At 41.4% G+C, this 144,179-nt stretch overlaps 5 protein-coding genes across 5 annotated transcripts; 3 read left to right on the top strand and 2 right to left on the bottom strand.

The window, feature by feature from the left end:
* Nucleotides 1-22,031: 22,031 nt before the first annotated feature.
* Nucleotides 22,032-22,913, bottom strand: olig3 (oligodendrocyte transcription factor 3; the record flags this gene model as incomplete). The annotated part of the gene is made up of 1 exon (XM_083922584.1): nt 22,032-22,913. One exon carries the CDS (start codon nt 22,911-22,913, stop codon nt 22,032-22,034), a length of 882 nt encoding a protein of 293 aa, XP_083778710.1.
* A 30,466-nt stretch (nt 22,914-53,379) lies between these two features.
* On the top strand, nt 53,380-67,148 carry ifngr1l (interferon gamma receptor 1-like). Its single transcript, XM_083922801.1, has 7 exons — nt 53,380-53,605; nt 61,253-61,373; nt 61,875-62,059; nt 62,838-63,037; nt 63,315-63,477; nt 64,308-64,423; nt 64,556-67,148. The coding sequence occupies exons 1-7, from the start codon at nt 53,536-53,538 to the stop codon at nt 64,895-64,897; spliced, it is 1,197 nt and encodes a 398-aa protein (XP_083778927.1). The 5' UTR covers nt 53,380-53,535; the 3' UTR covers nt 64,898-67,148.
* Nucleotides 67,149-71,723: 4,575 nt separating this feature from the next.
* On the top strand, nt 71,724-76,640 carry il22ra2 (interleukin 22 receptor, alpha 2; the record flags this gene model as incomplete). The annotated part of the gene is made up of 6 exons (XM_083923160.1): nt 71,724-71,790; nt 72,779-72,893; nt 73,314-73,495; nt 73,839-73,981; nt 74,504-74,661; nt 76,538-76,640. The coding sequence occupies 5 exons, from the start codon at nt 71,724-71,726 to the stop codon at nt 74,651-74,653; spliced, it is 657 nt and encodes a 218-aa protein (XP_083779286.1). The 3' UTR covers nt 74,654-74,661; nt 76,538-76,640.
* A 4,859-nt stretch (nt 76,641-81,499) lies between these two features.
* map3k21 (mitogen-activated protein kinase kinase kinase 21) lies at nt 81,500-104,518 on the bottom strand. The gene is made up of 10 exons (XM_083922589.1): nt 102,834-104,518; nt 89,635-89,815; nt 89,367-89,515; nt 88,546-88,721; nt 86,596-86,836; nt 85,585-85,707; nt 83,765-83,915; nt 83,267-83,361; nt 82,146-82,979; nt 81,500-82,043 (listed from the first exon to the last, which is right to left on the bottom strand). Exons 1-10 carry the CDS (start codon nt 103,627-103,629, stop codon nt 81,673-81,675), a joined length of 3,117 nt encoding a protein of 1,038 aa, XP_083778715.1. The 5' UTR covers nt 103,630-104,518; the 3' UTR covers nt 81,500-81,672.
* A 1,348-nt stretch (nt 104,519-105,866) lies between these two features.
* Nucleotides 105,867-135,538, top strand: pcnx2 (pecanex 2; the record flags this gene model as incomplete). The annotated part of the gene is made up of 40 exons (XM_083922464.1): nt 105,867-106,019; nt 107,345-107,547; nt 108,331-108,448; nt 108,561-108,597; nt 110,141-110,652; nt 110,752-110,946; nt 111,352-111,828; nt 111,917-112,094; nt 113,684-113,831; nt 113,930-114,072; nt 114,527-114,605; nt 115,025-115,160; nt 115,938-116,080; nt 116,531-116,684; nt 117,002-117,034; nt 117,382-117,553; nt 117,737-117,847; nt 118,106-118,197; nt 118,584-118,693; nt 119,140-119,248; nt 119,783-119,875; nt 119,992-120,142; nt 120,528-120,669; nt 120,853-121,030; nt 122,307-122,415; nt 122,503-122,632; nt 123,806-123,864; nt 124,169-124,384; nt 124,496-124,749; nt 126,931-127,164; nt 128,082-128,185; nt 129,111-129,255; nt 129,451-129,681; nt 130,636-130,793; nt 130,990-131,106; nt 133,108-133,286; nt 133,716-133,882; nt 133,990-134,064; nt 134,641-134,817; nt 135,365-135,538. 40 exons carry the CDS (start codon nt 105,867-105,869, stop codon nt 135,536-135,538), a joined length of 6,396 nt encoding a protein of 2,131 aa, XP_083778590.1.
* Nucleotides 135,539-144,179: the final 8,641 nt, after the last annotated feature.

The raw sequence follows: 144,179 nt of genomic DNA, 5'->3' as shown, positions 1-144,179 counted from the left end.
ACTGAGACAAACAAACAAATGAGCTTCTAAAACATCTGCAAAATGAAAGAAATCACTGTCTCCTACAGCTGACAGCAGAATTATTTGAAAACAATATATTCTTTTAATCAGAAACCTAAACTGTTATCAGTCGTAAAAATGTAAACACAATTGTCTTGGGCGGCGCAAAGCCCTGGATATTTTTATTTATTATTATTTTTGTTCTTGCAATATAGTATAGATATAGATAGATAGTTGAGATAGCTGAAGAAGAGGAGAATGCCGGCTGAAATAATCAGCTAATGCCAGGCTTAATAGCAACAGTCTACACCGGTGTCGTTGATTTAATAAGTGTCATCACAATCAAGGTAAAAAGGTAAGCAGTGCACATAATAGACACCCGGTACTGTTAGTTTAACTTTTCATGTGTAAAAGGCTTTGATGCCTATCATCACATATTTAATCTTCAGGATGTCTGAGGAGATCCGTATATTGTTGAAGCCTCAGTGAGGCCCTGAGGTGCTGCAGAATATCACAAGTGAGAGGTGGACCAGTGTCGAGCAGAGGTTCAGTGGTCATTAATCATAGGACTGGACAGCCACAGACACTCTGAGGTGGACAGGTCTGGGCCACTGGACTACAACATGTCCTTGACCTTATCTATGTTTTTATCTACTTTATTTTAGTGATTTTTTTAACTCAATTTATTTCTTTACACTCTTGATTTTCACATTTTCTTACTCATTTTCGTGCATGTTAATGGATGAAACGTGTTGTGTGGAAACATTTTGATTGATTGATTAACTGCTAAAAGAAGACAGGTCTTTCTTCTGCGGGTCGGACCTCTTATTACAGGGGGCAGTGTCCCAATTTAGCTGTTCTGATGTTATTGGCCCCTAAATCAGTGGGAGCCCTAAAGCAATGTTGTTCCAAGATTGGGTCATGACCTTAAGATGGGTCACATAAAGATTAAATAAAGATTATTTTAGAAGGGTTGGTATCTGCAACATAACACAGTTTTTATGTTATCAAAAGTTGCCCATGTCAGAAAAAGTTGAATCCAATGTAACCACTGAGTTTGGAGCTAAAAAATGATAGGAATTACCTGCCCCATTACTATTCTGTCCACCTGCGTCTTCCTTTCGTCTGTGGTTCCTCTCCTGATGCTTTCGTGTTCATCTCCCTATCTTTCAGGAATGTTTATTTAAAGCCTGATGGACCTAAAGGTTCCCACACTCCAAGTGTTAAAGCTCAGCCTTCCGTCTAAGCATAGCCACTTTGGCAAATAAAGAAGATGAATGTGTACAAATCTGAAAGCAAACAGCCGAGATTGTCAGCACCGCGGGAACATGATAGGGGCCAAGTGAATGATGATGTCGCTTAGCTCGCTGACAGATCACTTAGTGAGCTTGAGAAGGCTGCTTGCAGATTCTCCTCTCCTCTCCAGGGACGGAGCTTTCGTCCAGAGCCATTTTTCAGTCAATTTATTTCTTGATGTGGTCTAACCTGGGGCATCTCCCGCTGGGGAGGCTTTATGTGGTGATTAATGACGGGTATTTAGCCCAGGTACCTGGGGGAGCTGGAGCCCATCTGCACAACACTGACAGGTACAACACTGCACTCCAGGACCAGGCAGGACAGGACAGGCCTGCAGCAGAGTGGAGAGTGGCAGACAGGTGTGATGAGTGTCACTGTGCCACCACCAACCACTGTTACATGCAGTTTATTACTGTTGCCAAGTGGTTGCAGCCTCGCTCAACCAGCTACAATTCAAATTTTGCAGAATCACACAAATAACAGATCTGTTTTCATTTCTTTTTCCTTTACTCCTTTTGTCTTCTATGTTTCAGGTATTTACCTCTGCATACTGCCAGTGCATCACATGAAAGAGCAAGAGGACCCGCTGGCTGAGGGCAGATGATTTAGACATCTATTATACGCTTGAACGCCTTGTCTTCTTCACTCCATCATAGACTATCCCTCAGCAGAACAGGCCCAGATGCCAGAAGGACCCTAATGAGATTAGGCTGCGGACAGGTTGGTGGCCAGTAGCTGTCACAACTACTCTGTCTGTGTGTGTTGAGATTAATGTGTGTGTTTGCATGAAGGCATACTTGTGTGAGCTCACATTAGTGCATGTATGTGATACACAAGGCTGTGTGAGGGAGTGCGCGCAAGCTGCCACATTGATGGTGATTAATGAGCGAGGTAATCCATAGTCTCGTTCTGTCAATGATAGACACATCAGCAGACCCCCAGAGCCTGATGAACAGACTGTGCAGCTCCATCAGTCAGAGCACACACACACACACACACACACACACACACACACACACACACACACACACACACACACACACACACATGCAGGTAAAACAAATGTGAAGTGTGCACTCCACGCCAGCATTTGTGACAGACTCCTGGTTGTACTCCAGTTTATTATTGGGTCAGAAAAATCAAATTATGTCCAGATGATTGATGATTTGTCTTAGACAGACAGCTAGTTTTACTTTTCTTCTAAGTCATTAATCGTCTGTAACCCCTGCATGCAACTTTGTGGACATACACCTCAACGCTAACAGCTAAGACCATGGTAATACAAAGCTAACGATAGGCTGTCCATAAAGCAAGCAGTCTGCGTGCACAATGCTTGAAACCCTGCGGCCCCAGACTCCTTTGAAGCCCACTGAGATCAAAAAGCAATGCTCCATGGAGCCCAGACTAGGTGAGGAATATGGGCAGAACAAGAGACGAATGGTTGGAAGCAAGGAGGGAGGGACGGAGGACAATGCCTGCAGGACAGGGCTGCTGACTTCCGAAGATAAAATCATATTTTGAGGGCAGGCGTCCAAAACTCCCCGTCTGCCTCCATCTCCCCTCCTGCCTTCCCTCCTTTCTTCTCTGAATATGGACAATGACTGTTTGCGTTTACAGAACCATAAATCAGAGGTGCCCATTGCCACAGAGCAGCTGGCACGTTTGCCAATAATTATAATTATTAATCATGCCGATTTCACGGTCATCAGTGGGACTGCAGGAGACTGCACGGGACAGGGTGCGGCTGGCGCCTCCGGGATTGCAAAGCAGGCTGGGAAGGAAAGGGTGGCCCACAGAAAAGTGGGGGAGGAGGAGGAGGAGGAGGAGGAGGAGGAGGAGGAGGAGGAGGAGGAGAACGGTATAGAGCTGGAATAGCTGCAGGGATGGAGAATCAGTGCAGGAGATTAAAGTTGAAATGTTATAAACTTAATATCCATAAATTATTTCAGAAGAGCATCAGCCATTTCAGCAAGTTAGCCAAAACAACGTGTTTACTTTCAGGTCATGATGAAGGGACAAAAGGAGAAAGTCAGGTGACGTTGTTATAGTGCAACAAAGTCGACGTAGGGTGGAAGGACGGGTCAATGAAACATCAGACTTTAACACAAGAGATGTGAGGAGGAGTTTCCAAATTAGAGTCAATATTTCATTTCCATGGCTGCACTCGTTCCCGATAAGATAAGATAAGATAGGATAAGATAAGATAAGATAACATTGGATAAGATAGGATAATATAATATAAGATAAGATAAGATTGGATAAGATAGGATAATATAATATAAGATAAGATAAGATTGGATAAGATAAGATAATATAATATAAGATAAGATAAGATTGGATAAGTTAGGATAATATAATATAAGATAAGATAAGATTGGATAAGTTAGGATAATATAATATAAGATAAGATAAGATTGGATAAGATAAGATAATATAATATAAGATAAGATAAGATTGGATAAGATAGGATAATATAATATAAGATAAGATAAGATTGGATAAGTTAGGATAATATAATATAAGATAAGATAAGATTGGATAAGATAAGATAATATAATATAAGATAAGATAAGATTGGATAAGATAGGATAATATAATATAAGATAAGATAAGATTGGATAAGATAGGATAATATAATATAAGATAAGATAAGATTGGATAAGATAAGATAATATAATATAAGATAAGATAAGATTGGATAAGTTAGGATAATATAATATAAGATAAGATAAGATTGGATAAGTTAGGATAATATAATATAAGATAAGATAAGATTGGATAAGATAAGATAATATAATATAAGATAAGATAAGATTGGATAAGATAGGATAATATAATATAAGATAAGATAAGATTGGATAAGTTAGGATAATATAAGATAAGATAAGATAAGATTGGATAAGATAAGATAATATAATATAAGATAAGATAAGATTGGATAAGATAGGATAATATAATATAAGATAAGATAAGATTGGATAAGTTAGGATAATATAATATAAGATAAGATAAGATTGGATAAGATAAGATAATATAATATAAGATAAGATAAGATTGGATAAGATAGGATAATATAATATAAGATAAGATAAGATTGGATAAGATAGGATAATATAATATCAGATAAGATAAGATTGGATAAGATAAGATAATATAATATAAGATAAGATAAGAAAAGGTAAGCTAATAAAAGATAAGATTGGATAAGATAGGATAATATAATATAAGATAAGATAAGAAAAGGTAAGCTAATAAAAGCTAATAAAAGATAAGATAATAAAGACCTGTACTATGAATTTGATGGTTGCAACAGTATTACAGAAACAACAGAAATAAAACCAGATGAGTATGGAACAGAAATGAATAATAAGAGGGACATAAACTAAAATAAGAAAAGGATAAAAATAGAAACTATACAAACATATTTGAAGACAAAATGATGGTAAAGTGCTGAGAGGTTGACACTGGTGTAATTCACATAGCTGTCTATAGTTATAGTTATTGCTGTAACCATGACAAAGTTTCCCTGACCTTTCCCAAAATCCAAGCAAGTCATTTTTAGTGGTGTCAGATCATGACACGTTTTTGCGAACACTGACAGATTATGTTATCTGGTGCGCTGGATCAGGAAATGCTTTGAAAAGTCTTTGTTTAAATAAGAAACTATTTTGTGCTGTCTATTACTCCCACGGTTCTCATTTCCATCTTATGTTCTTCATCATGGAGGATTATAAAGCTTCAGGTGATCGCTCCAAACACCGAGCCTCTGGAGAACTTGTGTTTAACTACTCACATTCATTCCAACAGCTGTTGCCAGTTCCCTCCTCCTACTCGGGCCCTCTGCTTACCAGCTGCCTTACAGAGCCCGGTAAAGCATTGTGAGGAACTGCCAGCTTGTGTAATCTGCCTTTCCCTTCTACAATACTGTAAATACAACTGTATAATTAGATGGTTAATTAGTGGAATGTGTTGTTTTCCTTGTTAAATGTGAGCGTTGTGGGAAGCCGGCCACATATGAGTCCCTGAACGTTTGTAAAAATATGTTCATGTGCTTTTGTCTATGTGTCTACTGTCATACCTTTTCTATTCATCGGTGCTCTTACATGTACTGTACATATCGAACGCTGGACAGATGGGCACTGCATGGGTGTGATCATTAGAGACCTGAACCCTGTTGTCCTGATCACCAGGGTATAGCTCTGCTCTGAGGGTCAACACATGTCTGTGCTGGCACAAACACACACTGAACAGATGTGTTATACAAATCTGGGGACAAATAGCAGCTCAGAGAAGTGCTTCATTCTCTCTTTAAAAGAGATGTCACAGCTATTAAATCCTTAAAGGAGAACTGAAATGTGCCTCCCTTTTTAAATAAGGAAATATAACATTATACTGCAGCTCTTGTGCATTATCCTCATCTAATTAAAATGAAAAGAGTTTCTGTCTGTCTGTATGTACTATATCTGCCCGTCCTCAGGTTTTCTCAACATCCGATCGACTTCACACTTGGGGAATGTATTGCTGCCGACTCAAGGAAGTTCAGTGTCAAGTGCAAACTCTCAAAATCTAAAAGACATTTTGATTAGTAGTGTATTGATAGGAGACGCCTATTAACTGTTACACTGACATATAGCTTGCTACAGACATGGATGTATTAAGAGAACTGGATACAGCATTCGAGGTGGAGCCCCATTCATTCTTATAAATGTTGCTCAGTGGCACATGAAGCCAAAAAAGTTCAACTGACTGAACAGGCTGGTTTCAGTTTAGCACTCCGTCTAACTTGAACTTAAATTATTTCATCATAATTCTTTTCTACACTTTCAAAATGTTATCGGACCCAATGGATCAAATTCTGATAGTGAAACAAGTTATTTCACATTGTTTGTGAAAAATGTCTCTTAATTGGAAAAAGACTTGTTGGGTCAGAGGTCAACACTTAACAGACCCAGGAGAAGCAATTCCAGTGTTTGGCCATTATGTTATATTAGCTTTAAAGCCCGGTCGACTGACCTGTATACAGTACATTCAAGAACGGATGAAGAGAGACCGGAGATCTTACACTGTAGCAAACTCAAACATTACGGGCATCAGTGATGTGTCTTTTGGAATGAACACTCCCCCCCCCGAAAATATCCCCCGGTCCCAAACTGCTAGCTGTTAGCAAATGACTTGTATACTCTAGCGTTGCTAGATGATGAAACTATGACCATCGCAGGTGCATTGATCAGGACCCAAGGAAGCACAGTGTAGAGTGTGAAGTTGTTTTTGAGCCATTTTTTCAACTATACTGTATCCAAAACAGGAACGATTTGAATAGGCACTAGTTTATCAACAGAAGATAAAATCATCCAGTTAGCCTGGTTTGTTAACGTTAGCACTAATTCCCACAAGAAGTTACTTTTGGTCCAAGTTATTTCAACACCTGCTGAGTCATCAGCAGCCCGAAACACTCAGGTATTGTTGGACATGAGCCCCAATTCACTCTGTGGTGCACTGCATTGACTGTCGACCATTTTATAAAATGTATCAAACGTAGTGCCCTCAAAAATACCATAATGGAACAAAAGACGTAGCTTCCATGTTATGTACAATACATTTAAAAATGATGATGATAAGTTAATGCCAAATATCACAATTAACTGCTCACAAAAGAGCAAATGTTTTCATTATAGAGGGTGGAGAGAATGAGCAAACAGGGGATTAATAATGAAGGGAGTGTTATATAGATAAAGCTAAATTTCTCCTTTTTCTGTCATTTTTGTCGAGAAAAGTTTTTAATTTTAAATATCTCCCTGTCTCCCGTTCTGAGTCTCCGCAGGAGGGGAGAAAATCGACAGCAGGTTTGATGGATGACCTCCAGTCAACTCTCCTTCTCCATCTCCTCCTCTCTCCATCCTTCCTTCTCCTCCTCTCTCCATCCCTCTCCTCTGGCTCTCCTTATCCTCTCCATGCATAACACAGCGTCCCCTGGGCAGGTCCGGACAGGGGGCCGGTCTGGGAGGACAGACCCAGAAACAAAGCACTCTCTGCCATTCAAATGCCCTCCCCCCGGGCCCCTGTCCTCCAGGGAGAGTGCTCTCTGCTGGGCTGGGGCTGTTAATAAGCTGCTAATGAGGAAACAGACCTCCATTCTCTGCTAACATCAAGACAGATGGACACACACGACATGTTTGTTTTAAACTTCCTACTAATATGACAGATTAGATGGTCTGATTGGTCTCGTTGGGTAGATTTGGAGGCACTGGAGTGATTGGTAGTGATTTTAGGTATCATCATCAATAATTACAAACATTTTATCATTGGTTGGTAACTGTTAACACTAAACTCTGAATATTTTTTCCTTTATTTTGCTGCTTTATGGCAAACATTATAGAACCAGGGCCTGTTGTTGGGGAAAGCTTTCATTTACACCTTCTGCACATCAAAGTTTCACTTTTTATACCATCAGACACTACCTATAAAGACTAGAACAATGATAAAAGTTTAAAACAGAGTTATTGTCAGCTGCAGTCTGACTCAGCGAATATATTAAAGGAACAAGTGAGCAAATAGAGTGGTTGCAAAAGCATTACAGTTAAACATTATGTGCATCAATTAACCAGAATCATGCACATGATTCATTGTTTCCATGAAGCATATTGTGAATCACTGCATATTCTATAAACTCCTTAACATCACAGTTTTGTTTCATGTGTCTTTGGCCTCGCACACTTTCTCTTCACCTCTGTCGCCTCCTTTCTCTCAGCTTGTTGGAGGAAGCGGCATGCTGTAAACTCTGCAGGCCAGATGTGCTCCAAAGTGACAACTGATGGTATTAAAGACACCAACAGAACTAGGAAGTGTGCCTTTTCAAACTCTGCATTGTCTACTTAGGTCCATCAGTGCAACAGGAGGACTGACAGGAGGTCCGCACTCAAGTGCCACGATCACATTGAAACCCCATCCTCTCTCTGTCTCGACAGGAGGCCCATGCAGTGCTGTCTGTGCCAGGCAGGCAGCCTGGCTGTGTCTAGCAGTGGGAGGCAGAACAGACAGGTATTGATATGGATTTCTCTGCAGTAGGCCCCAGCAGAGAGCCCAGGGACTGTTAATAGGCCTCTAACGGGATGACCAGCCCATGGACGGCCCCCACCGACCCCCCAGCACTCGTGGAGAAGGGAAGATGATAACAGATGGAGGGGGGTGCTCTTCCTGCTTGACGGACAGACAGCGATAGGTGGTGATTAACAGGGGGTGGGTGGGAGAGAGTGACAGCTCCTGGTGGGGCATCAGAAATGGAGAGTGCTCATACGTTGGTGTATTTGCGGAGGGCAACTTTTCCTTTCCGCGGCACCTGTTACAGTACACAGGGACAAACTGTATTGTGAAGTTAGAATTAATAATCCTGACTTAGTATGCTGGTCCTAGTGCAAACACATAAACTGAATTTGCAGTACTGTGTGTAGTATTAACTTACTAGTTCTGCTTTTGTTTACATTGTATTGGCCCTTTTTATTTTTTAAAAATGTGCATTTTCCCAACCTGATTCTGAAGCTCCTTTCACACTGCCTGTTATTTGTGGGACTGTAGTGCTTTCTTCCCTTCTCTCTTTTCTCTCTCTCTCCAGCTCTCAAAGCTCTGAGGGGTTGGTTAAGGATGACTTGAGTGACATCACAGCAACTGTTGGGGCTAAAGACTAAATCTGGGGGTGTAGAGTTAGAGGGTGGTGAGGTACCAGACCTCTGTAGTCCACTCCTCACGTCTGCTTGAAGCTAGCGGCTCGAGGCAACATTTGCTGCTTATAGCACAACACACTGAATTTTCCAAATGGCGGTGGTGAATTTGCAGATTTGAAAAATCTGAGGTATAAAAAACATGATATCTGTTGTTTAGCTTCACGGAGGAGCAGGTCTGACTCTGTGACAAACTTTTCCCCACATAAACTAACTTTGGCTCCAGCTCTGGTAAACCATTAAGCCATTTTGCCCAGCAAGTATAAACTGAGGCTTACATTGCCCCCGAAAAACTGTGATGAAGTGTTGCGTGCTGCTCCTCGACTGCAACAGGGTTGTGGATAGCTTGGCCATTCTCCCTGGTGGTAGTTAGTGTCATGGTTACCAGCTGCTAGATTCCAGTGCAGCATCCAGTGGCTATTAGCACAGCATCTGCTGCGGCTGACACTTTCAATATAGCAAATCAGAGCAGTGCTGCTTTTATGACATTATGTAGAAAGATTGCTGCACATAGCTACTTTCACTTTTTTTACAGAGCAGGAATCTGTGTGTGTGTGTGTGTGTGTGTGTGTGTGTGTGACTGGACTTTAAATTAATGTTTATATCTTACAAGATGTGGATCCACAGGCTTCAACTTCAAAACAATACACTGTATCCCAAAAGCTATACATCTACAGTTTTTATATTATGAAACTTTATATTCATATGTTCAAGGATTACTTTTATTCTAAATTAAACATTTTGTTCAAACTTAACCTATTTATTATCACACATTATATTGTCCGTAAACTAAGCTAATAGGAAAGTTATTGAAACATCTAAGAGGCATTGCGTGAAAGTATTTTGTATTTTTTGCTCCAAAAAAGTTACAGTACCTCGATAAAGGTATGCTTCTGCGTGACTGGTACAGGTCTGCGGACTGCGCATGCAAAAGGTATACCGGAGTAAAACTGTCGCCTAAGCAAAGTTTGTGGCTTGTTATACTACGTCACCTGACTTGCGGAGCATTTGCTGTCAGTTGAAAGTCCGGTGCATCTCATACAGATGCTTATTTTCATCATACTCATCCTTATGCTGTGATCACACCGCCCGCGATGGACACGATAGAAGCAGTGCGATTACATACAAAGATAATCTACAGACGCTTTGAACAGGGGCGACGTGTTCCGCGCTTTACTTGCGTTAGCTACCATGCGGTAGGCGCGAAATCAATCGATATCCGCAAAATCAATCGATATCCGTGTCCAACGCGTCCAATGCATCCAACGCATCCAATGCATCCAATGCATCCAACGCGTCCAATGCATCTGACGCATCCAACGCATCCAATGCATCCAATGCATCCAATGCATCCAATGCATCCAACGCATCCAACGCATCCAACGCATCCAACGTGCGAGTTGATAATATTGAGCTGAAACATAACGACTATAAAAAACAACAGAAATCGTGCAGGTGGAGGATGGTGGCTATTAAACCGAGTTTGAAATTGACTTTTTGAAGAAAATGGGAGCCCTAATATGTACGAAAATGTAGATATTTTTAATGCCATATCATTCTACTGTATCATGAAAACACAAGAAAACACACCTGACTGATTCAACAGAAGTAAGATAAGAACAAATATAGAAATACAGTTACAGTCAAGAGACGCTACTTTCAGGCTCGTTACAACAATTTTACAACAACATGTTACTGTCACTATCCTGATTCCTAAGAAAGACAGAAAGAAAAGACCATGTCCACCAAACTGTAAAGCAACAATCTGTTCAGTCATCCAAAGGAAGGAAACTAAATACGGAAAAATAATTAGAAAGAAACTTCAGATTAGTTTGGGTCCAAAATTATCTCCAAGAAACAACAGGAAACTCTCTCTCTCTCTCTCTCTCTCTCTCTCTCTCTCTCTCTCTCTCTCTCTCTCTCTCTCTCTCTCTCTCTCTCTCTCTCTCTCTCTCTCTCTCTCTCTCTCTCTCTCGCTCTATAAAACAATCAAGCTTGTCATTACTTTAATCATCTTAGACTAGATTTGTAAATGTGTTTGTGTCGCGCTTTGTTTGGTTTGATCATTTTATTTTACAGAACTTTGCTGTGATGTGCAGCAAAAATCTAGTTATTTTTTGAAATACGCCGTAGTCAAGCATGAAATTACTCTCTGGTAACAGAAGGGTTCCTCTCTCTATCACACACAAACACACACACACACACACACACACACACACACACCATCAGACATTTTAAATGGTTTATCTGAAACCTCCGATTAAAGTGAGACACAAAAGATTCAAATATTGCAGATGTTCAACAAGATTTAATGACATATATGAATTTGAAGATCATCATTTACCCTGAACCACTACTGCAGCACACACACACACACACACAGACACACACACACACACACAAGCGCGCACACAGTAAACACACATCCCCCGGCCTATCACTGTGTCCTGTCTGATTGGGTGAGGTCTCGAGGGAGTCATTAAGTACAAAGCGTTAACATCTGCCAGACATTACTGAGCCAGAGCAGTTTTGATTTGTCCATATGATGACTCTGGCCTATACAGACGTTGGTTGTGTGTGTGTGTGTGTGTGTGTGTGTGTGTGTGTGTGTGTGTGTGTGTGTGTGTGTGTGTGTGTGTGTGTGCCTGGTTGCCCACTGCTGCTGTCACTTCTGGTTTCACACCCATGATAATGCCTGTTTATAATTAGAGCTGTGCTTTCCTCGTGTGTTTCCCTTTCCACACCCGTGCTGCGTTCACACTGCTGAGTCTTGCCAAGCGGCGTCTTCACAGCATCATGGTGAGATCAGTTTTTTTTTTCTCAGAGATCTTTGTGCCGAGAAGCTTTTTTCGTGAACCTAAATTTTTGATTTTTGCTTTTGCTTTGTGTAGCACTGGTGCCTTTCCAGCTCCAGGGTTGATGCTCTTTGATTGATCCTGTTCACAGACTTTCTGGCAGCAGCAGGACTGAAACCCAACAGTCAATTTTAGACCGAAAGAAACCAGAAGGATGTTTCAAAAATGTGACCATGCCTCAATAAACTGAACCACGATTAATCTGTTTGAAATTCAACTTCGAGCTATTGTGGTCAGGTTGAAACTCGGTTTATGTTCATATTTTAAACGTTTAATAAACAGAGATGAACATTGTCTAGCCTGACCAGGACCAAGCTTGTCTGGAGAGCAAAACATCTTTATACCTTAACGACAGATGGGGGCGATGTCTCCAAAAACAGCATATATGACCGTTCTCATTAACAAAGTGAGTGCAGTTTTAAACACGTGACCTATTTAACGTTTGGTTTAACGGAACTACTTAAAGTGTAATTTCGGAACAAAATCCTCCCATGGTCTTTTTCGACAGACATTTATTTTGGTGGAACAACTATTAACGGAGAAATCCGATGGAGTCAGGCTAACAGCCAGACGTGGCTAACACTGATTAGCTCGGGGCAGTACGGTTAAGGCATTAAAACGTCTTTTTTAACCACTAACACTGCTAAAAATAACACCAAACCTCTGCAGTAGCACGATCACTGAAGTCCCTACAGATAAAAACAAAGCACCAATGGGCTCCTTCCTTTTGGATTGACTTTGGTAATCGACTTGAATAGACTTCACTATGAGAGGAGCTGGTACAGGGGCCAGTAGGTAAGTCTTCCAAAAAAACCTTTTCACAAACTCCGGGATCACTGGTGCTTCATGCTTTATGAAGGTTTGAAGATACATGTATTGTTGTGTTTTTATTTACACTGAAAAAAGAGAAAAAAAAACATAAAACATAAACATAATTTAGATACATTTGCAACTGAAAGATAGAGAATATATATATAAAATAACAACGCTAATTCAAATATAACACAACATGCATTTGCTGTATTTTACATGCCTGATCACATTGTAAATTATGATAAGCTGCTGCCTACAAGTGTTTGTTGGATAGAATAATAAAGTCCTGGACTTTTCTACATCATTGTCCGTGGTGTTTTCACAGTCCGTCAACTTTTATCAAGACAGAGACCCTAAAAAATACTGGAAACTGATGACTAAAAACTGGAAAAGGAAATCAGAAATAGCATCATGTTTTTGTGTTAGATCGCTACAGGTCTCGACTGTTTCTTTTTCATCATGTTCAGTTTAATTTTTCTTTTATACGCAGTATTAAATGTATCTTAGTGCATTTTTAATAGCAAGTTTCCCTTGCTGAGACAATAACATTAAGTGGCACTACTTTAATCAGAAGGGTATGGAGATGTACATGTTACGCACAGACACACAAACACTGAACTCTGAGGTGAAATAAATGTGCTCTCTTTGCCCTCTCCACCAATAACCACCCTGTCCAGAATGTTAGAACGTGTTGACGCATTATTTACATGTTTGTTTGTTCTCCAACAAGCTGTCGGGGTGTTGTTAACGTTGATATTGATCAAAATCCCCAACTGTGATGGAGTCCGCCTGGCATCGCCATCAATGAGGTCCGAACATGCCAGCTGAATTCAGGCCAGAGGGAGGAGGCTAATGTCTGCTTTAACATCACCGCCAGCTCACAGAACGCGTTAGGTAGCGGGCTAACGCTTGGGTTAACTGCACAGCCAGATCACATTCTCAGAGACAGACCGGAGAAAATGTAATGAAAAGGGTTGAAATCCTCCAAGAAACCTCAAAGGGGATTGAGTTTCTTTGTTGAAGACTTTTTCAGATATAGTTGTATCAGGTCAGCTGGCAGGTGGACACTAACTAACCCTAACCCTAACCCACGGAGAGAGAGTGGAGAGATGTTATCCACACGTTACTTCTGCTGCCAAATGATGCCTGAAAGAGAAGAAGGTTAGACTGTTTTTAGGGTGTCAACGTGAGCTGATGCCAAGCCACGTACCTCCAGTTTGAGGGGTGTAATGTCTGTTTTTACACTGCTGCCAACAGAGATGTTAGTGTAATTCCCAAAGGTCTGCTTGAATCCCTCTTCTTTCAGTTCTCTAACAAAAGAAAGAAAAGATGAAAAGGAGGTCATTCACTTAAAATACAATGTCCTCTTTTTGCTCTGAAGAACAGAGACCATTTAAAAGTCAAAGAAATTTGGGCGATGTTTTTATGCTGAAATTTAAAAAAAGGTTCAAACTGACAGTTGTACCTCAGTGAAACTGCCAAACTGAATACTTTACTTTTATTTATTTACATTGTATTTATGCCATGGTCACAGAAATGTTCCGGCTGGCAGGTATAGGCCAATATTCCTGGGGTGCTAGCGTAGCCAGGCGATATCCGGGCCGAGACTTCCTCATCCGTCCACTGCAAAAAATGTTTCCATTGCGAGTCGATACTTTTTGTAGAGGTTTTAGGTCCAGACTGCATTTTAGCTAATCTCTATAAACAGATTTATTTCACATATTTTTCAAAAAGCTGTCTGTTGTAAACATCCATCACAGTTTACAGACCGGCCTCCGGGTTCAACTTTGACCTTCCTGCTCTTCTGGCCTCACAGGTTTCCAATGCATTAGGGGATTACTGACATTGCAGGAGTGCTCACTTTCTGATTTACCTCCAGGTAAAGTGGTTTAGTGTACACTTATAATCTAGCTATGTACGTACAATATTAGTAAAATCGATGAACTGACGGCAGAAACTACAACAACACAAACAGACTTGAGTTGAAATTAAGCGGATTTATCCTTAAACTCTCACTAACATTTTGCGTCTAAGTGGATTTCGGAAATGTCGCAAAAAGAAGTCCACCAGTAAACGGAGTAGAGGAAGTAGAGATGACCGACTGGAAACAAAAAAAGTCACCTAGGGCATCTTCCCCATCTATGAGAGACAGATGGAGAGGACATTGATCGCTCTTTCATGTCAGCTAGTATCGGTTATGTTTCATGCTGTCCAAAGATGGAAACACATTAAGGAAATATCTGTGCGGTTGCAGATGAAGAAACAGTCGATCAGTCATGGGAGTTAAATGTTCAGGTCAGTACTTATCAGGCAAAGGTGTTTCCTTATCCCGTTCAGTGCATCAACCATATCAAGTAAGCGTTAAAACTTTTTTTGCGCAACTGAGGGAGAGTCATTGAATTTTGCAGCTTCCATTTAGCTTTTCTAATGAGATACTTGTATGAAAATGTACATACAAATATGCAAAAAGAATTACCACCTTGTGGACTGAATGCATCAAGCTTCAAAGACAAGGATGAAGATTTGAACACAGCTTTCATTTTCGCCTTTGATAAGTCGCTGTGGTATACGCCTGATAATACATTATGAGATGTCCTGATATAGACAATAACAGACTCTTCCCCACCTTATCTACGGTTTTTGTATATGAGGACATCTCCCCACGTATTTTCGCTACAGTCACTGTGTTTTGGTCCACAATGAAAGTAATTTCACGGCGGGGAGAAGCAATGTGAAATTCTTCCGCTTCAATGACCATCAATCTCTAAAAACATTTACTGTATCGACCACAGAAGGACGTCATGTTGCCTTTAAAGCCAAAACAACTTGGTTCACATTCAAGCTCCCTTCATTTCAGAACTTTTTTTTTTGTCCCCTGTTTTCATTTAGTTTTCAGTAAAGGAACATAATCAAACACGTTTTTTATTTTCATTTTGGACTGGACCGTACAAAGAGGGGGTCTGATCTCTCTATTTGTGTTGTCTGTTCTTGGCTTTAGTCGTGGCTCTCGCTCCTCACAACCATGTTTCACTTTGTCGCTCGACTCTCCCCGCTGAGAGGGGACTGTCACCCAGCGCTGTGCCAGGCCTGGAGCTGGCTCACACACACACACACACACACACACACACACACACGCACACAATCTTCTCTCCGTCTCCCATATTTAAGAAAAAAAGTTCTCCTGCTCTGAGAGACTCGTTCCTCCGGGCAGATTTGAAGCATGTGGTGGCCAGAGAAAAAGATATATCTCTCCCATTAACATCTGCTCCCCTGGCCTGCTCTGCTCTTTCCAGAAGGCCACCGTATACACACCCACCCACACATACATATATGCACACACACACACACACACACACACACACACACATACACACACACACGCATGCGCGAGCTGCGGTTCATCCATGGTTGACAATCAAGGACAGTTGGTTTTGAGCAGTGTCAGGACAGTTAGACTCTCACGGGGAGTCTCCAAACTACAGGCGACTGGCACACAGACAAACACTCAGAGAGCACATTTACGGCCAAACACTGAACGCCATCTGTCAGTCACTGTAGGAGGATATTACTGTTGACACACACACACACACACACACACACACACACACACACACACACACACACACACACACACACACACACACACACACACACACACACACACACACACACACACAAACGTACACACAGGCAGGCACTTTCTGTCTGGCTGAATCTGTATTTATTATACGAAATTCTCACCAAAACTGGCTTGTGTGTGTGTGTGTGTGTGTGTGTGTGTGTGTTTACGAGTAAAAGTTACTGAAGTTAAATACAAGTAAAAGTCCTGCATTCAAAAAGTATTTTTTTCCGACTCGTTTATTGTTATAAAATGTTAGAAAATAACAGAAAATGGCAACAAAAAACATACAGTTGACCGCAGCCCAAAGTGAGGTGTTGAAGTTACTCGTTTTGTTTGACCAACAGTCCTGAAACTCCAAAGATATTCAATTTACATTTGTATAAAACTAACAAAAACAACAAATACTCACATATGAGAGGATGAAAGAAGTGAATGTTTAGCATTTTTATGAACATTGCTGTTGATTAATCTTCTGTCCTTGGACCAATCGAATTATCGTTAATCATTGCACTAATCACATTATTATTATTATTACTGATGCATTAATGTGTATGCACCATTTTAATGTTGCAGCTGGTGACGGGAGGTATTTTTCTTTACTATTTTACACTGTGATGCAGTGGTGGAATATAAGTGCATTTACTGTCGTGAAGAAGATAAGCACTGTACCTTTAGCACAATTATTATATTTAGTATTCCCATTTTATACTTGTACTTTAGTATATTGTTTATATGTAGCAATTCTGAGGCAAACGATCTGTATCTGTTCTGTATAATCTGAACACAATAGTTACTTTACCAAATAGTCATTTAAGTAAAACTAGCCACTATATAACAACAGTAAAATGTTGCCTTAATAATAATCCAGTACTATAATTTATGATAATGTAAGGGGAAATTATGATCGATAGACCTATTTTTGCAGGACTTTTACTGTTTCACTGCTGCATTGTTTCTGTCATCTTTTGATCTAGTTTCATTATGTTTTATATCAAACATTTTACAGATGAGAGCTTTATTTGAATCTTATGGAAACAATAACACCTTATTAAATAAACTTTATCTTGCTTCCATTGTGTTTGAGAGTCCCATGATAACAGATGATACGACCAGCCTGAAACAATAACGCACATGGATGTCATTCTGCAGCCCCATCCTCTCACTTCCCGCGACCCTGCACGGACAAAGGGAAGTGTCAACACCACATCTCTAACTGCACAATTAACATGCAAATGAGCTCAGTCGCTAATGGCGATGGCAAAGCGCTCTTATGATGGAAATATGCTTTCTGTTTTGGCAGTACGGGTTAAACATTTGTCTACGGAATCAGCTGAGGACAGGAGGGCAGAGGGCCCCGAGACTTCCCTGAGGGCAGGAAGAGGGAGAGAGAGCGATAGAGAGACGTAGACACGCAGAGGGAACGGCCTCTGCACCTGCTGACACTCTCACACACACGCACACACACACACACACACACACACACACACACACACACACACACACACACACACACACACACACGCACACACACGCACACACACACAGCACGACCAGGCAGTTATAATCAGCCTCGTTCATGCTGTCAGCCCAGTCAATAACTTATCCCCTCAACTGCTTTTGTTCTAGCAGCAGCTCGGCTGATGCGTCCGCTGCCCCTTATTCAACTGAAATTTATTTTCAATTGCTGCCTGAGGCACCGGCCCTGCGGCAGCTCACTGACCGAGCAAGTAAACAAACCAGCAGTTCAACACTTTCAACCCTTCAGATTGAACACAGCAACAGTCTTGTATTGATAAATGAGATGTTTTTACAAACTCCGGAGTTGTAAAAGCATGAATGCCCCTTCTTTTTCTACATATCTGACTAAATATATGCCTTATATTTGCAGCGTTGTAAAGCTTATGTGTGTGATGGAGCTGGCAAGCGTCTATCAGTGTGTTTGAATGAAAACAACTTTATAGATTTCAGATTTTGAAGTCACAGAAAGGCAGCTCGATCACATGGACACAGAGAGGCGGACACCTTTTTTGTTGCCTTGTTAGCATCCGTATCCAAAGCCTTGTCTGTGTGTGTGTGTGTGTGTGTGTGTGTTTGTGTGCGGCGTGTGTGTGTGTGTGTGTGTGTGTGTGTGTGTGTGTGCGTGTGTGTGTGTGTGTGTGTGTGTGTTTGCGGAGGCTGAACAAAGCAGTGTTGCTCTAAGTGATAAACCTCGAGTGGCTCCCAGTAACAGGTGTGCGCTCTCTAAAAAGGACCAGTCGTTTGTCAAGCCCGATGAAAAGAGGAGCTGATGGCCACGGGTCCATTCAGCCATAGCTGACCGGCCTGAAAACCAAAACACACTGAATCTCTGGAGAAATGAAATCCAATTGTCAGCATCATTTATATATGCAGTGTAGACAACTCACTTTTAAATCAGAGCAGTTTAAAGGACACACATCCCGGAGGCTTTTGACACTTGAATGGAGTCTTTGTAATTCTTTTTTGGCATTTTGCATATTTGACTTCTGAGTTGCAAATCTTTCACACTCTCAGGCATAATGTCTTCAGCTTATCTTTTACGTTATTTTGTGTATTTTAATATGCTCTTATAAACGTGAGGGTTTTGTTATGCTGTGTTGTCTTTTTGCACATCAAGACAAGTAACGGCAATAAACTTAACTCATTTATTCTTGTCGTCACTCGTGATCCATCTTGAAGGTTTCGATGCTCGCTGCAGATTTTTAGGAAGCAGAATAAGTGGAAAGAAAGAGGCAGAGAACAATTAAAAGGTGCCAAATAAGAGCTGAAAAGCATCTTCACTTTGGCTGCCATTGGTGGAATGAAAGGCTGCTCCAATGTAACCTGTAAAACAAGATATACCTATATTTAATAACTGTTTTCACAGCGCCCTGCCACTCTTTTCCTTTTCTCTCTTTTTTTTCTTAGTTTCATTTGATATGTTGCAGCATTATCACCAACTTATCCCTCAATGAAAGGAGGAATCTGAATCTCAGTGGGATTTACATGATTATAAGGTATAAATAAAATTCTGAGCCTAATGAGGATGATTTTTGTGAACCCTTCTAGGAAAGATAAGCCCCACCATTATGATAAACACAGTGGCAGAAAAAAGGCATAATTCAATCATTGTTTGCGAGTGTTTGATTACTTTTTACTTGTAGGCTTTTAGCTTAATTACGGCAGAACAATCTTAAGTTTCAGAGTGCGTGCTAGTGGCAATAAATATCCCTGTTACCATACGATCATGGACCAAAACTGCAAGATTTACACTCCCAGAGTAAAACAGAAAAGGTGGTGATTTATACGTGAATCTCTTTAACATTCAACAGCCCTAGTTTGCATTTGTCTTGTGCATGTTATTTGCATGTGCATGAGTGTTTTTTGCATTATGTTGTGGCTTTCTTACAAATGATCCCCTCCCATGAATGTAACAGTGCTTGATGGGAGCAGCAGCAGCAGCAGCAGCAGCAGCAGCAGCAGCAGCAGCAGTGGTCTCTGCTTTACTCAGCTCCTAATTAGCCAGAATTAAGAAGTATTTCTCTGCCCATTGAAGAGTCCATTTCCTTTGAAACCGGAGCATAATAAACCTTAAGTAATTACCCCAACTCATGACTATTAACTCGCAAACCACCAGCTTCCCTTGACAACATCCTCCTCAGTGTTGTGTGGTTAAAAGGCCATTGCAGCTACCCAGCTATTTACATCCCATCTGGCAGCCTGCGAGGGACAGACAGGCTACGCTCATTCCTAAAGACAAAAACCAAGTGTAAAATGAACTCTTTTCACTCTTTCTCAACTTAAACCACAGAACTTGTGTTTTCTTCCCTCCAAAATAAGTTACAAAAGGGCTTCGTCTTCTCTTTTTCTGTCTTTCTTTAGTTTATTTTTAATCCACACACTCATTTGCATGCAGCGAGGCCGAGGAGGGGGCCTGAATGTATAATCTTCTTGCATTTAGTAGCCTGTAATCCCGACGCTTTTCTGTGATGTGATTTTCTCCTCTTGGTCCCCCATGAACAATTAACTTGTAATCTCCACAAACATACATTCTGTCGCTGCAGAGATGAGACGCAGAAACACCCAAGGGACCCGGCGGACAAACTGCTCTGCTCTCCCCGAGGTGGATCACTTTCTAGCTGCTACAATTCAACTGGGCTCCATTAGGCTGCAGCCCAGTCCCCTCATCCGCATTTTCACTTTCTTGAACATTTGTGTTAGCTGCTCGTAAATGTTGAATACCCTGCGTGTTCTAGTTCATCATAAGACGGTGTTATTGGGCAGCACGGGGCCTGTGGGTGCACAGATGACAAAGTTACAAGCTGATATAATATCACATTTGAATTTCTTTTGAATTGGCCTGACGTTGCAGGAAATTTATCTATAAAGCCTCCGGGCTTTCCTCACTTAATTTCTTGTGCTGTGTCCGAAAAAAAAATAAAAATGAACAGTTAATAATTTTTATAGGAAGACAAATTAATTCCATAAAATTATTTTGTAAGAATAATTTAATGGGGGAAACAAAGCAATTAGAGTCAATTTGCACACTTGCAGTGTCAATATATAATAGCACGTTTGACCAATCTTGTGCTAAACTCTACTTTATTCTATTAAATTGTGTTATATTCGTTTATTTCAAATAAGTAATTGAGTGCAGTGGAAATTACGAGCCTGTAAAAGTAAACACGTCTTTGCTGTCAACTGAGGCCTTGCATTAACATCTTTAAAATAATGTTTAAATACTCAAAATAAATGTGTCTGTGTGTATGTATGTTTGGGCTGAAATAAATAAAAAGGAATAGATTAAGTTTGGTAAAGGACTGTTTTTTTCTGAAAATGAATAAATAAGTTTGTATTTGTTCGGATGAGCTTTGTGCACCTATTAAAAAAATCAGTAAATAATAATTAAAATGGATGTAAACGATACTTCAGGAAGTTTAAGGCTTAATTAGTGAAATGATCAATATTTATTTTGATGTTAAAGAATAAAAAGGGAAGACAGTAAGGTATGATCCATAATTTCATTTTTATTGAAATTTCATCCAGGGATGCTGGACGATAATAAATATTTCATCAGTCATCAACAATGTACAAAAATAAAGACACGGGGTCTCTGGGCATAACAAATTCAGCTCAGCAAAAAACACTCATGCTGTGATAATTATAATATCATGCAAAAACAAAACAAAACAAAAAAACGGAAATCCGAGCACAAATGGACGGTGAGCCACAAAATAAAGATGTATCTAAATCATTTTAAAACAAATTCCCGGTTTCAGATTCGTTTTAGCCAAAACACTTAAATGTCATTAGTTTCATTTACAACTCAGGTTTAAAATCCTTGGTACAAGGCACAGAGAGCATTCTTCGTTTTCACAAAAATGACGCCTGATGATAAAAAATAAAAAAGTCAAACGTAATCAACGTGTTCATGCAGCCTCCTTCACCTTTCACATTGGGCTGTGAGACTCACACTCGGTCACACACAGGAGGATTATGGCATCTTGTTGCAAAACACAACTTTTTCTTTTACCTTAAATTGGCAACCTCTACGGTTTTAATAGGTCCTTGTTACAAGGAGGAAAATGACACTTTTTTTTTCTCATACGCCAAACAAGAAAACAGACTAAACAACAACATGCACCATCAGTGAGGCCAAATCCACCCTCATGCCCTGATTTATCTATTTACAAACATCATTACATATCTCAGTCTCTGCGGGTCTGGCAGGCATCATTTCATCAGCTCCTTGCCCTCCCCTGTGAGTCTCGTGAGTCCGCTGGAGGTGATAGGGATGTGTGGAGGAGGAGGCACCTGGCAGATGGTGCAGGGACACGGCAGTCCGGCCCAGTGCTGGAAGCCGGTGCCCAGCTGCAGGGGCGGGGGCGCAGTCGGGGCGCCCTTCATCAGGGCGTGGGGGGCTCGGATAGACGTGAGCCCCGGCAGCGCGCTCGTCAGCGTGGAGGATGTGGAGGTGGATAGCGCGCCTCCGAGAAGAGGGTGCACCTGGTGCGCTGCGGCGGCTGCGGCAGCGGCTGCAGCGGCTGCAGCGGCGGGGCCCCCGGAGTGTCCACCTGCGCCGGCGTGCACGGAGCCGCAGTGGAAAGCTGAGTTGTGCCCTCCGTAAATCTCCCCCACCAGCCGCTTCATCTCGTCCAAGGAGCTGTTGAGCATCAGGATGTAGTTCCTGGCGAGAAGCAGCGTGGCGATCTTGGACAACTTCCGCACCGAGGGCCCGTGCGCGTAGGGCATCACCTCGCGCAGGCCGTCCATGGCCAGGTTGAGGTCGTGCATGCGCTTCCGCTCCCGGCCGTTGATCTTGAGACGGAGGTGGTACATTTCCTCCTCGGTGACTTGTTTCTTCAGTTTAAACTTGTTGCTGCTGCTGCTGCTGCTGCTGCTGCTACTGCTGCTGCTTCCTACTGACTTTGGGTCTCCAGACCTCAGGAGATCGCTGGCGCTCAGCTTCTGACGCAACTCGCTGCTCTGCGTAGATGAGGACACTGAGGAGCCGACGTGGTGGTGGTGATGATGGTGCGGGTGGTGGTCTCGGAGAGACATGACATCCATGTCCGGGGAGGAGGCTCTGCTGCTTGGGCTGGAATCTGAATTCATTTTATGGGTTCGCTTCCGAGGTTGCTGGGTAGGAGGTCGCTGCTGGCTTCCTCTGTCTCTCTCTCTCTCTCTCTCTCTCTCTCTCTCTCTCTCTCTCTCTCTCTCTCTCTCTCTCTCTCTCTCTCTCACTCACCCACTTTCACTTTCTCCCTCCCTCTTTCTCTCTCTCTCTTTCTGGAGCTGCTCTGGTCACCTGATGGTGTCTGTAAACCTCCTGTCCCACGCGTCTGTCCCTCTTATCACATCGGTGACCACTTTGCCTCTGCCGACTTTCTCTCTTTTCTCTCTCTCTCTCTCTCTCTCTCTCTCCCTCCTCTCTGTGTCTCTGTATCTCTGCGGTGAGGAGGACACTGATAGTTGGTATTTATACACGCGGGGTAACAAAAGCGGCTTTCCTATTCATAACGCCTAGTTAGGAGGATGACGTGCCCGTTAGAAGGGGGCGGCGTGCTTTGACTGTCCCAGTGACCGCGGTGCGCAACCATTCACTGCCATTGTCAGGACACCGTTGGGGGGCACAGCGCGCCTCTCTTCTTTTCTTTTTTTCTCTCCTCTTCTTCTCTTTTCTCTTCTCTTCTCTTCTGGATCAGAAAGTTGCTCATCCTGGGACAAACTGGTCAGTTTTTAAAATGTATTATTTGAAGAGATTTTTGTTACACACCATAGCTGTTTGAGAGCCTCCAATACACTTTATTTTTCTTTGGCCTGCAATGTCTGCTATATGTTTTTGGGAGCTGCGCAATGTGGCTTTTACGCGCAGAATCACGTTTGTTATTTCACGTTTTGACATGACACATCCAAATGTTGATGAAATGCACCAGGATGAGGAGAGATTTAACTTCCTCAGCTTCTCACACAGTGCTCACGGTGAGTGTTTATCGGACAGTCACATTTTATACCAAAGTGTCCGCGGTTCGGCTCGTGGTTGCCTGAGGGAATGAGGAGGAATGGGAAGGGAAATTACTTTCCCATTCAGCGACTCTTGCTGCCGCAGGGGTGCATGGCCTCCGCTGGGACAGAGGTAACATGCCCGCTCAGACACTCGGCACTCTGCTGGCCATATGGCAGCATGTGGGCCTCGTGTCTGGACCTTCATAAAACTTCCTATTGCTTCTATGTCTCACTGAAGGGTCATTTTTCATTTTATAATAATGATGATAATAATAATAATAATAATAATAATAATAATAATAATAATAATAATAATAATAATAATAATAAAATGAATAATAATAATAATAATAATAAAATGAATAATAATAATAATAATACTGATAAAATGAATAATAATATTAATAAAATGAATAATTAACTATAACTAAATTTTCCCAAATCATTCTAACAATCCCATCCCTAAAATAATCTATATATTGATTAATATGTTCAGCATTTACTTCTTAAAAATGTAGATTAGATAATAATTAAAATGAACACAACATAATACATGTTCTCATAATACAGTCATTATGTCCTTTCAAGAATTAAATTATTAAAGTTATTTTATTCATCCCTCAAGGGGAAATTCACTGACAAACACTTCATTGACACAGATACAAATCTAAAACTACAAAATTAGGAGGAATGTTTCAAATGCCAAACAAATACAGATTGTATTTTAACATGAGAAACTGTGAGAGTAAATCAGCCTAATACTGTATTTTCACAATGATACAAATGTATGAAAATGAACATGAAACACTTATCTTTCATCACACATATTTGATTGATTTATCAAGAGAACAGACGGATATCTGAAGGTGTTTTTGTGTTAAAATATCAGGAGAATACGCTAAATTGAGTCAGCATTGTCTATATTGAGCTGCTGAGAGTGCTCTCTCCACTCTGAAGAGTCTACTCCAGATCTGTTTTGTGGTGGTTGAGTGGAGGAACGGGCCACCAACAATAACATGTGGAAGTAACTGAAGCACTCTTCCTCTGACCACCTCCACATCCCTCCATCCATCCATCTGTCTATCCTTCCATCCGTCCGTCTGCACACCCACCCACCCACCCGGCCAGCACTTCAAACCCAGATAATAAAGTCTGCCTCAAACTCTGCTCGGTGCTCTATCCTTCGCCAATGAGATCCCCCTGGTAGAACAGTAAAAATGTGTATTCACGGCCTCATTGTTGGCCCGCCAAAAGAGCTCTTCTCATAAAGGTGCTGCCAATGCAAAGAAAAGCGCTGGTCGGCTTTGCTCTCTCTTGGTGGCATTTGAAAGTGTAAAGCTTTGAATACCAATTGCTTGAACTGGACATATGTGAATCCGCTGTAAGCCTACTAATCCTGTCCCCAAGTGTTTCTTTGTGTGCGGGGCAGGCTCGCACACCCAAGAGAAAGTGTTCCTAATCCGGCCAATGTGGAGAAATGTGTGAATGAGAGGGCCAGAGGAGAGCTCAGCGAGGAGATGTGTCAGCATGTGTGTCTCAGGTATCAGTTTGTGCAGGAACACATGCTTTTGAATGGGATTCTTATGCTTTATTTACGTATTTGTGAGTGTGTGTGTGTGTGTGTGTGTGTGTGTGTGTGTGTGTGTGTGTGTGTGTGTGTGTGTGTGTGTGTGTCCATCTGAGGCCCCTGGCTCCACACCACCAGGACACTGGTCTAAATGGAGGCAGTTATTCACTGTTCCCCACACTACTGTCGCAGCAGGTCGCCCCTAATGTGCTCTTTTCACTGCGTAAGCTCCTCGCTTTTCTTTTATTCCTCTGTTCGCATCTTTTTTTTATCTCTTCCCCTCTCGTACTCTTTCTCGTCTCTACCCCTTCTCCTCTCCAGTTTCTGCTCACTTCTTTTCTTCTCACTTTTTTTTATCTTCTCTCTTTCATAAGTGGCTCTCTGCCCTCTCACAGTTTTCTGGGCAGCAAAAGGACAGCTAGTTAAACACTTATAGTCGCCGGGTCCAAATTTGGAGTTAACCTTACGCAGTACCCATGGGAAGAAAACCCAGACAATGGGTTGAAGGACTGCGACTAACCATTATTTTCATCGTTTATTAATCTGTCGATTGTTTTCTCGATTCATAGATTAGTAGTTTGGTCTATAAAATGTCAGAATATGGTGAAAAGTGTCGGTAATTGTTTCCCAGAGTCTAAGTAGCATCCTATAATATTTTCACCAACACTCAAAAATATTCAGTTTCCTGTCATAGATAAGGAAACCCGAAAATATTCACATTAAAGAAGCTGGAATCACAGAATTTAAACAAAGTTGTCAATAATGGTAACTTTTCAATGGATCTTTGCAGCTCTAACAGGTTGTTTTGACTCAATAATTGTGATATTGGGTCATTAACCTTTATAATAAAGCTCTTTTACAAACTTGCATGTAGCTATTTGTTAACCTGACTCTCACCAGATTAATTTGTTCCACCTTGCTTTCGCCTCGACTCCGCCTTGCTTCACTCAACCATCTGGGATCGCTCCGTAGGAAAGTGATTTCAGGTGGCCGAGCCAATCAGGACCGCTGGGCGGGGTTTTATAGATGTGTCGTAGCGGAGAAGCGACTGTTTTGGTCAGACATGAATGGCGACTTGCATTGCGGAAGCAGGCGTCAACATCGATGCTGCTATTTCATCAGCAACAACACGTCTTCATACATAAACATTAGTTAATGTAAACATTGTACATTATTAACTACGAAAGGTAATGCCTTGTTATTTGTGTGTAATCCATATATGTATTACAGCAATTATTACGTCTGGAGCAAAGAGAAATCAGGTGACGTAGCATAAGACCGCAAAACTAAATGTAAGGAGAGTTGGGGTGGTGGACGTGTCCCAGAACTTTCACCCGGGGACAGGTGTTCGTGTCTCAGGCATACTAATTCAAACCAAAACATTTTTTTTAATCTTTCTAATGTAATTCTAAACCAATTTCTTTAGATGCCCAAACCTAACCATTGTGGTCTACTTCCGGTCACCGTGTCATGGCATTAAATAGAACATTAATAATATTGTCATATCCAGTCATATTTCGTTAGATATTGCACAAAGCTGTTTCATAGCATTAAATATAATGTCATATTTCATTAGATATCACACGAATTGTTGCACAGTTTGGTTAGGTTTAGGGCAACAAAATGACTTGGTTAGATTTAGGAAAAAACATGTTTGGGTTAAAAATAAGAAAGTTTGTTACACAACTTCGCTTATGCACATAATGTAGCACAGCATAATTTCGCAACTTAACTTTCAATGTTACTTATGTTAAAATGAGTCAATGTTGACACTGACAGATCTCCTGGGTGAAAGTCAAGCGTTTATTTGACCCATCTTACTTTCCTCTCTGACCTCCTCTCGACACAGACTTTGATGCTCTTTATACTCCGTCATCTCACTTCTGACTTTGCTCCTGTTATAATTACTACAGCCACTAGAGGCGGCCACCACCATCCACCCATCCATATCTTCAACCGCTTGTTCCTATCAGGGTTGCGGGGGGCTGGAACCGATCCCAGCTGACATTGGGAGTGAGGCGGGGTACGCCCTGGACAAGGCACCAGTCTATCGCAGGACAAACAGAGACTGAAAACTATTCACACTCACATTCACACCTACAGGCAATTTAGAGTCATCAATTAACCTAACAAGTGTATGTCTTTGGATCGTATTTACTATAAGCGTAAATATGAGTCTTAATGAGCTGTTTGTACAAAAAACATGGGGTCACGCTGTGGCAGGATAGTCTCACACAAACATGACTCCAAATTTATAAAAATGTTGCTCTTCTTATTGAATTTTTATCTCAAACTTTGTCACGTAAGTAACAGTAGGCCTAGAGATTTTTTTAACAAAACACCAGTACATTAACACACAGAAGCGAACCGACGCTCTCCAGAAACAATCAATCATCTCTGCGTCTCTCCCTCCTGGGTGGGCCAGGCCTCTAGACCCCCTCTAATGAGCTCAGGGCAGTAAATGGTCAATGGAGGCGTTCCTCCAGTAGCATGTGATGACAGTCAGTAGTCGCGTGTGACACAAACAGCGTCAGTTGAACATCTCAGGGCTGAAAGGAGCACACATAATAATACACACTCAGGGGGAGACACAAGGTCAAGGTCGCAGCAGACGGTTTCAAGGTTGCTTTTGCAGTAAAACACTGCGTGGGTATTTTGGAAATGACTGTAAAATCCACAGAGAATGAGGGTAATTTCAGTCATTAGCTTTGATAGTCTTTGGCAATCTGGAACCATTAAAGTTGTGTTTAAGTGTTCAGAAAGTCTCATGAAAATTATTTTATGCAAGCATCTTTTTTCTGTTTTAGTAATCCTATTACTGGAATTTAATTATGTTAGCAGTTTGTCTTTATCATATTTGTGCCTGTTTGTAGCTCTGTCTAAAACATCCTGCGCCATCTAAATAAACAGCTGCTGTTCAATATTTCATGTCCTTAATTTGTCATCTTTTCTGTTTAAAACTGCTCACCTGGCCTCATGAGTTGGCTGCTATTGCATCAAGATATCTGAGCTACAGCTTGTCACTCTGCTTAAGGGCATGTGTCATGTATTAACAAATCTATTTTCAAACATACATGAAAACTTTCTGTTCCGACTTTTAAAAAGCTCGAGGCAGCAAAGCTTTACCTGGATCCACCACTGGGCTGAAAACCAAGAATTTGTCTTGATGCTTTGCCCTAACGGAGGAGCTGGCTGTCATATATCCATAAATCAACTCTACCAATTAGTAATGAAAACAGGCTGTTAACATCCTAACCTCTGAATAACCTGTAGGCAATTTATTCTGAAGGCTACAAGAGATGTTTCCAGTGTGATTTAGTTTCGAGGTCTTTTCACAGTAAATGAATGGAGAGAAACACGTCTGCTGCCAAGTACAGGTAAATAAACACACATCAAACTATAAAGTCTATGGCTTTGAATGACATTGTCTGCATTTTCAGATTCATACTTAGTTTTCTAGGTGTCAAGTACAAGTTTTACCACAATTTGATTTTGATTTGATTAAACTCAGGGGCCGCCATTGGTATGAGATGATATCATCTGCTAATGTTGGCCAGTCAGGTTTTGTTTTTCAAAGGCTATAGTGGACGAAAGAATCCACTGGTACCAACAATAACATGCTAGTTTGTTGGGAAGGGGGCAAAAAACTGGCATGGAAATGGGTTCTCTGGCGACCAAAAGTGTCTCCTTTACAGACATGTCCATTTTTTATTCTATTGTAAATTATGTCTGTTCTGAATGGTGTATTTGAATATTTATGCATACTAAGGGCCCCCAAACATTTCTAAATTGCATAAATTGGGTGTGACTGGGAAGCTGAGACTCTTGTTGAAACACTGAGCCCTACTGCATTCACGTGTGATGATGTTAGTCCCTAACGTTGCCATTTCATTGTAGTGAGACCTCATTTTTTGAAACTTGAAACTTTTGACCTATAGGATGATCACATCCTCATATAACGTAACAACCAGAATTAGAGACCTAGGACGTTCAGAGGATGTAGGGTCTTCCTAAGTATATTTACAATAAGGCGTTTTGTGAGCAGTTTCCAAAATAGAAGTGCATCCAATCGCCAAAAAATGCTGAATTTTTTTTTTTTTTTTTTTTACATTAATCACGATTGATTGGAAAGTGCAGTAGGAACATTTGAGCTTTATTTGGTTTGCTTGTCAAAGACGCCATCAAACCACAGTTTGAAGCTTCATAAAAAGAGATTTCACAAAGGTTGAGGCATTCGAACGGCAGACGGAAGACAGCAACACGAGTATCAAGATCTAACAGCGAAGCTGAGCGAGACCCTCCATCCTTAGTCAAAAGTAGTTCTGAGATTCATTTATTTTAAAGCAGTAAAAAGTAAAAAGACGCACTGCAGCTCTCATGTTCGGGTAACTTTTAAAAGGCTTATTTTTCCTTCTTTGGGTAAATTCTGTGTAAAAGAGAATATCAATAAGATTTCTGTCCTTCCCATTCCTGTTTTGTGGAAAGTAAACAAACCTTCAAATTACAGCAAGCCTTTAATTAAGGAGATGATCAAACAATTAAAAGCTCGTTAATTACAGACCTCACAGCCATCTCCGCCAACATGAATATTAAGGTCCTAATTAATATTTGTGGGGCTGTTTTGTTCTTGGAAGACATTGGTGTTAATTAGGCAAAAACAAGTCAAATTAACATTTCAGTAATGAAGAAACATACCTTCATGTTCTTATTTCTCTCTGGATGAACACGCTCTGATACACATTTGGCGTCTCAAAGCTTTCTGAAGCATGTTGATGATGAGTTTTATCAAACAGAAGCAATGAAGTTTTATGTCATGGATTGTTTCATCCCGACGCGCAACTGTTCCAGGTGAGTGTTTCTCCATTGTCACGTTTGAAAAGACCAATATTTCCTGCTGTGTGTGAACAGTCACAGTTTAGTTTTGAATCTTTGCTTTGCCACATTTAAATGCAAGAAAAGGTTGGATTTTATTTCCATTACATTAACATCAAATAAAACTGAATTGTTGAATTAAAGAAACGCTTTTGAAACCACTTTCTGGTGAAGAGTTGGTGTGTTGACAGGAAACGCGAGGTGAGTATATTGTTCTTTCTGTGTATGTTTTGAGTGTGACACAAAGTCAATGCAAAAACTGAATCAGTGAGAATTTGCTGCAGGCGACTTAAAGGGCACAAATAAAATATTTTAGGCTGACTGAGAGATTTGCGTGCCCCGGTGTCATGAACGCCAACAGCAGTGAGATTCTCTTGCATAGCATAGCCCTGATCAATCCAGACTTCATTCATAAACAACACTTTACATATTTTTATCATGATGTACTTATTTCAGCACACCTTTGTTAAATTTTTCATCATTCATTCATTCATCTTCAACCGCTTCTCCTTGTCGGGGGGGGGGGGGGGGGGGGGGGTCAGTGATGTGAATAAACACAAATGACCCCAATACGATTGTGTGGTCAAACTTGCGTGTATCGCCACAAATTTGCATCAGTGTGCACGCCACAACTCTCATGTCCGTTTGTTAAATATGAATCAACAGCCAGCAGTCGGTTAGCTTAGCTTAGCACAAAGACTGGAAACATGAGGAAATAGCTATTTTATATCTTGTTTGTTTAATCTGTACATAAACTTAAGTGCAAAAAAGATGTTTTTCTGCGTTTTATAAAAGGTTATATATAATACAGGTTTTTATTTTGTCTGCCACTTCTTCGATTCTGGCCTGGCAACTGCTCAGAGCCTAAAAAGTCCTAACATAACAGCTGTAAAACGGCTAATTGTTGTATTTGGTTTATGGATTAAACAAAAAAGATCTAGCAGCAATTTGTGCTCTTTAGAGGTGCTGGTAGGCCAATTTTCTCATCTTTGGACAGAGCCAAGCTAGCTGTTTCCCCCTGTTCCCAGTCTTCACGCTAAGCTAAGCTAATCAGCTGCTGGCTTATATTTAACAGACAGATATGAAAGTGGATTTCACAAACCTAATCATCCTCTCCAGTATCATCTCACCTCGGTCATCAGTCACCCTCCTCCTCCTCATTAGACTTTCACAGACACAAGAACATAAAGAAACACATACACACAGACACACACACACACACCGACCCACACCACCAGCACTTAACCAGCCTCCAGCCCGGCCCACCAGCTTTTGCAACAAGATTCTCCTTTTAACTGTCCCTTTCAGCGCGGGACAATCGGACACCTCCCATCGCCTCCTTTCAGGCTGCAGCTCCAGCCTCGCCCCCCTCTCCTCCTCATACTGCTCCCTGTGTCACTTTGTGTCCGCTTCGCCCCCTCGCAATGGGTGCACATGACCAGAAAATGAAGCAGGGGTCTCTGCAAGTGGAGAATGAAAGCGAGTATGTTTGTGTGCGTTTGAGAGGAAGAGAGCGAGAAGGAGAGAGATTAACATGTAGGATTTAAGATGGTGTGATGGGGTGAGGGTGTGTGAGTTAGGTTACATGTAGAGAGGGAAGTTCGGATCTGGCTTGTGTACATGCATGCGTGTGTGTGTGTGTGTGTGTGTGTTCATCTCAATCCTAAAGTAACAAGATCATCACACAGGGTTGTAACTATGCACATTCACAAATAGAGCATTCTCATACAGACATTGGTGGAATCATTTACTCAAGTACTATACTAAGGTACAATTTTATGTATTTATACTTGAGTGTTTCCATTTTCTGCTATTTTATAATTAAAGGGACACATTGTGCTTTTTACTGCTCTATATGTATCTGCTAACTTTAGTTAGATTCAAATTAAAAATACAGATTATACTCAAATAAATTACAATGTTTTATTACAGGTTAAGACTTTTTTGATCTGGGGAGCAATTCACAAGTTAACACGCAGTATTCAGTGTAATGTCATTCAAATTTGCTCCACCTTTACCAGCTGCAATATTTAAGTTATGAACACACGGAGGCATCAGTATGCATAATGAATACTTTTACTTAAGTAAAGATCTGTATTTCTACACTGTAGATCTAAGTACTTCTTCCACCACTAGAAACCGTGTATGTGGGACTGCAGACACTCCATTATTGCAGCCTGCAGGGTGTAACTCCTGGTTACTGTTGGAGAGATTATCACATCATTAACTGTTAATGAATAACCAATTCAGACAGCTCTCCTGCACTCTGCGCTCGCTCTTTCTCAATCAGTCTGAGGTTTTCACACCATTCATTTGCTTTCACTTCTCATGTTGCCAAGAACCAACTGTCCAAAGATACACTGTATATGTGTGGTAGCAGCGATAACGCACACGCAAATATAGTAAGTAATAGCTAGTAGGCACTGTGTGTGTTAATACAATTAGATCAGTTTATAATCTACCTGTGATTTAGTCATCCTAACTGCCCATACTGTAATTGTGTGATGTTGATTATTCCCTACCAACTCCCTCCTCTCTTTGTTGCTCTTCCTGATATTTTAGGGGGAGATTTATAAATAAAACTCACTTGATTTGACTCAAATGTTTAATAAAAAATGTGTCTCTCACCGGCTTTTCCAGGGAACCGTTTGAGCAAGTCGCATACTTTCTCAAATCAGTTTTTCTGGGGCTGACTTATGTTCAAAGGTCAACAATTTTCTAACTCAAGGTGCATTAATGAATCACCGGCAGCCCTTTGGGTACAGAGACAACAGTGGTTACTGTTAACTCAGATGTTCATCATTGCTGCTCATCAAAACTGAAACCAGACCTCCTTTTCTGTGGCCTGAAGGATGAATCGTCCATGAAATGAATCGTCTGCATATTTTAATGCTCTGAGAGAAACTTTATGGCGTGAGAGAGGAAGAGACAGATACAACTTCATCAAACACATCATCTGTACTGTGACGCTTTGCCTTGTGACACCAGTTTGCTCCTGAGTACAGCAGTTTTATATTTATGTGTCTGCTCATGCACACTTTTCTGTACGTGTTTGAAGGCACGTGTGGCATGTGTATGTGTGTTTTGACCGCACACAGCAATAATAAAAACCACACCAGCGCAGGCCACATTTTTCAAGTTTGTTTGACGCATTTAAAATGCTAATAACCAGTTTATTATGTGCTACATCAAATGCAAATGCTCTGTTTTACTGCCGCGAAGTTGGGCCGACGTTAGCATTTGCATATCTTATGTCTGTCTCCTTAGCATGCATGGAGGAACTGGATAGCGGGCAGACTCCCAATAAATAACATTAACAGGCGCATTAGATAAACAAGCTCCAATGATGCTGCTATTAGGGAATGCAGAGCCATAGCCCGCTTAAATGAAGGTGTTTGACACAGCAGCATATGGTGTGCAAATTCCCCCAAATCAACCTAACGCCAACGTTATCTGGAAATGTCAGGGAGAGCAGACGGATTGAAAAAACATCGCTTTAACGGCAGACGCTTTACGATGTTGAAGAAATGCTGCGGAGGAATTTGTCTCTTTAAGACCAACTGGCGGCTGGTGCTTCTTGTGCATGTTTGTGTGTGTGTGTGCGTGTGTGTATGTGCGTGTGTGTGTGTGCGTGTGTGTGTGTGTGTGTGTGTGTGTGTGTGTGTGTGTGTGTGTGTGTGTGTGTGTGTGTGTGTGTGTGTGTGTGTGTGTGTGTGTGTAAATGAGAAAGACAGCCGTTAAGAAACTCTAATTGTAAATGTGAAACTTTGTCTGGTTTAATGTTTGTTTCACTTTAAGTCTTAATCACCTTCAGGCTCCATTCAGAAACCCACTAAGATGTGAAGTAAACATTCCATAAAGAAAGTTAATCTATAATCATTAAAGCATCTCTGACTATCATCGCAGCAATTCATTATGAATATGAGATGGGATAGGATGGCACTTCAAGGTGCTCTGTTTAGTTTTTTACATACAGGAAGCGTGTTAAAGAAAGTTGACTTTACATTACAACACACTCACTCAATCGTTCCTCACAGCAACAACAAAACAGTCTTATGGTGCATTCACGTGTTGGACTTGGTAAATGGACTTGTACTTATATAGCGCCTTTCTAGTTTTCTGACTACTCAAGGCGCTTTCACAGTGTTTGTCACATTCACCAATTCACACAGACATTCACACTGATGGCAGTGGACATCTACAGACCGTCTAATCTAATCATTCACACTACATTTACACACCCATGCTCAGCACGAGGAGCAATTTGGGGTTCAGTGTCTTGCCCAAGGACACTTTGAAATGTGGACCGGGGGAGATGGGGATCAAACCACCGATGTCTCGAATGGAGGACGACCCACTCTGTCACTGAGCCACAGTCGTTACTCGGATGATCCCATTTCCAGAGTTGGGAAGTTGCTCTTCTGACTCTATGTGCTCATGAGCTTTAAGCAGTAATGTTAAAGCAACATGGACGCTACAAAGAAGATGTGTTGTACTTTGTTCCCTAGAGTGTTCAAACAACACGTTGATAGCTGTTTCCAGTATTAATTTCCAGTATCACACTTTAAATTAGTGATATTTCCCAGATATGTTGCTGCACCAGAAGAAGGTTACATCCCCTGAAGCCACTAAAATATTGCCTAACTTGACTTGACAGGGTTAATGTACAATGCAGATAACTTTTCTAACTACCCACAATTCACTCTACATGGACAACAACAGTTACAACCTGATACTTTATTACACATTAAATGTGAGCAAAATATTGATATGTCATATGTGAATTATTCAATAGTTCATATTACAGCAACCTATCATTTACTTTTATCTGCCATATTTCTGCATATGACATCAACTTGGCAAGTTGTGTACCAAAATTGTACTCTACTTCCCAAATTATTGGTGGGTTTCTCAATTATCTGACTGCGTCTGTCTACTATAAGATAAAAAATGTTTCAATGGTAGCCCTGCACGTCAAATGCACAACGCTCCAGCTCCACTATGGTTGCTATTTTAAATACAGGTTTAATCAATAATAGTTAATGTTGCAAATTCACACAAAACCACTTAAACAAGATAAGATAAGGAACATTTCATGGGTAGGAATTAAAAAAAAGGTAAATTTGTATCATAACTACAGGACACACCAGAGGTGAATAGGATATAAACCGTGGTCTCCTGAGTGAAAGTCCGGCGTGTGTTTGATCGATCCACCCCCCAACCTGCCAACGTGGAGTTTGGTGCTCTTAATCCTAGAACTAGAAAGGGCTAGTGAGTGACTAATGGCTTCAAATTATATTATATTTCCTTTGTCTTTTGGTGTTTTATGAGAGGATGTTAGCCCCCAAAATCAGCTAAGTAAATAACTTCCTCTGGTACCCCTGCCGATGGTTTAGCAAAGACTGTAAATTCAAACCAAGCCAGTCAACATGATCCCTGGTCATGACAATTCTGATGCGACCTGGCGTTTAGGTGAATCAAAGTTATGGCGAAAAAACATTCCTGCCGCCGTTGTGTAGTTTGTTTACATGGATGCATGGGCAGCAATCGGCTGTGTCTCCCATTTGCAACCAATAACGCGAATAAGCGATTCTGCTAGTGTTCGATTCGCACTGAAATCTAGTCGCTCAACGTTTAACACAAACCTACTCTGGTTCAAACCTGGTTGATTCCTCGAAAGGAGATGGGTATTTGTTTCTCTGCTGCTGTTGTTTGCATACAGAGAAGACATACAATAAACATTTATCATCTACCTTTATAACAAATGTTCTTATGTTTAAACATGCATGTGATTAAGTCATTAACAGTGTAAACAGAAGTTAAAAAAGTGAAATTAATTATGTTAATGGTGATGAAAATGTATCCAAAAGTAGCATATTAATGATGCATTTGCTTCATAATGAATCACAAAATCGTGACATCGCTCTCCCATACATGACAGCACATTAGCAGTCTTTAATAATAAATCAGTATTAGTCTTAGTGGTTTTGGGCCTGGACTTCTGCTCCAAACTTATTCACAGTGCAATGTAAATACGTGTTACTCAATGGCTGAATTCTTGTTGTTCTTGTTCAAAAGTTGCCCACGCAACTAAGTTTAAAAGTAACATGTGTGTTTAATAAATAGAAGACAATTGGCTTAAAATGAGCTGTTGGCCCAATGAAAGGTTTATTTCCGAACAGTAGAAGTTGTTTTGGTCATTAACAAAAAATCCTGTAAAATATCAGAAACACAATCAGGTTTATTTCTATGCAGGTTTTCAGGAATTTACCTTAACAATAAACACGGTAATAGAAAACACAGAACAAGTAATGCAAAAGGCAATAATCATAGACATTTACAACGAGAAATAAGTCAAAAAAGACCTGTGTTTAAAACAAAGAGGATGGAAAGAATGTGCCAAGGATGTGCAATGTGCAATACAAGGTCCACCTCACCGTCCTCAAATATCCCCGACATAAAGGTAACTGTGAGAGTGCAGCAAGTAGATCTTTGTTTGCAGCATTTATTTTGTTTAAACGTTGAATCAAAGCATGAAGCAACATCTTTAGCCCAGCTTTTTGGTCACACACCTAGAATTAACTTGACAGTTTTTTATGGAAACGATCTTCTTTCCTCTCTTTGAAAGTGTTTTGGTACAAATATGTAATTATAACTGTGTTAGAGTCTCTCTTTAACCCGACATACTCCTCTCTCCTCTATTCAGACATCCTCTCTTCTTTGTTAAAAGGCCATTTGTGAGGAGATTTCCAGCATTCACTTGTTCCTCCATTTGTACTCACTGTACAGCCGGACACTCCGGACGAGTGTCAGCTACATACCGCAAACAAATGCTGAAGTGTAGATGCTAATGCTCTCTTTTTGTCATTCTCTCCTGCCTCCTTCCAGCCTGCCTCTCTCCTCCTCCTCTCTCACTGCTCCTAATCCGCTCCACAGCCGTGAAAACTCTCCATGAGAGAGAGATGACCCGTTCTAATGGGTGGAGGCAACCACCCACACACACAGCCGCGGAGGGTCCATCACACACACACACACACACACACACACACACACACACACACAAGACAGACCTTGCTAAATTTGCTTGGCTTAGTCTAGATTGCCTGAGACGGAACACGCTACATGATTTAAACCCTCATTAAGGTTCAAACCCGTTTCAAGGTTACGGAGAATCTGCTCTGCTCTGTCAGCATGAACAGGGAAAACTGTAACTGTTAGTTGATGAATTGGTTTGTCAACTGACGGATCAGTTTCAAGCAAAACTGCCAAACATTCTCTGACTACAGCTTCTCAATTGTGAGGATTTGCAGCTTTCCTCTGATTTACATCATAAAAAAATACATGAAAACAAGCAATTTCAATCTGACATTGTACAGATGTATTCATGGATTAATCAGTAAGAAAACAAGCGTTTAAAGCAGCACTATGTAGTTTTTTATTCTTCATAATATACTTCCAAGACCCTTGTGATGGTAAATCAACTTGCAATAAGTTTAACAACACATCTGTCGTATCCTGACGGAGTCTGTATTGCGTTCACTTCGGATATCGGGTCGACACCTGTGCACAAAAAAACTACAAAAAAATCGACTGCCTTATGGCAGTCTCACTTCTTCCATTTCCTCAAATTTGGGTGCCAGAGGACAAGGATCAATATTGGACCAGCATTCACTCACTGGCGAGAGCTAAAGGAGGAAGAGGGATTCACCACCGATGGCAACTTGACTCTCATGCTGTTGGACTAGTAAGTACTTTTACAACATTAATAAAATATAATACTGTTCCTTAATTATATGGGAGCAAGAGAGGAAGTCCTACATGTTGTTGCTTTTAGTATTTAAATCTCTTTATTATTATGATATATATTTATATTATTATATCTTAGCTTTTGAGCTGATTAACTACTAAAATCTGAATGCAGGGGGTGACGTAAGAATGTTTTTACATATTTTTAAACAGAAAAAAACATCTGGAAAGAAAGTCTGTTCATTGCTGCAGCTATGCTTAAACATCCCCATGCAAGAACATTCAAACGTACAGTATCAGGCTTTGGTGGCCTGTAGACAACTGAAGTACAACACAGCAGACAGGTCTACTGAGCAGATCTCCAAAACACCACAGTGCGTCAGAGCAGCTGTTCCTGTGAGCTGAGTGTGTGCAGGTGTTGAGCTCTCACTGGGGTCATTCAGCCATTTTCCTGCTGGTTCCTGTACACTTGTTTAATAGGACCATACAGCTGTTTTTGAATGTTGTTGACCAGCTGAGTGCAGAGTGCAGATTTTTTTAACATCCCCGCTGATCATTTACCGAAGCACGCCACACATTTAAAGATCGGCTTTTCACTTACGATACTTTCCCCTTTAAACTAGGAACATTTTCACTTGATACTCACTTAAGAAAGGTTGTCCATCACAGTTAAAACACATTATTAGTGTGTACATGACGCGTCAGCATCTCAGGTTGGAGAGTGGCTGCTAAACAGAAACCTTTTTTAACCTTTCAGTAAATCGGTCTTGGGAACAAAGCTTGTTGCTGAAAGCTTTCAGCATGTCACTTATTTGAGTGTCCTTAAAACTACTAACAAAGTAAAAATGGTTGACAAAATATATATAAAATATAATTACCCAACACCAGCAAGTTGCACTGATTTTCATATTGGATTGAAATGAAAAAGAAACTGTTTACTGCATGAAGAATAGGAAATGATAAAGTAGGTAGTCAATCTAAAAAAAAACGCATCAGAAAACGCTCAGATGAAATAATATTTAGGTGAGTTTATAGCAGCCTCTGTGGCCACATGTGGTAATAACAAGACACTCTCGAGGCGAGGGTTGGTAGCTAACGTTGATCTTCAAACTAACTTTAACAAATTTATAGCATTGCTCGATCATCTCAGCAACTTAAAATTGTCTCTTTCGCAATGTTTCCAGTATTATTGAACTGATTGTATGCATAATGAGATGATGATTGAGATAATTAATTTATCCCAGCAATCTTAGAAGGCAGAAAGTCATGCATTTAATCTCTCTGTGCATCTTTAACCTTGTGCTGCTGCAGCCGCCAATTTGACAGCATTCAATTCTTCAAACCTGCTTATTCATGAGACCCGTATGTTTAATTGCTGTCAGATTCACGTAACGAGGTGCATGTCTGAAAAGGGCTAGATGAACGTAAAGAAATACCTGAGTGTAGAAAATATAGGTCGGTTTAATATCTTATGAATTAAGCTTTTCACATCATTTCACTTTTTAATGGTTTAGTCACAAATACCAAGTTTAAATGATAAAAGTCATCACAAAAACACACAACAATTTGTTTTTGTTGGACAAATATGCTAGGGAACGTCTACCCTGGGATGCCCTGACACACACCCTGCAACCAACACATGTTCCACACACACACACACACACACACACACACACACACACACACACACACACACGCACACACGCACACACACACACACACACACACACACACACACACACACACACACACACACACACACACACACACACACACACACACACTAGCCACATAACCATGCTACAGTAGCGTTTCCTCTGGACCAGCTCCTCTGGTCCTGCTTCAACAGATGGCCTGACAGGTCCCTGGACAGGCCTGCAAGGTGGAGGGAGGGGCGAGTGTGGGAGGATGGGGGAGTTAAAGAGGGATGGAGGTAGGTTGTGGGGGGTTGGCACCATCTTAGGATGACTGTGGGGGCTGTGGGGTGGGTGAGGGAGGGAGGAGACATATGTCCACAGCCCTGGCCCCTGTCGACGGACTGTCTCTGCTGGCTGCCTGGTGGTTGGCTCGCTGTCTCACACACACACAATGACTTGTTTTTGTCACTTGGAGGGACACGGCATTGACTTATATCGAAGACCCTTATAATAAACCTAATCCTAGCTGTAACCAAAAATCAAATCGTGACCCTAAAAATGAACATTACCTTGTGGGGACCACCTTTCTGTCCCCACACGGGAGGTGAGGCCTCATGATGTGGCTGTGAACACTTTCTGTCCCCACAATGTCAGTAAAATAAGCATACAAGCACAGATACACAAAGTTACTCCACCATGCCTGGCAGATCACTGCAGCACAGCTCCTCTCCCTCTCCATCTGCACCTAAAAGACCCACGCGCCCCAACAATGAGGTGACCATGTCACTGCCTGAGCCGAAGCAGAGGGATGGAGAGAGAGAGAGAGATGCAAGAAGAGAGAGGGAGGGGACGAGGGAGGGACACATTAACAAGCTATAATCTCAACTGCCTTATCCATAATGCATTGTGTGGGCCAATTTACATGGTGCTGGTCCCTCTGGGAGAAGGGAGATCATCCATCACATTACTTTATTAGCTCCCTCACACTCTCTCACAGATGCGCGCACGCACACACACACGCACACACACACACACACACACACACACACACACACACACACACACACACACACACACACACATACACACACATACACACACACACACACACACACACACACACACACACACACACACACACACACACACACACACACACACACACACACACACACACACACACACACACACACACACACACACATCATTATTTGTCCCTGCCTGTCCTTCTCTCTCTCTCCCTCTGTTTTGTGGGCCTGTTTTGTCATGGTTGTTGTTTCAAACTGCTGCTGCCTCTATAAAACAACTCCACATCGTGTCGTGTTGTGCAGACTGAGCAGCGAGGGATTTTTTTCCTAAAAATAAATATATAACTACAACAGTAATTCATTCTAAAAAAAAGCAGATGTGACAGCCTCTAGTTTCAGGGTGAGTCATGGAGGAGTTTAGAGTCCGAGGATTTAGGTAAATGTCCAAAATCTGATGCCAAGCTTGGTTTTCTGAAGCGAAACTTTCTTTTTGTTTAAATGGATAAATCTCCCAACTGTAAATCCACAAAGTATCATCAATCCCTGGTCGTTTTTTTACTTCAGATGAACATAAAAAATGAGTCCAATTTAAGACAAACTATTCCAACACATTTAAACATTATGGGACTGCAGCGAAATTAGGATTGTCTCCATGAATTTAACCAACTTCTCATTACGACTGGCTAAAAGTATAGATGCACTATAGTTGAATATGGTCATTTTCAGACAGTGGTATCAGGACAGAGCATACTATTGGAATATGTGCCCTTTAAACTTAACCAACAGTGATGGCAAGCAAACATTTAAGATCCAACTGCAAATATGAAACGATCAAATTAATTACACGTGCATGATCAAAATGTTGGTTATTTTTGTTACACAGATTCCAGTTAAATTTAATTAAACGGCACCTTTAAAGGATTCCAGTTAAACACCAGTTTCTGAATATGAATAATTTTGATACGGAAATAAAATTAATAATAGTATAAAATCTGTCATTTATAAAATAGAAACACATTGACTGTCTTTCTGTTTGTGAACATCCTTTGTAAACATGAGTTTATTTTTATTTTGCTATTAATAACTGTACAAAATGAACCATTGATTTAGTTTTTATCCCCGCTCCCCGTTGCTTATACACAAATGCATGTCTATTCTAAATCTTAAGTCAACTTTATTCTATATTCATTTCATTCAACCAGTAATAGTGACATAGTTATTGAATAAGAAGCTAAATTCAGGCTTAAGAAGTTTGAGGGGAGAAATCATGTCCTGTTAATTCTGAAGTCAGTCCAGATGATACGGATACATTAAAAATACATTACAGTGTCCATAAAACCGTCCTGAGATCAGTTTGTACGTGATGTGTGTGTTGTGTTTGTGTCTAATGACTGGATCGACTCAAGTCGTCCGTGTATGTCAATGAAATTAATTGTTGGCACCTTTGCCACACACACACGCACGCACACACACACACACGCACACACACACACACACACACACACACACACACACACACACACACACACACACACGCACGCACACACACACACACACACACGCACACACGCACACGCACACACACGCACACACGCACACGCACACACACACACACACACACACACAGGAGCAGATCCATCAGACTCCGCAGTCACCCAGTGAATAAAAAGAGCTGTAATTGCAATCATATATGTGGAGCTCCAGCACTGCGCGCCATACCGTACCATTAGTATCACAAATAAGTAATAATTTGCTAATGACAACATTATGTTGAGTCAGTTTAGGGGCAATTAAAGTGAGTGATATTTACATATGCCCAATGAATCACGGAGCGTGGCAGTTCGGGCGGTCTCTAATGAATATTCATCCAGGCATTTCTCCCCCGCGCGCCGCAGTTTATAAACTGAATTATGGCTGATTTGCCCTTTTAAAAAATGAACATGGGCGCATCTCCCACAAGGAGGCGGCGAACAATAACGTCTGATTATAAAAATGTTTTACTGCTAAACTGCCGGTGAGGAGACGGCGGCAGCGTGGTTAAAGACTCACTTGGAGGGGTGCAGAGGAGGGGGGAGCACCTAAAATCAATAGGACTCAGTCTCGGCCGGTCCACCTTTTTAGACTGACATAAATATTAACAGTGTGCATTCGGAGTGCTCCGTCACACTGAACATGTAATTGATTTGTGTGTTTTACAGGCGGTAGTTTGTCTTCAGATTATCCCAAGTGGAGGTCACGGTTCACGCCAACCTTTGACTTGATTTCCATAAGGAAAGCGGCCGGCTCTCTGAGAGCAGCCCGGCTGCCGCCGCCGCTGATTTCTCCGGTAATTGTCCCCGGTGTGTGTCGGGCTGGGTGCTGACCTCTCAGGTGCAGGATCAACAGGCGACATCAGTTTGCATTCGCAGCGCTTAACGAGACGGGCCGCGCGTTCATCATGCAAATAAGCGGCTCTCTATAGCAGGTGTCAGCGCGCACTCGACGCACGCGCGCATGTACGCGGCGTCTTTGAACGGGACCGCAATCATTACCGAATTGACAATTGTAATAATCACGCGTGGCCTTAACCTGACAAGTGCAGCTGCACCTCACACTGATCAGGGAGGTAAAACAAATATATCCACAAGCAAAAATACAAATAAAGGGTCTTTATGATTCATTAATTCATTTTCTTTTCACACCTTTAAAATGTGACTCATGCCTAGATTTCCTTCATAGCATTTATTTCAAACTCTGACATCGCCTGGTCTGTTTTGGGTCAGATTAGCCACTGAATACAAATTAGGACTACGTGGTATTTTTTGTAACGCCATTTGATCACAAAATGTAATACTTTTGGATTACTTCAAAATCAAACATTGGTATATGGTGGAGAACTTTAAATCAACACGCTTTTAATGCATTTATATAGTTAATTTTAATACATTTTAGTTAATTGCATTGGTTTTCATACTTTTATTTTTCATAATTTAAAAATTACCAGATATTAAAGACATGATCAAAAATGCAATCAAGTCATCCTTATCAGTGAAGCTACATTACGCAGTTCTTTTGAAACAATCTGGTTTTATTTTATTATAATTACTACTTATTTTTTGATTATGTAATCCTGATGACATGTAACCCGTGTCAACCCAACCCTGGATATGGTTTACATGCACAAATATAATTATACATATAAGATAATATTATATATACTATAAATATAATTTTTTTTGCCACAATCCTTTTTTAAATGCTGGCTTCAAGTGTCTGACTCTTGTTGTTGATTTAAGTAATAATAATTACACCTATCATGATGTAAAATCCACACGCCATGAGTGATGATGAGATCATTTATTTCTGCTTTTTGTCGTAAACCGATGCAAGTGATGCCATTGTCGTTTTTGTAAACAAATAAATATCATGCTTTCATACTTTATTAACATTGTACCTCTGCTGTATAACAAATAACATTAAAGTGCTGAGATGCATCGTGCACATTTTAAGGTTCACTGGATTCTTTGAGAGTTGCAGATTTAAAACTAAAAAGAAGAAAAAAAAAACACATTTTCGCCTCCTGCTGTCAGTCAGCTCAGTCCCTCCTTCTCAACACTTGAGTTGGCTCCTTCCTCATTGATTCATACGTATCTGCTGCCATCTTGTGGTTCAACCCTGGAGGCAAAGATGCTTTTCACATTTAACAATGATTCACTGATCCCAGAGGAGATCTCTGCTTTCTTTCACACGGGGACCAGAGGTCAGGGTCAGCTCTTTGACTGTTGGAAATGCCAAAGAGCTGGGAGAGATTCATGCTGCAGCGAAGTCCAAATTAGCTCAATGTCCCTCGAGTGATGACATTCTGGCCTCTCAAGTAAACCCTTCTGATTTTCCCAACATCTGACAAGCGTTGCAAAAACAGCCAGCAGCTTTACATTCAGTGTGAAATCAGCCACCACACTGGCCATTTTGTGGGATGCACTTCATGATGGAAGCTCACGTTCTCTATTTTTGTGGTAGAGAGGAAAAACACAGCCACCCGCCCACCGCTCTCTCATTTCATTTTGGGCATAACACCATCAACTCAAGGATAAGCATTTAGAAACAAAGGGTGCATCAGCTGGAGGGGGTTGACAGGCTATTCCGTCCCTCAGAGGGTCTCTCATTAGCTGACATATTCTGGTCTAACATGCTGACAAACAGCTGTGCAAAGTTTTGAGGCCACTTGGGAAAGGGGTGATTAAAGCCATTGGACAAGGAAAAAATGAATTTAGCTTAGCCTGTGTTTACTTTGGAGTCATCCATGTAAATCAGAGGCGTAGTCCTTACAGTTACAAAAAAGTAAGTGTTCTTCACCCTCAAAATGACCAATTTAATATCAGTTACTCAGTGCTGCCTTGAATTCTTGAGGAAAACTTTGTTTTGGTTGCATGCCTCCATGGTGAACAGAGAGTCAGAAAAAAAGTAATAGGGGTCCATGTTTAACAAAAGAAGAACCATATCAACACATCTATTTACAAAATCTCACCTGTGTAGTGTAATCCAAGTCGTGCTTATCCAACATGCTCAGTGCATCCTAATGTTTTCACTAAAACCTAACACTGAGACAAGTTGTGCCTCAACAAAGCCCATTTCTCAACGAATGCTTTGATATAGTTTTGCTGGTGGAAAATGGACTCCTATTGCTTCAGTGCATCAATACATTTCTATGTTTTCTAAATTTCCATTCAGCAAGGAATCGTGCGACAAAAATAAAGTCTTTATCAAGAACTCAAAGCACCACCTGATCAGTAATTGATGTACAAATGGTCATTTTGGGGGTGGAGTATCCCTTTCACTTAACCTAAAATGTAGGATCCCTGGTGAGCAAGAAAGTGATAGTACTGGATCATCTTCCTCTTGTCGTTCCCTCCTGCACTCCTTTCAAAAATGTAAATTACGATCAGTACACAAAGCTAACAAATATGACAGACGTCTCTGGTAATTTTGGCAGGTGAAGGTCAGGAAAGGGCAGCACGCCGTCATTGTCTATGTGCGTCTGAACTGTGTAGGCTTTGACCACTGCTCCCCACTCCAGCACAGAGCTCTGGATGATTCCCAGTCTGGCCTGCTCATGAAATGCTGCCCCCAGCTCCCTTCCCAGGAAGATGTCTTGGATCTGGGGTGGGGACATGGCGGAGGAATCCCTCTTCATGTCCACAATCATGTCAAGATTTGTGTCTTTATTCGTGTCATATCTATTTGTGTCAAGGTGAGGACCATTAAATCTGTCTGGCTCAGTGTTCTTGGCTCTGTTTGCATCTGGACAGTGGTGAACCGGCATCTGCGCCAGGTTCACCACCGTCAGCCTCTCCAGATGCTGTACAGCAAAATGTCCCTCCAGGGAAGAGAGCGCCTCTCTGGATCCTCCAGGGCCACAGTGGACGAGGGTGAGGTGCCTCACCTCCGAGTTGTTGAGCAGACGTGCCGTGTTCAATGGCGACGTGAACCAAACGGTTAAACGTCTCATCCGGAAAACAGGAGACGAGTGGGGCAGTGGGCGGTGCAGCGCGGAAAGCTGGATGTCCTTGCATCTGCAGTCTGCAAGTGATGAGACGCTGCAAGGTTGCGGCTCCTGGCTGCAGGAGTAGTAGAAAAAGCTATTGTGGGTCACATAAGCCAGGCGCAGGTCAGAGCGCTGCAGAGCCACCGACACGCACAGCAGCACACAGAGGAGAGGGGCGGGAGGGCTGAAGGCAGACATCACTGCTGGAGGAGAGTCTCAGGCAGCATAGTGATTGGTGTTGACGTGTGGATGTTCAGGTACATATACCCGAGCCTAAATAAAAGAGAACACATATTCAATACCAGTTAACATCAAGATAAGACACACAGAAACCTTAAACTCAGGGGTACCAGCCAGGGCAGCCCACAGAAATAAATGCTCTCTCTCTCTCTCTCTCTCTCTCTCTCTCTCTCTCTCTCTCTCCTTTAAACACAGACATGTAAACTGAGGGAGAGAAGCTGACGGCGCACTGCCATTGTGGAAAGTCATGTGATGCGAGTCATGTAAGTGTCAAGTCTAGCACCAATGGGAAGCATCGCACTGCAGTGAGGAAACACTTTTTACACTGTTATTCCCATTCTTATGAAAAATAAAAGATCTGAGTACTTGTAAATCATGCGGACAACCACAAAATAATTTAAAAAATGGTTTTACTGTCCCAACAAACTAAAAGCTGGCAGATCTATGATAGACTATGGTTTACTGGTTCACCATGATATGCTTTTTATCCAAATCAATCCTAACCTCCGTACTTTCAGGCCCCAAACTGTGCAGAACACAAAGGGATATTGTAGTTACTGCACTTAGGCTTTGTAGGGTAGTATGGCTCGCCAGTAATCTCTTTTTTTGTCTTTATATTGATGGTATAGTTGTTGTTTTCGTACTGTTTTGGGTTATGCACTGTGCTCTATTCTTATTTTGTTGTGATCAGAAATGTAAGTTTATTGATAAGTTTCAAATATCTGTGATCTGATCCTTTTGTATTAACTTTTAAGGTAAAAGGTAGGGGTATATAAGCCTTGGGTTCAACCTACACCCTTTCGGTTATATAAGCTTGATATATACCAAAATAAATAAATTCATTCATTCATTCGTAGTCGGTCGTATAGCTCCAAATATTTCTCAACCTCAACATATAAACAAATATATACAAATAGTGTTTATTCAGTGACTGAGGCTACATAAGCATTGGCACAAACTTTTCTGGCAACCCGATTTACGTGCACGCCCGGGCAAAGCAAGGAAATCCAACATTAACTCGTACTTTAGATCCGTAAATTTCAGTAAATTTCAAAGGTCATTTGGCCGGCAGCCTGCTTTTACTAAAGCAACTGTGAATACAATGTTTATTTTGTTGTTTTAATAAGAAATTGCACCCCCAGGGCGGCCCTGACACCAGCATATTAAGTTTCTCTTACCTATGCAATGCCGCTTTAGGTAAAATTCCTACATTTAAGTAAAAGTACAAATGTATGGGAACAAAGCGTTGTGTTACATTTCCTCCAGTTCTACCATTTCAATAGAATTCCTGTTTTTCAGTTATACCTTTTGGTTTTGATTTGCCACCCCTAGATTTTCAGTGGCCCCCTCTGTCCACCAGACTGAGGGGAAAGGGTGTGAACTGGTTCCATTTTGCTACAGTTAAAAACAGAAAGAACGTGAAATTACATAATATTCTTGACATTTTCTTGTGACAAAAGTCCAACTGCCGGTTAAATCCTGCACGACTTAGTGAAAGATTGATATGAAAATACTTGGGTCATGTAAACAAACCCAGCTTTCTTTCAGTGCAGGTCAAACTTTCATACAGGAGATTCTTGTTATTGGATATGGGAGCAAAACGCTCTGAGGTCGCTCCCCTGTGTGTCTCTCAATCATTACAGTATTGTCTTACTAACAATTGAAGAGAGGGGATGTAGAAATGACGACAGCTGGTTTGGATCTACTTACTCTAAAACACACAGACACACGGTCGACGATGGGTGTGTTCTTCCTGCACTACAGTTAGGGAAACATTGTTTGGCACTGGGCGCCCACATTGAATTTCCCATTTCACACACACATGCACGCACACACACACACACACACACACACACACACACACACACACACACACACACACACACACACACACACACACACACACACTTATTATAACTGTGGAGATTGCTGTGAGATTCCAGGGAAAACATTGTTTTGAAATCTTGGCTTTTACATAAGTCTGGGTAGATTTTCTGGTTTGGCAATAATAAGGGGCCAGAAGGAGTTTCTGCCTCATTTTGAAGCCAGGACAGAGTTGACCACTACATTCTTCCTTTGGCCTCATGTGACGTTAAACAGAAGTGAATTTTCATCTATAGTATATTGGGGCGACTGTGGCTCAGTAGAAGAGTGGGTCGTTCTCCATTCGAGAACGTGTACATGTCGAAGTGTACTTGGGCAAGACACTGAACCCCGAATTGCTCCTAGTGCTGCACATGGGTGTGTGAATGTGGGGTGAATGATTAGATTAGATGGTATGTAGATGTCCACTGCCATCAGTGTGAATGTTTGTGTGAACGGGTGAACGTGACAAACACTGTGAAAGCGCCTTGAGTAGTCAGAAGACTAGAAAGGTGCTATATGAGTACAAGTCCATCCATTTATTTACAGTAGTATCACGTTTTACCCCTTTTATTTTGTCTTAAAGATGGAAAAACCCTATTCCACATCGTCTGACAGCCTCATATGTATTATGTTTCTGTTTGTTTCAGCTCTTTAGTGAAATATTCAAACCCACGGCTGCAGTGTTCGATGAAATGGACAAACTGTAGATGGCTTATGCATCATTCGTCCACCCATTCGGAAACTTTTTGATCTCCAGTTGAAAACAGAGTTTTGTGGGTTTGAACATTGTTTGGCTGCACAGCTTGAGTTTGTACAGTACTCACTGACCCAACAGCGGGTCAGTGAAGCTTCAAGGGGCTTTCAGGTTCTTTACTCTTCTGTGTTTTGCTTTCTTACGAATCCAAACACCTCACAGTAGATACTGTTTTAAAAAAATATTAGAGAAACGGCTCATAATATTTGATGATAGCAGTGCTATGTGCATTAGGTGATCATCTGCTCTTAAAGAGGACGTGTTAGGCTCATTTTCAGATTTAAACTTGTATTGTGGGTTTCTACTAGAACGTGTTTACATGCTTTAATGTTCAGAAGCAGTTCAGTGTCCAAAAAGATTTTATGTTGTTTATGCTGAAGACACAGAAAGCTCTCTAGCATCCATAGCAATTATGTCAGGGCCAAAGGAGCACCGCAAGCCAATGTTGTTTTCAAAAGCGTGACCACGACCGTTCCTTGACCTTAACCATGTGTTGATTCTTGTAAGTATGTCGACAAAGGTCCCCTGGCTATCACAAAGTAGTCATTTTAACCCTAACATAATCTTTACTTAACCAAACCATAAGCATATTATCACACCATGAAGATTTATTTCTGAATACTGAGGTCTAGAGGAAAAGGATAAACAATATATTCTGTATTTGGACCATTTGTTATGAGTCTGGGAAAACTTCCTTCTTTGCTTACTTGATGAAGAATAGCTTAAAGGTAAATATACCCAGAAGGTAATTCGCTTAGCTTAGCACAACGACTGGAAGCAGGGAGAACAGCTGCCTGGGTTTGTTTAAAAGGCAACACACTTCATCTCACTCACTCACAGCTCACTAATAACATTTGATATTCAATCTTTCCAAAAACTGAGAGAAGTTGACTTCTCCAGGTAACCAACAGAAAATCCAAGAAGAAATGTTGCACAAGACACACGACACCAAGTAAAACGGTCACTTTGTTTCCAGTCTTTGGGCTAAGCAGAAAAGAGGGTGGTGTTAATCTTCTCATCATCTCAACAAGAAAGCAATTTATTTAGAAACAAGTTCACTAAAATCACGTCCTCCTCATACTCTGTCAAGCCGTCCTGCATAATAATGCACTTATTATCAGACGGTTGAATTCACAGAACACATTTGTAGAAGTTGCTGGAAGACATGAAGCAAAATGTATCCAGGAAAAAACAAAAGATTCCAAGATGAATGAATGTGTTTATAAATCAAGTACTTTGCTGAATCTTTTTCACTAAAATAAAAAATGTATTGGTGATTGAAAGGTTGTTTTCTTGTTATGCTGACTAATGCTGAGAGCAAAAGACAGAAAGCATTTAATCACAGTGAATAACAACATACGGAAGTCTTGACTGACTTTACTGTCACGATGACCACCTTGAGAGTCACTGTTTGCTTTTCCCTCAGGCCTAAAAAAAGTGTTAACTCCACTCCTCTATATGTCAAAAGTACATTCTTCATGTGTGCCGGCTGAAAACATAAAAACTTTCCATCCACGAAGAAATGAATGAGAGTCTGACCACTTATCCGGCTTACATATCACTGACTTTGGACCTGAGGTGACTCAAACCTCAAACACTAGGATAAAGAAACATGTTGTGAGTCAGGGGGGAAGTTTGTGCGGTTCAAATCTCTACTGTGACATTTATTCTCAAACATATCAGAAGTTCACCCGTATCATAAGCAGATTTTACAGTTTTCCATTTGGGAGAATGTTTGTATTACATAACACAGACGCAGGAATGCACAAGCTATGTAATGTAATATGAGAATATACAGCGAGGCTTGGCTTTCTGTGTCTTTCACACACTAACTGCTGGACACAAACATACATTTTTAAACAGCTGATACACTACGATAAACGGTCACCAGTGCTAAGTACACAGATAGTAAGTTTCACAGATTTCTGTAAGTAACTCACCTCGAGTCGCAGCTGAGGAGCTGATATGTGAATGCGTCCGTTTGAGGCTGGGATGGGGAGGAAAAATCACACATCCAGCTGACGTCAGGATGGGGGAAGTATCCCACAGAGAAAGCTGTGACTCACATCAAGTGCAGACTGAGTTCAGCCTCGAGAAGCCTAGGCTACCGCACACACACACACATATATATGTTTGTTTTAATTCAGTTCAATTCAATTTTATTTACAGTGCCAAATCATAACAAAAGTTATCTCAGGACACTTTACAGAGTAGGTAAAGACCACACTCTATGACTTATTTATGATTTACATAGACCCAACAATTCCCCCGTAGAGTACGGTGGCAACGAAAGCCGCCCCTATAACAGACAGGAACGTCAGACAGACCCAGCTCTGTGGAGGACGGACATCTGTCTGCACCGGTTGGAGAGGAAGATAAGGAGAGAGAAAGAGAGAAAAGACAGACAGATGGACAGAGAGAGACAGAGACAGACACACTTCCAGGTGCAGATGCAAGCAGCCAAAGAGTAACAGTAACTTTAATAATATCTATAGTAATGTGAATATGACTTATATGTTATGGCAGTTAATACAGCAGCATAGTAGAAGCAAGCACAGCTAAGGTGATAGAATATGACAATGATAATAATTATGGTTGCAAACATGATCAATGATGAGCAGCGGCAATAGCAGCTGCGATACAGTGAGACATACCACTGATGGTGTTTTTATGGCTACAGATTTTATAGTTTTTTTTATCATAGCAGACCTGAACCAGAGAACAACACAGATGTGTTTGTCATACAATACCTTGAACATGCAGAATAGTTCTATTTAAATGAAAGTAGATCCATCTATAGGTCAAAATATATATTTTTGAGTGTTGTTTTAATAGAAATTCCATCTTTATTCACTCTCACAGCGATAACTAGGTCTTTATTGGGGTTTTTATTAATTATATATGTAGGCCTAATTGTATAGTAGGCTTTATAAATTTCTTTTAAACGTTTGAAATCCACCAATTAAGTACAATAATTTAGTATTACTGCTCATTTCTGTCATATACATACATACATATTTTATCTTGTACATTCCCTCTACATTAAACTGATCTGATTTCATTTTGCGTAAATTTTATTTGACCAGTATTCTTACATCTACTTCATATAAATTTAACTAAGAGTTTATTGTTTACTGTCTGTATGTATCTAGCTCTAAGAGTTTATTGTTTACTGTTTATTGTTTACTGTCTGTATGTATCTAGCTCTAAGAGTTTATTGTATACTGTCTGTATGTATCTAGCTCTAAGAGTATATTGTTTACTGTCTGTATGTATCTAGCTCTAAGAGTATATTGTATACTGTCTGTATGTATCTAGCTCTAAGAGTATATTGTATACTGTCTGTATGTATCTAGCTCTAAGAGTATATTGTTTACTGTCTGTATGTATCTAGCTCTAAGAGTATATTGTTTACTGTCTGTATGTATCTAGCTCTAAGAGTTTATTGTTTACTGTCTGTATGTATCTAGCTCTAAGAGTTTATTGTTTACTGTCTGTATGTATCTAGCTCTAAGAGTTTATTGTTTACTGTCTGTATGTATCTAGCTCTAAGAGTTTATTGTTTACTGTTTATTGTTTTTTTTTTAAATACTTTCTGTATGTATCTAGCTCTAAGAGTTTATTGGTTATCTTATACTGTATTTTTTTATACCTCCCTTGTGTTTTCGTAAGCTGCTGGAAACTCAATTTCCTTGCATGAGTTCATCCCAAAGGATCAATAAAGAGAAGTCTGAGTCTAAGAAATAAAGACAAAAACATTTCTTTAAGTTAAAGTCAAACACATGTTTATAAATGCGTAGAAAATATTTTAAATAATTAATCTATCGGTAAAGTTAACACGTATTTGCTGACAGCCAATAAAGGGCCGGCCCTTACTAAAAATAAATAAATAAGGACTCGGGGAAATTTGGTTATTTCCCGGTAACGTGACCCAAACGTTAGCCAATCATGGTGCGTTCAAGTGCTGTCGGGCGACTTGAAACGCACAGTATGATTTAAGATCAGATTAGATTATTAGAATAGATGTATTGACAGTATTACCGCAAAAACGGTGTCGTGTGTAGTTTGGATGTTGTCAAATGTTTGTTTGTTTTTCGGCCCATGATATTGAGGTATTGTTATTTATTTTCCCCTCCTTCAGAGAGATAAAGCTATTTTTAGGCTTTATCTCACGGATGTAGGTATATCAACTAACGCACTAATGCACAGATTTGTCTTTATTGTGCTGTTGAATGCTATTAATGTAACATTCAAATGAAACAAAAGCAAAATTGCCATCTGAAGTATTCGGATGTTTATATTTACGAGGTTGGCGAACGCAGCATTGAAGGAAGGAAGCTCTTGGATTAACGCAGCTGGTTTTTGGGAGTCGTGTTGTTGCTCAGCCTTTTGTTGTTTCTCTGCAGCTTTCCTAATGAAATGTTAGACTAGTTAGTGTCTCCATTTGGTTAAAAACATTTGATACAAAGAAAGGAAACATTTGCCTGACAGCTGAGTATGTATTTGGCTGCATTTCCTCCCGTTTTCCTCCTCCTCTGCTGCTGCTGTCAAGTTGTAGCGGGCCACGGTAAGTTCACGTTTCCACCTTAGCGCTTAGCTCACTTAAATCTTTTATTTAACCGTAATACTTTGTCTGATTTAACCGTATGCAAAGCCGAGTTAATGAGAATGTGTGACTCGTCTCGTGAAGTGAAAATTCAGTGTGAATGTCGGGTTGTATGGGGCATTTCCACGGCTGTTTTGTTTAAATAGGTGAGATGTTGCAGGGACCCTGGCCTCACAGGGGCACATGGCTCACAGCGCCCCGCCTGCTGTCAGGGAGTGGGGATCTTTCCCGGTGTTGTGCCGTATTCAGCACCCCTGCCGTGAAATGCACCCCCTCACATTATAGGTGATATTCTGGATCAGAAGGCTGTTGTTTCCACCTATAGGAGTAGTTTATATACAGCTAACCCACAACGGCCAGAACATTGGTTACTCACAGTCTTTAAACTATTTTAAAGAGTTTAAAATCACAAACTTGGATAATAGCAAACATAAAACAACACATTTTTGTATGTTCTGTGGAAATATACAGCAGCCAGAATTACAAAATGAATTCAATGGATCTATTGATCAAGTTGAATGTATTTGACTTAGCGTTTCCTGAATATAATCCCAGCTTTTCTTACAATCTATAGGTTCAAAAGTGTGTGTTTTTAATGTGGTTACCTGTATATAAGCTACTCCTTTAGGTGGAAACAACAGCCTTCTGATCCAGAATATCTACTATAATACCAGGGGGTGCATTTCACAGCAGTGGTGCTAAATACATTTAATCAACATACGGGCTGATTCTTTTTCTAAGTTAACTGGTTTAGTGTTTCTCTTGTTAGAAACTCTTTTTTATATATGTTTGACATGAAGTCGCCTGAATAAGTGTCCCCCCAGAACTAACTGTAAGGTAAAATGAAGGTGTCCGAGCATGCAAGCAAGTATAAAAGTTAAGACTCAAGATTCAAAGTGTTTATTGTCGTATGCACAGTAAAGAAACAGGTTTCCCTGTGCAATGTGCATTAATATAAAATCTGAGTTTAAAGAAAAAAAGATGGAAATGAAACAAAACACTTCTACAAGGCAGAATGTGACAAATAAATACAAGTGCAAATAAAAAAGTGTAACTGTAAATAATTATAAATGTGCAAACGGTGCAGTTATAGATAGTCCATGACTATACTTTTATCAGCTGAGTCAAAATGTAAAATCTAATAAAGGTGGAGGACCAGATCACATCATAGCTGGAGTATATTTTCCATTTTGTAAACATTTTACCCCAAAAACACACGACTCAGAACCGTCCAAACACCATTTTGTTGTGTGAAGAAAACGCTTGTAAGAGGATGCTTTCTGTTTGTTTGGGGGTTTTCTTCTTCCTCTTTGTACTTTTCAATATTACCCAAGCATCTTTATTCATGCAATGCATTTCTGCAAAGTTGTGCATTTAGTTTCTTTTTTTTTTTTAAAGTAATAAGACGCAAACCGACCTAATCCCACATACAGGAATGAAATCCCTGCAGAAGTCGTAGATGCATGCAGTCTTTCTTGGGAAATGGACATAAACTGGAATATTGTGAACTCTGTTGCACCTGCACACGCTCTTTTATTATTAGATAATGAGGAAATTGGCGTGCAGTTCTTTAATTATTGTTTTTTGCTTTGTTTGACGTGTAAGAACACTGAAATGACCCTGAAAAGAGGAACGAGCTGGGCGACAAATCTTCCAGGGGGATAAATGTCCAAAACATGATTTGAAACTTAGGCCGTTGATGTCCCTCATGGATTGCTTCTTATTCTCTTACCAAATTAGCTTTTTCGACTTCAGACAGCTCTCTCCTCTCAGACAGGACAGGCCAGTGTACTAATGGCTGTAATTATGGCCAGAGCTGATGGAGATCACTCTAATGACCAGTTTTGGAGCATACACATTCATCATTTGAAGAGGCATCAAGCCAAAATTGCATCAATCCGCCGGAGTCTTTGGGATGCTTAAATGCATCAGCAAGAATAGAGGAGAATATTAACGGTGTTTGTTGTGACGTCTTCTGAACCAGCACTGTGTCAGGTTGTCAATTAAAAATTGGGGGAAAAATGACCCTATTTTGTGTGCTATAGACTTTTTTGTTTTTGTTTGCTGTGTTATTATATTATTATTATGTTATTTCATGCTGGTATTGTAAGATTTTGTTATCGTGACAACCCTAATCATGATCAAATCTCAGAATCACTCCGAGGAATCACAATACCAAGTTAACATGGGACCCACCTCAGAGTAGGATCTATTATTATTATTGTTATTATTATTGTTATTATTATTACATAGAATGTATGTAACAGTGGTAAAATGTGAAATGCACAAAATAGCACCACTTGAAATGTGTGATTTTATGTGTATTGGCCCATAACTTGCAAAATATGACGATAAAATAAGTTAAAACTCATTGATATTTACAAATATGCCATTTAGACTGTAAATTGTTGTAATGAAGTTGAGGTCTTAAGGCAGGTTAGGACATCTCTGCAGTTGGGCCGAGGTAGGAGTGATTTCCTTGTATAAAGAAACATGAACTGCTACAACTCAAAATCCTTGTATGACCAAAATGTGTCACACAAATTTTGGACCAGTTAAGAATGATTTCCTGCTCTCAGACATTTTAAATACTGGCCCGGGACACTAGATGCAACCACATGCTACGTCTTCTTGCATATTTTGAGCGCAGCGGTGGAGCTACATGTGAGGAGTTGGAAACTACACACTTTACAAAAGTGAGAACTCATCAGCACGCTGTCATTCAGAGACATTATGCTGTGTGGGTTTTGTGGTGAAGGTGTTACTGTATCCTGTGTTATGTCGGTCAGAGCGGGGTCTTGTGGGCATACCTGTGCACCGCTGGTACATGGTGAGCTTGCAACTGACTGTGGCTTTCACAAGGTCTAGGTGTGTGTGTGTGTGTATACAGCGAAGAGTTTTGTCAGTTTGTCTGAAAACACGAGTGGATTGGTGCAGCTTCCCATTGTTTTGTGTAGAGTCTTGACATGTGAATCATGCTGCGTGGTGAAGATCATAGATGGAGATATTTGATTGTCTTCCCCTGAAGACCTGTACACAATCGTGATGAGTCACCCGTGTATAAAAGGATAACTTTGAGTGGGGCTTTCCGAGTAGAGACACACCTTGCCTGTGAGTTTGCTTTCATTTATGCTATTAGAGTGTCCCGTGTCACCTAACAGTTCACCACAGTGCAGAGATGTTTAGCAGAAGAGCGAGGACAATGACAGAGCGACAGAGCAGTTATCAGTTTACCAGCTCCACATCAAGAAGTTTAACTCCGGCTGGGTAGAAAACAGCTGTACTAAAGTGTGTAGTACAGAGCAAAAATGGTCAAGTAGAGCGGAAATGATTGGGCAATTGACTTATCAATTAAATGGCTGCTTTTATGATGATCGATGCTATTTTTTTTCCAAGTAAAACTGCTACTTGTCTCTTTTTTTCTTTTTTATGATTTAAATTAACATTTTAATGTCAGCTTGGGCTTTTGATGGTGGGTATTTTTATTGTTGTTATTTGTGCGTTTTCTAGACAAAATAATAATAGGGAAAATAATCGTCTGACTAATAAAATAACTGTTGGTTGCAGCTCTACTGTCAATTACACTCTGGTTATATTCATGGTATTGTCGTGCTCTCTCTGTCAGAGTTCCTGGTGTTTAAATTTAAATGTAATCTGTTTTAGACTAATTTTATTTATGCAAAGTTCATTTGAGAACTTTGGCTTTGTCTGTTAAATGAAAAACATGTTTGTGTGTTGTAGAGTTGGGTAATCAGGAAAGTGTAGACTAGTATCGATACATTTCAAACAATACCCAGCGCTTTATTTATCAGCTTTCGGTTTATTACCCAAGACAAGAGGGGTATCAATAATCTAACAACTAATCACTGCATTCAAATCTGAGCAGTGTCGCTTGTCAAATCTGTATTCACAGCCCAGTGCCATCATGAGCCCAACCAGTCTAATGTTTACACCTAAAGAGAACGCAGCCATTATTGACTTTAGTTACACTTGTGCTTTTCAGGCTACAAGTCCAACTGTCTGCAGGGAAAAGGGTCAAGGGCTCACACATTTCATTTGGCTGAGACGCTGCAGCGACGAGAAACACCTCTGTATGTGGGGCGCGTAGCTCACTGTTCTGTGAAGTTAAATAGTTGATGCATTTCAGTTTTTACTTTGCCTTTCATGTTTAAACAGTTTCTTGATGTGGTCAAACTTCATAGGACTATGCTGCATTTGTGCTTTGTGCAGTTTGCGTCCGTGTCTTTATCTCCCCGTCCATCTCCTTTATTTTCTTCCTCTTCTCTCCCCCTGTGAAACCTATCGACGTAGGTGTGGGTGGCTGCGGTTAACTGGATTCTCATTCTGACTGCAAGTATGAGAGCAATGAGAGCTTCACTGTCACAGGCGCAGTCGCTCAGAGTAACAACCATGAAAAGTACAAAAATATGCAATAGTATGAAAATATCAAATGTACAAAAAGCAGACGATGAATAAAAACAAAGTAGAAGCTTATTGTGCTTGCATGCTACAAGTTCCTCATTTTACTGCATATAATTATTGTGTGCACATTGCTCTTCTTACTTTCTGTGCAAATATCTGTCGTGAACTCCTGTTGAAAGTGTTTTGTAGCATGTGCAGCATGTTATTGGTGCGTTACGCTGTACATCCCCAGTGACCTCCTTTTGAAGCCTGATGTTATCTGCTCTCTCTTCCTGCCTCTCAAAGAGCTTTTTGCTTTGTATGCAAACTTTTTTCAGCGCTGTCGGCTACTGTTGCTTCTCTTATCTGTTATCTACACTAACAATCCGCTTTACTCATATAAACTCATAAACATGCAAAGTGTTTAGTAAATCATTTGGGTCAACTTAGGATAAAAACTGCCAGTTTGAATATTGTTTTACTGTACATTAAGTGGGCGACACGGTGGTGTGGTGGTCAGCACTGTCGCCTCACAGCGAGAGGGTTCCTGGTTGAATCCCGGCTGGGGGCCTTCTGTGTGGAGTTTGCATGTTCTCCCAGTGTCTGCGTGGGTTTTCTCTCTTTTAGGTTAACTGATGAGTCTAAAATCACCCGTAGGTGTGAATGGTTGTCTGTCTCTGTTCGTCTCTATGTGCCCTGTGAATGACTGGCGTCCTGTCCAGGGTGTACCCCGCCTCGCGCCCGATGTCAGCTGGGATCGGCCAGAGCCCCCACCGCGACCCCGACAGGGACAAGTGGTTGAAGATGAATGACTGAATGAATGAATGTACATAAAGTCTGTGCAGAATGCAATGGGATTGTGTATAGGCCCTTGCTGTAAATCATTAAGCCGGTAAAGCTTTTCTCCTGTGGTTTTTTTTGTTTTTGCTCAGATGGGATTGAAATGGTCAAACCTATTTTATTATTATGTTACTTGAAGTTCAAAGTGCTTTCTTTTCCCCCGTCAGTACACGAGACCTTTTGAATTTTCACAGTCTGTCAAATTGCAAGAAGTGAAAACAGAAGTGAAAATTGTGAAATGAAAAGGTTACACGTGTGGTGGTGGTGGCGGTGGGGGATGTCTCACGCTACCTTGTGGCAAACGCCCTCAACGATCGACTTTACTGCTGCGGTTATCACTTCTTTTACAGTACGTGTGCTTCCATCTGAGATTTCTTTTTCACACGTCTCGGTTTGTGTTTGAGCCTCTCCGTGTTTGTGTGGGCGTATGTTGTCACACGCATGCACATAAATGTTCATTCACACAGGAAATGAGACTGAAATGTGCTCTTTTTTTAATCTTTAAACAGAGGCGACTCATGGTTATTTTAAGTCGCGTTCAGTATGTCGTCCAATAAGCTTTATCGAAGACTTTATCGTCTTCTTTATTAAAGTTTAAAATGCCTTTAATGTGTGTCAGTCTTCACACATTAAAAATCCCAAACATTACGTTATTTTGACCCTAATCTTTGTCTCTTCTTTCCTTTGCTTCTCTTTTGTTCTTTTCCTAAATACGCTTAAAGAAAAAATGCCAGTTATTTTTTTGTTTTATTGTGATTATCTCCTTTGTTGAAAGACATGGGAGAGATTTGGAGGATTCATGCAGAAAAAACTGTTTATTTTCTTCCCCATGTTATTTCAGCAGTCTTGCATTTTCTATAGCTTCGATCCTTTCACATGCAGGTACTTTATCATTTTGAAAATCATGATATTCATGATAAGTATTGAGACTTGTTTTTTCAACCTCATGTCTGTGTATTTTTGTGGTGTTGGTATAATAACAATACAATGCTCTGAAGCGTGTCTGCTGCCTGTAACAGGAGCTCATGCGTTAGGTCTGCGTAAACATCCTGGACTTTGCTCATCTGCCACTACCAAAATCATTTGCTCTTGTAATGGTGCTGAAATCAAATTAAAGTCAGTCTCCGCACTGGAGAGAGGATCAGCTAACAAGGGGGGTTAAAGGGAAAGCACTCTGTTTTTTTTGTGCTCTGCTTTTGCTGCTTTGAGGAAGGATGTGTGGGCTGTTGGGAAGCGTCTTTTTCTCGCTGTCTCAGTGTCAGAGGAGACACTGCATCAAGTTCATCCCTGTGCATCGAGTGAAGCTGAACTTCTACAAATATGAAATAAACAAATCTGCCAAAAATATTTCCTGTTATTTGACTGGGAGCTGCATTTTAGATTTTATAGGCTTCTACATCTGTGTGGAAGAACAGGGAGACCCACTAAGAGAGAGGTCAACCATGTTGTGTTCACGTTTGCATGCAGCACTCCCTTGTGGGCGGTTTGAAAACACCCAGCCTCCCTGACTTTTACAGACTCATGGAGAAGAAAGGCATTGTGGGGGTTGAGCTGAGAGTCTAAATGCACCTTAATGTTTACGAAAGCTCCTCTGAACAAAGGGGGAATTGTTGTCGTTATTTCCGGGCAATAGTTCGCTGCTACTACCAAAGAGAGAGGAAGGGAGCTCCCCCGTACTGTACAGCATAACGCACGGTTCTTACTGTTGCTTGAAATACTTTAAGACACTTTCAGTCGATGTGTCAAGGTCTGACCAAGGAGTTTTTTCATTACTAAATAAAATACCATTTTTTTAATAGTTTGAATTAGAGAAAAATGTGATGAGGTCATTAAATGTCTTAAACCCAAAGATATTCAGTTTAATACGATATCTATGAAATCTCCATATTTGAGTCTAAAAACAGCACTTTCTGACATTTCTGCATGGAAATTGACGATGATGATTAACTGACAATTAAAAGCAAAATAGTTGCTTTTCTGTTGAGCACTGAATTGACTCATCGTTGCAGCCTAATGGCAAGTCTGTTTACAAACATTAAAGTTTTTTCTTTCATTTGTCCCTTCTGTTGAAAGCTGTCACACACATAACGTTGGTTGTTTTTTGCACAACATTTAATTTAATGTGATGAAGTGCAATAGCCAGTATACTGTTTGAGCTGTATATAAATGTGCAATTGTCGCTGTAAGGCGCTGGAAAACCTTGATATTGTACCTTGAAATGCTTCAGAAGTGCTTGATTTTAACTCTGTAGGAACCCTGATGACAATCAAGTCGTCTGATATTAATTTCATGTTCTTGCTTTGGGGTTTGAAGACGTTCACTCTCATAAAGCTGCGGTCTGACGTTTCGTGTCTTTTGTTTCCACAGTGGAGCCGCCGACCAACGTGAGCCTGCACTGCCGCAATCTGCACAACATTCTGAAGTGGGATTACGGCCAACTCTCGCCGGGGCTTCGATTCAGAGTTAATTACGGCTCAGATATAAATGGGTTTGTGTTTCCCATTGTACGCATTACATGCTTAAAAAAACCCTGTGTTTTCTTGTCTGCGTCTATCATGTTGAAGACGATCTGTGCATCCAGATAATTTATAAGTTATTCTCGCCTGAAAATAACGACTTTGTTGTATAAAGAAGCAGTGTCCAACAGCGCTCTGCTGGAAAGCAATTGTGAAATACGTCTATCTTAAAAACTGAAGGGTGAATGGACGGACACACATGTTTGATTAAGGCTTGAATTTTTTATAAACATAAATACATTTAAATGAAGGTTTTATAGACTTATCACAATTTTACAACTTAGATTGTCTTCATGTACAAATCGTTTTCTTGTCTTTCTCCTATTCTCTCTATTCTCATCTCTTTCATTTCTCTGTACTTATATGTAAACCAGCATTATAGCTATTTTTCATGTATCTAAAACTACTTTGAATATTTGAATATTTTCTCATTTTCTCTTGACAACGCCTCTCTTGTTTGTTTGTTTCTCCAGTGCTCCTGGTGAGCTTTGGGTGGAACCACCAGCTCAACTACAAGCTAACGTGTCATTTCTCTCTGATCCACGTAATACCTACTATCTTACCGTCACTGCTGTGATTGGACAGAATGAGTCTGAGCCCGCCCCTGAAGATGGACTCATTTTCAGCTATTTCAAGGACTCTCCAGAGGGTCAAAAATGTGAGTATCCATGTCAGTATTCGATGAGTGATGTTTTCTAATTGGAGCTAAAACACAGTACAGCTGAGAATGACGGGAATAGCGTTTGTTTATTTCGTCATAAGCCAAAGTATTTGAAATATTAAAACTTCAACCTGGCGATGTCTCGAGGCGCTGTTCTTCCTCAAGAGAAATACAGAATAGTTGTAGTTTGATTTAAGGTGGCTCGTGTTAGTCACAAACGTCAACTTATGTACATGTAACATGAAAGAAAACACTCCACCTTAAAAATTGGTGCTGTAAAAGTGTTTGTTGACAGGCAGGCTTGCACCCTGTTTGCAGTAGGTGTGTATGCGTTTGTGTGTAAATGGGGCAGGGGAAGAGGGAGATAGAGGGAGCATGCAGCGAAGGACCACAGGTCTGAATCCAACTGGTCTGCAAGCCCATGCAAAGATGCACAGATAATCTTCTGCGCTGCGTTCTACTACACCACAGGATAAAAGCATCTACTCTACTTCAGCGTGTTGTTGTGGCGTCTATACTACCACACGTCACATCCCGCTGAGAGCTACATCCAATCAGCAACCAGGCTTCTCTCAGGGGTTTGAGCAGCCGTTTTTGGCCCTGCTCTCCCACAGGTCCAAAAAAACAGCCGCTCGGGTGACTCACATTCAAATTAGGGGCGTTTCCGCGAGATAGACCGGCCTCTTTCTGAGTATTGGACCATAGTGAAATGCACCTTAAGTCTCTAACATGAATTTGAGATTAGGATCAAGCCACTTTCATGTTGCTTTTTCAGGTTTTGTGGACTTCCCATCGGTTAACCTTACTGCCCAATGGGATGGCACTGTCCTGCTCCGCTTTGAGCATCCCTGGCTGCTGTACCACCCTAAGATGCCCAGCAGTCAAAATACAAAACCGAGGAGGAAAAAAAGCCACGATGAACAGAACAACCCACAGCTGCCTATATTTCGTTACGATGTTGTGATCATCAACCAGGTCAGACTGCACACAGTTTACCATCTTCTCCTACCTTCTAAAGTTTGTCAAGATATTGATGAAACAAAAACCGCAGAGGAAATAAACTGTAGACTTGTGACTTTCTTCATTAATTTATTACATAGTCAAATAATAAAAGTTGGTTTAGCGAAGCACCAGATGTTGTTTTTTATTATTATTATTAGTAGTAGTAGTAGTATTGTAAGTGCTTACCATTATATGGGTGCGATTTGTGTATCAGCCTTACTGTTTGTTGTGTGTGTGTGTGTGCGTGCAGCGACACCAAACTTCTCACTGTGTGGACACTGTGTGCGAGGAAAAGCTTTCAGTGGATGCTGCACAGAAGAAACATTGTCTGAAGTTCAACGGAGAACTGGAGAAGATGTCAGTTCCAGTCACACGAGAGTACTGCGTCCTGCCATTAGAGGAAGAGTCAAGCTGTTGAGTAACATTTTATATATTTTTTATTTTTTTATTCAGGCAAGATTGTTCAGATGCAGTCATGTAGTCATGCTTTACCATGCCGAAACCGGATTTATAACCTGATGATTGTTCAAAATCAAGCAAAACCTATTATCTAAGGCACATATTTTTCCTCTAATCTAAACACAGTGTGTAGTGGTCAGCACTGTCGCCTCACAGCAAGAAAGTTCAAGGTTCGCATCCCCTGGGTTTTCTCCGGGTTCTCCGGTTTCCTCCCACAGTCCAAAAACATGCATGTGTTAGGTTAATTGATGACTCTAAGAATTGCCCGTAGGTGTGAATGGTTGTCTGTCTCTGTTCGTCTCTGTGTGCCCTGCGATAGACTGGCGTCCTGTCCAGGGTGGACCCCGCCTCATGCCCGATGTCAGCTGGGATTGGCTCCAGCCCCCCTGCGACTCCGACCCCGGGATAAGCAGTTGAAGATGAATGAATGAATATAAACACTGTTATAACAGAAAACCACAGCGCTCCTTAGTATCCACCAAGATTTAAGGTTTCTGCTGGAGATTGGCAGTTGCTTCTCTAGTGGGATCTCCGACACAGAGATGTTTCTGCTAACCACCCAGGAAGTAGATAAAGAAAAAGAAAACTCCTTCATCCCCCACATCCACAAAGAAAAAATGATCTTTTTATTAAACTTTAAGCTTCAAGGAAAGTGCACATATTTAAGGAGGTGATTGTAAACACTGTCATCTAGTAACTGCCCAGGAAGATGGTTCGATCATCAGCAGCTGGACACGTTTCATCCCACAGAGTTTGTATTGAGCCATGCTTCTGTTTTATCTAGATTTCGTCCACATCTGCGTGGTGGGCAGCCTGTTGGCCCTGAGTGCAGTTGCCTTTGTCGTCTTCTTGGTGTACCGAAAAAATACCACTCCCTCAACTTCTTTACCAAGATCTATGGTATGTTCGTCCCATCAACCCTGGTTCTATTGTGTCATTCATATGGAAATTATGTGGTTTGAATATGCTAGAAGAATAAATATTTTTTTAAATTCAACAGTAATCTAACAAAGCCTCTTTGTGTCTTTAAAGATGATCACAGGTAAACTGAAGCAGTGGAGCACGGGAGCGGTTCAGGAGACGCTCTGTGTGCCAGTAGTGGAGCCTACCTCACCTTCCCTTCTACTGCAAACAGAAGAAAATGATGTCCCACCTGTTACTTCCTCTACTGAGGTCGTCTTCCGTCTGCCCATCGGGGTGTCGGCTGAGGATGAAGGTGTGTCTGATGACATGGAGGTAGGAAACGATGAAGGACTTGGGTACATGTCCGGCAGGAACATGGAGCAAGACGAGGAGGTCTCTTCTGGTTATGAGAAACGTCAGGTGTTGGTCGAGCTGGCACCAGATGAACTGGCCGAGGGCTACCGTGGCTGAAGGTGGACCTTGTACACTGAACAATGTAGTACATTGAATACTTGACATTAGGTCAAACGAGGCACTCCTGCAATCCTGCAACCACCTGTTGTTAACATTGAAAGCTATGAAAATCTCAAGTTGTGGTTACAAACTTCAGGTGCTTTGGTTTATATGATTTCCTTGTCAGACCGCCTTGGTGCCAAGTGAAAGGAGAATCAGGAACATTCCTCTTGTTAGTGCACCTCGACATCAGTTACATTTTTCTTTGTATTAACATTTATACGTCATGTCTAAAACAGCTCAAAGAAAATGCCAAATCGCATCAATCACCAGAAAGTTAGCAGTGTCTGACTCACAGGGTGTTCGTATCTAGCCTCTCATTGGGAGCGTTCTCCTCCGCTCACCACTATCTATTTTGAATCCTTAGAAAGGGTTTGTGGTCACTTTCAGCATGAGTTGTTGATGTTACTACTGTTTAGAAGAACAGTAAGTGCATGAAAGCCTTTTTCTCTGCAGCAAATCTAGAAACTGCCGCCCACAACCTCTCGCCCAGACTGTTGCACTTCTCCGCTCCAGCATTATTAAATGGAAACAACTCTTCTTCCATCCGCTTATGCATCATTTTAAATGACAGAGTCCAAGGACTCAAAGGAACATAACTGTGCCCCCTCCTGTAACGAGTGTCGACATATTAATCAATAGTAATGTTTACATACTGTTTCATAAACATCCACTTATCATACAGTATCTGTTTCAATCTGTTGCATGCAGGAATTACTATACCAGTTACTGTGCTGACAATTCACAATACTGTTTTCACTGTGGAAAAGTGAATTTCCTGTCGCTTATTTGCACTTGTGTGTTTTGGATGAGAATCAAACCCTTTAGTTTTTCATGAAGCTTGTTAGCACCTTAAAGAGCAGCATTAACCTGCTCTAATGTGACATGTTTTGTTTAAAGATATTATTTGTTTGGGGTTTTATGCCTTTATGTCTTAGTACAGCTGATGATTGAGAGGAAATAGGGGAGAGAGAGTGAAAGGGGATGACGAACCGCAAAGTGCCACGGGTTGGAGTTGAGCCCAGGCCGCTGTGGCGATGACACTGCCTTAGTATATAGGGCCCCCGCTCTACCACGTAAACTACTGGGACATCCATAATGTGACACGTTTCTTAGTGAAAGGGAATATCTGGGCGGGGTAAAGTTGATCAAGTCCTTCAGATTTCATATTTTCCGTCGTCGATTTTCATATGAACAAGTAGATGGAGCTTGTCAGGCTGCCTATCCAGTCACTGGATCGATACTTGTTAGCTGATAAAGGCAGAGTAAAAAGTCAAACCCGGCAGGAATAATACGAAGGGAGGTTTTGTTACTTACTAGCTAAGTTGAAAGAACTTTTTTAAAACATTTTTTTTTAAATCAGTCTCCCTCCGTCCATGGGGCTGTTTTTCTTTTGCTGGTATCATTAGAGTTCGGTTGTTGCACCGTCCATAAGCTGTTTTGTTAATTTGTCTCTTAACAAAATGCTCTTTGGTAAGCAGCGATGCGGTGTAATGTTAAGGGCTTTTATTGTGAAAGATAAGAACGAAGTAGTGACGCTGTAACAAAATAGAAGGAAAAAAGGTTTGCCATCTTGGTTCAGACTACAAAGCCTCGGTGTTGTTTCATTGCCTTCATAAGAACAGGCACGGCTCAAACGCTTCGCTCTTACTCTGTGGCACAAAGCGAGACGCCATGTTGCCGGGAGTTCAGAGCTGATGGCGGACAGTGGAAGTGAGACTCATAGAGAACCGATCCAAACGCTGGTGCTGTCTTTAATCTATAGCCATTACATTGTGCAATCAACACTTGCTTACAAAAATGATGAGTTAAAACAGAAAAGTTGTCTGTTGGCACATTAAATTACTTAAAACATACAGATGTTAAGTTGATGAGAGATATCCTCAGAGTATATGAATGGAGAGTCTGGCTGAAGTGCACCAACAGTATTTTTTTTTTAAATTATTTTTAAGTGCTGATGAAATGGGAAAAATAGTATTTTTATTTGAGCAAACAATTGGAGTCCACTTATTTCCAATAGGAAAAGGACGGATCTAACTTCCAGCCGGAGTGATTGTCTGGGTGTGACGATGTTTGAATGTGGACATTCCTTTTTCTGATCGTCTCTGTGCCTCTGTCCACATAATGCATTATTTTCCGTCTGCAAACTACTGTGTCTGTTTGTTTATTAACTCTGCATTTTCCTAAGCATTACATCATGTCAATAAACATCATGATCGAATCATTTCTCAGACTTCTTGTGTTTGTATCCTGTTCTAAAGAAGGATGTAGTTAGAAACAAGTGGGGATGTTATGATAGGATGTTGTACATCTATGTCCTCATTAAGGGAGGGAAGTTGGTATTTCAGAGTAAAGTGAAGCAGCCAAGTTACAGCTGAGTCATTGCAAATACTATTTAAACCTATGCCACATGTTTCATGACATTTGAGCAGCAAACATAGTTCCTTCCTCTGAAACCAGCCGTTTGAGTGACAAGGGAGACCTCTTTTGTGTGTTTGCAGACGTGTGTTAATGAGGTTTCCTTCCTCTTTTGTGTGTGTTGTGTGGGAGTAGCGAGACCTTTTTTTGTTTCCAGTAACAGCTGATAACAGACTTCACTATTAGGTGTGTATCCTCAAATGATTCTTGGCATCTGGTTTGCAGGTAGAAGAGCTCAGGGTTTCTGGTAATACAGAAGTTTAGTTCGATATGCTCCCACAGCCTCGAGCACAAAACACCAACACCGACCCTCGTGTTCAAACTGTGTTCATTTAAACTGGCTGTTATTTAAAATCATCAGTTATACAAAGGTGAAGATTGTTAACATACATTTGTGTACAGTTCAAATGTAATGTTTAAGCCAGTTTGGTAAAGTTGGCATTATTAATACTGCAACATTAACTCTTTATTTTCCGCTTTTTCCATTAATCTCAGCTAACTATTTCAGCTATTTAGAGTTTTTCCTATACCAGTATCAGAAATGCTGTACTGTGCAACGATCCGAAACAGAAAAATCACCTTTTAAAGTGGTTTCACCTGGATAAAAGGCTTTCCCAGAAATCTATTCTTCCTCGCCGTTATAAAACAACAGCCTACACAGCAAACTGCTGGCAGCTTCAGCGTTAGAGCGCCAAAGAATTGTTTTTCTTTCATTTATCACGTGATAATACCTCATTAACGCTACACAGGCAAACAATATTTCTAATATTTGTTTATATACTTATATTTATATCTATACATAGTAGTCAAACGTTTGTTAACCTTGGTTCATTTTGTTATCGTTTTTAGCTGTATGTCTATTTCTGTGTATGTATAATGAGAGCGACAAAAGGCCAGACTCAAATTCCTTGTATGTGTTTAAACGTACTTGGACATTAAAGCTGTTACTTTATTTATTTTACACTGGAAAATACCACAAGTATGTAACTTATTTCTTCAAGAAATGCTGCTACATTTTTAACACTAATCAATTATCGCTCCTTATCACTTTTTTAGTTTGTAATGATTTTATTTCAATATGCTGCTAAACTGCTCGCTGCGTATTGTTGTATATTGTATATACCTGCGCTTAACCTTAAGGTCTGTTGCACGCTGATTTATTTTATGTTAGGTTTATTTTTATTTGATTTATGTTAGCTTATTGTCACTCTGACCCTTTCCAATCTTTGTATTGAAACTGTTGCACACTAATTTCCCTTGGGATGAATAAAGCTTCTTGAATCTGGAAGCAAAACACTAATGTGTACAGTATGCAAGGCTTCAGTTTGAATACACTGGTGTCTGGTCAGTAGTCGTTATCGGCCGATACTCAAAGTCAGGTATTGGAATTTGCATCTGGAAGGAAAAAAATGGAAGATCTCTATTATCCATTACGTCATTTACAGCATTCATCTATTACTTTTAGCTTCATATTTCAACCATTTATCCATAACTTATATCTAACTGGTTAGACTTTGTTTTGGCATTTTTGCATTTATTCTGACAGTGTGACAGAATAAATGCAAACACGTGGGTTGAGAGAGGGCCCTGATGGCTACGGAGGTCCCTCGAACCATTTTGCTACTGGATACCTTCTTATTACACATTCTCAAACGCAACACCTAGAGTTCAGTTTCACTCAACATGTGGATGTTTTTATATATCAAGGTCCGACTTCTAGTTTTCCTTTATCTGTCCCTGTACCCCCTGAATACTGAAGTACCCCTGGTTGGGATTCACTAATGTAGTATTGTGTGGTATGTGTCATTTGTGTGACCAAAAGTTACCAACGCTGTATCAATGCAGTAAAAGTTTGACTAAAACTGAATACAGGAGTTGCAAACTTACGATGAACTATCATGGTAGACAAGAAAACAAATCAATCTGTGAGAACTTGAAACGATGACAACGTTTGAAACGTTGCACATTTGACATTTGAAGTTTAGTGCAACTGTAACGACGTCAGATATGAGTCTGAATTAGCACAGTCATGATTCATTTGTAAGTTGCATAACATCGTCTCAGCCGCTTCTAGATATTTATAAACCTATTAACAATATAATAAATCATTAACACCAAGTGGAAACATGAAGTGTGAGAAAAGAATTAGATAAGTTGCCGCCCCTCCTCCTTTCCCTCTCTCTGCTGTCACTGAGTTTCATTACGCAACACATTTCAAGTAAACTGCTGGTGTTGCCAGTCAACTGCTTGGACAGCTAATCACCTGTTCCAGTAATAAATACTTGCCGCTGTGTCAACATGTATCGACACAGTGCGACAATTCTTCTAACCTTCACAGAACAAACAAATGCCTGATACAAGGAATATGCCTGTGCGGAGAGTTAGTTTAAGAAGAAGAAGATTTACTTTATTAATCCCACAACAGGAAATTTGATTTTTTTTCACTCTATTATTATTCAAGTTACACACACACAGGTCCGAAATACACACACATGCACAAACAGGACCTATAAACATGCAATTAATAGAGAGATGTCAGGGAGGGCTGCCACTGGACCGGCGCCCCGAGCAGTTGGGGGTTCGGTGCCTTGCTCAACAGCACCTCGGCAGTGCCCAGGAGATGAACTGGCACCTCTCCAGCCAGCAGTCCACGCTCCATTCATGGTCCAGCTACTGCCGCCCCAGAAACATCTGAATAAGGCGTCGTTAGAAACAACAAAACATAACACACCTGCCATGTGATTGGATGAACCCCCGTCTAACTTCATTTCCATCGAGAAAAGCCTTCAGCCTCGTTCTTTGCTCTTCTTTCAACGAAGAAATTCTCTCCACTTCTGTTGTTACTGAAGATATTACAGGAAAAGTCACCTCTCGTGTCATTGTCACCCACACACACACACACCAGTAGCTCCTCACTAGACGCTGATTAGCAAGATAAGCATGAGTCTGAACACAAACACATTACTTGGAGCCTGACAAGAGGGTTTTGTGTGTGATCTGTGACCCCGCAAATCTTGCGCGACCTTGTGATATCAGGAGAATCCAGCTGTTGTGCAGGGCAAAGAAAAGTGATGCTCATTAAGCAAAAACATCAGCCTTAACCAAAGAGTAAAGACACCTGGTTTGCTCTCGGGGTCACTGTTAGTGTACAAGGAGAGCTTTGTGTCTTAAAACTCTCACACTTTGGGCAAAGTTTAACTGGCATTTTCTGAATTTGCACAACACGGAAACTAATGCGAGGGTTCACATTCATTACATGTTCTTGATAATGTTTTTTTATATGGAATTATAACTGAGCTTGTTCTGTGACTAGTCTCGGGGTCAGCCATGTCGCCCAGACACAATTCAAGAACCACTGCTGTGAAATGAACAGTTAGGTTTAGTTTAGTTTATTTCGAATATGTGAAAAATCTAAATGATCATACATTAATGGGCAGTCATAAAGAAAAGGAAAAAAGAAACGGGGGGGGGGGGGGGGGGGGGGATAAATGTACAATAACAAAGTAAACTGAAAAATATAAATTCTGTTTACATACCTGAAAAGGAGTGGGAAGAAGTATAAACTCATTGTATTCCACCCCTTTTAAATAAATATTACTGAAATAAAACGTACTGCGATATTTTGCCTTCTAGCTATAAAGTAATAATAACAATAATAATAACTTCCATTTGTCATTCTTCAACTATCCTTGTTCTGTATCTAACAAAGCATAATTCTATTATAAAGATATTTATCTGAATAAATTATATTATTCTTTATATTATTATAATATATAACATACACACACATACTGAAGATGACACAGAGTACAATATAGTCCATTTTTTTACTCATCTATTTTGATTTTCATCAGTTTCCATCGCACCACCACCACCACCACCCATCCGTACTCTGTGTTTAGTAAAAAAAGGTTCTTTCCACCACCTGAGGATGCAAAGACCTGAAGCCCAGCAGAAAAGAGTCATTCAGCTCCAGTATTTCTAACCTGACTCCAGGAAGACTGAAGGTTTGGTCTTTTTATTGTTAATCTTTGTCAGCGCCATCTTTACATGTAGGGTTTAACGTTAACTGAGTTACACATGAAGACAAAATCTCAGCACGGATGAGGCTGGAACATTAGTAAAGTGATTCGTCACGCCGTGTTTTGTAATGAACCCTGTCACGTGCCAATTGCACAAAACTGTACTTCTGTGTCGAACCGTGTAACACTGTGGCAGTGTCCTCATGTCAGAACTGCCATAAATGGTGGTGCATCATGGAATATAAAAAGGGGAAGTTAATGGCATGTTAAAGGCGGGCGTGTCGCCAACAGCATCAGTCCAGTCTGGCTCGTTTCGTCCGTCGTCCTCCTACAGCATCAACGCCATGACCCGTCTGCTGCTGCTCGCTGCCGTGCTGCTGGGGAGCCTGGGTGTCTGGGTCACAGCTCAAGGTAACCTCTGATATATTTATTTGATTAATGACATGTAGGTCGTTATTGTCTGACAGGTTTGATTTCAAAGTCACACCAATTTCTCACTCAGATGTTTTTAAAATCAGTGTTGAGTTCACAGGTTTAGGTTCAGTGCTGTAAGTTTAAATGCAGTGGTCTCTGAGAAAAACAAACCGGTACAGCAGACATTAAGCGTCTCTGAATCATCATAAGAGTAAACATGTCAGCAAACGCCAGCGAAGAAGAACAAAGTAGAGATTTGACTTACCTTGGCGCTGGCTGAGGGTAGAATGACTGCTGTGAGAGTAATGGGAGTTTGTAATGAGCTCTGAGATTTGAAGAAGGAACTGTATTCCAGGTTGCTGAGCCCTGTGTTTGTGAGACACTCAAAGGTCTGTCCCACTAAATATTGACTTTGTAATACAATTTCAGAGCCTGTATAGAAGCTATTTGGAATAGATGCACACTTCAAGTTGAAGCACTGGCTGTAACACACTTTTAATGTGTTCTCACTTATTTCATTTTTCCGTTTTACTGTCCTGTCTGTAAATACATTAGTTGTTTTTTACTTGAAGCTGTGGTAGGCAGGCTATTTTGGTGATCTAGAATAACCTTTCATCATATTGTAATTCGAGTGAGAAAACTGGACGCCTGCACCTCCTGTTTTCAGGCTTTAAAACATGTAGACCGTGACGGTACACTTTGGCCAATCACAGATCATTTCAGAGAGAGAGAGAGAGAGAGAGAGAGAGAGAGCGTTCCTGTTGCCTCAGGAAAGAGAGGAGGGAGAGCCAGAGCAACGCCTCACTTGCTTCAAATTCTGACTTATTTCTTCTAGTTTCTTTGCGTTTTACCTACAGCTTTAAGATGTGCTGTGTAATACACACCAGTACTATTTATTAACCAACCAATCACTGATGCTGATGCTATTATGAAGGAGGTAAGAGCATCACATACAGTATGTAATCAATAACTTACTCGGTTCCAGAGACGCTCGCTCCAGCAACCCAGGTAGGGTTTGACTCTGTGGACTATAAAAACATCGTGCACTGGACTCCACCCACCAACAGCAGCTCACTGCAGTACTACGTCCAGTGGAAGATGTGAGACATTACACACACACACACACACACACACACACACACACACACACACACACACACACACACACACACACACACACACACACACACACACACACACACACACACACACACACACACACACACACACACACACACACACACACACACACACACACACACACACACACACACACACACACACACACACACAGGTAAATGAATAAAATATTAAACAATGCTGTATTACCACATATTAGCCAGGTAGAGTTTTTTTAAAGAAACGTTTTGAATGTTGAACCAAACATTGCAGTACTTGTTAAGAAGAGTATCAAAACTTCATATCATGATAATGATGCCAGTATGGTGTGTAAATATGATCCATGTTGCCTGGAGTGAAATAAAAATCTGTTTGTGTCTGTCCCACTCTCTGCCCTTCAGTTATGGCGAGCCTCAGTGGTTGGATGTGGAAGGCTGTCAGGGGATCAAGAAGTGCGAGTGTGACCTCAGCATCGTGACCTCTGACCCCAGAGAGTGGTACTATGCCAGAGTGCATGCTTCCTCCCTGCCCTCCAGCAAATCAGCCTGGGCCCTCTCTCCAAGGTTCAGCCCACGCTGGGACAGTGAGTATTTACCCTCCTCCTCCTCTTCGTCGTCTACATCCTCTTCTTCGTCTACTTGCTTCCCCAAAATGATGCAACGACCGGCAGAAGAACACACAACCTGAAACAGACGTTGTTCTTAAATCAGATCTACCAGGAGTGGAAATGTACTCAAATGGGCTTGAAGAACAAGATGTCTTGTTGCTTCTTCTTCAAAAAATACAAAAACAGCAACAAAATAATCTTCTCCTCCTCCCCCCTGTCTTTTCTGGTACTCTGCCACTCTTTCATGACTTTGATTTTGTGCACCATCATGCATGCAAAGAAATAGAGACTAAGCAAGATACTTATATTGTATCTGCAGCCAAAATCAGCTCTCCGATACTGAGGCTGAACGTCACGCAGCAAGGGATTGTGGTCCGCGTGAAGCCCCCCAGGCTGCTCGTCCGAAAAATGCACAGCAGCCTCCGCTACAAGATCTACCTCATACACGCCAGTGGAAAGGAGGTACGCGCGCGCACACACACACACACACACACACACACACACACACACACACACACACACACACACACACACACACACACACACACACACACACACACACACACACACACACACACACACACACACACACACACACACACACACACACACACACACACACACACACACACACACACACACACACACACAGCTGAAGCGTGGAACACATAAAAGGTAGCGTGCTTAAACTAGAGACGGATGACATTTAAACTCCCACTACTAAGAGATGAGGCGGAAGAGGAAGAGCAGAAGAAGAACAACAAAAACAAGAACATCAACAAAAAGAGAAGAACAACAACCCAAAGAAAGACAACTTACATTTTTCCCACAACTAATTCTTTAATTTTTCATTTATAGCTCAATTTGCTGTCAGAGTGCACGACATCATATGTAAAGATTGTTTCACGTGTACAACCGTGCATCATAGTCCAAAACAAAACACTCCCTTACTTACTGTCTCTCACCTTTTTCTATCATCTTCAGGAGGTGTTTGAGATGGACTGCTGCTCCAACAAGCTCACTCTGAAAGACCTGAAGCACAAGACCAAATACTGCCTCCAAGCCCAGACCCTAATCCCCCTCCAGGCCAAGAGCAGCGACCGTAGCTCTGTGAAATGTTTTAGTACGCTCTGATCACACAGGTATGAACACACACTCACCTGGTAGTCTTCAGATCATCTCCAGAATCTCATTTTTCTCATTATTACATTACATAGCTTTTCAGTTTGTCAACCCTTTAATGTCCTCACTAAGAAAAATGAGTTTCGTGGCTGTCTTGCACGTTCACAACGCTATCACAGACAGATGGACGCTGTTGGGGCTGGTAAAAAAAAAAGAACAATTATAAGAAGAATTCCTTTATTCATCCCGCAATGGGGAAACTCAATTTTCACTCTATTTTTTCATGTTACACACACACAGGCCCGAAATACACACACATGCTCAGACAGGACCTATATACACGCAACTAATGGAGAGATGTTAGAGCGAGGGGGCTGCCAGTGACCGGCGCCCCGAGCAGTTGGGGGTTCGGTGCCTTGCTCAACAGCACCTCGGCAGTGCCCAGGAAATGAACTGGCACCTCTCCAGCCACCAGTCCACGCTCCATTCATGGTCCACACAGGGACTCAAACCAGCGACCCTCCAGTTCCCAGCCAAGTCACCTATGGACTGAGCTGCTGGTGCCCCCATGTACTGTCACAATGCAACATGTGTACAAACATGTCAATATGTTACCATGGAACTAGTAGCATTACCAATACTAGTATTTTTTTAAATATATTTACTATGGAATGATCATATGATGTCAATCATTTGTTTATCAGATATGAATAATAACATTATATATATATATGACATTAACAACAATGTATATTCATACATTTTTTATTTCATTATAATATATTATCATTTTAGCATCACTACCTCTATCACTAAATGTCAGTGTTTGGTTTTAGCATCGGAATAACAAAATATGACAACAATGAATGAGTTTTTTTCTGTAACAAATAGATTTGAATTAAAGTGGCTTAGCTCCACTACCTTTACCATAAAAGGACAAACGACCTGTTTGGTAGAGCGTGTTTTTATGAGTCCTTTCTGGATGGACTTGTACTTATATAGCGCCTTTCTAGTCTTCTGACTACTCAAGGCGCTTTCACAGTGTTTGTCACATTCACCCATTCACACAGACATTCACACTGATGGCGTTGGACATCTTCATACCATCTAATCTAATCATTCACACCACATTTACACACCCATGTGCAGCACGAGGAGCAATTCGGGGTTCAGTGTCTTGCCCAAGGACACTTCGACATGCAGACCGGGGAAGCTCTCGAATGGAGGACGACCCACTCTTCCACTGAGCCACAGCCGCCCCATTTTTGTCGTGTAAAGTTTCACAAATCTGCCCTCATCATGCCTGGAGGGACTTTTTGTTGTTGTCATGAACGGAACTGAAATGGCAGACCATTTAAGGAGCACAGCGACATCTGGTGGATTTCTTTAGGACGACATACACTGAACGGTAGAAATGGCTCAGTCAGGTTGACTTAAGTTCAACACATTTTTACAGTGACTCAAAATGTGCTCTACCAAACAGCTAAGATCACTTTGTTGAGTCAAAAGTGAAGACTACAACAGTAAAAAGCGACTTTATCTGCGAGAGTACGGTACAAGTGTGTGCTTTGTGTGACTGTGTCTGAGCCGGACAGTATCGTTGGAGAGTGAAAGGTAACCTCTCTGCTGTGACAAAAGATCCCCAAATGAGAAGTCAAGTATCAGCTGTCGCGCAACAATCGCTCAGGGCAGTGAGACAGAAAGAGGGAGGGATAATGAAACCCCTGGAAGAGAATTTCTCCACAATGACTATAATTACCTCTGCTCTACCCGCCCTGCACTATTTTTAGGTCTGCGACGGATGTGTAGAGCAGTTATAGTGTCATTCTGGACAGATAGTCCATTCATCTTTCTCTCCCTCTTCTCCGTTGTCTTTGTTTGTTCACTATGCTGCAGGTGCACTCGACCAGCGTGACACACTGAATGACCCGCACTTTTCATCCACCAGTTCAGCTTTAATCATCCATCGCTACCTCGACGGCTGCAGCCATAAACACCAATGGCAATAAAAGTGATGCACTTTATTCTCAAAAGCATTAAGGATCTGACACGTTGACCTGTGTTGGTAAACTTTCACTTTGAGCTTACTGTACTTGAATGATTTCAGCCTCCAGGACATATTGTTTCACTCAAGAAGAGCTTTTTTTTTATGGTAAATGTTGTTTTCGAATGTTAATTAGAAATAGTAGTTTGAAAAAAATAATCTTAACTCAAGGTCTATTGACCGGATTTCTTTTACCCTCAGTGAATCACTGAGCGAACTCCATCCATTGGTGATGTGTGATGTGGTTCAAAGCTATTGAGTGGACTTTCATTGAATATTATTGTGCCCTAAACCAGTAAAGGTATTTGAACTGCATCCTTGGCTCGATGCAACAGGCCTAAAGTAAACCCAGCCCCTGTGGCTTCTCTCTCTTTTTTTTTTTTTCTTACAAGTTTGACTTCAAAAGCACCTTGCATTCACCTGGAATTAACTACCAATCGTGAGCACCCGGTACTTTTTCTATAAGATTAGTTTGTTTTTTTAGTTTTGTCGTTTTCATGAATCACAGCTCAGTTTTCACTTAAGACGCACTACAGGCACAGTGAACCTATTCACTTATTCTTCCAACAGACTCCAGTCTGTGACGCAGCATCAGGCAGAAAACACAACATGTAGTTCAGCTTGCGTTGAGCTATTTTTTGTCTTGACGTTTCTGTTTGTGTCCTGTGAATGGAGAAACATTTCCTCCAACGGCAAGTGAACACTGTGACACGTTTACCCTCCAGTACGGCAACACTCTGGAGGGTTTGTATCCGACTCACCTGTAAGGATCGATTAGCATCATCTTAACTTTTTGTAGAAAAATGTCTTTAAAGTGAAGAAACTGTGACAAAATCTCACGGGAGCTTTGCTGTGAAGCAGTGGGTTTACACTTCAACACTATTCAGATGCAAAACTTTGAGAATGTATTGTGTACTTGTATGTGTCATGTTACAAATAAAAGCCACAGACACTGTTTACACTGGTTCATTCTGTCTCGTCAGTTTAAGTCAACCTTTTTTATTTAGTTGAAACTTTAAAGATAAGGCTGGTTTTGTTCTATATTTTACTTTCTGTCAACTGATCCCATCAAAGGATGAAAATCAACAATGTGTCTATACCGTCTCTTAATACTTTCTGACCTCCTTACCGCGTCTGCGGCCCCTCAATAGTCGTCTTTCCAGTACCGTGCCACTGCGAGCTAGGGCTATCTTCGAGCCTAGAAAAGAAAACAGCATTAAAGGTTGAATCTGGAGAATGAGCAGAACACCACCATCTAGTGTCTCAAGATTGTAGTCGCAACAACAAAACATAATTCCAGCAGTCGGGTTGCCAGGTTTGTTGCAGACTGTGTCAAGTGATAAATTATACAGTGTAACGACTAATTTTGACGAATCCAATAATTTTACAACAGTATTTAACGTGAGCCAGTCTTCAACTGGAAGTCATGAGTGGTGTGTAATCGAGTAGCTAGCTCTCAACTCAAAATGATTCCACAACAGACAACCGTGGCAACCCGCAATTGACTGGCACAGAAAGTCATTATCAAACCCGTCAATTTTTTTTTTCCTCAAGTGAAGGAGTTCATGTACCTCAGGATCTTGTTCACGAGTGAGAGGAGGATGGAGCGTGAGTTTGGCCGGAGAATTGGAGCAGCGGGGGCGGTGTTGCAGTCGCTCTACTGCACCGTTGTGATGAAAAGAGAGCTGAGCCGGAAGGCAAAGCTCTCGATCTACGGCTCAATCTTCGTTCCTACCCTCACCTATGGTCATGACCGAAAGAACGAGGTCGTGGGTACAAGCGGCCAAAACGGGTTTCCTCAGGAGGGTGGCTGGAGTCTCCCTTAGAGATAGGGTGAGAAGTTCAGCCATCCGTGAGGAACTCGGAGTAGAGCCGCTGCTCCTTTGCGTTGAAAGGAGCCAGTTGAGGTGGTTCAGGATCATCTAGTAAGGATGCCCCCTGGGCACCTTCCTAGGGAGGTGTTCCAGGCACGTCCAGCTGGGAGGAGGCCTCGGGGAAGACCCAGGACCAGGTGGAGAGATTATATCTCCACACTGGCCTGGGAACGCCTCGGGATCCCCCAGTTAGAGCTGGTTAATGTGGCCCAGGAAAGGGAAGTTTGGGGTCCCCTGCTAAAGCTGCTGCCCCCGTGACCCGACCCCGGATAAGCGGATGAAGATGAGATGAGATGAATATTAATTCAGACCAAATACATTTTTTTATGGAAAAGCAATACTTTCATTCTGTACCCCTCAAAACACCCCGTGGGTGTATTATTTAAAAAATATATAGCTTTTGATAAAGATTCTACATAATCAACCTTTAAATATTAATGTAGTATTTCTGCATCTAAAGAAAAACAAAGTCAACATTAGTCTTGATTTAGACTTTATTCAAAATGTTGATAAACTTGATACTCTTGATCCATCAGGCCTGAAATAACCAATACTGTAATGATAACAAAAAAAAAAAAAAAAAAAAAGAGTTCACTGAAACAGATGTACTCAAAGCTAAATCTGACACATTCAGCGTGACAGACGTTCGGTGATTTTAAAGACAGTTAAACAGGAAGTCTCGTTATTTGTTCAGAGGGTGATTGGGTCTTTCAGCAACAGCGCTGCACCTCTGAGTTTGTTTGTGACGTTTTCTTCAGAGTAGTTTTCTTTGTACGAACTCCTCGCTAGCAGCTAGTTCACTTAGTGGTTTTGGTCCTGAAGACAGAGAGGCCTTAGTGCTGGTAGAGCTGAATTTGGTCCCTTAGCCAGAAGCCTGAATGCACCTCTTTTATATCACAATTATGTTTGCTGCAGTTTTTTCAAATGTAGTGGAATGTTTATTTGGGTATGTTGAGTCGTCGCGAACCTTAACAGACAAAACCTTTTTCGTTAGACGCTAACCAACAACGTTTTGTGACTGTGGATGACAGACTTGAGCTTTAAACTGACCAAACTATTTCGAGGGGGCTTTACAGCACCAGTGCATTATGGTATTTACAGATAACCCCCAATTCATTAAAGAAAAGGTTAAATCCAGTGGTATCTTGGCTTGTAAACTGCCCCTATAACAGCTTGATGATTAGTAAGGCCTTTACAGTGTTGGTTTGACAGTCAGTGGTCATAAAATACACAATATGGGATGCTTCACATTCTAAAATCATCATACAATGCCACAGGGATATACACATCAGGAATCACAATCATATTTACACCATTTGGGAATTCTTATCTGATGGTAAATGAGCCCTTGGTCTGTCCTTCAAAAGCAGGACACATTTTCTAATTAACTTCTTAAAAAAAGAGACTGGAGTACGGACAGCAAAAACAAGTTGGGGGAATATGATCATCAGTCAACTGTAACATTTGTTCAACTTTTAGAGCGAGGGCCAGGGAGTGACTTGATGTGTTATATACTGAGCAGAGGTCTGGAGGAAAAACCTGTTCATCTAATCAGGATATCAAACCCTGTAATCCTGAGGAAGCCATTCAACTGGCTGTACGTTTACAGTGTGATCATGAAACCGTCTTCACTCTTGAGCTAAATTCTCTCCTCAAATGTCTCCAGACCTTCCTGTTGGGCTGCATGGGGAAACCGTTTGCTTCATGGTGCATAAAAATGATTTGCATAAATGACACGATTTAGTGCACATGATAAAACGGAGGACATTGATTAGACATAAGGAGAAACTTGACTTTTACTTGAAGGCACATGATCTGTTTTTTTAGACTAAACTTATTGCCATTTGGTGCACTTAAACGTTCTAAACAATCTCCCATGTGGCCACTCCCAGGCTGGATATTAATCCTTCCACACTTTAAATCTAAATTTATGCCGTGTCATTACAGTTCCAGCCAATCAGCTGTCATCGGGGGGGATTAGATTATAAAGTCATTCATTTGAGGCAGGTTTTCCTGACGTGAATATATGTGGCTGAAGTGTTCCCCCAATCTGCTGCAGTGCTGGGTATAGGGAAAATTTAACCAAAACAAAAACACCTTTTCTATAAATACTCTTAGAAAAATCCATATTAGCAACACTTCACCACAATGGCGATTTAAAATTGAATCCAACTTTCAAGACTCCACGTTCGCTTTGTAGAACGTCCAGTGTTTTTCTACCTGCATCGCTAAAATCTTCAGGGCATTCTGGGAGGAAACAAACTTGCATCCCTGCTACGATCTAGTATGTCACCTGTCCCTAGAACACAAACGGTACTGCAGCATCACTGACTTTTAAAAACAGTCATAAAACAGCATATATGCAATAGAAAACAACTGCCAGCATTAGGCTGAGAATGGGGTAAAAAGAAATATTTACAAACAAGGCATAAGGATTTTTTTTGTTCAACATTTTAAGGGTACATGCATGCATGATTCTCAAGTCAAAAAAAAAAAAAAATCTAAAAGCTTGGTCACACAACTTTGAAACTGACATGGAATGTATGTCCTGCTGGTTGCTAAGGTAAGGTCAAGTCTCTTCATATTAAATTACCTATAAAAATATATATATAAATAAAAAGGTGAGGGTATTGTGTTGCAAAAGCTGCAGCAGCGGTCAACGTTTAGCTGCACCGACAGAACGAGAAAGGAGGAAGGTAACAAAAGGGAGAGAGGGGGGGGGAGAGATAAAGAGAGAGATGAGCGAACAGAGGTGGCAGTTGAGCACCGAGGAACCAGAGGATGTTAGGGATGTTCTGCTCAGGTTTCAGAACCACGCGTGTTCTAGAATGAGTCAAGGCAGTGTGTGAGACCGTGCACATTCTTAAACTCCTGTGACAAGGATGTCTTCTAGAAGTCTCAGACTTGGCTCTAGAACACTGATATCACTATGTTCTAGAACTAAGACAAAGCTGGGTTCTATGTTATAGAACTTTAAAAAAAAAAAAAAAGGCAGCCCGGTTCTAAACCCTCCAGGAGTTTTAGGCCAAAAATTCTGTCCGTCTGTTCTGAAACACTCTACTGTATATCGTATGGGATAAACTATGATCACAGCAGATCACTTTTCAAGGCTCCTAAGAGAGGAACTTTTTCTCCAGCTCGAAGACGGAGGGCCGTCCCGGGGAACTCTGAATGCGGCAGAGGGGCACAGTGCAGTCTCGTTTCTGGCCCTCTGTGTCCATGTCCAGCAGGGAGCAGCCTGTCCCCACATCTGTGGACAGAACCACGCTTAGGTTTTGCGCCGTCTTCTCTCCGGAGTAGTGGCCCAGGGAGTAGCTCTTGTTGCGTCCTCGCAGCAGGGCCCAGGCGTGGGGTTTGGCCCTGAAGGACACTGGCCGTGGTCTGGAGAAGGCCTCCCCACCAGAGATTTTCTCTGATGCTCCGTCCTTCTCTTTCTCCCGCTTCTTCTGTGTGGCTGGAGGAGGCAGAGTGGGTGGGCCATTGGCTGGAAACAGATGGGGGAAAATACATTTTTGGAGCATAAATATATTTTTAAGACCTTATATACATGCTTACTTCCGTTTACCATTGTTTTTGTGTTACTTACTATTGTGGTTGGTGGTGTATTTCTTCCTGCGTAGGCGTGTTCCTGTGTTGTGGTTGCTCTGCTCTGGTGGCTGGCTTTGGGTTCGCACTGGTGTCTGAGTGTTAGCTGCAGTCCTGTCATTCTGGCCTTCTGTGGAAGCTGCTGGACCAGGTCTGGATGACTCGGTGTGATGATTGGCAGGCACAGGCTCAACCTTCCCTAGACCGGACTGTGACACCTCCGCCTCAGACTGTATAAGACACTTGGTGGAGTTGCATTCCATAATGGCTGACATGGAGATGAGATTGACAGGTTGGGTGGCGGTGTGGTTTGACGATGCCTCTTCTTTGCGGGAGCGACCGCTTGGCGGCGGTGAGGTGCTGCGGCGGAACCTGGTTGCTCGCTGAAACAGGCCCTCCTTCTTCTTCTTCTCTTTCTCCTCACGCTGGGGCTCGCAATCTTCCCCAGGAGCTGAGTTTTTGAGAGCCTCCCTAATGTCATAACCGAGCACAATTGAAGCCAGCAACGAGCCGCAGCCATACAGCACTGAGTCAGTCTTGCGGCGAGCTGACGTCCGCTTCAGGCTGTTGGTGGGGGTGACTTGCGGGGTGGTGGAGGTGGACGAGGTGGATGTTGTGGTGTAGGGGTCGTCCGGGGATTCTGGTGTGCCACCCTGAACTACTGCCCCGACCCCAGCATCTCCCGACCCACCATGCCCGCCGGGGCTCTGAGGCTGCTGCTCGTCCCTCCACAGAGGTAGATCGATGTACACCTGGTTGGGGAACTTGAGCTGCTTTGGCTTGGAGCTGTTGTCGGGACATTCTTGGGAGAACGCCTCGTCTTTACCGGCACCCGCTGAAGACACAGAAGTGTGAATCGGACATTGTAAACAAATAAACATTCTCCAAACAAGCCCACTTTCCCCTTCCCTTTACAAGCATTACCAGTCATGCAAGTGGACCTAACAAAACAAATTACTGAATGGATTTTGTCAAGTCAGGAAACCCTATTTTAAAAGTTACAAGTGAAGACACTCAAAAAAAGGAAAGAATTTAAAACAAAACAACAGCTATTAGCCACAAAATGTTCTGTGCATTTTCAAAATAATTACTCTAATATCAAAATATGGAGTTCCAGCTCACCTTGTTCAGCAAACAGGGCAGCGAGGGGGACAGACTTCTGAGACTTGACCAGGCTGGTGGACCAGGGGTTACTGCCGTCTGACAGAGGACGCACTCTGAAAATGACGCACGGGAAACGATGCCACACATAAGAAAACATGAAATAGAAAATATTTAAATTTTTTGGTGGTAGTGTGTAGTATTTTTTGCATTCTCTGACCCCATCAGCTATTTGCTTAACCACAACCAAAGCATGCTCAAACATGGCTGGAACGTACTACTCCTATGTTGCCTAAGGATTCTACACTCCCATGCAGAATCTGTTTATAGAGATTATATTTATATGGTATGTTACCTTACTTCTGTAGAAAACATTCAGATATAAATATAGGTATAAATTATAGTTATGTTGGTGTGTAAGGACAGCTACACCCTATTCTAGTGATTACAAAAAAGAACTAGTCTGTTTCATTCTGTGTGTGTGTGTGTGTGTGTGTGTGTACACTCTCACACACATACCTCTCAGCAGCAGCAGGCCTCTCTTTGCTCTGTACTGAACTGGGGCCCCAGGTTCTTCCTTTCTTCTTGATTCCCTTTTTCACATCATCAAACTCCTCTGGCCTGAAGAGGGTGCTGCGGCCCCATGTACGGTTGCTCTCATCTTGAGTAACTGTTAACAAATCAAACCATACTGTTAGTTTCACCAGAGTCAACCCACTACAGGAAGAAACCATGGCCCTGATAGGGAATCTGGTGTAGACCTGTTAGTAAGATTATTGAAAAGATGTTAGATCAAATGTTATCTGTCATCTCTCTCTCTCTCCGACTATGTTGTCAAAGACCTCTTAAAAAGACTACATAAACAATGAATTCCTGGCTGTTCTCTCTTAAAAGTTTATATATATATTATCTTAAATAACTGTTTTACTTGGTTCAGGAAGATTCAAACTGACTGTTTAACCTTTTCACACTAGAAAACAGCACCATTGTATGTATGTTTATTCATTTCTGAAAATGTAAAATCAAAAACCCAAAAAGCAGTAACCAGAACACAAAAAGCTGTTATTGAAAACTTTTATAGCTTTAGGTTAGTCTTTGTGAAGGTGTGAGGGAAGGGAGGATCCGTAGAAGCAACAGACTGGGGCCAAATGCTCAGAACTAAGAAAATGTGCGAATGAACAGCACTACCAGTACATTTTTAAAAGCACAAATGACCTAACCACATAATATAAGATCATTAAAACATATGTATGGACAGCAGACTGGCCCAAGTCTGTGGCATAAACCTCCTCACTGTTACTAAGAGCGCCTGTGAACCAAGTTTAACCAACAGCAAACACCAAAGTCTTGTCACATTACACACATCAGGAATCAATCCCCTCTGATTGGGAAGCCGTTAGCCATTCCAACAATCAAAGATAGCGAAAAAACACATCGCATGCAGCACTTGGTGCTGTTAGCCACACACACAAGCGTTGCATGTGCGTAGCCATTGGCTTGCCTTTCCTCCTGAGCCCACGGGAGGTTGTGAGCTCGCTGGTCAGATCAACATCCTGCTGGTAAACATACAAACTGTGTCTCCGCATGTGGGACGTCACTGAAGAGGAAAACATACATGTCACCTCTAACCATCATGAGCGTCATTACACAGGTGCTGTGGATGCTCCTTAAATGTGCTGTGAAACATTTATAACAGGATGTTAAACGGAAGAAAGCCTATAAAGTATAAAAGTATAAATGCAGGGATGTATTTAAGGGCATGAATGTATATCTACATATGTCTCCATGTCCACAGTTATATTACATATATTGCATGTATCCGTCTGCATGCTTTTCGAGTGAGATACGTACACGTGCAGACTGTGTAAACATAATTCGTCATGACACGGATCACAGAGCATAGTTAGTTAGTGTGGACACCGATGGAATCAATCCATAATAATAAAGATTGTGAAATATCCCTCTTGGATAATTAATACAATCATATCTTGTAACTCAAAGCAAGATAAAATCAGTCCACATAAAAATGCACTGACTCTGAGCAGCAGTTTGCTCCCTCTGTCTAAATATCACCATCTACCATAAATGCTAACTCGAGAGGAATTTGCTCCAGTTATTGCAGAGGCGTCGATGCGTGACTAACAACATCATCAAACTGTTCAAACAACTGTCTGACTGCTTGTGCCTCTGGAGCTTTTGTTCACACAGCTCTCATCGTTGTAGCACTATTCCCATGTTCCCATGAAATTCTCAGAGAGCTGATGTGATTTTCTTCAGAATTGTTACATTTCTTTCGATAAGCAGGTAAGGGAAACTTGGAAAAAACAAAGCGAACTCACGCTGAATGGCTCGTAGCCGGGGGATTAGTGTGGGACTGCTGGGAGGAGAGGAGCTGGTGCTATGAAGGCTCCGCCTCTTGTCCATGGAAGGTGACGCCTGCACGGTGATCTTGTGCTGGAAGTCTGCAAAATGCAACATGCACATACACTCAGAATAGTTACAGTCAGAGAGATCACACGCCAACATGGACCCTTAGATGTCCAGCACAATGCCAATGTTGCACCAGCAGCACAAACAGTAGACAAGGGCACACAGACACTATACACTTTTGCACATACTGTGATGAAGTGAGTGACAATTTTCCATTTCTATGTACTTTACTAATGTCTGAACTCTTACAGATACAGACGATCAAACATTCATTTGGTCATTGAAGTCTACTAAGTTTGTCTTAAAAGCCTGGAAAAGAAGGCAGGGGGAGTTATTGAATTATAACTTATATACTAATGTCCTCCTGTATGTCTTTTATGTTTTGTTAGTGTTTTTTTATTGTAGATATAAATGTCTGAAAGTTATTGAAATCCATGCATGTTTACACTTTTTGTAGAACCCAACATTCTGGATATGTCTTTTAAGAATTTGGGGTATTGCATGACACCAACAAAAACTGTATTCATTCATTCATTCATTCATTCTTAGTTATTGTACATGATTTGAGCAGTTGTGTGGTTCATTTTGCTGTCAGAGATGTTAAAGAAGTAATTATTTTCACTGTTTAACCATTTTTTATCAACTGAAACAAACATTTGAATGAGATACGCTGAATGGCTTTAATATTATACTTTCACAACAGTAGTAAAGCATTGACTTAAAATCCTTCAGGATCTTCATCAGCTTGTACAGAGCAGATCTACTGTACAGAGTCTCTGACAGGGCACGGGACCCAGCATGAAAATGATATCTGCTTATGTTGGCTACTCAGTCACATCTCACATCAACCGCGTAGAATTTCCATCTCGAGGTTAGACGCAGTAACATTGTCAAGACAACTGTTCAGTCTGTTCACTCACCTGAGGGCAGGCTGATGCGGTTTCCATCCTTCAGTTTGAGACGGGAACGTTTGAATTTGCCTTTCCTCTTCTTTACGTTGGGCTTGTCTTTGTTGAGCTGGAAAATGAGGATGTTTAGCTCTCTCTCCAGCACGTTGATCTCCCGCTCTGCCAGCTGCTGCTCCCGACGCTTCAGCAGCTCCTCCTGAGACTTCTGCTGGAGGGCAGCCCGCGTCAGCTCCTCTTCTCTGGAACGTAGCTCCTGGAAGGACCAGGTATTAAGATACATAAGGGTTAAATTGGCAGACAGACTTCTGTTGTCATAATTTCTTGCGCCAGTGATGGTGTACAGCAGTTTGTCTTATCTGCAATTGAACACCTGTATTAGCCAAGCTGAGTGAGGCCTGTTTCAGGTTACAGCTGACAGATAGGTAGCGTCATCAAAACACAGGGTACACTCAATCTTTGACCAAACTGTTGGCGGTCAAGTTGCATTGTGGGCAATGTAGGCGCCAGTAAATAATAAAAAATATTAATGCATGTCTTGAAAAAAGATGCTATTTCTGGTTCTGCTACATTGACTTTGATTCTTTTTGGTGGAGTACTTTAAATGAACTAACAGGATAGCGTTGGCATTGATTAGAAGAAGAGTGCTTTATGGATCCAGAAAGTCTTTCTCTCACCCCGTGCGGATTATTATACATATGTGAGGTACTTTAACAGTCATGTTTCTTTTTTACATTTGTGGTAATTGTTAAATCACTAACAAACAGTATTTCTAATGTTAGATATTAGGGTTCAGACACAATTATCTTGTAAGACAGAAGAGAAAATGCATTCCAAGACAAACAAATAGAAATACATTTTCTAATTCTCATACAACAAGAGAAAAGCTCTTGCAGATGGACGTGCATAAACTGGGCAGGATTGTAGCTGCGTATTAGATAACTCCTCCTATAACATGTTGGTTTCAGGAGATTACTGCCTGCTGTTACAAAGCTAACCAGTCTTGTCTCCTTCCATGGCTTACTCTTTCTTCATTCCCTCTATTTTCTCTTTAATTGCTCTCAGCTGAGTAATAATAATCCTTACTGGATGACTTCCATAAAGCAGCTTTACAGTCAAGCCACTTCAGCCACCCACCTAGACACAGATTACTGTGGGACGTTTACAGGAAATCTACTGATGTAGTGGTTAAGTCCACAAGAGATCTTGTGAAATGTGTGATGGGAAAATGTTAGACAATGCTTAAAGCTATTTCCTTCATTCTTTGCTTGATTTATGGAAGCTTAAATGTCTAAGCAAACATTATAGGGATTTTATGTCAGGGTGAGGCAGTGCAGATGCCAGTGCATATCAGTGTTAAAGTGATTGATTTGCACGATTGGAAGTTACGTAATGTGTACATCCTAAAAAGGTGGTTTTGCATAATTGATAGACTAGAACCAGGTAAAATATATGAATATATAATCTAAATTATTAAATATGTGGCATAAAGTAAGCTTCTTAAAACAAACAGTTTCTGTGTCATTCAGTTCACCATTTGTTGACCCTCCTCTGTGTGCTGATCTGGCTGTTTCTACAAACACTAATTAACCCCCCTCTCTTTAAGCCAGCATTGGGAGACTTATACAGGAAGCAGATTAAGGTCTTAACAAGGGGAAGTACACTAAAGCACCTCTGCATTAATGACTCGTTTTGTTAAACGTGTGATTAGCTTTTCCACTGAAAGTAACCAATTAAGCCTTTTAGTCTGTAAAAAGCTGTCCCAAGCGCTTCTGTGTGTTTACACCACATTTCCATTATAGATTAGTCAACATGCATCATCACTAAAAAATAATAGAGCAGATAGTAGCACATAAAAGAAGGTCTGTTACATAAACCGTAGGAGAGGTTTCTAACTTCCTGCAAATAGAATGCATTTAACCACCTGCCAGCCATCATACTGTGTGTTTCATCACTCTGCCCTACCTTCTCTTTGGTCCTGAGCTCATCAAACATCTCCTGGATCTCCACACGCCAGTCATCCTGCATGCTGTGGAAGGAGTCCTGGGGCATTGTGGCCATCACCGCCTCCTCGATGGCCGACAGCTGCTCCAGGATGCAGGAGAAGGAGGGACGCACGTGGGGGTCCTGGTCCCAGCACTCTGGACACACACATTGTATAGATTAACACATTTACAAACGCAGTCAACAGCGTATGCGTTGCATTAACAATAATACTGACAGCAGGCCCACTTTGATAGTATGTGACCAAATAAGAGAAGCTAAAAAAATCTGCAATGGAAACTTTGATTAAACCACCTACCACACAAATGAAAATTACTAATCCTGATGTGAAGCAGAATTTAACTAAAACTCAAAGATGTAGTTATATTAAGGTACTTGACCATTATCTATATGAACAAGTGCGATTCCTTCTCATTCATGGCCGTAAAACAATGGAACAACCTCCCAACAGAACTATCAGTACCAACTGGTAGACTAGGGATGGGTATTGTTAAAACGTCACAATATGATATATCACGATACAATATATATTGCCGTACACGTTGACATCTAATGTCAATGACTAATCCTTTTTTACCGTTTTATTATTCTACCTCCCTGCCCAGGAAAATAGCAATCTGCTAAAACCAGGACATAACATCTATTCTTGTTTTATATCAGGCGTATGTTCTTGTGATGTGCATTGCCACTGTCAAATAAAACAATATTTTAAAAATTTCCTGAAACTTTTTTTTAGGACATGCGTTACATAGTGTAGTATTATAAACATGTTACACATTTACCTTCCATGAGCTTGGCGAAGGGTTCAGGGCAAGTGGAGGGGATCGGTAGAGTTAACTTATTGACTGCCACACCGTAGGCAACAGCCAGGCCGTCTATACCCCGATATGGCACCTCCCCTGTTAACAGCTCCCACAGCAAGACACCATAACTTGTGTATGACGCACATACAAATAACATAAAAAGAAAGTAAGAGGAGAGAGGGAGGGATATTAAACAAAGGTATGAGTAATAATGACACACAAATGATTAAGTTGTTATTTATCACACCTCCAGACGTCACTGCCTTTGGAGAAGAGAGAAGACTTGATGACCTCGGGGGCCATCCAGGAGTAGGTGCCTGCAGCTGACATTTTTGTGGTTTTGTGCCACTCCCTGGCCAGGCCGAAATCTGTGATCTTCAAGGTCTTCCTCCCGATGTCGTCATTCTCAATTGTTTCAAGTAATAAAACTGAAAGGAGAGAGAAATACATTAGAGAAGGGCCATTAGACATTGAGAGAGGGATGAAGCCAAAAAAGGGGAAGCTGAAATAAAAGATTTATTAGTGCACAACAAGCAATAAGTGATTGAGAGCAAGGCTAAAGTGGAAAGACAGGATTGGGATGAAAGTGACGGATGCGAGGGGGATAGAAGAGAAGGGGGACGGACGAGTGAAAGAGAAAGGGAGATACAAAGAGTGAGGGACAGAGAGAAAGATGGCCGTGCAGGTGAGGAGATGATAGCCGATATTCAACGGGGCCAACACAGGTATGCAGGTCATTTATTACCGTAGTAACAGAAGGTTGACAGCGCCACAAAGCACCTGTCCTCAGGTCCTAAAACTGTTTAACACATTAAAGACAGCAGGAACACTCCAAACCTGCCTGTAACACTACACCTGGGCTGAGAGCCCCGTCACAGAGGAGCCACAACCCACTGATGTCTAAAGTCCAGTTTTATTCACCCATTAAATATTAGTCTTCATGTTATTGTGTCGAAACCCCCCCATATGTTCTTATATCATACATATATCATCTTGGACCAGCTTTAACTTACACACGTTACTCCAATTCCAGTCATGCTACAACAAAATTAAGTCAATGCAAGAAAAATAAAGAAAATGCACAAAAAGGAAACAATTAATGAGTAAACAGCCTAACTACTAAATATAATAGTAAAATATGGAAGTCATGTAGGTGTAGGATGTAGGGCTGAAACTAACAATTTTTTCATGATTGATATTTGAATTATCTGTTAAATCATCATCTTGTGCAATCGATTAATTGTTAAAAAGTAAAAAAAAAAAAAAAAAGTTGACAATCCCCAATACAATTTCCAATGCCTAAGGTGACGTCCTTGAATGTCTTGTTTTGTTTTACCAACAGTCTAAAACTTAAAGATACACTGTCCAGCAAATCCTCAAAATTTGGAAACAGAAACTAAGGAGTTTATTTTTAACCAAAACAAAAAAAGACTAAAAAAGTTACTGATTCATTTTCTGTTGATTGACTTATGTGCTGTATTGTTTCAGCTAAAGCAAACCAGAAATCTGAGTGAAAAAAAAATGTACCAAGGAAAACAAACAGTACTAAACTAACAAAATCAAAGTAAGACACTCATTTTCAGTGCAGTAGAGCAAACAGAGGAACATGTTTCCCTATATCATTAATACCCACAGGAGTCAACAAGACGTTGGGAGCATTTAAGCCTTTTGAACCTGTGCCGTCCACGACCAGGTCACAACTGGTCGGGGAACAGTAACATTTTTCTACTCTCCAATGTTTCCTTTCAACAGAAATAAACCTACACTCTGTGCGCGGATACAACTGCCAAATATTCTGCTTATCTCTTTGACGACAAGAAGCAGCCTTTCCCATAAAGTGGTGTGTCAACAGCCAAAACACACTCTTTCATCCTTTTGATCCTCTTGGTATCATTTCCAACGTTTGTTTTTTGCCTCTGCCAAGATCAACTCACATTACAAACTGTCCCATTTCATCATTTACATGCCCTACAGTAGCACTGCAGGTCAATTTGAACACGTCCTATCACAGAAGGTCAAAGCCAACAGATAAACTGAAACTTGAGAGAAAATGTCCCTTTAGGTAGTTTGAGGAGGCGCTTAAGAATAATTAAGAATAAATACCAAAGCTTGTGTATTGCTGACACACTCACAAATACAATATTTCCAGGGGAAAAACGGTCTGACGATAAAGTTACTGTACACACAGTAGTGGAAATGTTGAAAAACCTACTATAATTACAATGTACACTTAAAAAAGTTACGAGTCTATTTGCGGCTGTCAAGAGGGCTCTGGTGTGTGTGCAAGTATTACTTGAATAAAGTAGCTACACTGTGTGTGTTGTATTATCGCCCCACTGACCTTGGACTCCCTCCTCCGCAGCAGCACAATACTAAAAACACACCCAAACCTTTTCCACAATCCTTAATCAGTCATGCACAAACATGCACCTATATAACACGTAGGCTCTTATTTTATAACCACCTGATACCAAATTGGCAGGGTTTGCCTATAGTCCTGATCCTCAATCCTACTTAAGAATGCAACAAATGTGTCAGGATTGGAACAGACCTGATGAAAGGTGTAGGAGGGTTGGGATGGAGGATAGCTCATAGTGTGGTCAGAGATTGGTTTGGGGACCTTGAAACAGATGCATAAAACTCAAGAGACTCCACAGCAAGTCTCTGTCTGACGGAAACTGAAAAAAACACATGCTGACTTTATTGTATCTTTTCTATTTTTTAAGGATGATACTGACACCACATACAGGTCTAATCAGTACTCTTGTTCTTAATGAAAACGAGCGGAAGGCTCATGCACAAGACCCATGTAGTTTTAGTGCACACAAGCCTGTTTATTAGGCACTTTCATTTTTGGGTCACTGTAGCGCCCGGCATTTTCGAGGCGATAAAAGACACTGCATGTGTACTACACACTTTAACTTTAAGGGCACACTCACACTGTCCATCCGCACCGTGCCAGGTTTCACAGGTAAAGTCTAGTTCTTTTGACCAGTGTGAGTGCAACCTTACCGCACCTAGCTGGGGCACGCTTGCCGGCCACAGACCGTTTGGGAGAGATGGGCTTTTGTAAAGCATGTTTGCACATGTACGAGCACGAGCATGTGCACGTGTACGAGGTCTACGGCAGTTCTGGCATCATTATATGTGCGCCTGTTCGGACATAGAAAAAAAGACGGACCCTGCGCGGACATTTAAAACAATAGCGGCGATGGTTGACGTCTCCGAGGTCTATGAAAAGATTTGTAAACAAAGTGACGCATCGAGATGACGTCATTCAATGCGTGTGACGTGTTACAGCGTGATGACGTATAGGCAGGCAAGAAGCATTCACGCGAGGCCCAGGCAGTGTGAGTACAAACGGGCCTTGGCCGCGGGGGGAGAGGGAGGGGGGGACAAGTACCCTAAAGCACAGGGCACGGTACGGACGGACAGTGTGCGTGCGCCCTAAGTAAAAATGTTCATACACAGTCTATTGTAAGTTGTAATCTACTGTAAGTTGAATTATATTGTTTAAAAATGCTTATTAAATCGCGCCATTACAATTCCAAGCAACTTAGAGATGAAAGGATTAGTCAATTAATTTGTTAGTCTACCGACAGAGAGATGCTCCATTCAATCATTAAAAGTCAGTTTTTGTTTATGTGATAATAAAATAAATGTCTTTGGGCATCTAAAGATTATTGGTAAGATAAAAAAATAATTTGATGAGGTCGGTTTGAGTTTGTGAACTGTTGTTTTTCTGTTTGTGGTGGTGGTGTTTTTCTGACATGTTATAGACCAAACAAATTACTTGTAGCCCCAGTTGCAACACAAGCAGCATGACTGCACAGACCTAATAGCATATATTGCCTTACTATACTGTATATTGACTAGTCTCTCATCATTCAAATCCATTAAATCCAACTACATACTCAAATATCCCATTTTTTAAATGTATTTAATGTATTACAGGCACTGTTACTTCTGCCAAAACAAGACTTTATGTTCAAATCTACGGCATTCTGTTAAACAGTATAGTATTCTGCTATCCTCGCCCTTTTGCATATTCTTTAAGTCTGCATTTCATTGATGAAGCATTTAGCACTTTGACTATGGCTGAAACAATTACTTTGTAACTAGGGTTATTCAATTACAAAAATCCATGGAGGAAAAATCTCTGCCTCGATGAGTTGGTTAATTCCTATCTTGCGTGTTATGCTGCGTGTTATGCTGCCTGTTCAGAACAGCGATCCTTGTTCCACACGGACCGTTTTTGCGGTTGCACACCCCTGCATTCGGTAAAGGCAGAGAATAAGTTTGGGATCATTTCACACTTACAGTACAAAGATTACTCGAATAGTCTGTGGAATATGTGTGTGGTCGGTAGAATACTCAAAAAGATGATATAGCTGCAGCCCTAACTTTGACTCAAAACACCAAGGACATCTGGCTTGCCTACTGCAAACACAACAGCATGTTAATAAAAGCAACTATTTTACTTTAACTATCAACACAATAAAGAGAGGTAACACATGAAAGAACAACTAGTTCCTATCAAAAGCTAATTTTTGCTGGGCATCTTTAGCCACATTGGAGACACAGTACAGGGTGAAATGATTTCTAGCGCACTTTAACCATAGTGTGACTCCTATGGGTCTCTGCTATAATAACAGTGGTATTGGTGCTGTTACTAGCCTGAGGGCACGGAGGGGATCCTCTACCCAGGCTGCAACAATAGGAATTCCATTACAAACAGGTTTCACTAGACCAATGATATACTCCTACTTCCTGTAGTCAAGTCCTCTCTCAGTGATTCCATAGATTCCTCCCAGCAGGCTCTGTAGCTTTATAATGACTTATGATGGATTGGTTACACAACCCAGAAGAACAGTGGTTTTGGGATAACCCCGTCTGCGTTGATTGGCTGATAGAATATCATGCCAAATACTTTCTTTGTAGCGCTATGATACTTCGGTGTCAGCCCTCTAGAAATTTCTGATAAAAGACCTATCTCCTGTTTACAATACCACACTGACGTGATGCTGCAAACACACAGTAAACCTCAGCCGGACAGTTGTTTGGCTACTAAAGTCAATTAGAAGCAAAGCTAAACACACAACAGCTGACATTCAAGCATAAAGTTCAGTCCATGTACAAAGAAATACATTTTAAATAACTCACTCATCACTAAATTACATAAACAATTTAATAAGAGGCAATTGGGGCTGCAACTAACAAGTATTTATATTATCAATTAACCTGCCAATTATTTCCCCAATTATTCATTTATAAAAAGCCAAAGTTCCTAGACCAAAGCCTTGGTCCAAGCCTCTTAGCGTTTACCTTAACACCTGAATTGTGCTATGCAGCTTACCACAATTATTTATTAACTCTTTTTGTCTAAACACCTGAATTACTACAGTTGTAAACTTGAAAATGAATCTTAAAATATGCAGTTTAAACCTTTACATTTAACACTGCCACAATAACACAACTACACAACAATGGTGTATTTCCTAAAGACATGCTTTTGCTTTTTGAAATTTTATAAAACCAAACATTGCAGAGGCCTCAAACAACAAACTTTTTGAGGCCACTCTAAAGCAAAACAAACAAAAAATGAAGGTAACACATTTTTACAACACTAAACATTTCTGTGATCTCTGATCACACACACACACACACACGCACACGCACACACGGACGTGGGACATGTACACACAGATAGAAGAACAGATACACAGATGAACACAAATAATCAAAGACGTGAATGTATGCACGCACGCGCACACCCATAACATTGTGCATATACCGTATATTGCCATGAATTAGGGAACACACACACACGCACGTACGCTTGCAATGTGATACTTATGATCAAGTCTAATGTATGTGAATGTTTCTATTTAATATTGCTGACTTTATCATATGACCTTTTTAGGCAGAACATCCTGACCAGGGACAGTGGTCACTAAGTAGCCTTGGCAGACTAATCTGTAAACTTAGGTAAGTAGGTAGGGAAGAAGCCAGGTTAGGAATCGTGGTCTCCTCTTCCATAATGGCTTACCTCTAGCCGTTCTTTGAAGTCCACCTCCCATGACCTCTTTGCCCTATTCTAATTGTCTGACAAAGGTTAATCTGCAGGTTTTCAGCAAGAAGCTCCATATCAAGTTTTTTTTGTCTAGCCTTGTAATATAAGCCTGACCTTTGGGAAAAAGCTGCAAGCTAAAAATATTTTTATTTAAGATTGTCTTTAAAATGTCTATCTGGTTTTTAGATTTCTACATTTTACTTCTGTGACCGAAACACAAACTACGTCTACATGTGTCAATATTCACGTTTAAAGTGCCCCACTGGTTTCAGATTTCAACATTTTACTTCTGTAACTGAAATACAAAGTACGTCTACACATGTCAAAATCCATATTTAAATAGTAAAGTCCAATATCTCAACTGAAAAAGAAGCAATTATAGCAATAAAGTCTAACAATACATGAAATTATAGCTTTAAATTGTCATTCAAAAGCAGAAGAAGATGCTCTGGTTAGCTTCTTGTTTAGAAACCCCACCCTATACCAGAGAGATAGATCTTCAGGCAAAGTGTAAAGTTAGCACATGTAAAGCCTTCACAGCTGTACTGGTGCACAATCTCAGGCTGTGGTTAATCTGTGAGTATTGTTTTGCACCTAGAGACAATCTAAAGCCTGTTGGGACTTTACTGGCATGTAAAAGTATTAGTGCGCAGTTCACATTTAGACAGGATTCAGATCATGAGAATAATTAGGTTACTTCCCCTTTCAACAAGTCCGATCCAAATAGGCCTTTGATTGTCAGTAAGAGGTGTTGAACAAGTGGCGGTGTGGTCGTGGTAACTTAATTATTATTTCATCTCAGGATTTAAATACCATCTATAAACATGTTAAGAGCTGCATTCAGTCTGTTAGATGCTAGTAAAATAGCTAGAGATTATGGCAAATGCATGAATGCAATGACATCATTAAATTTGCTGGTATACTACATGATATGTATATGGGCAAAACAACCAAATTTATCAATTTGATTATTCGACTAATGGATTATTTGATCGGCAGAAACTATTAGGATAATCGATTCATTGTTTAAGTAATTTTTCATGTAAAAAATAGCAAAAAATGCTTTTTTCGGCCTCAAATGTGCAGATTCCCTGCTTCTCTCTGTTTATATAGCACATAAATTGACTAACTCTGGGTTTTGGAGTGACAAAAATATACATTCAAAGACATCACCTACTATTTTGTGACATTTTATAGACCAAACATCTAATTAATTAACCAAGAAAACAATCTGCTGATAAATCGATAATTGTTAGATGCAGCCGTAGTGTTATCTAGAAAGGCCTTGTTTACAATAAACTATAGTTATCTTAGGCCTACATAAAACATTTATCTGTGTGCAGCCTACAGTCATGTTATCATCAGGGTTAGATTATTAGGTTTGCCTCTTGCATAAATTACAGGTGGTGTGTGAAACCTGTTTGGTGTACATGAATCACATGCTCTAATTCTTGTTTACTGTCAGACTGATTTCCAATTTGTTTATTTTTGTATTGTGATCTACAAAAACATGTCTTGTAATACTTGGCAAACACTGTCCTACAAACCTGTCACGTCTGAAAAGGTTATAAGTCAGACCCCATGTTGTTTTCAGTGCTTTTTCTCAGTCTATATATGTTCTTACTCTTTTGAAAAGAATGTTTTGAAGCAGACAACAGTGCAACGCAATTGGAGATGGATATGCCTCCAAGGCAGACCCCACCCTCAGTCCAACCTCCATTTAATTCCCCTTTCCAACAGTTGATCTTCAGGCAGTCCCATCTTTCATGGTGGAACAGTGGGAAGATCAGAAGCGGAGCTGCTGCCTTCAAAGCAGGTCCCACGCTTCTTCCCATTGCTTTCTCGCCCTCAAGGTAAAAAAGAAAAGGAATACGCTTTTTGGGCAAACGCGGCCATTTCTCCTCCCTTCAACAAACTAAAAATACTTCAAGCTTAACTCCCTGCACCTCTGCAGCAGACAATTCCACAAACCAGTGATAAATAAGAATTAAAAGCCAGTTTTAGAAAAATTTTAAAGCACATCTGCAGTGGGTTAATTTGTTTGTCAATTACTCTGTGGACCCCAGAAAGACTAGCACACTGCTATGACATAAGCTAATGGGGATCCTAATACATAGAACATAAGACAATTTAGCTAAATCCGTATATACAGCATGTTATGCAAATCATACATGCAAAGCCAAAAAGAGCAACAGAATTTGCAAACAAGGCCACTTGGTTTTCTTTTCTTGTCTCAGTCTAGCTCCTTATGGTACTACTTTTAAAAACATAAATGATAAACTAATCTGCGTACAAAAGAGATCCATATTTGGCAGAACCTCAGTATAATCCTGAGGCTTTGTGGCATATCTAAACGTTGATGCTACACAGTTGCTGTAAAAATTCAGTGCAGCCTCCTAACTTGACGTGGCGGTATTTTCATAACTGTGCCAACAGACTAAGCACTAGAGTAAGAGGGCACCCTGTAGTAGGCAAAAACAAGGCTGCTAAAAATTCCCCGACTGGTCTGTCTCTCCCGGTTGAAATGAGAGTGCCCCAGGCATTCTGGTTGATGGGAAAAGGATCAGGGCTAATGGCTGGCTAAATCCATCTATCATGGTCACGTCTCTCCGGGCCACTTGCTCTTTGTCTGTCCTCTTCCTCTCCTAGTTTGTGTCTGTTTAAGCTTGAATCAACCTATAACTAGGCTAATTAAAGCATGACACGTGTTAAAAGGTGTACAGCCAGTAGCTTTTGCTGTATTAGCATCTATCAATGTGTTAGGGAGCTACGGAGGGGATTGGCTGATTCAGAAGGCAGCTCTTCTCAGCTGTGGGCCCTTTTCCTTTTCACCCTGCCCTGCAACAATAGGTGCAGTCAGGGAGAGGTCATAAAAAACACAGTGAAAGCATCTCCACTCCTCCTCTCTCCCCTCTGCCCATTCTCTTGTCGGAGAAAAGACAGGCAGTAACTGTCTGTGTGTCACCAGGGGTAATTGTGGGAAGCCTGAGAAAAGTTGCCCTGCAACACCTAGTCAAGCTTTGGTAACTTTTCCTCTGAGATTTTTTACTTATCATAGAAGTAAAGCAAGACAACTCAAATTACAGGAGAAAAACAAATATTCTGAGCTATATCCAACATAGTGTACGGATATAAAAGGGAATCATTTATGTGTTTCCATGACTTTTGCTATGCAGATCTGCAGATTGATGGGTGAACGTATGAAGGAACGGGGAAGAGGGAGGGGAACACAGATACAGCGTGATGAAGTCTAACAATAGCTTCAGATTGATGGGAGAATGTTGTTGCACACGCTCCAAACTGAACTCCATTGGTTTCAGTTGTGTTCAGGCACACATTCCTGGCATACTATCGCTCACACCAAGATGTGAAACTCCAAAGTTAATGTGGGTTATGCATGCTGGCTCAGGGCCAGGTTTCAGTGTGATTTCTTGGTCTTATCTACAGTACTGCTCAATGAAAACTTACATGCTTGGCCTGAGGGAGAGATTAGATCGAAATTGTTAGCTGGAAAAGAATGAAAGGTTAATTAAAGGATGTAATAATTAAGACTAGGATGAACAACAAATTCCAAAATGTAAATGTATCATACTAACAAGTATTGTCAGAGGCAGATATTACTTCATCAACATAGGGCTCTGTTGATGTGCAAATTACATTTAGGGGACATATTTCTGAATAAACATTGCAAGTGTTGTTTATTCCTCTGAGCTTGTCAAATTAGCAACATGTTCTGACCATGCACAGTGAACTGAAGCCACTCTCAAATTGCCAGTTATTTCAGAACAAACCATATTGACTTTCCTAATTTAATGAACAAATATGTCAAGATAATCATTAACATGCAATAAACATTATTAATAAACAGTAGTTTTTGGATAGCAAAGGAGCTCTACGGCACACAGGCTGCAGGGAAACTGACAATACGTGTTAAAAGGACATATTCTTTGTTGGTTTCTTGACTCAAATTTTAAAATAAAAAGTAACTTCAGCATTTAGAGTTTGGAAATTGTGTTAGCCAAAAAGCAGACTAGAAAAAATCACAAGGAGCAAGAGGGAGCAGAAAGGAACAAGGGAAGGAAGGTAAGTAAGGAGAAAAATAAAGTAAGAAGGGAAACCCCCTCAGTTTGTGGCAATAAAAGAGTACCGCTGCTCTCTGGGAGATTAAATATGAACGGAACAAAACAAAACGAGGGCTTTGAGACCCTCCGAGTCCTAGCCATTCTTCTGGTCACAGTAGCCTAGCAACCACTGCTTGACCAGTCCATTGTGCAAACGTATGTTAAGCTTTTATCCCTCATTAGCAACATTCCTCCCTGCAGGCTGGGATTTTACAGATTAGGTTGAAAAAAACAAAAGAGATTGGACAAATCTTGCTGACTTCCAACATATTACTTTACAGGCTAATCATTGATCAAATAGCTGTATGTTTGTCTGTGTGGAGCATGTGTACACGGCAAGTTGATAAATGGCAGGCAGAGTAGTTGAGTGAAGGTGGAGAAGTTTAATGGTATATGTACCTGTGTCCTAGAAAAATGTTGGGAGTGAAACAACTTGACGATATATACCAAAATAGAAAAGACGGCCACACCAACAGACCACTTGCTCATTTATTATTAAAAAAGTGACAGATTGCTGATTAACACCGACTTATTGCGATGTATCAATTTTGTTTTCACCCCCTGGGTAGATAATTCTCACTCCTTTTATCCTTTTAGACTGACCAACGCCAAGACAGCAGATGCAGCAACTTCTCTAAGCTGCATTATTTTAGGTTTTTACTGGGAAAACAACCCAACACACCACAGGGAGCACTGTGTGTGTTTGTGTGTAGGAGAGAGTCTTTTGTGAACTCACTGCCCTGGTTCAAAGCAAACACATACAGCTTTCATTCTCTCTTTATTTAGATAAGACTGTATATTGACTACAGATAGTCAGACTTCTGACCCTGACTACCTGCAACTGGTAATAGTGCTGGTAGAATTTAGTGTCTTTCTTGGTCTCATTTTGTGGTTAAACTTGTTCTCTGTAAGATTTGTATCTATTTAATTGTCTTTTGAGTGACTATCTGTCAAAGAGTGGGTTAAACAATGGTGATCATATGACCCACTAATGAAAATGCTTCTACTTGCCTTTTTGCGGTGTATTCTGATCTACGTGTCTGTGGCGACATTCCCTCGCTACATGTAAATAAGCCGCCATGTAAGTGACGCTGCTGACAACGGTTGGTCTGTCGGCCCAGATCGTCTGGAAATTCCATCTTTAGAGTCAGGCTTGCAGTAAGGGCAGAAGTGTAATAGGAGCGTGTGTGTGTATGGATTTAAGAGGGTAACATATAGGGGACTGCTGGAAGTAGAAGGGTAAATGCGTTACAAAAAAGTTTACAAAAGAGCAAAAAAAAAAAGTCAACACAGTGCTGTGACTGCAAAAGTCACAAGATGGAGGGCGCTGAAAGAACAGGCTCGCCTGCAATTACATCTTGGGCTTTGGTGCAGTGGAAATCGATAACAGATTTATAAAATATTATATTTATTACACCAGCCTACAATCCTCAAGTGTAATGTTGAGTTCACAGGTTTCACTTGTGACAAGAACTGCATTAAGCACACTATGAGTGGTCTCTCAAACTTTCATTTTAAATGTTTACTTAAATCTTGTGCTGTCTCTATGTCACAGTGAAGTGACAGGACAAACACAATGACTTGTGTTCGCAGCACTCTGCCTGCCTTGGGGAGTTTGTTTGTGTAGGCCTATGTTCACCAAACATCCGATTAGCTTAAACAGCCTCAATGGTAGTTAAATCCTTTCTCTCCATCTGCCCTATAATTAACATAAATCTTCAATTTTAAGATTAGAAGAAGACTATTAGGGTTGGGCTAATCTACACTGTTCATCACGTGGCATCATAAGCACATACAATAAATTATTTCAAAGTTTCATCAACATCTCCAGACACAATGACTGATAATATAACCATGTATACAGGTCATGTTTGCAGCATATACAGGTTATGATATGTGCATATATGTCATGGTCAATCTACAACAGACCCTTCATATTTATGAAGCACTGTGAGGCAATCTTTATCTTTTCCATATCCAAAACAAACAACTTAATCTGGTGATTAAGGGCCCGGTCTCTGTACATTACACATTGTGTCTCTACATTCACACATTGACTTTCACAGCTGGAGATAAACAGACATCACTACACCAGAGCTGCTCCCCACATGGCCCCAGGTTGATAAGTCTCACAAAGGGAGAAATAGTGTTTGGAGTCATGTTACACACATAAACACACCTGAGTTGAAGTGGGTAGCCTGTGTCAGTGGGTATAGGACTCTTTTTCTCATCAAGTCCTGTGCATTCATTATTCAGTCCTGGGAAACTAAAGTTTGCTGCCGTGTTGTCAGTTACCAGTCCATGGAGGAGCTAGCATAGAACCAAGTTCCAACTGCATGACCCTATACAAAAGTGAAAGCTGCAAATACCCAAAGAGACTTAATGCAATGTATTTTTCCAAACATTAATGTCTGTTAATGTCTTGTGGGAGTATGCAGACATCCCCTGCTGAATAAGCAATTATGTCTGCACTACATAAAACCCCAAAGGACCTCTTTTTTTCTGTTATGCTAGGATTGGTTCTCTGTCTGACTTCTTTTTTACCCTATGACCTCTGGCATTAACTCTGGTTGGTCAAGCACATGGCCTGACTGTGTGGACTGAGTGTGTCTGGTTATGTGTTTGGTAAATCACTGACTTTATTTGAACAACATTTCAGCTTGGATTGGTGAGGGGGCTGGGTGTGTGTGTGTGTGTGTGTGTGTGTGTGTGTGTGTGTGTGTGTTTTAAAGGATGAGGGGGTGAGTGCAGGGGGGGCAGCCCAGCTGAGCAAACTCTTTATTTCACATCCTCTCGATGGTATCCCCCACCACTTCATAATCCCACAGACCCTTTACACCTCTTTAAATCCACCCTGAGTAAAGGGCAGCCCTGTACCACTGATTTTGTTAAAAATATGTGAATTATAAGATTTCAGCTACCTAATTTTAGCCTGCAATGAAGAATAACCTATAAGCACGGGGAAAACAGTCCCAATACCCAGTGTCATTAATATAATATTAAACAAGTACTATCTCAGAGGCAAGTTGACATGTGGATGTCTGAGGTAGATGCCTCCTAAAATATTTGCGTTGGGAAAAAGCTTAATAGTTACTTAGTAAGTTACTTAACAGTCACTCAAGCAGACCTACAACTATAAATAACTACATGAGGGTAAGGTGCATGTGCAACAGGTGGATTTCTCCTGAAATAAGGTTATTTATCTCAATTTCTAACACGCACACACGCATGCACACTTCGATCTTTGCTTACTGTTGCTAGACTTCAGGTCACGGTGTATAATGGGTACCACGGCCTCCTCGTGTAGGTAGAGCATCCCGCGTGCAATCTGCACGGCCCAGTTGACCAGGATGTGTGGTGGGATGCGCCTTCCGGTCAACGCCCGGTTCAGTGTCCCGCCTCGGGCATACTCCATGACCAGACACAGGTTGGGCTCCTCCAAACACACTCCTTCCAGTTTAATAATGGTGGGGTGCTGCAGCATGGAGAAAAGCTTTGCTTCTTGTTTAACACTGGCGGCGGTGGCTGTTATGTCCTCGTCTGGGTCTTGCCGAGCCGCCTTCACGGCGACCTCCTGATCTTTCCATGTGCCCCGATAAACTTTTCCAAATCCACCCACGCCTATGATCTCCTCCAGTACCAGTTCACTGAAGGGGATCTGGACGGGCGAGCTCGGGACTTGCTCTCGTGCCCCCACAGACCCACTCGTAGGAGGGAGTCGGTAAATAGCGGGCTGGTAGGTGACATAGTTTGAGGGGAAAATCCCGACCCGGTGGTTGATTTTACCCGTCCACCACCCCTCGTCCCCCGAGATAGCTGCGTCTTTGGACAGCACCTCCACCACGTCCCCTCGCCTGAGGCTGAGCTCATCCTCGCCGCTTGCCTCGTAGTCATAGGCGGCTGTCCACAAGGAGCGAGTCGAGCACAGCGGGGCAGAGTGAGCCCACGCCCGAACCGTGGGGGGATCTGTCCAGGCATGCTCCCCTGTCCCACCACCGCCGCCCGGCCGCCCTTCACCGTTTGGGAAAGCGGCCTGCGAGACATCCATTTCTCGGTGGCCGTAGCGGCACCATAGGGTGCAGAGCTTTTTTTTAGAACCAAAATGAAAAACTTTAAAAAGGTAAAATGCAACTCTTTGAAATCCTCATGCTGTCACATCTACGATACTAGCTGATGAGCACAGATGGGCAGGATCAAACTGCGTCCAAAGTCCTGCGGGAGAGAGAGTGTCCACAACCCTGTATCCACGTCGCCGTTCCGGTAAAAGTGAATTAGGGTCAACTTGCTAAGCGAGGTTGCTGGCTGCGGTTAGCTCGAAATAATGTTTAGCTAATGTCACCACTGTTTGGGTAAACAGACGTATAAAGTTTGAAACTAACAACCCATGCCTGTAAATCTCAAATAATCTCTATACTACTATGGATAGATTGGTTCACGACATAGTCTCTGCTTCTGCCTAATGCTACCGCGAACAAGCTAAAGTTAGCTACCGATGGAGCTAACGTTCGATGGTATCTAAGTTACCAAGATGGAGCTAACGTTCGATGGTAGCTAACGTTCGATGGTAGCTAAGTTACCAAGTTATCGCAGGTGCCTAGAGAAGAGGTGCACCTGCAACCGCCGCTCCGGCCGGATAAAGAAACGTGGCTCCGAGGGAAAGTTTTCGTTTAGAAAGTCGCCCGTGAGTCTCCTCTAAGTCCCAAAATACCCCAAATGTAAAAGTTCGCTCTTCTCGTTTGTGGACTTTTAACTGGAATTCCTGCTAGCGGGTTAGCTTAGCATAACTGACTAAGTTAGGCAGTTGGAAAAGTTGCTCCTCTCAGATATTCCCAAGTTTGTTTCTCACTCGAGGACGTGGAGGAAAAGAAGCCGACGGTTGAACACTCAGGAAAGCACATCAAACATCCTGGATTTCCACGAAACAATGCGGGAATAAAAAAAAACGTGAATCCGTCAACTTTAATCAAAACAACTCCCCCATCGCCGCTGCTGTCGCCAGACGAAGTCGGAGCCAGCGGAGCAGTAGTGGCCGTACACGGAGGAGATCTTCTGGGGAGACGCTTCTGCTGCTCTCGCTGCTGGCTGTGGTGCCTTCTGATTGGTGAATGACGTGGACACGTGACCGTCGCAGCAGTGGGGGGGAGGAGGGAGGAGCTACTATAGGAATGTGTGAGGAGAGCGCGCCTTCAGGGAAATTATGGAAATAATGGACCATATAAGATGACACACACACACACACACACACACACACACACACACACACAAACACACACACACACACACACACACACACACATACATCTCTGCAATCTCCAGCCATATGAACAAGAAGGTCATTTAAAGTGAAGTAAGAACAACGCATAGTCTACAGGACGATACGCATAGACATGCTGCTAGATAATTCAATTCAATTCTATTCAATTTTATTTATAGTGGCAAACCATAACAAAAGTTATCTCAGGCCACTTTACAAACTAGGTATAGACCACACTCTATGACTTATTCATGATTTACATAGACCCAATAATTCCCCCGTAGAGTACGGTGGCAACGCAAACGTCGGACAGGCCCAGCTGGAGGACAACCATATAGCCTGCAACATAAACATATACAAATAATAATAATAATGATAATAATAATACTAATAATAATAATGATAATAATAGCCTAATAATGCAATAACATTGCTCATTTCTAATAATGTATTTTCAAAATGTATTCGGCTTTGTATCAATATCATATACATATTGAGTATGATTATCTCTAAGCATATCGCCTAAAAATAGCCTACTATACCCGTGCATTCATTGTATATAGTCAACACAGACATATTATGCACAATGTTTAAAGAGTAGTACTGATTTTGCCCGAAAACAGCCTGACGGCGTGTGCGCAGATACACACTGAAGGTGCGAATCATATTATAGGAAAGGGTGTAGAGGGAGAAGGCGGAGTGGGAAGGGAGGGGAGGGGTCAAAGCTGCGCATCTGTACAGTCAGCTAGAGAGGAGAGGGATAAGGAGAGAGACGGAGAGGACAAGATGAAGACCGCGGCAGCAGGAATGAACGAATCGACATCGGGATGGGAAAAGGCAGACGAGAGGACAACACCGAGGAAGACCGATGAGGCATGAGAGAGAAAGGCTCAGGAGACGTGCTGCATCGCCCCAACATGGAGGCGTAGCGACAGTAGCATGCATTAGAGGAGATCACTCCATTGTAGCCTAGCAGCAGCATCATCATCCGTCCGTCCAACCTGAGCGGAGAGGAGGAGACGGGAGGAGAGATGGGCTCCCAGGTTGTGCAGACCCTGCGTCAGGGAGTCTGGGCATCTGTGACCGGGGGCTGGTACCACGACCCGGACCAGAACAAATTCAACAACTCCTGCCACCTCTATCTTTGGATATTTCTCCTGATGTTGCCCCTGTCTCTCCATCTGGTGAGTTTTTTTTTAATGGGGAACATGACGTTCAAGGCCGCAGAGGGGGTGTGAGGTGCGCACGGTACCATAGGTGTAGGTTTCTGTTTTTTTCAAGCGCGCTTTTACACCGCCTTGGATAACCATGCGGTGGCTCTGCGAGAATCTACCAGCCCTCATTGTTTGGATGAGGGAAATACTAGAGTAGAGATAACAGCACTGTCGCAGTATTTTCCCCTGCATGCAGTGACGGAACGCATGGTTGCTCCTGGATGTGGCAGGAGGAGCCAAGAGGCGTGGAACTGGTTCACTGATATTTTCATGTTATGGCCTTTGAAAGAGGTGCAACCATATAAGACTCCCAGCGATAATATCCTGACTCGGGATCTTCCATCTGGGATTTGTTACTGTCGTCTACCTTGTACCTATTTGGAGACATAGTGGATCTGAAAGAAGAAAAACCTCTGTTGTAGAATAATCCAGGCATGCTGCTGGTATGAATGAAGGGAAGAGTTTCTGCTATAGGTCAAACACCGTGACCTCAGCTGTGATGAAGTATGATGCCAACAACAGCCAGGTGCATGTAGGGTGACAGATCTGCAGCTCAATGCCAGCTTTTCTGTTTTTGTATAAAGAAATAACTTTCACGTGTCTCGGTTTATTGATAACATTTTCATCAGTAACACAACTGGAACAAACTACCAGCAGATCTGAAATCAGCCCCAACTGTGAGCACTTTTAAATCCAGGTTAAAAACATTTGTCTTTTCATGTGCTTATAGCTGAACTGTTTTTAATAACTTTAAACGTATACCTAAGTATTTATTTTCTTTTCTTTTACTTTACTCTTTTTTTATTCTTCTTTGCTCCTGCTTTTAACTATGTTTCTTGTTTTTATGCTGTTTTTTTTAATTGTCTTTATGTAAAGCACATCGAGTTGCCTTGGTATGAAATGTCCTTTATAAACAAAGAGTCTGTGCCTTACCTGCAGACATTAATAAGTGTCCGTAATTAACCCAGCAAGAATCTCTCCAGATGACTCATGTATCAGCATGAGGAAGATACTTTGTCTTTAATCCTCCTGGTCTTTAATATGAGCCAATCCTCCCTCTGGGATCAATAAACTTCATTAATCCACCAAATTATCAAATTAGATCTTGTGTGGTTCACCGAGCCTGTAATACACTCGAGGATCTTTGTGGCTTTACCTTTTGCAGAATTTCACCTACTTACAATAAGATGAGAAGACGTGCAACAGCGTGAAGCCTTAAATCCAACACTGTTCTAGTCAGGAGACTGGAGATGTTGATTTGAATATGATGAAGCTCCTCTCCTCTCTATCCACAGGCCCTGCCCCCTACCACCATGGCTTTGAGCATCTACTGCACCTCTATCACAGTGTTCTTCATCCTCATCAAGCTGGCCAACTATCGGCTGCACCTGATGTTCGACGAGGGTGAGGCGGTGGTCCGCAGCAGCCTCTCTGACCTCAGCAAGGCTCCGGAGAAGAAAAGTATCGCCTCGGACTCCTGCCTGCCTGCCAGCATCAGGTTAACACACACACAGACACACTTATAATCCTGAAACTGTTGGAGGGATTCCCTTAGAATATCTGAAAAAGTCCTGAAGTGGTCTCACCTTTACGGGTGTATTGGAGACACATACAGTATACACAGTACATTCACCAAACTTTTGCTTCTTGTGCCTCAAATCACTCCTCTATTAGGTTAGTCATTACACAATCTAGGCCAGAGGGCTGAATCCCTAATGATGAAACTTAATTATTAACATGAAATTAAATTGTTCATTTGGGCCTGAGATATGTTTTTTAGAGTAATGCCAACTAAGTGTCTTGGTGTCTCCTAATTCTCTGTGTCTATCTTTTTCTCAGTTCTCACTTTCTTTGAGCCCAGATTGGTTTTGTGATCAAGTGTCTCAAAGTGGGATATAGACCCTTTCCACTTCATTTCAAAGTCTCAGTACAGCTTTGGTGAATGAGCGAGCTAATGAGGGTAGGTCAGTGATCTTCAGTTGGCCACTCCGCTCTGACACACTCGATCTGCACAGAGACTAATAAAAGAAAATCCATCACTTCCTACTCCCTCATTGAATCTATTTCTTTTCATTTCTGTGCCTGGGGAGAGATGAAACAGCAAGTCCAGACACAAGTATTTTTAGCGCTTCCCCATCCCTATAAATTAATGGATTTTAGTATTAAAGACAGGAGCATTTCTTCTGAAGTTGGCTGATTGATATATTAAATCCCTATCTCTCTGTCTCTTGTGTATCGAGATTTAATTCTCCCCACCCCCTCTGTTGTTTTTGTCTGGCAGGAAGAGCAGTACAGTTCCAGACAGTGTTGCCATGACGATGTTGGCGCGGAAACGCACCAGTTCGGTGATCCAGGTGACAGTGAAACAGACTGAAACCGACCCAGGACTGATTGGGGTGGTGAGTGACAATAAAATATAGACACCTGAGAACATAAACATACAGAAAACACAGTGTTGATCTTCCTTATGTCCTAAAGTTAATGACGTGTTTCTGATGGTCTCCCCTACAGGACTGTTCAAAGTCAGACGAGGGGAAGACTGTGGGAGGTGATGCTGATCTTTCTCTGGGTTTGACTGAGATACAGATGGGTAACTATAACTGGCTAAATCTGAATAAATGAGTGGGGATACATAATAAATGCGAATGTATTCTTCCGTACAGGCAACAAAGCGATCTGTGGCGGACCTGAGAGGCTGTGGTTTCTTAATGTGGTGGGACTCAATGTTTCGCCAGTCACATCCCATTGAAGCAGCTACATGGGCCCCTCAGTTCTAGTTATAAGTGACTCATCTATTTTTCTCCCTCTGTGCATGGCTACGCATCCCTCCAGCAGCAATCTGTTTAAAAACAATACGCACCTCATTATAGACCTTTTCAAAGTTGTAAACATAAACATTCTAAGTGTGTTTGATTCCTGTTGCAGTGAATGTGAATGACATCAGCTGACAGGAAGTTAACAAGGAGCAAAAGCTGTTTCGTAGCACTGGAATTCCATTAAAAAGGTCTATACCAGAGTGCAATGTGAGGCAGCACAGTTTCCAAACCAATTGTATTTCAACTCAATGGCACACAGTGAAGCTGGCAGCAGCCACACGCTACTGACAGACTGTGTCCTGCCTATGTTAGCTGCGCGCCCACTCCCCATGTAGTTTAATTATTAGGCCTAGTCTGCAGGTACAGTGTTTTTCTCTCCTTCATTCTAAAAAAATCACATCTACAAAAGCATTATATTAAGAAAGATATGTGTCCAAATGAAAATAAAAAAAACACAGCTGAAGTTTCGTCAAGAGCATGCCAAACAAACATGCCCTAACCCTAACCCTAACCACTAACATTCCCTATTGCCCGCAGAAATATTACCATCAGCCTTGTATCAAGGTACAGACGATTGGTACACAAAGCAGTTTTTATCAAGTATAGCAGTTTATATAATGAAGACAGCATGTAGAAAGACAGCCTGCTGAAGGGCAACATTTAGCCCCCAGATCATCATCAATTCATCTCCAGTTGAGGCCTTGCATGTCATTCAGGGGAACAAGTGTTCTGTGTGGTGTTTTGTTAGAATCAATCCGTGCTGGAAGCCAGTCCTGTTCCTCTTCCCTAATGCACTTGATGGCTCCTTAGACAATGTAGATTGACAACGTCATTTTCTGCAATCATTGCTGTAAATATGCTCAGACAAGCACAGAACTAGCAGTCAGCCGACAAGACCAGCTGACTGCTTCCAGTAAATGTATGACCCAGTGCACTGGTGATTAGTCCAAACAAAGTCAGCTTGTTGAAAAAAGGGTTGTGGACGCTGTGGGGCAGTATACTGCACAGATGACCGCTCGATTGTAACAAAATGTTTCTGTATTTAATAGCAGTAGGATTGGTCCCCCTGCTGCAATTCATTTTATTGGAATGAGAAGATAAATAACTGTCACTGGCAAATACTGCTGGAGACAACAGTGGGAAATATGTGTATTGTCTCTGCAGCCAAATAAGAGACTACAATATTTCCACGACAGGAATTTAATTATTAGAGCAGCTTTGTTATTGTAATTATTACACTTTAAATCAACAATTTGAATTTGTATTTCAATCCAGGACAGGGTGAGAGTGCTGCGGACGAGAGGCCTGTGGAGGGAGGCCTGCACCAAAGCCCTTCTCCAGATGACCTCTCCAGCCCCAATCCGGACCAGGCCGCCCCCCTGCTGCAGGCCCAGCAGAGGCCCCCGTCCCGAGCTGAAAGGGAAGAGATGCGGCCTGGATCTGCGAGTGGGGCAGGGAACATGGATGCGGAAATAATTGAAACTGTGGCTGAGGAAGTAGGATTGGACATTCAGAGCTCTTTGACGGGGGCTGACAAAGAGCAATCAGAGCAGGAAAGAACAACAGAGAAAGACTCCGAGCAGGACAGAATAGAAGACTTTGAAGATAAAGAGAGTGCAGACAGGGAAACTGCAGATGAAGGTCTGCCTCCCTCCAAGGGAAGCGAAGATGAGAGCGAGGAGGAGAGTGGAGGGCAAAAAGAGTCCCCAGATGCCAACAATAACTCACTGGAGACTCCTCAGGACTGCCGGGAGGATTTAATCGACACCCCAGAACCTCCTGCACAGGTAGGCTTCACAGGAGTAAGTTGTAAGTTGTTATTATGGAGGTTTGAATTAAACTTCTTTGTACATCATAGGTAGAACCTCTTGTCTCTTGTCTCTCAGGCTGAGCCAGTGGAGGAGACATACTGTTCTGATGAGATTGAAGTGGTTCTGGTAGACAACTCCGGCCCAGGGCCAGTGTCGACTCGCCTGGAAGACAGTGACACAGTGAAGATCATCATCACCATGAGCTGTGACCCTCAGACTGCTGCTCGGCTGGAGGAGAGTGTCAAGCAGAGCCTTCTGGAGAATGCACAGGTAAAAATCATTGTGGACATCAGCTTTAACATCCAGTTTCTCCCATTTATTACTAAAAGTATCACATATGTGTTAAGCCTGTTCCAGCCCTTTATCAAAGTCAAATATAAGTGTTTTATGGCTTATTCATCCCAGTAAATGTAACTGTACTAAAAAGTATTTTTTTTTAAATTTATTTTATTCACATTTTCACAAAATTTGCCTAGAAATCTTTGGTATCTTTGGAAACTTTGCAATCAATTTGAAATACATTTCCGTGGGTTTGAACAATGTCTGGCAGCACAGAATGAGTTTGCAATGACAGACCCTCCAGCAGTTCATGTACTGTATTGATTACGTTGCATATTTAGGTGTATCTAGGTTTATTTGAATTACTAATTACTAAGGTGTTGTGTGCTCTACAAGGCTCAGAAGGATGCAGGAGAGTGTCACATCAAGATCCCAGTCATCACCTTTGACTCCCCAGAGAAGGAGAGGCAGGAGGTGGAAGAGGGAGAAGAAGCAGCTGGCTCAGAGGACGACCCCACCCCGAAACAGACAGCGAGTCAAAGTGAAGAGTTTCACCTGTGTAGAGAAACACCCACTTCTGAGTCCACCACACTGGAGTGTCCAGATCCAGACCAGGAACATCTTGGTCTGCAGATGACTGATGACAGCACACCCAGCCCGCAGCTGACCAATGATAACAGCTCGTCAGGTATCGATGTCCACTCCCACCACGATGACACAGATCCTCTGGACCCTAATGTGGATTCACAAGGTTTTCTGCGACTGCCACCAGCTTTGGGCCGCTACGGGCCCGGGGGAAGGACTCACATCCGCGGGCTGAGCATGGACAGTGGGAAAGATGCTGTGCTGCTCTCAGACCGCTCACACAACACAGTATGTTGGCAGTTTAGATCTCTTTCTATTTCCAGTTATCACCCCCCGTTTGTCCATTCATACATATAAACATGTGCCTGTTCATCAGACCACCATGACCAGTTCCAAGTCAGATCTGGAAGCGAAGGAGGGCCAGATTCCCAATGAATCCAACTTCTTGGAGTTCGTTTCCTTGTTGGGGTCCCTCAGCACCAGAGGGGTAGGGGCCAGCACACAGGACGACGAGGGGTCAGAACGCAAAGAGGAAGTGGGAGCTGCAGAGGAAGGTGATCATCCTAATCATGTCCTTATATAGGTTCAGAGTCAATGCAGATGTGTATATAAAAGTAATTTCTACTGTTGCTCTTGGTGCATCCCATCAGCTATATAGGGTTTTAACGCCCTTACTAATACTATACTACTCTATTTATGTTAATATAATGCTATGATTTTAACATTTTTACAGTGTTTTAACTCCTGCTAGGTTCTAAGGATGCTCATTATGGGCATGAGGTCACACAGTTGCTCAGTCGCTAAACTTTGGTCTGAATCAAACTACAAACTAAATCAGCAGCAAATGAAATGGAGCAGCACAGCTTTTCTCTGGGGAAGCTGAACAAGCTGTAATCAAAGCAGTGCCTTATCACGATAATATTGTCAACATATTAGCATTAACAGTTACAAATTTGCATGATTTACTGAAACTGGATTTGCTGAGACAAAGACATGATTATAAAATGATACAAAGGTAAAGGTCCCCTGTGGGTTTCTGACCACTAGTAGTCCACAGAGGAGTCATGGAGCCATGTGTTTTTTATAGTGGTTCACTGTTATTTGTATCTTGTGCACACACACAAGGGACCACGTGCATGTGCATGCACGCTGGTGACATGATACCAAGTAGTTCCCCAGATTGTGACTGCTATTGCACTAATCGACAGTTGGTGGTGGTAGCGTGCCAAGAAATGTAGCACTGTGCCAACAAAGGGAGTGAACAAGAAGGCTGTTAGTAAGCAAACAATGTAGGTTTCAAATTCTCCCAACAATTGGGTTTATAGTTGTTTTATGTGGACATTAATCCATTAAATATAATAAAAATATTCATAAATAACAACTTGAAACCATTTCCAATTAACATATGAACATCCAGGGCTACACGGTGGTGTGGTGGTTAGCACTGTCCTCTCACAGTGAGAAGGTCCCTGGTTCAAATCTCAGCTGGGGCCTTTCTGTGTGGAGTTTGCATGTTCCCGTAGGTGTGAATGGTTGTTCGTCTCTATGTGCCCTGCGATAGACTGGCGTCCTGTCCAGGGTGTACCCCGCCTCACGCCCGATGTCAGCTGGGATCGGCTCCAGCGACCCCGACAGAGACAAGCAGTTTAAGATGAATGAATGAATATAAACATCCAGCAGATATGTAGTAACATGAGCATCCATTTGGAATCGTGTGTCTGGTCAGTTGATAGGTAGAAATTTTCACTCTCCTTCTAGCTCTGTTTTTGGCCTCCACCAACTCTTAGCTTGCCAAATGTTCCACTGTGTTCACCTGCGAGTCTAGAGGTATTTGTTTGAAAACAGCTACATGCTGATAAAAGAGGGGAGATTGAATAAACCCCCAAATTACGAGCTGAAAGCTAAAAACTACCCTTAGAGCTCAGGGGAACAGCAGATTTGAGTGATAATTCTCTGTGGGTAAATCACTAATAGCATCTCCTCCTATCTTTAACATATAGCTCATGATAAGTGGCGCTTTAAATGCATGAAAAGGGTTCCATTTTTATTTTTAAGTAAATATTATTTGGGACTTTACATTTACTGTTATAAAAACACATTTGAGTTATTTTAATACAAACATTTCAATTTGATTTGCTTGCAGAGAATCTGAGTGCAACTTCCAGGCAAGATGATACGATAACAGAGAACACGGACAACAAACCAGAGAGACCCAAACCACCCGACAGTCTGCCTACTGAAACACTGCAGGCTATACCACCGACGCGAATCCCAATAGTCTCTCCTGACAGGTACACACACCTGTGCACCCACAGGCTCGAGTAAAAATATGCACACTGCTAAATTCACTCATCCATCCAGGATCTCCAGCTGATCTTTGTGTCCGCAGCCCACAGACAGACAGAGAGAAGGATCCAGATTATGATTCCCTGCCTTCGCAAACCTCTCAGTCAGAGAGCTCCATGCTGCAGGTTATCTGCAGACCAGAGGCCACCAACAAAGAAGACGCCTACACCTTCCATACTGTACACAGTAAGCAGCCTCCCCTGAGTGATTAACAGTTCAAATGTTTGACGTATTTACATCATCTTTTCTATTTTCTGTGCGAGATACAAACTAAGATGAGTCACATGCGCCAGTTCACTGATCAGTTCTAGGAGTCTGTTTGTGCTGGGTTGGTCTGATAATATTTGAATCTTTCGAATAAAAACAGAGTATGTGTGTAAGGCCCTGCCAGCAGCTGATGGCTTCACTTTTGAAGCAGCTGAAAAAGCTTGTAGATTAAATGACATTTTTCTGGAATGGCTCCAAGACGTTCAGCTGTTTAGTTATGGTTCAGTCTCCGTCCGGATGTCTGTTTGTAGTGCTGAAAAAGAATCCCGCATAATAAATGTAGCTACGCATCAGCTGTTTTGTCAGTTATTCTACATTACTTTTTCAAAGAGAAACAGTGTCACACGTTTTATGTGTGTGTTTGTCTCACCAGGAGACAGGCCTCGTAAGCTGTATGCAGAGAGAGCTCTCAACCTGCCGCTCGGAGCAGAGCTCATCACTGGAAACATGTGGTACTGCTGTCAAACCCTTTTTCACCTCCTCTTCATCATCTCTTCCTTTGCCTGTAACACATTCATTTTCCTGCATTGTCTACCTGCATGTTATCTCACACTGTATGTGCTTTTCTTAACTTCATCTTACTTTATTGCCTTTTTCCATCGCCTGCTAAACTATCACCACTGCCTATGTAATCAGGTTTATTCCACAGATTAACATAAGCCTGTGTGTGTGTGTGTGTGTGTGTGTGTGTGTGTGTGTGTGTGTGTGTGTGTGTGTGTGTGTGTGTGTGTGTGTGTGTGTGTGTGTGTGTGTGTGTGTGTGTGTGTGTGTGTGTGTGTGTGTGTGTGTGTGTGTGTGTGTGTGTGTGTGTGTGTGTGTGTGTGTGTGTGTGTGTGTGTGTGTGTGTGTGTGTGTGTGTGTGTGTATTTAGTGACCTGCTGTCAACATCTTCCAACTCGGAGGGTCAGGACGGCCTGGCGGGCGGTCACACAGAGTGCCCTTTCCAGCGACGCATCATTCCTGCACACAGGCTTCGTCCACGGAGGACGCACCCTGAGATATTCCAGGTGTCCATCTCCTTTCCCCTTTTTCTCTCTGGTTCTGCATAGCAATGATTTACTGAAACTGGATTTGCTAAGACTAAGACATGATTATAAAATTATACAAAGGTAAAGGTACCCTGTGGGTTTCTGACCACTAGTATTCCAAAGAAGTGCCATGGAGCCATGTTGTTTTTTATAGTGGTTCACTGTTATTTGTATCTTGTGCACACACACAAGTGTGCATGCACGCGGGTGACATGATACCCAGTAGTTCTCCTGATTGTGACTGCTATTGCACTAATCGACAGTTGGTGGTGGTAGCGTGCCAAGAAATGTAGCAATGTGCCAACAAAGGGAGTGAACAAGAAGGCTGTTAGTAAGCAAACAATGTAGGTTTCAAATTCTTGCAACATTTGGGTTTATAGCTGTTTTATGTGGACATTAATCCATTAAATATAATAATAAAATTATTCATGTGTTTAAAATGTATGAGTCACTGCTGCTGTTTAGATCAAATGATCCGTCCTGAATCAGTCTCCATCACTGATGGATGCAGCCCAGCCGGGGTGACATACTGTGCGCTGCCTGGATCAATTGAAACATCACAGACTCTGCTGAATCATTAATGCACCACTTTGTGTGTTGCACATCTCAAAAAATGCTGTTCTGTCTACTCAAAATGACTGTACTTTGAATTATCCCACATGTGAAATCACACTGATATAAAACATTATTTGTTTCTTTTGTTACTGCAGTTGAATCCATGTGGTTATAAATGATTTGTGTTTGTGTGATTGTCAGGAAGAGGACTCTTTGGATGAGTCGTCAGAGACGTCCACTCAGGAGAAACCGACCAGGAAGATTTATTACAAACTCAAACTGTTTCCTGGGAGGTGGATCAACATTTTATACGACCGACTCACTCTGCTCGCACTTTTGGACAGGTAATACACAAAAAACCTGCCCACACGTTTGGAAATCCCAAGTCTAGATACGTATTACATAGCTTGAGACAAACACAAAGAGACTTTTTGAAACGTTTGTATTTTTAAAGACAATTTCTTTGTGAAACTAATTTAATAAAACCACTGCATTGTAAATTCTGATAAACAAGTGGATTTCACCCACAAGAATTCAAGAAACTCTTTAAACCACTGCTGGGCTCGAAACCCCTTCCTCCATTAATATCACGTCATTTTTGGTCACTTCTTGTGTAATCTTCTCTAGTGTGTTCAATCAGTGTCAGGTCTTTTCACTTTAATCATCAGTTGAGCAGTAAATTAAACCCTCTCTGTCATCGCTTTTGTGCTGGAATGACACACTCTTAATGAACAGGAACATACTGCATGTCCAATAAGCTACTGAATTAACCCCCGTGTGCTGTTTTTGTATAGAAACCAGGAAGTTCTGGAGAACCTAGTTGCAGTCTTCATGGCCTTCCTGGTTTCCTTCCTGGGTTTTGTGCTCCTTAACCACGGCTGCTTCAAAGACTTCTGGGTCTTCCAGTTCTGCCTGGTCATCGCCAGCTGCCAGTATTCCTTACTGAAGGTAAGAAGAATACCTTCTCTCTAGGTATCTCTGGGCAGGGTTGTGGCTAATACCCAAACTTTACCTAAATTATGAGCCAGTGCCATCTAACCCTGGATTTTGAGCAGTTTGCCTGAATCTTTACTCTGTTGGTTTCACCAATAAAACCAGCTTGCATTGAGGAATGAATGTGTGAGCTCCAAATGTGTGCAATGGTGTCTGAATGTAGATTTAAAGTGCTCACTTCCTCTCTGTTGAACTCAGACATAGCAAAACTGTTTTCGTGTTAATATATAAAAGGTGATACAATTTTGGTTTCTGTGATTTTGTTTTTCCAGAGTGTTCAACCAGATGCTGCTTCACCAACACATGTGAGTTCAATCTTCTTCCTGACTTAGTCCTGAGGACATATTATTAGAGTCAAAACAAACCTCTAGATAAAATCCTATTAGGTTGCATGATACTTTGCCAATATTTGTTTAGTTATATGCATACATCCATTATGTTCCCGTTGGTCGGTTTCAGCTTTTGACTGCTGTTCCTCTTTATTGATGCATGTTGGCATTGTCAGAGATTTTAAAATGGTTCCTTTTTATGTTACTGTGAAAAAAGTACAAGAACTTTGTAGCAGTGTTTGTGATTGTAATTCCAATTTAGACCAGTGTCTGGCAAACAAAATAAAGTCCTAACCTGTGTGTGTTCATGTGTTTGTCTCCAGGGTCACAACCAGCTGGTGGCCTATAGCCGAGCGGCCTACTTCTGCATCTTCTGTGCTCTGATCTGGCTGCTGGAGCAGCTGCTGAAGAGAAAAGATCTGCCTGTCTCCAACCTATACGGAGTCACCATCGTCTGCCATGATGCACTGGGCTTCTTACGAGACATGCTAGTGGGTAAGGATAAATGTACCAGGAGAGACACACAATAAAATGCACAGACATGCATAAGTATCCCTCAAAGTGAGCTTTGTTTCAGTCCTGCAGCCGGGGGTACGTGGCACCTATTTTATTTGTTGTTGTTGTTTTGTCTTTGTGCTGGCCATACTAAGACATGTCTTTTGTTGATGCATGACACAGGTTTTACCTACTGCTTCCCAATCACCTTCCTGGTGGGCCTTTTCCCTCAGATCAACACCTTCACCATCTACCTGCTGGAGCAGATTGACATGCACTTGTTTGGGGGGACAGGTTGGTTAAACTGTTTCTGATCGATGGATATCAGTGATGACCATAGATGGATGTTAATTTTTTCTGTTCTGTTCATCATCCTAATGTCCAGAATTGTACTTTGGCTAAAAAAGAGTTTGTGTTTATGTATGAATTCTGCATAGTTTAAACCTTTAAGTAAAGGTCAATCTTCTTAGTGATTTAAGAACCATAAAACTAAAACTATAGTACATGTTTAAAACTAATGCATGTATTCTCATCCTCTAATCCGTGTCTCAGCTGCTACGAGTATCATCTCTGCAGTCTACAGCATCCTACGCAGTCTGATCGCCCTGTTTGTGCTCTACGGCTTCTGTTTCGGAGCTCTCAAGGTACAAATGAAGAGGATGTGAAACAAAACCGAGCAAAGGGTTGGAGATGTGAATATAGCCCTCTCTCCTCTCCTCTCCTCTCCTCTCCCCCCTTTCCTACCCCCCCCCCCCTTTCCTCTCCTCTCCTCTCCATGGTCATCCTCCTGGTTATAGCACTTGAATAAGCTATAAATAGCGTGCAGCTGGGTAGTTTCACTCAAAACTAAAGTAGAGCTGCAGCAAAATTCAAGTGTTTCTCGTCATCCAAAAGTGACTATAAAATTGCAACTGTGGGGAAAAAGCTGTTACAGTGTGACGATCTAAAAGCAGCAGACTTTGACTTTAAAGGTACATAGTGGTATGATTCACACCAGTGTGTATATGTGTATATGTGTGTGTGGTTACAGGAGCCATGGGATGAGCAGCACACCCCGGCTCTGTTCTCTGGTTTCTGTGGCCTTTTGGTAATCTTCTCCTACCACCTCAGCCGGCAGAGCAGCGACCCCTCTGTACTACTGTGAGTATCACAGTGTGTTTGTGTGTGTGTGTGTCTATGCACACCTTGAGCCTGGTAGATAAACCCTTGGTTGTCCATAAAGTAAACTAGACGGATGGTTGATGTTTATACTATAATCTTTATTATTTGTTGAGTAATTACAAATGCCCTTTCATGAAGAGAAATAATGTGCAATTGTTCCATAAATCACGCAAAATGTAAATATTTTATGAAAACCTGAATTTCACATGTTGTGATCTTCATTTTTGTGGTAAGGAAATAATAAAAATTTTCTTTTCTTAACTCTTAATCTTAAAATTTAATAAAACTTTAAATTTTCTTTTTTTCTTTTCTTTTTTTTCATTTCTTTGCATTAGGGTTTGTAGCAGAACATCTCTTTATGTTATGCAACAAATAAGATCCTCTCCTTACTAATGTCTCATATTTCTATACATTTTTATTTGCAGATCTCTGGTCAGGTCAAAGATAATGCCTGCATTGGTGGAGAGTGAGGAAGAGGAGGAGGAAGACACGGACAGTAAAGACCCGCTGCCAGAGAAACTGCAGAACTCTATGGTATGTAAAGATGAATACTTAGAATAAATCCATATATTGTAGTTTTGTTTAATTAATTGTGTTGTTAGTGAAAGGTGATGAATTATGGTTATTCAACGTTTCCAGTTCATTTTACTCCTCTGATCATTTGCATCCATTTGTTTTGAATTGTAGCAGCCCAGAGCCATATTTAGCTCATGTCAGCTCAAAGTTATTGTCATCAGAACGCTACGCCATGAGCTATGGACTTTAAAGCTGTGTTTTAAACTTACAGGTGAGATAATAAGACAATGTTTGCTGTCAATCATTGTGCGTGATTACAGGGGATTATGCATCGGGGAAAACAAACCTCCTGCTGCTTTTTACAGTATTGATGGAGATTGTGAAGCTCTTAAGTCTTCTCCGGCTGCTGCGTCTTTGATCTTGGAAAAGTGAAGGCTCAGAGCAATTAGACAGAAACTATCTCACACCTAAATGAGTCTGGTAAAATAATGCCTTTTCATTCAGTGTGGATTATTAAAGATCGCAGCTCTCCCTCCCTCTTGTGCTCTGCAGAAAGAGATTCTGCTGTCAGATGTAGTCGTGTGCTCTGTTGCCTACATCCTCACCTTCGCCATCACTGCGAGTACCGTGTTTCTGTCTCTCAAGGTGAGATTCTCAATTGTATCCTTTCTCTGTCACGCTGTTTGCAGGGATACCAACACACGTGTCTTGTTATCCATTATCACCATTCTTCTTTTCGTTACATACCTACTTGTTTGCAGCCCTTTGTGACCATCGTGCTGTACGCTCTGGCGGGGACGGTGGGATTTGTAACCCACTACCTGATCCCCCAGCTGAGGAAGCATCACCCTTGGCTTTGGATCTCTCATCCGGTTCTCAAGACCAAGGAGTACCACCAGTTTGAACCCAGAGGTCAGCATGTCTGCTGTATGCAGTTCAGTGTTGTCTGTTGATAATTAAGTATGTAATCACCTGGATCATTCAGGAAAAAAAGCCAGAGCGCACACACACGCAAACACCATCAAGTTTAAAATTTTAAATAGAATGTTTTCAGTAATTATTGAGATATTCTGTTACTTTAGAGACAAACAAACTTAACACAATTAAAAACATAGCTTCTTTGGCAGATGTAAATTGGAAAAGGCTCTCTTTTTCAAAATGGCCGCTTTGTCATAAAGATTGTGACGAATCTTACGGAATAGAAGGAACATGCTTGTGAAACCCTGATCTCCTGCAAGTCCCTGTATACTCTAAAGCGCTGTGATTCTGCTGCTTGTGTTAATCTGTTGTGTTACAGAGGACGCAGTGCTAATGTGGTTTGAGCGACTGTACGTGGGGCTCCTGTGCTTTGAGAAGTATGTGGTGTACCCCGCCATAGTGCTGAGCGCGCTCACTAATGATGGCTTCGCCCTCAGTCACCGCAAGAAGCTGGGAATCCAGTGAGTAGACACATACAGCCACAAACACAGTGCGTTTGTGTGCGTGCGTGTGTGCGTGCGTGTGTGCGTGCATGTGTGTGTGCGTGTGTGTGTGTGTGCGTGTGCGCGTGTGTGTGTGTGTTCGTGTGTGTGTTTGTGGTGATCCACCTGTTGAGTCTAAACTCTTGCTTGTGCCACCTCCAGCTGTGACGTTCTCCTGACCACAGTCGCTGGCCTGAAACTCCTGCGTTCGTCATTCTGCGACCCCAGCTTCCAGTTTCTCACCCTGCTCTTCACGCTCGTCTTTTTCCACTTCGACTGTCCGCACGCCTCTGAGAGCTTCCTGCTGGACTTCTTCATCATGTCAATTGTTTTCCACAAGGTAAGAGAGCAGGGTTTGATGAGGTGTGGTGCCCTGCACACAGGAATACATTGGTGTGCATTCTGATAAAATAATAAATTGCCTCAGATAGACACTCAAACACACACACACAATGATAAATAGATGACCAATACAGTCAGAAATAGAAACCTAAAGTTCACAGAGAAATAAAAATACATCAAGGCAAGCATGGTGACACCCAGATACAAACACAAACACTTGATGTCACTTGACACTGTATTTGAGTCTTTGAGTCTACAGGGAGTCCTGCTCAGTCTCTGAAAACAGTTGTGTATTGTCCATTGTAGCTCAGGAGCTTTGTCAAGTCTGTGAAAACAACGCTGATGATGTCATATTGATGACATCACGGTTACGTCTGCTCTGGCACAAGACTGTACGTGTTTAACAGTCAGTCTGCGTCATAAACTCGAGGTGTGGAGTTTAGCTGCCATGGAGGGTCTGACGAAAAGATGCTATCTATTTGCATTATGGGAATTGTAGGATCCAGCGTTATGGCAGTTTGAGCCATATTAGGGACAAAAAGTCAAGATGTTGCAGTCTCTGCATCCTCAATTTGGACCATTATTTGTTTTTATTCTGTCTCTTTTGATCCCTGTGTATCTAAACTTTATAAAAGTGTAATGCCATCACTGAGGAGGACTCAGAATATATGAATAGGATCAGTGTTGAAAACTGTCCCCTTGGGAGAAACAGAAACATATTTACATATCAGGGAATGAACTCACACTACTCAAAATGACCTATCACTGACATGCACCTTTCTCTCTCTTGCACATTAAAATCCACATAGCATATTGTAACATAGTGTTTATCTGCGATACTGTACTTTTATTTTATCTTATTGTTGTTCATATTTTTTATTTTATATTTTATCTTATTTTTAGCACTTCTGATTGCTCTGTACCGCTGCTACGATGACCTAATTTCCCCTCGGGGATAAATAAAGTTATCTATCTATCTGTCTATCTATCTATCTATTTTTTTTTACTGTACTTTGAATTATGTTTTAAAAATGCTCTTTTTATTGTGTATTTGTGTGAGTTGACCTAACACAACCTGCTCTTGATGAACAAATATGTGGTCTGGAATGTTACTGTAGGAAAACATGAAATATGACACTTTCATCTCAACGTTTGTTTTGTCACATACATTTTTGTATGCCGGCAGTTGACCAGTGATGTGGAGGAAAAATCCTTTAACACAACCACTTCTGTTGAGGTCTCTTTACTGACTGTTTGTTTCTCCTTCTGTCCAGATGCGTGAGCTGTTGCTGAAGCTCCATTTCATCCTGGTTTACATCGCTCCCTGGCAGATCGCCTGGGGTAGCGCTTTCCATGCCTTCGCTCAGCCGTTTGCTGTGCCTCGTATCCTTTGGCTAAGACCTGTGTGTGTGTGTCTGACTGCATCAGTGCCTGCTTTTCTTTCCTTGACTCATGTGCGTGTGTGTCCAGACTCAGCCATGCTGCTGCTCCAGACTCTGCTCACCACCATCTTCTACACCCCGCTGGCTCCCTTCCTGGGCAGCGCCATCTTCATCTCCTCCTATCCACGGCCCATCAAGTTCTGGGAGCGAAACTACAAGTAAGGCCCTGAGTGAGTGAGTGAGTGAGTGAGTGAGTGAGTGAGTGAGTGAGTGAGTGAGTGAGTGAGTGAGTGAGTGAGTGAGTGAGTGAGTGAGTGAGTGAGTGAGTGAGTGAGTGAGTGAGTGAGTGGGTGAGTGAGTGACTGAGTGACTGAGGATCAACAAATCCCATGAAAATACTAAAACCAACAAAGTTATTGTGCTGTTAACCAGATATACAGTAGCTTATTTCTCTGTGCTGTAGACCTCCATTGTTGTCAGAATACTATTAAGCGCATTGATGAGCCACACTGTTATTTTGAGTCAATCCCAAATACACCGTCCTGCTGCTGCAAATATTCACTAGCGCGCCAAATCTGTGTATTAATCCACAGCTAAAAATAGTCCCAAACAAATGCACTATTTCACAATACCCAGAAATGTACTGAGCCTTTTATAAAAATTAAAAGTTTATAGTATATTTTTGACCTGTTTATAAAGAGTTACAGCTTCAGTAGACATGAATGGGTTTGGCGCTGAGAGCTCCTGCCACAGTAGGGAAATCAGAAAGTATTAAGGACTAATGTGAGAGACTGTTTGTACTTCAGCTCACTGAGAGCACTCCAAAAATACTCCTGCAGCTTTGAAGTGCAAACAGTGATTTGATATGATTCAATTTAGATGGGGAAACTCGTGACATTAAAATCACCTACAATGTCATCTCGAGTTGACAACGCGAACCTCAGCCAAACACTACGACAACATGACTACAAAAGTATAACACGTGGGCAACAAACAAGGCTACAGGATAGTATAGTCTTTATATATTTAGTTTCATGTCTGTTTGATGGTTGTGGAGGTTTTACAAGAACAGTGATCTGTAGACTGAATCCAATAAGATACAGTTTAACTTCAAGAGGACTAATTCTTAAGTCTTGAGTTCTCTTCCTCAGAATTTTTACTATGGTAATACAGTCCACAGAGGATTTCAAGGACATATATTGTCAATATCAGCGGTTTTCAGTGTTTTGATTGGACTAAAAACTGAGTTGTAAGGAGTTGTTTCATCAACGGCAACATTGTATTAACTTTGCCACCATACACTAGCATGAATGGTACCTTTTGACTTTTTTTTGTCGCAGCAGTCTCCTGTATATAGTTTTTACTGTTTATTTGTCTCCCATCTCTTGCAGCACAAAGCGTATTGACAACTCTAACAGCAGACTGGTGTCCCAAGTGGATAAAGAGACAGGTGAGTTATTGTGAGTTATGATTACATGATCAGGCTGCATCTTTTCTAAGAAGAAGAATTCCTTTATTTGTCCCGCAATGGGGAAATTTCAATTTCATTTCAATTTCAATTCAAAAACTCTTTATTAAGCAGTCATATATGAAAGGTTACTTCAATAAATCTGATTGATTGATATCTTCGCTCTTTCAGTGTTGCAAAGAAGGTTCAGCTAGTTTAGAATGAGTAAAGGAAGGAAGCAGCCAGACTGTTCTGACACCCATCTATCTAACTGACTGAACACTGTCCCGCTGTCTTTCTCTCACAGGGTGTGATGATAGCAACCTAAACTCCATCTTTTACGAGTATCTGACCCGCTCGCTGCAGCACTCACTTTGCGGCGACCTTATGCTGGGCCGATGGGGTAACTACAGCGCCGGAGACTGTTTCATTCTGGCGTCTGACTACCTCAATGCCCTGGTCCACCTCATCGAGATTGGCAACGGGTTGGTCACTTTCCAGCTGAGGGGTCTGGAGTTCAGAGGTACAGTACACCATCCTTACCTCCTCCATATATCCATGTATCTCTTCATTCTCCATCCTTCTCTCTGAATGAATGACAAGCAAACATTACCCCCATCTCCCTCCATCCCAGGTACATATTGCCAGCAACGAGAGGTGGAGGCCATCACTGAGGGCGTGGAGGAAGACGACGCGTGCTGCTGTTGTGAGCCGGGTCACTTGCCCCACATGCTGTCCTGCAATGCGGCCTTCAACCTGCGCTGGCTGGCCTGGGAGGTGACGGCCACCAAGTACCTGCTGGAGGGTTACAGCATCAGTGAGAACAATGCCGCCACAATGCTACAAGTGTACGACCTCCGAAAGCTTCTCATCACCTACTACCTGAAGGTGCGTTTCATTTGTATCGGTGCATTTTACAGTAGTCTTTGTACAATTATATGACTGTGGTTAAAGTAAACATTATGCAAAAAATATTGCCTCTTCAGGTAACTGTGCAACATATTGATATTATCATTTGTCTATGATTGGTACCTTATGTTATGAATTAGTCTGGCCTAGTTATGGCTCTAGTCCTCACCTGGAGTGAGATGAAGAGGTTGAAAGTGAGGAGAACACATGTGAGGGTTTCTTTCAAACACCACAGAGAGTATGTATGTTCACTTACCAGGTAGAAGGCCTGTTGCTAAGTTTGTTACTCCAACAAGGCCACACCTGCACTGGTTTTGGCTCACAGAGTGACGTGCTCCGTCCCCTGAAAACAAGAGTGCAGGTGTCCATGGACTGGAACGTTGTGAAACCCTGGTGTAGCGTCTTCAAAAGTGAGCGTTTCCCGTGCGTCCTTCATTTCCCCTGTCGCTCTGACAGTCCTACGGCAGCGACTTATTTTATCACACACCTAGTGTAAACACATCCACAACCATCTCTCAACATGAAAATAGTCCACAAATAAAGTATAGAAAGAAAAGAAACAGAGGAATTCCCGACCTCTTACTCCTAACTGGCATCACCAGACTAATTTGCAAATTAGTGTATTAGTCTCAGTTCATTTACGAATTCCAAGTGGTGTCAACCAAAATGCCTCTGGCTGAAACCCACTCGACATGAGATAAACGATTGTGATTGATCCGCCGAGGGCCTGGTTGGCTGGAAATCTATCTGAATGAGAGAGGTACCCGATGTGTCTGCCAGAGCAAATGAAACATGATCCTGGCAGATCTGTCTGGTTCCCAGGCTGGCGGTACCTTGGACTTCTGAACAGCAAGAATTACATAAAAATGAATGTTCAAGTAATACAATAATTATGCCAGTATGATATTTTCTCAACTGAAACAGATATTGTGTTATATAATATAGTTGGTTTCAGGAGAAGGTGATACTGATTTTGACTTTTTACACAATATTTCTATTTGAGGAGCTCTTTTCCAAAACGCTGTAAATCCATTTGAATAGTTTTAATCAGTTAAAATTAATTTTTTTTACCCAGACAAAACAAAAAGCTCTCCCGCTTCAGAGCGCCGCCATGTTGGATCGCATAGAGCGCTCACTGAATTCTGATTAGTCGAGAGGACGTATCGCATTTAGGCTAAAAATAGGTTTGGCGCTGGTCGCGGTTTGGAAAGGAACTGCATCTTGAGGACCATTTTAAACAAGGAAATATAGCGATTTGGCATGAAACATTGATGAAGCAGTGAAAAGGTTCTGTACACAGCAAAGTGGCATGACACACTCATTTTTTTAAAATTTGGCTTTCATCTCGTTTTGGAAAAGAGCTCTTTATTTTGTTCTACATTTCAGCATCCCACAGTCAATTATTTGCATATATGGGTATTTTAAATGGCTGTTGGTGGCAGAATAGTATACAAAGAGATAATTTGCCAGAACAGTTAAAATCCATTATAAAAATGAATAACCCCAACACTGGTTGATTAATATTTCCTGGATTGAACAAAAAAACATGATTTAGGAACAACAAACTAGAAATATCTGTTTTTGCAAATGAACCCGTCACTCACAGTAGTGTTAATTTAGCCTAGATCAAGAAACCGGCTGCATTTTGCTTATTCGGAGGTGTGGAGATGTCCTGTTTTGTAGCCTACTTTTATGTAGATGCAAAGTCACATTCTCACGTTATGATTTTAAGCATGTCTGAACACCAGAGCATAGCTACATATGACCTACTTAGGCCCTGTTAATCTCTTAAACTGATGTTTAATTACAATGATTGATTGAGTCACTTGTGTGTAAGGCTTTGATAAGGTGTCAACTTTTGACACAATGAATCACCCTCTCTGCAGAGGAGGACTGAAAATTGAATATTCCACTTGTCTCAGCGGGCTCTTAAAGATTGGCCTGCCAAAAGGTTAAACTGTGAAATTGATAAACCAGTATCTTATGCATTAATCATTACTACACATGGCATCTGGCCAATAGGAGCTCCAGACGTGGTCAGCAGCTACAACACACAGCCATTTCTTTCTCTTGTGCCTTCCTTGTGTTTAGTGTTTTGCTTTTGTCTGCTCCTTCCCTCTTCTTCCCTCCATGTCTCCCTCCCTCCCCCTCTCCTCTCAGAGTATTATCTACTACCTGGTCCACTCCCCTAAACTGTCCACTTGGCTCAAAGATGTCACCACCCAGGAGGCGCTGCAGTCCTACACCAAGTGGCACCACATCGAACGTGACCCTCAGGTCTTTAGTGTGAAGATCGATGAGGACTACGTGCACTGCCTGCAGGGGGTGACGCGTGCCAGCTTCTGCAACGTCTACCTGGAGTGGATCCAGCACTGTGCTGGGAAGATAGAGACGGTACACAACTTAAAGATTATTCTGTCAAATTTCATCATGGGTTAGAGCAGCTGACAATAGCTGTTTTCTCACTTCACAGATTAGTTGATTAGTCAATAAAATATCAGAAAATAGTGAAAAATGGCCGTCAAAATTGACCCAAATTGCTTATTTTCTCTTACCAACAGTCCAAAACCTAAAATATAAAAAACAAAACAGCAAATATTCACATTTGAGAAGATAGTACCAGTGAATTTGTGACATTGTTTCATGAAAGAAGAAGAATTCCTTTATTAGTCCCGCGAATGGGGAAATTCAATTTTCACTCTATTTTTTTTCATGTTACACACACACAGGCCTGAAATACACACACACATGCACAAACAGGACCTATATACATGCAATTAATGGAGAGATGTTAGAGCGAGGGGGCTGCCAGTGACCGGCGCCCCGAGCAGTTGGGGGTTCGGTGCCTTGCTCAACAGCACCTCGGCAGTGCCCAGGAGATGAACTGGCACCTCTCCAGCGACCAGTCCACACTCCATTCATGGTCCACACAGGGACTCAAACCAGCGACCCTCCGGGTGGACTGAGCTACTACCGCCTTATTGGTAGTTTTATGTTGATCGACTATGTGTTTCAGCTTTCAGAGTAAAAGCGGGGTATAAAGGATCACAAACACCACCTGTTTTGTCTTCTTTGTGGTGAAGGAAATCACTTCCCCAGAAGATTAATTTCTAAAAAAATAAGTAGATTTCTGCACACACTTGTCACCTCTGCATTGAGTCAACCATGCAGAGAAGACAAGTTGGTGAGGGAATCACAGCCCTTTTCTTTGTAAATGAATGAAAGCAAAAGTTTGATTACAGTGAAAAGTTAACTCAACAATTAAAGCATCATATTGCCACAGAACTTACACTTGTCCTGTATATCCTCAGCCTGTGGACAGTGATGAAGACTCTCCTTTGGTGACTTTGTCTTACGCTCTCTCCGTCCTGGGGAGGAGATCCCTCGGCACGGCATCACACAACATGTCCAACAGGTAAACCTTGTCCAAGCCAAAAAGCAAAACAAACAGATCCATGAATTTCCTGTAATTACTCTCTGAAATGAGTCATGTGGGAAGATCATTTTACGTGACTCATGAGTTGAACGTTCACTACAGCCTAAGGATGCTGGGTCTTGACATGTATGTTTTTCGGCAATAGTTCATTAAGTGAAAAACATTTTTTTTCATAGTTTTCTTTATTTTTTCACGAGATGAACGAAAGCAAGCCTGACCATAATTGTAACAATCGAAATTTTGACTTAAGAAACTCGAATTTATTGAGTAACTGATTCATGAAAATTAACATATTCTGCTTTGTTGTATTTTAAGAAGCCTTTTGTAACACCTCGGCCAAAATAGCCTCTTAGCTAATTCTGTCATTTTTACCCCCATGTGTATTTAGTAATTTGTCAATTCTCAAATAAACAAAACTAAAATGACTAAACCCACTCAAATAATAATAATAGTAATAATAATAATAAACGATGTACCGCTGAAAATGTAATAATTCAAAGGGAATTCATCTGAAAACAGTAAAATGTAATGTAAACTAAGGAACAGAAATACTCTGTATGTTGGTTTCATGTTTTTTACATAAATGAAAAAATAACACATAATTGTAAAGGGGTATCTTGTTGCAAATGTTCTGAAAAACTATTACGAATTATTACAAATTAATATTATTACTGATTTTTGAAGTAGCAGTAGATATTTACCTGCAGTTTGACGGAAACACCAGAGGGGGGCATCAGCAGCACACACATAATTCAAGCAGATTTCTGTCACTGCACTCATGACTCTTTTTCTTTGTGTGGTTTATATTCTCAAACTATTTCCCTCCTCTTTCTCTCTCTCTCTCTCTCTGTATCTATCTTTTTTTGCTATTTACCTCTACGAATCTCTGCCTTCCACCGCAAAGTCTGGAGTCATTTCTTTATGGTTTCAACACCCTATTTAAAGGCGACTTCCGCATCGCCACCAAAGACGAGTGGGTCTTTGCTGATCTGGACCTCCTGCAGAAGGTGGTGGCTCCTGCAGTCAGAATGAGCCTCAAACTGCATCAGGTAAAGTGTGCAGTGCTTTTGAATGAGTACTGCTGCTGAAACTATAGGATTGTAAAATTCATGTAAAAAATACACAGACATTTGTGCATCATTTAAAGTTTCTACCCTCATCATAGCTGTTTCTCATCCCAGGAGATTCCCTTATATTTGAACAAAATTCTACAGCGCTCCGTCATGCTCTTTCTGCCCTTTCAGGACCACTTCACTTGCCTGGAAGAGACCGAGGAGGCCTCTATCTTGTACGAAGCCATCACAAACTACCGCAGCAGCCTGGTCATCTGCCACGAGAGTGACCCCGCTTGGCGTAAGGCGGTGTTATCCAGCCGTGACACGCTGCTCACCCTGAGACACATGATCGACGACGGCACGGATGAGTACAAGATCATCATGCTGTACAAACGCCACCTCAGCTTCAAGGTCATCAAGGTAAAAAGGACTGAGGGTGTCAGTGGTTTGTGTAAGAATGTTGCAAAGTGAATGAATGAAATAATGTGAGGTGGTGAAAAATGTCAGAGAGCTTTGCAGTGTGCGTAAAGCGTGAAAACCCTCCATTAACAACTAAGATGAGGTTTAAAAGTTCATGTTCTGTGTTCTGATGTGAAGTCCCAGGTCTGAACGGTACCTGAGTCCCAGGACAAGATGTGAATGAATGTGAAGCAGGGAATCTCCTGCAAAGTGCACACTTGCACATTTTAATGTCTTAACATTAAAAGTAATGGTTCAACAGTGGGTGATCAATATGCTGGATGCTGCAGTGCTAAGTGCTCAAATGTCTGCTTAACTCTCTGCACGTAAAGTTTAAACAGTTCAGCATTTAAGGATAGTGTTAAAGGAATAGTCTGATATTTTTGGAAATCGATGTGCAGTCTTTATGCTGAGCTAACCAACAGCTAACTGTAGCTTCATATTCATCCTACAGGTACAAATGTGAGATTAGTATCCATCTCCTCATCCAACTCTCATCAGGAGAGTGTAGTATCCATCTTCTCATCCAACTCTCATCAAGAGAGTGTAGTATCCATCTTCTCATCCAACTCTCATCAAGAGAGTGCATAAGTGTATTTCTGTCAAGCAATTCCTTTAAGTAACATTTTTATGGGTTTTAATTTGACTCTCCAGTAACTCTAAGCGCACTAATTTCCATCTGATCCTCTGCCACCTACGGTTTTAGCTGTTCAGTGATGGAAGGATGATGTCAAAACTAAAACATGCGCTCTCCTCAATGAAGCTAAAAAGCAGATGACAAAATAGTTCTTTTGGGTATCAGGATCTACAGTATATTAGCGCAGCATCTCAATCTCTGTTTTAATTAGGTAACTTTTTCAGAATTGGGATTTTTTTGTTTTTTCCAACGGAGGATGATCTGATTTCTCTCTGCAGATCAATAAGGAGTGTGTGCGAGGTCTGTGGGCGGGCCAGCAGCAGGAGTTGGTGTTTTTACGGAACCGTAACCCAGAGCGTGGCAGCATCCAGAACTCGAAGCAGGCGCTGAGGAACATGGTGAACTCGTCCTGCGACCAGCCGCTGGGCTACCCCATGTATGTGTCCTCCAAAGCTGTGCTGAGGCCAGATGTGTCAGATGCGGCACGTTTTTACGTTGTCGCTCACTTGACCTTTGCAGAATGTTTTTGAAAAATATTTTACTTTTTTGTAACTTCCTTATATTAACAGTTTTGTCCATGTGCAGGCGTTCCTTGTTGCTGATAGTATGAAATTTATTTTATTATCTTCTAGGTACGTGTCACCACTAACAACATCGTACGCAGGAACACACCGTACACTCCGCAGCATCGGAGGAGGCGCTTTAAGCCTGGACGCCATTCGATCCTGGCTCTGCTCTAAATGGTTACGGTCAGTTTGGAATAAATATATTTCTGCATACTTAAAACTTACATCATATTCCCACCTCAGTCAATAGAGTAGTCTTTTTTCTACTTGTCCTTTCAGGCTAAAAATGATCCCTTTTACTGTACTCTTCAGTTATTATTCCTCACGCTAAAGTGCCTCATCATTTTTTATTTAGTTCTGGTGGGTCAAAAGACGACGCTTTCTCTGAGAGGTCATGCAATTCAGTTCTCGGAACTGAGGGCGAATAAGATACTCTGAATAAGAGGCTCACTTTAATTGATGTGGCATTATTTAGAGCTCACAGTAAAGTTGTGCTTTTTACAGCCTCATATGTAATCACTTTCAGCTGAGGGTTATTGGAATGTCCTTCGTCTAAGATGTTTCACGGTTGACGTGATACGATTTAAGGACAGATGCTTTTAATTTTGGAGTTACTTAACAACTTTGTCCAACACTGCTTTAAAATAGCCTGTATTGGGTTAATTACCTGCAGCATTTTACAGCACACAATGTGATGTCCAGTATGTCCATCACATCCGTAGTGGTAAAATTAGGAAAAGCCATGAAGTATGTAGGGCTACACGGTGGTGTAGTGGTTAGCACTGTCACAGCGAGAAGGTTTCAGGGTCGCATCCCTTTCTGTGTGGAGTTTGCATGTTCTCCCCGTGTCTGCGTGGGTTTTCTCCAGGTTCTCCAGTTTCCTCCCACAATCCAAAGACATGCAGGTGTTCGGTTCATTGATGACTCTAAATTGCCCGTAGGTGTGAATGGTTGTCTGTCTCTGTTCGTCTCTATGTGCCCTGTGATAGACTGGTGTCCTGTCCAGGGTGTACCCCGCCTCAAACCCGATGTCAACTGGGATAGGCTCCAGCCCCCCGCGACCCCAACAGGGACAAGTGGTTGAAGATGAATGAATGAATGTATGTAAGTCTTTTCCGAGTTAGAGCAGTAAATTTTGGATTAGAATAATCCTTATGATGTCAGTGTGGGGTCATTTTGGATGTGGTTTGGCAGTTCGTTCCAGAGAGAGGGACGAAGAATGAAAACACACCAGGCTCGACGCTTGGTCCTCAAGATTTGCTGCAGGAATTTGAGGTTAAAGAGGATGTCTCCAGGACCTCAAACACAGCATTAGGTTGAAGATGTTGTTACAAGACGCAACAAGTTGTGATATGATAGGAACGCCATAATGGTCACTTATTCAGCTGGTCTTTGCTGTTAATCACTCTCGTTAAGTTGCAAACTGCAGCGCAATGCTGAGCAATTGCTTCTATGTGGATTTATTGGTGTTGACTTAGTGGAAGTCAGTGTCGGAAAGAGACTTCTCCGACAACTTAATGTAGTTTTAAGTACATACACAAGGACAGTGGGAGTGCACACTCGAGAGAAACAGAGGATTGCAGAACGGGAGGGCTGCCAAAAGCTTTGACTCTTGATGCTCCTTCCTTCCCTCTCGCTTTCTGTCCTCTCTTTTGTTTATCAATCCCTCTTTTTCACTTTACCTTCAGCATAACTTATTATATAGGCTCTGCATTAACCTCTGCAGGTCAGCTAATGTGTATGTGTGGCTCTCGCTTAAGCTTCTTAGAAGCTGAGTTTTCCTTCCAGATTAGATTAGTATGTTAATCCTGTTTCTTCAGCCTTGAATTAAAGGTGTTGTTTTCATTTAAGTAAGTAGCCGAGGAGCCAAGGAGATGGGCCGTGCCTCGTCAGCTAGAGCACATTTAACTAATTGAAGAAGAAGGCTGCACTAGTGTGTGTCACATATGCTAGCACAGTTACGTAACTTCTCTCACTGGAGTTGAGGTTTTCGTCTGTTTGTGTGTGTGAGTGTGTGTGTATGGGGTGGTCAACCAGCTGGAATCGTCAAGGCTTGCTAAATTTTTGATGGCCCGTTGCCAGTTTGTGTCCCCTGCACTGATGTGAACATGAATAAATAAATTAGACTGCTGTGCGTGTGCGTGTACTTGTGCGTGTGCGTGCGCGTGTGTGTGTGTTCTGCAGGGTGCGTAAGGACAACCTGACCAGCTGCAACAGTGGTGTGAACATGGAGGATGTGGACTGCGGTGCCGGTGGTTCATCCTCGCTGAGCCACAACCGCCCGTCCTCCGTCACATCCAACAGCCTGAGCCTCTACCAGCACAGAGCCAGGACAACACACAGCCACAGACACAGCAACGCAGGTACACACCGACACACACACACACACACCAACACACACACACAAACATGTCTCACTATCCTTGGGGAAAATCTTTGTTGACTACAGACTACTCCAGAGTCTCTCACTGAAACCTTAATCGAGACCTAATTCAGATCGTAAATAAACTGTGGGTTGCCAGGTTTGGATATGAACAAGGGCAAATACACACACAAACAAACACACACACCAGACAATGCAGATACATGAACAGGTACTGTAACACATGCAGGGATATTGTAGTTGTGGGTGTTTTTTTATTCATTTTTTAATAGTTTTCCATTTTTATTTACTTTTAAATAAGACGGCGTGAGTTTTAAAGTCGAAATTATGTTGTGTTTTTTTTTTTACATCAGAGGATTATAAAAGTGTGTTATTCTGTGTGTGAGTATAGTAATATGTGTTTCTGCAGCTAGGAGAGAGTACCGCAGTCGGTCAGTGCAGCCTCAGAGTCAGCGTCCACCCGTCACCAGCCAATCAGGACCCATTCTGGACTCTGGCTCCACCCACGGGCTGGTCCAGCGTCTGTCCAACAGTCAGCTGTCCTTCAACACTTCCATAGCCTCTATATTCTCCCAGGTATACACAATGAACACATGCATTACACGATGTCAAGCACCCGTCCTTGCTTGCGTGTGCCTCAACACAGAGCATAAAGCGATAAGACGATGTTTCTCCCTCTTCAGGTCCCCCGTCTCTCAGGAGCAGGTGGGATCAGTTCGCAACTTCAGGCCGCGCAGCATCAGCAGCGCTCCAGCCAGGTAGGAGCTTGTTACGCTTCTATTCATCCACACTACTACTGCAAACGGACAGACGGATGGGAGATCCTGCAACTGACGAGCTTGGTCATACATCACACAGACACTCACAGACACAGACACAGACACAGACACACACACACACAGAGCATGTTTGAAATGATGTAATGGTAATATTCACCTGAAATCAAAACACTTTAGTACCATATTGAAATTAAAGAAGGTGTCATCTCATGCTGTATTTACTTGCACTCGGACATTGGAGTTTCACTCTTCAATGTCGGACAGCAGCTCCCACTCTGTGCCATCACAGTGTTTATCAGTAAAACCTCTGAATGACCCTGCATTATGGTTGTGTAGTCATTGAGTGATGACGTTGATTCGGTGTTTCATCTTTCTCATCATAAAAACTCTTCCAAGAAACAATTTCACAGCTGAAGACCAAAGCATGTGATTATAGTGTATTACTGACTACAAGTTATTCTTAGACGCAGCCTGCTGTCTCTGGTAATTGTTTGTGCTTGAGCATTTTAACTCAGTGTTTACTGTACACTACTGTACTTCCAATACTTTCCCCAGGTCTCCTCATCTTCGTCAACACTCAGCTTGCTTTTTGGGAAGCGTAGTTTCTCCAGCGGCCTGGTTATTTCAGGGCTCTCCGCTGCCGAAGGGGGCAACACAACCGACACGCAATCCTCGTCCAGCGTCAACATCGCCATGGGGCCCTCGCACAGGTCCAGCAGCAGAGCCACACAGGTAGGGAGCAAATCAACAGGTAGATATGCAAAATCCCGGCCTCTTTATATATTTGGTCCTCTGATTACAACATGGCCTTCACTCACGACAGGAGGAAAATATACTGTACAACATGTACGGTAGCATCGTATTTAACATACATACATAAAAGAGTGGTATCGATCGCCCCATCTAACTCTCAGCGAGGAAGCAAATAAGCGTATTTGCAAAATGTTGAAAGTACTTGCATATCATGGAAAGATGATCTTGACCGAATATTTCAGTGATGCACACAACATTAAAATAAGTCAAGATAGTTTATTTATAAAGAACAGTTTTAAGCAGTTCACCAAAATACTTTAGATTAAAAAGAAAAAAAGTAGATGGTAAAATTTAGAGGGGATAAGTGAGTTTTAAAAGCATTGATCAACAATCTTAATAAAACACGTAATTAGTTGTTTTTGTATTGTGGAAATAAACATTTGGATGCAGAATGGTGTAAGTACAGTACTAAATAATCAAAGAATATTTCTCCAATGAGCCTGTTCCCTGCATCCTTTCTTTTCAGTGGACGTCAGAGCCATACGAGAGTATAGATGCAACACACTCCAACGCAGCCGTCACGGTAAAAGATGGTGCGCAGACAGGCGACCGAGGCTGCAGCCAAGGATTAGACGAAACCCAGGAGGACTCAGCATCTGTCTCGACAGCACCGGAGGCGACAGATCAAAAGACTGACTGACAGAGACAACACACACACACACACACACATATCTATGAGAGCCCATACTCGTGCCCATATACAGAGAGGACTGTATGAAATCTACACATAAACACACACATACAAAGGATTGTATGAGAGAGCACCCATGCACACCAACCTGCCTCCTCTCCTGTCCTCAGCATGTGGTCTCACCTTGTTGTCTGAATGTAAACAAGTCTGAAAATCTTGGATCCGGTGGATGAAATAAAGACGTTTTTAAATGAGGCTGTCTTTTTATTTCTACCCCTGGACATGTCACCTGTTATGAAGGGAGGTTACACTTATGTTGGGATGATACCTTATTGTTACTTTTTCTCAAAGTACCATAGAAGAAGTGTTACCTGCGAGGTTTAACCCACTCTGTAAACATCCTGTAAACATCCTGTATCATTTCAATGGATACAAAGCAAAAGCCTCCAGTGCCATTTTTGATTATGTCCAATAAAACGTGCTGTAGATGTTTCTGCTTCCCAGGAACATGTCGGGATGATCTATACGTCGCCTAAGGCAAGAATGTGATCTCAGACCTTTTGGCCTTTCATCAGCAATCGGAGCTCCTCACTTCCCCAAGGCAACGGTGGACAGTACATACTTGTGATGAGTAGTTTACACTGTGGCTGACAAAGAAAAAAAATCATCGACTAGGAATTTGTTGACGACATCAACTCCCACAGGCCTCTAGGTCCGGGGTTACAGCTTATGTTTATCATTAAAAACGTACTCACGGTGGACAGCTTCCAGTAATTAATTGGTTTTAAATTTGATTTCTTTTAAGTTGAGAAAATAAGAAATCAATAAAGGTTTCACCGCAAACATTTGGAAAAAGCTTTGAAATGCCATTCAGGTCTTTATGCTGGGAAATAAGAATTACGGATACCATAATTGAGCGAGTAATTGAATAAATAAAAGGTGAATAATTCAGAAATAGATTTTTTTTTTTCCTGGTATTGTTTGTATTCAAACCATGCTTTCAAAAAATAATGACATTTATTTAAAAACTCACTCGACCACTCATGACCTCATATTTCTAAAACCCCGTTTTGGTCTCGAATTTGTAATACAGGGCATTAAAGTCGCTTAATGATCACTATTGTCGACAAAGTTTCTTATCACCATTTCTCAAATAACAGTACAGAGTGGACGAGCATGCTAGCAGCTCTGTGAGGCTGTACTGAGGACCATTGGTGCATTATTATGAAACCCACTGCATTACTTGGCAAGACGCCCTGTTTAGCATTCAAACTCTAGGATCAGCTGAGGTCAGTGCATAAACCATCTGCCCAACCACTCAGCGGTCTTGGCGCAAAAAAAAGGCAGTGGGATTCATATAAACTTTGTTGTCTCTGCTTTTTATCTCCCACACTTCCAGCCAAAGAAAGACACAGTCACATTTGGCAAAAATCTATTAAGTATTTATTGTAAGTTGTTACATTTGTATTTCTTTCTCTAGCAGCACTATTTAAATTACAGATATTCAAGGGCAGTTACCATAGACTGGAGTTCTCTCTTAATGCAAGATGTCGTTGTGTAAACAAAGACTGAACCACAACTGAACACGCTGTAAACGTGACTCGTGTGAGGGTTAAAGGCTGATGAACAACAGTTTTTGTCTTTTGAGATTAAAGAAAGAAAAAAAACAATGACTGAAAAATAAACCTGCTGTTGAAATAAATGAAAAGGGTACAAAACAAATAGAAAATAGTGAACAGCTTTTTGTGTGTGTGTGTGTGTGTGTGTGTGTGTGTGTGTGTGTGTGTGACACAGTTACAATTGCAGTTGGATCTGATATGGTTGCCTGTAATCCACATCAGTAACTCTTGGAAATGTTCAGTGCCTGTTTACAAAGTCTTCAAGTCTGTCGGTTACATGTCGATGAACATTGTACGTAGACGATTCAGAGAGATGACACAAAAACCCACCATCAGTAACGTGAAAAGACAAACAACAAAATGGGTTTGGAGACATGTTGAGTCCAACAGAACATGTGAGTTTAGGCCTATATTACAAAACGATTCCTTTGACTCCTTTATATCGAAACAAAAAGGTAGGTGATCCTTTTGGCACATTTTAGCCACCAAAGACGCAATGTTGTACTTCCCTTGGACAATTGCATTGACCAATGTGTGTTCCAACCTTTATCCTTCTTTACGAACTTATTCGCAGAGTTATATGAGAAGCCACTCTCATGTCTGATACATATGAAGCTGGAGTCAGCAGCCTGTTAGCTTAGCCTAGCAAAACTATTTCTTCAGCTGTTATGAAACACTCTGACACACACCTCCCCTAAAACAGTAAATTGTTGTTTTTTCACTTTGTTTTTGTACGCATTAAGCAGAGGTGATAAAATGTTTGATCTTTGGAGGGGGACAGAGCCAGCTAGCAGTTTCACCCTGTTTGTCTTAGCTAGCTTGTCCTTAACTAAGCTAAGCAGCTGCTGCTTTTACCGTCAAAGGGAAGAGAATCCGTGTTCCCCAAAGGAGACCTTTCAGATGGTTTTACGTTCTCAGCATTGTTTTATCCCTAAGATCAAATGTTCAATGTGTGTTTCCTTGCGTCAATATGTTGAAATCTGCTGATCTACTGATATACCCTTCGACACCTACGCCCTCAAATTTGCGGGCAAGATGGTTTCCTTGACTTTAGATATGGGTATCTCCACAGCGGCTCAGCAGATTTTTACCTTTCAAACTGCATTTGTTTTTATTTTTTGCTATGAACTGTGAAGATAGCCCTTACTGTACCAATCTCATACAAAACTCAACAAGGGGCTAGAAAAGACCCTTGGGAACTTACGGGTGACCCCCCTTCATATTTAGAGTGGAAATATGGGAGTGGTTTCTCAGCAGGAAAAGAGAATTTTACAATTAAACTATTTCCTACAGCCACTATAAATGTGTTAACCAAGTCTTTACCAAAACATTTTCTTACTGGGGTGTGAATATTTCTTTAATTTGGACTCTACTGTCCACAGTGAAGACTATGGTCCACATCTGTATTGTAATATACAGCGATTTGTTAACATGGACATAATTGAATGATTCTCACAATGTATAAATTCCTTAACGCTCAGTGCTGTTAAATTTGTACCAGTGCAGTTCACATCCCTGTAAGATGAGGCTATGGGACGAGTCCTTCCTGTGATATTCTACAAGAGGATGGCGTTTCATCAAGGTCGGACTAAAGGGATGAAGGAAAAACTTTTCAATGCTACAGTTGAGGGATTCCTGCATCGCGGTTCATACAGCGACTAATGTTCAAGGATCGATGATGAGTTTCCTTTGGCCAGTCTGACCCTGAAGGTTAATAAGGGCACGGTGCTCTGAGATGTCTGTGGAAGTTGCAAGATCGACTCTCGTGAGCTAACTGGCTGCGGTTTGAAGCTCCACTGTCATTTTCTCATCTCAACACTTTGAATTTGAAACCTCGATATCACATTTGCTTTGTGTGGGAGGATAATAAATAATACATTTCAACCCACACTACCTTGATGACCATTGGTGATCACGATGATAAGATTCAACCTGCTTGGATCTAAATAAAACTGTCAAGATCTCATCAAAGTCGTTAAGCAACCAGTGAAAAATGGTGAAAAGTCGCGTTCAATGACACACTGCACTAGCCCTATCCTGTAAAGTTGCTCTGCATGTCATGCAGGTGGAACAACCAACCACAGTCTATATTTGTTAATAAAAAGAGGGTAATTTAGTCATTGAGACACTCAAAACAAGAATTATGAACCCATAATCGTCAATAACAGTGAAACATACTAGAAGAAAAATATGAACCTCTCAAGAGAGTTTCCGATATTTTTAATTGTCTGCATACTGCAGTACTTGTATACATACTCATACAGTATCGTTTATAGCAAATAACTGAATTATTTCATTTATTTAGCAAAAAGCATGCTTAATAGAAAAAACGTCACTTTTTATCACACAAAGTGACGGTAAATTTCTTTTTCTTTTCACCCGCGGATCATCTCTAGATGACTGCGATCTATCTACAAAGGCATGACAAAAACGAAGAGGCTTAGGCATCGAAATCAATAAAGAGAAAAGTGATTGCCTAAAACTGCTGAAAACCATCTTCAACCAGGTACCTTCACATATATATATTCTCTTTCCTAAAGTAGAACAAATACTTCTGGAAGAGGTACAAAATAGACAATATGAGGGGTGTCAGTAGGGGGAACAAACAGCAGTGTTATCTTTGCTGTCTCCGCTCTAACTGTTATAAACAGTGTTGCACGTGTGATGTTACAAAGAGAGAGAGAAAGAGAGACGGAAAGAGATCTTGAGGTCTGTTGTGAAGCATAAAGAGGCACCAAATCCAACTGAGGGAACGCACAGAGCAGGTCGAGTTTCAAACCAGCTACAGTCAATGAACCCGTCTTTCTTCAGCCGTGATGCACTGTGAGGAATTGTGGGGAAAATATATACATCAACCCTCCGAAACTCATCTCCATCTCGGTTCAGGGGTTTAATTTTTGAGTGAATTGTCGTGTACAGTAAAGCATGTGTGTATATATAGTATAACATATTAATGACTTCTCTTACATCTTGCATTAGTGAGTGCTAAAAAGAAACAGAAATCCCACTTCTGCTGCTGTGTTCCACCTCAATGCTACTGTGTTAGCACAGTGGGATAGTCTGACTGCATGTGGCTACAAAAAGAACGAGTGGTCGAAGAATAGAAAAATAAGTTGCTTTTGTTTGATGACGATTAAATACAAAGTCCACTGACAAACAACGAAAAGGTAATCACGATAAAATGTGAATAAGTTCATGGCAAGTGTATTTTTTATTTTTTATTTTCTTAATGGATTACTGGTTATAAAATGTGACTTACATATGGACAGTGCACATGCTCCAACTCAGCCCTTTAAACTGAGACTATGCAACTTTTGAATGAAAAATTAGTAGCTCGTCTCTCCCAAATGAGAAGTTAAATTCATAATCAGTAAAACGCACATTTGTTCAAAATTTTTAGAGATGCAGATTTGAGGCCTTCAGGTCTACACACCAGGAGCAATTTTTTGTGTGCCGCCAATTTGCACGTCGATATATATATATTTCCGAAGTGTTGTGTTTGTAAAGTACTTTCACACAGAACAAGAGTCTTACGTGGCGATAAAGTGGCGTAATCTTTTTGCAACAACGTGGGTGATTTTTCTGAGCTTTCCCACAGTGAATAAAAGCACCAACCAATCACATTTCGCTTTAACTTATAAAACAGAGGCTTCAAATTCCAAACCAAGATGGCAACTTGACTCCTTTGTGCATACCAGATCCCCTCTATATGTCCTTATTCTTTCAAAATAAAAGCCCTAGACTGTGCAATTGTATAAATACATGCAGCGGAGCATTTCACATTTTCAGGTACTTTATTCACGCCCCCCAGTGTGTAAAGGCCTTTTACTTTGGTCTAGTTTGACCATTAGCTTGTGGTGGCTAATGTTGGCTAATGCTAGCGCGCTTTACACAGATTTTGCCCTTTAATTGACATTACGGAGTCAGTCTGCTGATTTTGTGACTTCACTCTACTTGTGCTACTTTCACACAATGTTTTATAACATTAATCACCTGACTGTCACCAGTGGCGACAATGGCCTTTGTTTAGCAAAAGTTACATAGTCTTGCTTTAAAATGACCGAATGTTGACCGTGAAAAATGGAGAGGCCGCAATACCTTATTAACCTTGCAGGCTGGGGCTGGGGAACAATATTTGTCACAGAAAGACACGGCCATGGTTGTTCCTTAAATAAATACCCCCCATTTAGGAAATACTGCACAGCTACTGGTGTTGTAGCCTGAGTAAAGAGAACTGACAGTCGCTCAGTCAGTCAACTTTCAGTCTCTCTTAACTGTCAGTTGAGTTCCAGTTGTCCATATCATTTTACCAAGACTCCAGCACAAAGCCACATAATGTCAGACAACACATTTATTAGTTTTTCAGCAAGGTTTCTTTTTTATCATCACGAAGGCATATACTATTTTCTCTGTATATTACTTGTTGTATATATATACATACATACAAACACACACACATATATATATATATATATATATGTGAGTGTATCTATATATAGATCTATATAGATATATGTGTATAATATCTATATAAAAACAAAAATAAGCGTACATTTTTGCTGAATAAGATTGTAGATTATCAACAAAGGGCATTGTAAACCATTGTCCATCTAAAACACGTGAAAGGTGCAATAGTTCGCCCTTTCCCAACTCACCCACAGTAACAGATTTGCATAGGCAAAAATGGGATTAGCCCTTAAACAGTGGATTCCTGAATTCTTTATAGAGATGCAAAATCTAGTTCAGCTCAACACAATTAAAACATACATACAAACAAAAAAAATCACGTTGACTAGGCCAAGCTCTCTTTAACCCCTCTGGTCATATACGTACATAGTCATTTTACTGTGCACATTTTTGTTTACAGTGTTAGGCTTCAAGTAGATCTAAGAACAACTTGTACATTGATAGCTAGATGTGAAATAAATTAACCAACATGAGAGGTAGTGAAAAGCCTACAGAGACGTTTGTCGTTGTTTTTTTTTTTATACAAAGGAAAAAAAAATTAAAACGTGTCAGTAAGGCCAAAGCTTCGCAAAAACCTCCTCCACCCCATCTGGACACTTCAGCTCTTAACCTGTTTTTTTTGTTTTGTTTTTATCAGTCAATTAAACCACAGCCACGTTTCAAAAAGCCACGCACTTGGAACCCATGGAAATCTAAAGACAAAGATCTAAACTCAGCGATGACACATCACTTCACATCATCATCATCATTGCTTGTAAAATCTACATTTGAAATGCAGTTATTAAAAAATAAACAACCATGTACTTTTCCCCACTGTGTAAAAGTCACAATAAATTAAGAGGATATAGGACATAAGCAGAAAACATGGGATTCTGCCGTGTCTGTCCTCCCCGTGAAACACTGTTACCTGGGTTTCTGCTGTGTCTGTCCTCCCTGTAAACCCTGTAAAGTGCTAATGCAGTTAGCACTGGGCAGAGACCTTCTCTGCTCACACTGGGGACAGTTAGCTCCCCACGGTTACGACTATTTAGTAAGGTACACACATCTCACAATTTATAAATGTAAACTTGGTTTAATTGCACCATGATTTAATTATCTGGTTCTTGGTGAAACATTCTCGTGTTAATTACTGTACAGACTCAGCAAGGAAACATAGCTGTACTGTGCAGAGAAGGGATTTGTCTGCAAGAGAGTTTTATGAGCGACAGGCATCCTTCTACCGAGAAAAATGGTTCCTGGAAATGAAAACCGCTCCGAGGAGTGTAACAACTGATCCTTAAGTATCAGAATTGGTGAATTAATCTGTATTCTTATGCTTCTGATAAACTGAGCGCATGCATGCACAGCTCTTCATCACAGAAGCTCAGCAATACCAGTCAAGTCCTCAGTGTTAACGTAGTCTGCATGTGAGTACTGTATTGCTAAAGGTTAAATATAATATATTTTCAATAAGGAACGTTACAAAATTGTTTGGTGATTATTGGTTTAGACTTGCCCTCTCGACTTTACAGTGTCAGTTTTTACCGTTTTACGTGGTGTTATGATAGCTTGGTTTTGACGTGGCAGCTTCTTCTCGTTAACATTTTTAACGCTGCAAGTGATTATAAGTCTGGAGGAATATTCAAAAATCCAATATTTCCATGGAGTCTTTTATCCTTATTTAAGTCCTCTAGTAATACTTGCAAATGCTAACTAGCGGCAGCCAATTTCTTGAATAACCCAACAGTGGCATTAAACATTATGAGTGTTCTGAAAGGTGTCATGCTTAGTAGTTTAAAAGACACACTTTTCGACAGTTCAAAACCAACCTCACCTATCTACAATAACGAACTACACCCAATTGCACTTTAATAGTCTACTAGACATCATGCATCGTCTACTCTTAAATTGAATCTAGGTCAAACTTGGCACGTGAACCTCAGGTAGTTAGAGGAGATGGCAACATGGATGCCTACATGTATCTGTGAGGAGTGGCACTGTTTTTATTGACACTTTGAGACTGCACTAACCACCAAACCAAGAGGTCAGCTATCCACCATGTTACACAATGAATATACTTGGAGGCCCAGTTAATTCAACAAAATAGCATATACTGCACTCATGCACTTTCTACTGCACATCCACAGGCCAGGAACAAAGCAAATGTTCACATCGTCAAAGAAAATCAATGTCCTTTTACTAAAAATGTTAATGGGACATTTGGCGGGGTTTTTTCTTTTAATTTTTTCTGTCAAGTGTGTAACTGTACACTCACACACACACACACACACACACACACACAAGCACACACACATACACACAGCCATTATCATTGCATGCTGTCAAAGTCAGATTAGAAAAACAAACCAGAGTGTGTGAGGGCTGGCAGTGGGATGGGGGATTAGCATGGCTAGTACAAGCATGCTAACCGCTTGCCTACAGCACGGTGAAACCCTAGTTAGCCCGGTTAAGGAGGCTAGCATGTAGCATGGCTACACAAACGTCTTCTCTAGCCCGGTTCGGTTGCAGGTTAGCATTATTCTACAAATCCTCCTCACTGGCTCTGGTAAAAAAATGTAAATGTA

Source organism: Echiichthys vipera (assembly GCF_963691815.1).
Source record: "Echiichthys vipera genome assembly, chromosome: 11".
In the NCBI taxonomy this organism is placed as follows: domain Eukaryota; kingdom Metazoa; phylum Chordata; class Actinopteri; order Perciformes; family Trachinidae; genus Echiichthys; species Echiichthys vipera.
The sequence above is the reverse complement of the archived record's forward strand: the minus strand, read 5'-3'. Positions and strand labels throughout refer to the sequence as shown.

Excerpts from the sequence above, each read along its gene's own strand:
- ifngr1l (XM_083922801.1), top strand. The coding sequence starts at position 53,536 with ATGTATTTGGCTGCATTTCCTCCCGTTTTCCTCCTCCTCTGCTGCTGC. Across the intron at positions 63,038-63,314 it reads ATGTTGTGATCATCAACCAG|CGACACCAAACTTCTCACTG; the intron begins GTCAGACTGCAC and ends GTGTGCGTGCAG. Across the intron at positions 63,478-64,307 it reads ATTAGAGGAAGAGTCAAGCT|ATTTCGTCCACATCTGCGTG; the intron begins GTTGAGTAACAT and ends TGTTTTATCTAG.
- map3k21 (XM_083922589.1), bottom strand. The coding sequence starts at position 103,629 with ATGGATGTCTCGCAGGCCGCTTTCCCAAACGGTGAAGGGCGGCCGGGC. Across the intron at positions 85,708-86,595 it reads CCGCATCAGCCTGCCCTCAG|ACTTCCAGCACAAGATCACC; the intron begins GTGAGTGAACAG and ends TGCATTTTGCAG. Across the intron at positions 82,044-82,145 it reads ATACACCACCAACCACAATA|CCAATGGCCCACCCACTCTG; the intron begins GTAAGTAACACA and ends ATCTGTTTCCAG.